We start from the raw sequence: 140,746 nt of genomic DNA, 5'->3' as shown, positions 1-140,746 counted from the left end.
CACCTCGATCCTGTAGCTTCCAAGCCCATCTTCATCTGGGGCTCTGGCCTGGCGTGGAAAACTTTGGCGGCAACTGGGATGAGAGCAAGAGGGTTGCAAAAAAAAAAAAAAAAGGGCCCATCGAGCTCTTGGGATAATGTGACAGCAGCAAAAAAAAAAAAATTTGGGTGGTGGAGGGGGAGGAAGAGCCCTTAGGGTTTTTTGGGGAGGGGGGGGAGAGCTGAGATCACGAAGGTCTCCCTTCGCACTTTGCCGATCGGTTCCCACGCTTCCGATTTCGTCCTTGGCCGCTGGCCAACTTTGCGCAAAGGTTTTGCAACCAGGGTCGGCTGGTTCAGCTCTTCGCCCGCCTCCCACCCCCCACCAAACTCAACAGGGCGGTTTGAAATGCTTAGCATGCAAGGCAAATCTGGCCTGTCGTGACAGGCGGCCGGGGGGGGAATAAACCATGGTTAACGATAAACCAGGATATCATTGCCTACACTCCAACGCTCCCTCCTGCTCCTTCCTTCCTTCGCCCTGCTGTTGGGCTAGCAGAAGATGCTCTTATGATTTAAGCGTTTCGCTCTTAAATGGAGATCAGCAGCTCGGGGAGAACCGGTTCGTCTCTGAATGAGTCGCCGTTCTGTGTCTCATCCGAACGGCTCAGCAAAGAGTTTTACTCAGGGTTTTATATGTCAGAAAATTGCCCTCGGGCTGAGCGTGGAGGAGGCAACAGCTTTTTGTGGATGGTGGCCTCCCCTTCCCTCCGTGGCAGATTAGATTATATTAACAGAGTTGGAAGGGACCTTGTAGGTCATCTAGTCCACCACCACCCCCACCTCCCACCCAAGCACCATTTCTGACTGATGACAGTCCAGTCTCTTCTTGAAAGCTTCCAGGGATGAAGCTCTCACAACTTCTGAAGGCAACTTCTGTTCCACTGGTTGATTCTTCTTACTGTCGAAAAATTTCTCCTTATTTCCAGGTTGAATCTCTCCTTGATCAGTTTCCATCCATTATTCCTTGTCTGGCCTTCAGGTACTTTGGAGAATAGCTTGACCCCCTTCCTCCTCTCTGTGGCAGCCCTTCAAATATTGGAATATTGCTCTCCTGTCTTCCCTGGTCCTTCTCTTCACTAGACTAGCCAGGCCCAGTTCCTGCAACCGTTCATCGTATGTTTTAGCTTCCAGGCCTTTGATCATCTTAGATAGATTCAGATTAACAGAGTTGGAAGGGATCTTGTAGGACATCTAGTCCACCCCCCCCCCACCCCCTGCCCAAGCACCATTTCTGACAGATGGCAGTCCAGTCTCTTCTTGAAAGCTTCCAGTGATGAAGCTCCCACAACTTTTGAAGGCAACTTCTGTTCCACGGGTTGATTGCTCTCTGTCGGAAAAATTCTCCTTATTTCTAGGTTGAATCTCTCCTTGTTCAGTTTCCATCCATTATTCCTTGTCTGGCCTTCAGGTGCTTTGGAAAATAACTTGACCTCCTTCCTCCTCTCTGTGGCAGCCCCTCAAATATTGGAAGACGGCTATCCTGTCTCCCCTGGTCCTTCTCTTCCCTAGACCAGCCATGCCCAGTTCCTGCAACCGTTCTTCATATGTTTTAGCCTCCAGTCCGCTCATCATCTCGGTTGCTCTTCTCTGCACTCTTTCTAGAGTCTCAGCCTCTTTTTTTTTTTTATAGTGTGGTGACCAAAAGTGGATGCAGTACTCTAGGTGTGGTCTTAAGATAGACTGCCTCTGAATGTGGAGGCTCTAAAGGAGCTAATAGCCGGCGTGAGCTACCAGCCGCAGGGTTAGGATAGCATATAGTTGGGTTTGTTCTAAAACATTTTTTTCTTTTTTTGCTATTTTAATATTGATGCGTGTATTTTCAGCTAGGGACAGATTGGGACACAGAGCAGCAGAAAAATACACATATTTTCCTAAGAGGGATTATTGTTATAGTAATCACTTTTTAAAAAAATGGACTGAGATCATTCCTCCAATGAAGGAGGCTGGTTGAATATTTAAAGAGCTGGTGCATTGCCAGCCTTCCCATCTGAACCTGTCTCCCTGCTTCCGAATTAATCTCCCATATCGACAAGGACTTTGCCGGCCTCAGCCTAACTTTACACTCAGTTTACCACTCGGCCAAATGATGAAGGAAGACCCTTAGGTTCAGGGGCTGTTTTTCTTCACTTGTTATGGTGGGGGTGGCGGGAATTCAAAATGTTCCTTTGCTCGCACTACAATTTCTTTTTGCTTTTTTTTCCCTTCCTTCGTTTATAAGCCTCAAATCGAATTGAGGTGCAAAAGTCATTTGCTGGATTGTATTCAAGAGGGCAGCAGAAGTGATGGCTGGCGGGTCTGAGACAGAGAGACTGGTAGAAAAGAATATAAATTAGCTGATAAGATGGAGAATAGAAGGGAGAGGTTAAGGGGAGATTAGACTAGACTAGACACTAGATTAGATTATAGACTGGGCTAGGACATAAGAGTAGAATAAAATAGGATAGGATAGGAAATAGAATGGAATGGAATAGGGAATAAAAATCAAAATTAGAATAGGATAGGATAGGATAGGATAGGATAGAATAGAATAGAATAGAATAGAATAGAATAGAATAGAATAGAATAGAATAGAATAGAATAGAATAGAATAGAATGTGGAATGGAATGGAATGGAATGGAATGGAATGGAATGGAATGGAAGGGAAGGGAAGGGAAGGGAAGAGAAGAGAAGAGAAGAGAAGAGAAGAGAAGAGAAGAGAAGAGAAGAGAAGAGAAGAGAAGAGAAGAGAAAATAGAAAGTGGAATGGAATGGAGTGGACTGGAATAGAATAGAATAGAATAGAATAGAATAGAATAGAATAGAATAGAATAGAATAGAATACAGAATACAGAATACAGAATACAGAATAGAATATACTGTGTTTCCCGAAAATAAGACCTCCTCAGAAAATAAGCCCTTCCCCAAAATATTTAAACGCATACCCAGCTGGTCCCTGCGATTTCCTCTGGTTAGGGTTAGGGAGACAGAGCTGGAAATCAGGTAAGACGGCAAGAGGAACCCCGTCTTGCTCCATGCGCCCCAAAATAATAAGACATCCCCGAAAATAAGGCCAAGCGCTTATTTCGGGGTTCAACAAAAAATATAAGACAGGGTCTTATTTTCGGGGAAACATGGTAGAATAGTTTATTTATTTATCAGTTTATTTATTAATCTTGGGCAGGATTCAAAAGCATAACCCCGATTTCAGAGGATTTATAGAAGAATAGAATAGAATAGAATAGAATAGAATAGAATAGAATAGAATAGAATAGAATAGAATAGAATAGAATTCTTTTATTGGCCAAGTGTGATTGGATACATAAGGAATTTGTCTTGGTGCATATGCTCTCAGTGTACATAACAGAAAAGATGCATTCGTCAAGAATCATCAAGAATAGAATAGAATAGAATAGAATAGAATAGAATAGAATAGAATAGAATAGAATAGAATAGAATAGAATAGAATAGAATAGAACAGAACTGAATTCTTTTATTGGCCAAGTGTGATTGGACACACAAGGAATTTGTCTTGGTGCATACGCTCTCAGTGTACATAAAAGAAAAGATGCATTCATCAAGAATAGGATAGGATAGGATAGGATAGGATAGGATAGGATAGGATAGGATAGGATAGGATAGGATAGGATAGAATAGAATTCTTTATTGGCCAAGTGTAATTGGACACACAAGGAATTTGTCTTGGTGCATACATATATTTTTATATTGGTGCATACATATATATTTAAATGTATATTTAAACATAGACTAGACTAGCATAGCATAGCATAGCATAGCATAGCATAGCATAGCATAGCATAGCATAGCATAGAATAACAGAGTTGTAAGGGACTTTGAAGGTCTTCTAGTCTAACCCTCTGCTTAGTCAGGAAACCATGCACAATTTCAGACAAAGGGTTATCCAACATCTTCTTAAAAACTTCCAGTGTTGGAGCATTCACAACTTCTGGTGGCAAGTCATTCCACTGATTAATTGTTCTGACTGTCAGGAAATTTCTCCTTAGTTCTAAGTTGCTTCTCTCCTTGATTAGTTTCCACCCATTGCTTCTTGTCCTGCCCTCAGGGGCTTTGGAGAATAGCTTGACTCCCTCTTCTTTGGGGCAGTCCCTGAGATATTGGAAGACTGCTATCCTGTCTCCCCTTGTCCTTTTTTTCATTAAACTAGACATACTTAGAGAAGGGTCCCATTCCTAAGAAGGTCTTGTAAGGAGCATGCATAAGTGCACCAGCGTGCCTACCGTCCCTGTCCTAATATTCCTTTTTACTTACTCTTTTCATGTATTCAAATTATGTTTATACTTTTACCTGTTATCTTATATGCGCTTGACAAATAAACTTACGAGTATGAGTATAAGGGGAGACATTTACAAGCAGAAAGAAGGATGAACTCAGGTGGGCGACTGAGTGGAGCTGACAGAGAATGATAAAGGATAAGAGAAAATAGTTAGGGCTGTAAAAAGTTTCCTGCCCTGGAAAACAATTTAACCTGCACGACAGGCAGGAAAAATATGTGCTAATGTTTACCCACTTCTCGATGAAGAAATCAGCCTAAAGGGGAGAAAAAGGATGAAGGCTAACCACTTCCAGCACAGGATGTCCGCCTGGTTGCTGACCCCGGGACCCTCCCGGCTATTTTCGTCCCTCTTCTCCAGCCCCACCGTTTCCGTCCTTGCAAGATGGGCCTTGGTGTTCTACCATTCGCAGGGGGAAACAGATGGGGCGGGGAACCGGCGAGGAAATGGGTGTGTGCCCACATCGATGCGATCCTCGGCTTCCTCTCTGATCCTGGGGGACAGGCAGGGAAAGCAGAAACCGTGTTGAATCAAAGCAAAAAGACCCCACCCCTTTTTCATTGTCATGGCCAAACAACACAGCACAGCTGCTTACAAAGAGTTTACACAAGCCACCAGCTTTGTCTACAACACAGCAGTGTGCGACGGCGGCCAAAAAAGCCAACGCAATCCTAAGTTGCATGAACAGAGGGATACAATCAAGATCAAAGGAGGTACTAATACCACTCTATAAAGCCTTAGTAAGACCACACTTAAGAGTACTGCATCCAGTTTTGGTCACCACGCTATAAAAAAAGATGTTGAGACTCTAGAAAGAGTGCAGAGAAGAGCAACCAAAAAGATTAGGAGCAGTGGTGAAATCCAATTTTTTTTTACTACCGGTTCTGTGGGCGTGGCAGGGGGAGGATACTGCAAAATCTCCATTCCTACTCCCCTCCAGGGGGAGGATACTGCAAAATCCCCATTCCCTTCCTACTCCTGGGAGAAGGATACTGCAGAATCTCCATTCCCTTCCTACTCCTGGGAGAAGGATACTGCAAAATCCCCATTCCCTTCCTACTCCTGGGAGAAGGATACTGCAAAATCCCCATTCCCTTCCTACTCCTGGGTGAAGGATACTGCAAAATCCCCATTCCCACCCCACTCTGGGGCCAGCCAGAGGTGATATTTGCCGGTTCTCCAAACTGCTCAAAATTTCCGTTACCGGTTCTCCAGAAGCTCCTGGATTTCACCCCTGATTAGGGGACTGGAGACTAAAACATACGACGAACAGTTGCAGGAACTGGGCCTGGCTAGTTTAGTGAAGAGAAGGACCAGGGGAGACAGGATAGCATCTTCCAATATTTGAGGGGCTGCCCCAGAGAGGAGGGGGTCAAGCTATTTTCCAAAGCACCCGAAGGCGAGACAAGGAATAATGGATGGAAACTGACCAAGGAGAGATTCAACCTGGAAATAAGGAGAAACTTCCTGACAGTGAGAACAATCAACCCATGGAACAGAAGTTGTGGGAGCTTCATCACTGGAGGCTTCCAAGAAGAGACTGGACTGCCATCTGTCAAAAATGGTGCAGGGTCTCCTGCTTGGACGGGGGGTTGGACTAGATGACCTACAAGATCCCTTCCAACTCTGTTGATCTAAATCTATCTAAGATGATCAAAGGCCTGGAAGCTAAAACATACGATGAACGGTTGCAGGAACTGGGCATGGTTAGTCTAGTGAAGAGAAGGACCAGGGGAGACATGATAGCAGTCTTCCAATATTTGAGGGTCTGCCACAGAGAGGAGGAAGGGGGTCAAGCCATTTTCCAAAGCACCTGAAGGCCAGACAAGGAATAATGGATGGAAACTGATCAAGGAGAGATTCAACCTGGAAATGAGGAGAAATTTTCTGACAGGGAGAACAATCAACCCATGGAACAGAAGTTGCCTTCAGAAGTTGTGGGAGCTTCATCCCTGGAAGCCTTCAAGAAGAGTCTGGACTGCCCTCTGTCAGAAATGGTGTAGGGTCTCCTGCTTGAGTGGGGGGTTGGACTAGATGACCTCCAAGGTCCCTTCCAACTCTATTCTGATTGATTGATTCAACCTAGAAATGAGGAGGAACTTTCTGACATTGAGAACAATCAACCAGTGGAACAGAAGTTGCCTTCAGAAGTTGTGGGAGCTTCATCACTGGAGGCTTTCAAGAAGAGACTGGACTGCCATCGGTCAGAAACGGTTTGGTGTCTCCTGCTTCGACAGGGGGTTGGACTAGATGACCTCCAAGGTCCCTTCCAACTCTGTTAATCTGTCAAACAGCGTCCTGAATTCTCCAAAGGAATAGATGGATGCCAAGTCTTGAAAAGAGCGCAGTTGCTGATACATAATTATGAGCAAAATACTCTTATTAATGCAGTGATGCCATTGTTTAGTTTTCAAGGCACAAAGGGGAAAAAACTTGGCTGAAAAAAACTTTTCCGTGTATTCTGAACTAGAAAGCGAGGCAGCTTAAAGCTAGAGGAAAATATTCATTGATAGATACACAACAAATTGTATCTGGAGAGCTACCAGAGATCATTCAATGGAGGTCATTCATCCCACTTAAGCCATGGTTTGCTGAAATGTAGGTTTGTGCCTATGCTCGGTTCAGCCTGTGCATGGATAGCAACAGCAATAGCCCTTAGACTTATATTTATTTATTGGTTCAATTTATATGCCACCCTTTTCCGGAGACTCAGGGCGGCTTACAATGCATTAAGCAATAGCCTTCAGACTTTTGTATATACCTGCTTAGTAGGGCTTTCGCGCCTCCCCCCCAAGCGGTGTTCTATTTTATACAAAGTCAGCTTATTGCCCCCACAATCCGGGTCCTCATTTTACCTACCTTGGAAGAATGGAAGGCTGAGTCAACCTTGAGCCTGGTGAGATTCGAACTTGCACTAATTGCAGGCAGCTGGTGTTACTTAACAGTGCTTTAGTCTGCTGTGCCACCAAGGCTCTTATATACCGCTTCACGGTGCTTTACATCCCTCTCTAAGCGGTTTACAAAGTCAGCATTTTGCCCCCAACAATCTGGGTCCTCATTTGACTGACCTCGGATGGACGGAAGGCTGAGTCAATCTTGAACTGGTGGGAATCGAACCGCCAGAAGTGCTGGCCGTCAGCAGAAGTAGCCTGCAGTACCGCATTCTAACCACAGCGCCACTACGGCTCTAGAGTGGTCAGTCTAGAAACCTCTGAGGAGCCCTTTCTTTCATTTTTTCTTTCTTTTTTCTTTCTTTTTTTTCTTTTTTTCTTTCTTTCTTTTTTTCTTTCTTTTTTTTGTAGACAAGTTTTATTGAATCTTTCTTTTACATACATATTTTCTGAACTGAGTATTGACTGGGTCACATTTTTTACAACTCATGACATAATTATATGTTGATTTTTATGATCTATTCCAAACTTCTTTTTTGTTTTTACCATATTTCATTTTCTGCCATGATATTCTTTTTCTCCACTTCTTTATCTTAATCTCTTCTTAATATATCGATGTATAAACAGTATCACCATCCGCCCTTCCAATCTTAATTTCTTAGCATTGCTTCAGTTAATTATCTTTTTTCTCCATTTATAAAGTTTATTTCTTGTAATCCCCAACACATTTTTTTTGGTTACAAACAATAAACTTCATCTTATTCCATTCTTACATTGAAACCCTTTAACTTGACTGATCGTCCACATCTTATCTTATCTCTTCTTAATACATAATAAGCAATATCACTATCCGCCCTTAATTCCTAACTTCTATTATAGCATCAATTAATTATTTTGTTTCATCATTTACAACATATTATTTCAAAATCCCCATCACACTTTTTTTGTCTCTTAATTTCAATTATTTTCATCATTAAACCTAATTAAACCACTTCATATTTTATCTGCTGTTCCATTTTACAATACACAATATACCTCATCCTATTTACTTTTTGCATTCACAATTACTAATATTAATACATTTCCCTTAGATCTACTACTATATACCTTATTTCCCTTCCTTCTTTTCTTGGCGATGAGGCCGGTGGCATATATATATATATATATTTTAATTTGATTTATATGCCGCCCTTCTCCGGAGACTCAGGGCGGCTTACAATGCGTTAAGCAATAGCCTTCATACTTTTGTATATTTTTACAAAGTCATCTTATTTTATTTATTTTAATAAGTAACATAAAGTGCTGTCTAAAAGATGATTTTCAATATTTAAAAGCGGGTAAAGTGTTAAGAGTCACACATTTTGTCTGCTACGAACTGTGCCTTGTTAGTTTCCTGTTGGTTTATTTTAGCAATATTTTTTTTTACTTTCGCCTAAGCTTCCATTAAATTGCTGGTATTTTGACTGATTTTTGCTCATTTCTAACAATGCTCTCTATTTCTAGGCATCCTGACGGATTAGGATCTTCGAGCGAATATGTTAAGGTAGGGAAACCATTACTCTCTCTTCTTTCTCCTCTTTCGGTAACCTGCGATTATAAGGGATATGAATCTTATTGATTCATTCATGTGTCCCTTGCAAAGATTGAGCTTCGATGCTCGCATCTCATTTCTTCAGTTTAAGAATATCTGGCATTTTAAGACCCACTTGGGTGATTTTAACCCGTCACGATAGACAGCGAGATGTGCCCGCGTGAGCTCCTGACCACTGCGGCTAAATATATGGGAGCATGACACAATAGCCATGGCACAACAATTCAGGCCTCAGAGACGCAACCCTGACCGAAGGATGAAAGGAGGAGGCATAAATTTTGCAGAAGGAAACAAGAGCAGGGGTGAGAATGAAGATGGTAAGATACCCCGTTTCCCCGAAAATAAGACCCAATTGGAAAATAAGCCCTAGCATGATTTTTCAGGACACTCGTAATATTTTTATTTATTTATTTATTTAATTTCGAATTTATATACCGCACCTTCTCCCGAGGGACTCAGGGCGGTGTACAGCCAGCTAAAAACATACAATACAAACATTAAAAACAATTAAAAGGGTATATATTGATTTGGCCCCAATTTAAAATGACAAACCAGTTAAAAATGTTTAAAAATATGTTAAGCCAGCCCGGCTTATATAATATAATATAAGCCCTACTCCCCAAAATAAGACCCGGTTAAGATTGTCAGCCAGATGGGTGCATTTAGTACCGTATTTCCCCCACACACACAAAATAAGACCTAACCAGAAAATAAGCCCTAATGCGTCTTTTGGAGCAAAAATTAATATAAGACCCAGTCTTATTTTAGGGAAAACACGGGTAAAAAATGCTGATTATTGCAAAGGGAGTAACCGAAAACCGGGTGAATTTATGGGGAGATAAATGGATGCAAACACAGGTGGGTTCCAGCAGGTTCTGACCGGTTCGGGAGAACCGGTAGCGGAAATTTTGAGTAGTTTGGAGAATCGGTAGTAAAAATTCTGACTGGCCCTGCCCTCCATCTATTCTCTGCCTCCCAAATCCCAGCTGATCGGGAGGAAATGGGGATTTTGCACTAACCTGGAGTGGGATGGGAATGGAGATTTTACAGTATCCTTCCCCTGACACGCCCACCAAGCCATGCCACACCCACCAAGCCACACCCACAGAACCAGTAGTAAAAAAATTTGAAACCCACCACTGGACGCAACATAGTCGAAAGCCAGTTTCCTCTGCAGCCGGTTCTTTACAAGGGGCACCAAAATAAATTTTCAGCGGGCATCGACGGCTTCTGCCTCTGGATAGGAAGGCGCTATGCTCGGAAGCTGCCAAGCGTCAACCAGAAGGTGAGAATTCTTCTCAAACCCACTTGAGTCCCTGCCAGACATTCTTGCTGCCTGGCATTCGCCTTCCAATACAGCTGCCACCTGGGTCCCCAAAAACCGGGCAAGAGAAGAGTTGGCATCGTTGCAAAGAAGCAAAGGGGTTAAGGGGCCATTGCCCTGAGGAGCGGAGGGTCACTCTGCAGAGTTTAAAAAAAAACGCCAAAAAGCTGGAAGGGGACGATGGATGGATGGTTACACCCCCCCCGTCCCCCTAATGGGACAGATGGCCCTGGGACATTAAGCAAGGAAATTTACAATTGCAATTTAAAATGGGAAGGATTGCCAGCAATTTGCAAGCTGCTCCTAAGGACACCGGGAACGGAAACTCCCCCCCAAACGGCTCTCGGGTGCTCAAAACGAGGCCGAGGGAAATGGCTGCGCTTAAAAAGAAATAATTCTCAGGATTCTTGAGAAACCATTCCAAATATTTTGTGCGGGGCCCGAAAGAGAAGGAAGAGTGGAGCCGCAAAAGTCCCCCGCTTTTTTGGAAGTGGCAGATGGATAATAGGAGCTCGTTGCACAGCTACAACTCAAGTTTTCTGGCTTGTTTTGGCTGGACCTGGGCCAGAGATTAAACAGAGCTTGTTCCGCTCTTTGTAGCCATTTGACCCATCTCCCCTCACCCCCCTCCCCAAAAAAAGAGGTTTTATTGAATTTTGTACGGAGACCTTAAACTTCCCGGGTGGCAAATTAGACACTAAGCAGGGCAGAAACGGGATTTTATCATCTACCCATCCGCCAGCTGTGTGAAAATAGCCCCCCCCCACTTAAAAATGAAGAAGATCGTCACAAATCTCCACCCAGTGTTGTGATCCTCTTAAGACAGGGGTCAGCAACCTGCAGCTCTGGAGCCGCATGTGGCTCTTTCACCCCTCTGCTGCGGCTCCTTGTCACTCAAAATATGCGTCACCACAGCCAATGTGAGACACCCGCCCGGCATGCAATTTATTGAGGTTTTCAATCCCGATAGGCCAGCCATGGATAAATCCAAGGAAAGAAAAGTTTCAGAAGAAAACAGAATATTTAATTCAACTACATATGCTAGTTTTGCAGCCGTTCGAGAAATAATCAAGGGTTTTGTGGCTCCCGATGTTTTCTTTTCTGTGGGAAACTGGTCCAAATGGCTCTTTGAGTGTTTAAGGTGCAGACCCCCTGCTCCTCTTTTAAGCACCTGGTTGCTATAAAGATGCTCAGGGGAAATCCTAAGAGAGGGGGGCTCTTTTTGGGTGGGGGCTGCTCCCAGACTGTGGAACTCCCTGCCACAGGGAATAAAACCACGCCTCCCCACTTCGTCCTCTCTTTTTCAGCCAAAGGTAAAAATATGTTTGCTTAAATGGTCCTTTAGTGGGCAGGCAGGTATTAGATGCTGGAATTTCGGGGATGGGAGTAGTAAAAAAAAAATTTCTCTGATTTTAATCGGGCTCTGATCCCATCATTCCGGTTTCTGTCCATGGGATTTCAAGCGCTCATCGTTTGTTCCCCCAAAAGACCCATGAAGACCCCACCCATTTCTTCCAAGCCGTTGGACTACGCTGCGCCTTGTCACTGCATGGGGCTAAGGATGATGGGTATTATCAGCTCACTCCTGGCTTTGGAAAGCTTGCGCTGGGAAGAAAGATGCACGCCTACGTAGCTCGTCCGGTTGGGCTACGAGCCCTTAACTGAACATTGGGGCAGGACGTGTCAGAGGCCGGAAAAGCTTAAAAACCTGCTTGGAGACATTAAAATGATATTTAATGCACCGTTGTCGAGAATCAGCCAAGGTCAAACTCTGCATTAAGTTTAATGCCTGGCAGTTTGTGAAGGATTTAAAGATTGCAATCATCATGCCAAGTCCAGCCATTTCCACAGCAGCTCCCAATCGGATGTGACTCGCTTTAACAACCACACTGCTTAGCAAGAGTAGTCCAGGATCCCCAATTGTGGTCATAAGTCGAGGATTCCCCGTAGGGTTATCCTTCCATTCCCCACCATCCAACTGGTCAGAGCTGAAGAAGCTTCTCGGATGAGAAGCAAACTGTCTTCAAGGACATTGCATCGGTCGTAAACGGTGAAAAACCATCATACGTCATTTGTTTTCGGTGCTGTTGTAACACTGAACGGTCGCTAAATGTTGTAAGTCGAGGACTATCTGTTCTACCAGCCTGCCCTACAGGGTTGTTGTACCACTGATCGACAGAATCGACCCGTCAAATCCACCCGTGGAACAGAAGTTGCCTTCGGAAGTTGTGGGAGCTTCATCCTTGGAAGCTTTGAAGAAGAGACTGGACTGCCCTCTGTCAGAAATGGTGGCGGGGCGGGAGGGTTGGACTAGATGACCTCCAAGGTCCCTTCCAACTCTGTCAATCTGTTAAAAACCAGAAAGTCCAGCTGCCTCTTGAAAAAAAAAAAGGCCCTTTGGGATACCCCCATAGGGTTATTTTCAGCTCCTAAAGACACATTACGGAGGTAGAAACAGTTTTCTATCTATCTGCAGGGATGGGTTTTTTTTTTTGGAGTCCTTTCCTGAACCCGCAGCCAGATTAACACTCAACCTGGAGCAGAGAGGCTGATCCTTCAGGGCTAACTTTTAGCCATGCGTGGTTTTTGGTTGGCCAGCTGTCGTGGTGAGATCTTGCACCCGAGACCGACAAATCCAAGTTTCTCAGGCTGCAAACCTCTGGATTTAACCAGAGAGTCTTTTAAGTCGGTTGTGTGAATGCGTTCTTGAGACTGGCAGCCCTGTAGCTTCTTCTCCGGTAATGTTGTACTACTAACTAGAGCATACAAAACCTTTGCTAGACCAATTCTTGAATACAGCTCGTCTGTCTGGAACCCGCACTGCATATCGGACTTAAATACAATCGAGAGAGTCCAGAGATATTTTACGAGAAGAGTCCTCCGTTCCTCTACCCGCAATAAAAATCCCTTATGCCACCAGACTCCAAATTTTGGGCTTAGACAACTTAGAACTACGCCGACTTCAGTCGGAGCTAAGCGTAGTACGTAAAATTATTTGCTACAACGTCCTACCTGTCAATGACTACTTCAATACACGAGCAAATAACAAGATACAAACTCAAGGCAAACCGCTCCAAACTCGATGGCAGAAAATACGACTTCAGCCACAGAGTGGCCAATGCCTGGAATGCACTACCTGACTCTGGGGTTCCTTCCCCAAAACCCCCAAAACTTTAACCTTAAAACGGTCTACTGTGGACCTCACCCCCATTCCTAAGAGGTCTGTAAGGGGCGTGCATAAGCCCACCAGCGTGCCTTACCGTCCCTGTCCTATTTATTTATTTATTTTATTTTATTTGTATACCGCCCTTCTCCAGCAGGACTCAGGGCGGTGAACAGCCGAGATAAAACAGAGCATACAAAATTTTAAAAACAGTTTAAAAAAGTAATTAAATAATTTTGGCCCACAATTTAAAACAACCCAATTAAAACCAATTTCAAATTAAAACGGATGGGATCAAGCCAACCCGGCTAGGTGAAATAAATGAGTTTTCAGGGCCCGATGAAAAGTCCGGAGGTCTGGTATTGTGCGTATCTCTAGGGGGAGGTCGTTCCAGAGGGCGGGTGCCGCCACAGAGAAGGCTCTCCCCCTGGGGAGACCACCGGGAGCCAGTGCAGCTCGCACAGGAGAGGTGTCACATGGGAGCGCCCCGTCGCTCCCATAATCCCCCATGCGGCCGCATTCTGGACCAGCTGGCGCCTCCAGGTGCACCCCAAGGGGAGCCCCATGTAGAGAGCATTGCAGTAGTCCAGGCGGGAAGTGACGAGTGCTTGAGTGACCGTGCGTAGGGAGTCCCGATCCAGAAAGGGACGCAACTGGCGTATCAGGCGGACCTGATAAAAAGCCCCCCTGGCCACGGCCGTCATATGCTCTTCTAAAGATAGCCGTGCTTCCAGGAGGACCCCCAAGTTGCGAGCCCTCTCCGTGGGGGCCAGTGATTCGCCCCCAATAACCAGCGATGGCACTAGCTGGCTATATCGGGACGCCGGAAGCCACAGCCACTCGGTCTTGGAAGGGTTGAGTTGGAGCCTGAAAAGGAAATTATTCCTTTTTACTTACTCTTTTCATGTATTCAAATGATGTTTATACTTTTACCTGTTATCTTTATTTATTTAATTCATTTATTGGTTCGATTTATATGCCGCCCTTCTCCGGAGACAATGCGTTAAGCAATAGCCTTCATACTTTTGTATATACCTGCTTAGTAGGGCTTTCGCCCCCCCCCCAAGCGGTGTTCTTTTTTTTATACAAAGTCAGTTTATTGCCCCCACAATCCGGGTCCTCATTTTACCTACCTCGGAAGGACGGAAGGCTGAGTCAACCTCGGTGCTTGAGAAATAAACTTTATGATTATGATTATGAAAAGGCAGAAGGTGGGGGGGGCAGGGACGGACAGGTGAGAAACAAAGCAAAAAAAAAGGGGGGGAGGGGAGATACTGACCCTGAGGAGGGGGTTTGATAAGGATGCAACCCAGCAGAGATAAAAGACCCCCCCAACCTTGGCTGCATCCTTCTTGAGCCCAGGGAAGGGATGTTGTGTGTAAAGGGGGGGGTGGCTAGGGGACTCCCCACCCTGGCTGCCTGCCTGCCCCCCCTCCTCTCCATCGTTAGGCTCCTCCCCCTCCCCGCCCCCGCCGAAGGATGAGGTAATGTGGCTGAAGTTAAAAGCATCGCCCGCCGCTGCAGAAGCGGGAGCTGGATCTCCAGCCGGGTGCCCGCGCCGGACGGACGGAGGAACCATGACGGATCGCTGCAGCCTCTGGAGCGCCTTGTCGGCCGCCGCTTGCTGCTTCTACCGCGGCTCCTTCATGCAAGTGCAGGTGAGGGAGGGGGAAGGGGAAGGGGAAGGGGGACCCCCCCCACTTACCCCCCCACTGCCTTGGGCAAGGCAAACCCCAGGGCTGGGGTGGATTGGGCCCCCTCCGCTTGCTCAGGGAGCCTTTGCACAAAATTGGGGAGGGGGCGGCTGCATGGATGGATGGGGAGAGTGGGGTGGGGTAGGGGGTCGCAGGAGCATGCCTCCTCCAAAGGTTTGCAAGAGCTTGCTTTTTTCTTTCTTTTTTCCCTTTGTGTGCTGCAAGAAGCCCGAGCCGACAACCCCGGAATTCAGTCGTGGCTGGGTGGGGAGGGGGCGTCGCGCGGGGACCCGCTGGGTGGGTGGGTGGGCGGGCGGAGACTTCGATCCCCGGCGCCAGGCAGCGAGCGGAGGGGGATTCCCCTCTTCCCAGGCATGTGGCGTGGAGAAATCGCATCTCCCACCCGTGTTTGATGCCCGCGGGGGATCCAGGTGGAAGCCCACACCTTGGGGAGGGAGGAGGGGGGGTCTCTCCTGTTCGGAAGGAACGAGGGGTGGGTGGGCTTTTATTTCTGAATTGGGTAGGTGGGGGTTTAATTCTTGGAAGGAAGAGGGAAGGGGGGGGGCCGCTGGTCCCTGCATCTTGGTGGAGCATCTTTCAGCATCCTCCAGGTGAAACCCACCCAACTCACCCACTCTGTAAAAAAAAAACCCGGCTGTCCCTTCGGTCCTCTTCTCCAGCCCCGGAGGGCCCTTAGGAAGTGGGGCTCGGACTACAACTCCCCATCGTCCCCAGCCAGCAGAGAGGGACTGGCTTGGAGAAGGTGGGGTTTTTTTTCCTCCTCCTGCCTTTGGGGAGAAAGTGCCTCTAGAGGAGAAAGCGAGGGGTGGGATGGGGGAAGGTTTGGGTTTAGAAAAGCAGGTAAGGAGGCACATACACACCAAAGCGACACAAACTCACACCCCTGCTCCTGTGCAGAAATATGAGGTGGGTGGGGCAGTTTTTCCCCCCCACCCCACCCCTCCTGTCACCTCCCTTTGGACAAGGGCTGGTTGCAGAGGTCAGAGGTCAGGATAAGATCGCCACCCCACCCCAGGGCAGACAAGCTGAGATTGATGGTTAACATCCCCCCCCCATACACACATAAACCAGCCCCCAGCCTTTCTTTCTTTCTTCCTAGCTTGCAGCGATAAAGAGAAATTGGCTCTCCAGAAGGATTTACAAGCAGGGGAATCCCTGGGGCAGGGCAGGAAGGAGAATAATGGAGACAGAAAGAAAAAAAAAAGGAGGGGGGGAAATCGGTTGGACTACAGTTCCCATCGTAACTCAACTGTGGGGTCTTGCGTCTTCGGAAGGGGAAGAGGGAGCCTGGCGAGCAACGAAAGAGAAATCCCATCCATCCGTTCTATCTATCCCTCTTCTCCATCTATCGCACAAAGATAGGCGTTAAGAGCCCCTTGAAGAGAAAAAAATGAGACAGGAGAGTAGGCCGATTGGGAGAACGGAAAAGATTGTGTGAGTTCAACACAAGGGAAAACCCCTGTATATGTGTGTGTGTGTGTGTGTGTGTGTTCTCTCCAAATCCATCCTTTGCCTATGATGTCATTGGCAATGCAGGCCTCCAAAAACACCCCTCCGAAATTTGCATCTTGCCATCACTCGGCTGGGGCTGCAGCTCATCATCCTTGTTGAATGACAGCTGTCTTCTTCCCCGCCTCTGTCTCCAGAGGAGGAGTAGGGTGGGGGGTTTCTAAAAAGGGGCTTCCCTTTTGAGGAAGGGGATTTATTTTCGGCTCCCAACGGCACTCCCACTATTTCACACCCATGCCCCCTCCCTTCGAAGGGGGCTCCGGTTTAGGCAGAAGCTTCCCTGCAGGGGAAGAGATGCTTGAAAGAAAGAGGGGGGGAAATCATCATCATCATCATTGAAGGGGGCTAGTGATGACGTCCCTTGCCAACCGACGGAAAGAAAGGAAGAAAATGATTTCTACGCCCACACCTCTTCCTGACTTTGGTATTTTCTTAGTCATGCTGGGCCAATGTGTGAAAGTAGTTCTCTTCTTCAAGAGAACCATCCAGATTAAAAAAAAAAAGGGGGGGGAGATGCTGGAGGGAGCAAATAAACCTGGTTAACCTGTCAAACCTGGGTCTGTCAAAAATCAGATGGGAGTAATTGGAGGCAGCCCATCGGAACTGTCCGTGGTGCTTAAATGGGTTTATAAAAAAACCCAGCTCAGTTGAAAAATTTAAGAGTTTGCTGGAGGTTTGGCAGAACCTCGGTGGAATTTTAACTGAGTTAATAATCAACTGCTGGCGATTATGTGGCTTGTATGGATGTATCTCTTTAGAAATAGTTATGGAAAAACCTCTTCTGGGTTTTTTTTCCCTTGGTTCTAAGGTTTGGGAGGGGACGCGGTGGCTCAGTGGCGAAGACGTTGAGCTTGTTGATCGAAACGTCGGTAGTTCAGCGGTTCGAGTCCCTAGTGCCGCAGAACGGGGTGAGCTCCCGTGAATTGTCCCAGCTTCTGCCAACCTAGCAGTTCGAAAGCACATAAGAAAAAATGCAAGTAGAAAAATAGGGACCAGCTTTGGTGGGAAGAGAACAGCGTTCCGTGCGCCTTTGGCGTTGAGTCATGCCGGCCACATGACCACGGAGACGTCTTCGGACAGCGCTGGCTCTTCGGCTTTGAAACGGAGATGAGTACCGCCCCCTAGAGTCGGGAACAACCAGCACGTATGTGCGAGGGGAACTTTTACCTTTACCTAAATGTTGTTAAAAGAAGGAATCGATGAAGATGGGTTAGGTGTGGCAGGGAAGAGAGAAATAAAATTTCTCCTGGAATATTATTTTGCTGACATTCGTGGAAACGGCTGACTAGCCGAACTGGGCCACCACCTCTAATATTTTAATTATTTTGTTACTTTTTTTTGTTTTGTTTTGTTTCTTGGCTTAGAATTTCAAGGAGAAAGGGTTGGTATTTTACGACCTACAAATCTGGTTTGTGTTTTATTTAGGTACAAACCCAGATACCCCACAAATGTTAGGTGGAGGCTCCATCTTTGAGGTTAGAGACGTAGGAGATCATAGGTTTTGGCTTCTTCTCGTTACGCAGGAATTCCTCTTGCCAGGGTGAAGGATTCTGGGTTCCGATTCAGCCCCAGTTTTTTCTTCCATTCTTGGCATTTCTCTCTGGGAATCTTATAGCAATCCCACGTTGGTCACGTCGGAAAATATCTTCTCCACATCTAAACGTCCGCTGCCCTTGAAGTCGATCCAGATTCGATCTTGGGAGTCACTTGATTTCTTCTGTTCTTATTGATCAGGCAATTCAGATGTTGATTTTGCCCGGAAAGAATTTTATTCCCACTTTTTATGTCCTTCTTAAGAGCTCTCTGAAGGTGGGCAGTTTGCTATTTACCAGGTTTAAACCTGGATTTTTGCCATTTTGCCACTGCAAACGGCAGTGTGACCCCGGGACATTGCAACTGTCATAAGTACATGTCAGTTGCCAAGCGCCCGAAATTTCGATCATGTAAACTGTGGAAATGATGCTGGGATGGTCGTAAGTGCGAGGAGCTGTTGAGAGTCACTTTTATCAGGGTTGTAACTTACAACTGTTGATTTAGTGACCGTTGTAAGTCGAGGACTAATTGTACAGCTCCGATTTGAGCAACATATCCCTTTTTTCTTTTTGCATCCTCTCGCCTTCCTCTCTGCAGTCAAAAGATTGGGGTCCCAGAGCCCCCGCATAATCGCAGGACAGAGTCCCGTTTTAAACATCGGGACGTCTTGGATCAGTTTTGATCCTTCTGTGTGTCAGGGTTTCAAGTAACACCCCCAACGAAAGAAAGAAAACTCCGAGGCTTGAAGTTCCTCAAAGTTCCATTTTATTAGAGATGTCATATGGGCACATCTGGGAAAACCCAAATCTGAAAGCTTCCAGGTTTCCCCCACCCAAAAGAAATCCCAAGTCCCTTCCCAATCAATGCACCGTCCCAACTGGAAATGCCTCCCAGTCACGCCCCTCTAGGTTCAGGGCAAGATGTCCTTGACTCTCTGAGAAAGGAGTGTTATTTTGACTACATATCCCAACAACTCCCTGCAATCCCCCACAGCCCTAAATGTGGCAGCCCTGAAGATCCAAAGTAAAAGATGGCCTCCGGGGCTGACACCGATAACTCCAACGCTCACGGACAATGTGAATTACTAATAGATTTGCTGAAGCTTTTCCCAAGCTGGATCCTTCCAGACATTGATTTGCACCTGTCCGGAGCGACGCCTTGAGGAGCTGTTGCCCAACCCTGTCACCCGACAACTCCTCTGCTCCCCACCTGTTCTTTGGGGCAGAGATATCTCTTGGCACGGGGTCAAATGTGTCTGGTTGCCTGCCTTGATGAACTCTGCGTGAATGACTTGGTGTGTGCGTGCCGGGGGGGGGGTGTTTCAGCTGACAGCAGCATCTCTGCCTCTCCCCGCCAATGGCAGCGCAGCCGGTCTTTTGAAACAATTACATCATTGGCAGCCAATGAGAAGCCGGGGAAAGGATGCAGCATTTAGAGCAAGGGAAGGGATGGAGAAAGAGAAAGAGAGAGAGAGAGATGATAGATAGATAGATAGATAGATAGATAGATAGATAGATAGATAGATAGATAGATGAGAGAGAGAGAGAGAGAGAGAGAGAGAGAGAGCTAGCAAGCTAGCTTGCTAGCTAAATAGATGGATGGATGGATGGATAGATAGATAGATAGATAGATAGATAGATAGATAGATAGGTAGATAGATAGATAGATAGATAATGTTTGGGACAGATTCCTATTGGGTGGAACCCAACTCACCTTAAAAAGCAAGCCCTGTTTCTCTAGCCGAACTTCCACTGGAGCAATTTAATTATAGGGAATTTGACCCCCTCGCCCCTTGTGCCCCCTTCTTCTCCTCCTCTTCTTCCTCCCTCTTTTGGCCTGGGTCCAAGGCAGTTGGGCCCCATGGAGCTGAGACATGACATCATCATCTCCCACCCCCCCCCTTTCCCCAGGGAGGCTGGGGAGAAATGGAGAGGGTGGGGATTGTATGCTTAAGGCTCAGGTGTTGGCCAGCAAAGGCAAAACTCATCTTTATGCAAGAAGGTTCCCTTATCTAAATCTGTCATTATTATTCATTACCCCAGCAGGCTTCGAACCACAGAAGGGGTTTATTTAACCCTTTGCGGAAGAGAGACGGTTGGTTAAAAGCTTTCCTCCCACCACGATGCCAAGAAAGCGGGATCCGATGTTTTCTTCCTCCTGTTTCCCCCCCCCCATAACCACTCCCCACAGGGGCAGCAATGGCACAGATCCCTCCTCCCCCCATGAAATCCATCCTTTAACATATTTGCACCCGGAAAACGAAAGCAGCAGAGTTATTATCTCTTGAAGTGTTGATACCGCTTTATAATGCCTGGATAAGACCATGTGCAGCAGCTGCCAAAAAAGCCAATACAGTTCTAGGCTGCATAAACAGAGGGATAGAATCAAGATCACGGGAAGTGTTAATATCACTTTATAATGCCTTGGTAAGGCCACACTTGGAAGACGGCATTCAGTTTTGGTCGCCACAATGTAAAAAAAGATGTGGAGAGTCTAGAAAGAGTGCAGAGAAGAGCAACCAAGAGGATTAGGGGATTGGAGGCTAAAAAATATGAAGAATGGTAGCAGGAACTGGGTATGGTTAGTCTTATGAAAAGAAGGACTAGGGGAGACATGATAGCAGCCTTCCAATATCTCAGGAGCTGCCACAAAGAAGAGGGAGTCAATATTAGAACAGGGGCAGTAAACACGCTGGTGCACTTATGCACACCCCTTTACAGACCTCTTAGGAATTGAACCCTTCTCTAAGTATGTTTAGTTTAATGAAAAAAAGGACTAGGGGAGACAGGATAGCAGTCTTCCAATATCTCAGGGGCTGCCACAAAGAAGAGGGAGTCAAGCTATTCTCCAAAGCACCTTAAAGCAGGACAAGAAGCAATGGGTGGAAACTCATCAAGGAGAGAAGCAACTTAGAACTCAGGAGAAATTTCCTGACAGTGAGAACAATTAACCAGTGGAACAACTTGCCTCCAGAAGTTGTGAATGCTCCAACACTGGACGTTTTTAAGAAGAGGTTGGATAACCAACTGTCTGAAATGGTATAGGGCGAACCTGTGTCATGCGTAGCCATATCGGTGGGCATGTGAGCTCAGCTGGGATTGGAGGTTTGCAAACGGGCTGTTTCCGGCCTCCGGGGGGGGGAGGGGAGGCCGTTTTAACCCTCCCCAGACTCCTAGAAAGGCTCTGGAGGCTGGGCGGAGCAAAAAACGGGCCCACCATGCCATCACATGTCAGGAGCGAGGGGGGGGGTTTCACGGACGCATGCGCAGGGGCAGGGCACATAGAATTATGGATGTGGGCATGCGCATGCACGAAACCCCCCCCTTGCTCCCGGCACACAATGGCAAAAAGGTTAGCCATCACTGGTATAGGGTTTCCTGCTTCAGCAGGAGGTGTCAACTGTATTTCTTTTGAAGTTCGGCTCATGGCTCATGAATTAATTAGGGCATCTTTCGGAAACTTCACAGGGGGTTGGACTGGAAGACCTCCAAGGTCCCTTTTTCCAGCTCTATTCCGATCGATTGAGCTCGTACGGCCAATGTCACAATATGCGCACATTTTCATCCGCAGCGATTAGGAATGGGAGCAGGGTCTGCCAAGTAGCTTGGACAGTGATAATAATTGCCACAGAGTCCAGGGTGAATTTAAATCGTCTTGGCTGCTCCAGCATCTTAAGACTTTTCACCAGAGCAGTGATCGGACCAGTAGAAAAAAAAAAAGGAGAAGGGGAAGAATTTTTGCACGCGCTCAGCGTTCTCTTTCTCTCTTTCTCTCAGTCTCTTGGCTGAGAGGCTCATCTTCGTGGGTTTTTCCTTCAGCTGAATGCACTCAATTGACTTAGGTAATCGGAGCACCGAGACTCCGAAGGGACTCGGGCAGCGTCTGCCTTCCCCCCCCCGTCACAGCCGTCGGGATGGTGTTAATTTTCCACGTCTTTGCAAATGTATTCCTCGTGCCTATGAAATAAGTGTTTGCACGCACGTACCCCGTGGCGCAATTGTTGGCAAACAAGGTTGGGGATTCATTCTGCGGGCATGCCAGAAGTCTGTTTCAGCTTTATTGGCTGGGTTGTTAGGAAGACTGTGAGCCAGGAAACGGTGTTTTGTCTCCAAAGGTGAGAGAAAGCAGAGCTTGGGTGGCAAGCAATTAAGACGCTTTCTTTGGTCTCAGTGATGTCATCCCCATGCCAATTTTCTCCTTTTAAACCAGGTGGAAGTTGTGCTGTTGAATTATTATTGTTGTCGTACGATAGAAATGGTCTTACATTTGTGGATTTTAGGGTTTGGGGATCTCTCCTTCGAGTCAAATATTAATTTGGCTTATTATAACATTCATTCATTCATTCATTCATTCATTCATTCATTTATTGGTTCGATTTATATGCCACCCTTCTCCGGAGACTCAAGGCGTCTTACAATGCTAATCCCCCCCCCGTCCTTCACAGCGTAAGGGTGACACCCATCTCTAAATCCACACACAGTAAACGATGATACAATTGCAAGCAAAATTCAACCGCAATGGCATTAAAAAATAAACCTCCTACAATTCAGAAAAGCTAAAAACCACAGAGTCTGTTTAAAAAAGGCTAGCAGCCGAAAAAGGGAATTATTATTTTTCTTTTTTTTAAAAAAAATATATTTTCTTTTAATACAAACATTCCATCTTTCATTAAACAGTGTGTCATCTGGATATAAAATTCTTTGTGTCTTAACAATTAAACTTACCGCCGTATTCATTTCTTACGTTCATTCTTATATTAATACTAATATAATAATAATACTGATAAAGTAACATAAACCTAACATTTCTTCTTTACTTATCTATTTTTACAATACACTGCTTTCATATTTATTCTCTAACCATTGATAAAATAACTCCTGTGTATTATAATAATCTGATTCTTCCTTTCCTTGAATTGCAATTTCCTTGAATTGCAAAATCTGCTCATTTCTGCACATTCTAACATTTTCTTAATCACATTTTCGGCTATAGGGATCTCTACGCTTTTCCAGTTTTGTGCAAATACAATTCTAGCAGTGGTGGATTTCAAATTTTTTTACTACCGGTTCTGTGGGTGTGGCTTGGTGGGCGTGGCATGGCTTGGTGGGCGTGGCAGGGGAAGGATACTGTAAAATCTCCATTCTCACCCCACTCCAGGGGAAGGATACTGCAAAATCCCCATTTCCTCCCGATCAGCTGGGACTTGGGGAGGCAGAGAATAGATCGGGGCGGGGCCAGACAGAATTTTTACTACCGGTTCTCCGAACTACTCAAAATTTCCGCTACCGATTCTCCAGAACTGGTCAGAACCTGCTGAAACCCACCTCTGAATTCTAGCTGCAGTTATTACATGAATAATCAACTATATAGTTTCTTTACTATAAATTCCCGCTAAGATCCCCAACAGGAACAATTCTGGTTTTAAATCAATATGTTGTTGCGTCATTCTTCTCCAGCCACATAACGAATTTTTTCCCAATATCTTTTTGCTTCCACACACATATGATAATACGACCCTGGTAAGGGAATTATTTTTCAAGAGCAGAAAATGGTAGGTAGACATTTTTAGGAGGAGCAAGGCGGAAATGAGCCTGAAAAAACTTCACAAATCAAGATTGGCCGTCAATCAGGACCCCCTCCCGAGATAGGAGCAGGTTCCTTGCTTTCTACTATACTGGGAGGGTTTTTGCCCCTAACTCTCCGTGATCCGGAGAGCAGGGGAGGGAAGCAGCTGCTTGCAATAATTGGTCAAGCAAGGTGGAGGGCATGTGGTTAACCTGCTAGGCGTTGGCTATCCTCCATCTCTCTGGAGATGCTCAGACCGCATCCGTGTCTCCCCAAATAACCAGCTCTTCTGCTCGGAGAAGCGGAAGGATGATTGTGTCGGGGTTACAACGGAGGCAAGGGTGACAGAAGCCTCCGAGAAGAGATTCGTCCTAGGCTTCAGCTGCCAGCCACGCACCACCAGTCGTGCCCTGAACAATCGAGCGGATCTCCGCCGCCGAGCATCTGCTGCCAGCCGGCCCTTCACCGCCCCTCAAAACCACTTCAACAACTCATGTTAGCCGACAGCCCCCCCCCCCCCGTTTCCTTTTGGCTGCCTTCCCAGTTTGCCGGGAAGCATGGCGACCACGTGGGCACGATTGTGCTGAACCGAAGGGCTGATGGAGAAGTGGCCCATCGTCGGTCTGCCGTTGGATGGGAGCTTTCAATGAGTTTGCACAACCCTGTTTTTTTCTTAAAAGCGCCGCGAAAGTGCACAACCTGGTTTTCTGCCCTCAGAAGTCAAAAACATGGTTTGCAGCGGTAACGTTAGGATCACATGGCGGTCCCCAGACAAACCAAGTTACTCGTTGCTTACTCTGGTTTGCCTTTCAAAAATAAATGGGCTCTCTGGCCAGGCTAACTTTGAGGAATCAATCCATCCGCTTGTCCTGTTCTTTTTCTCCTACTTTGCCTTTTTTTAGTTTAAAAATCAATCCTTTTTTTTTCTTCAAAAGCTTCTATTTGGAGATGCCACAAGTTATTGCTTCAAAGCTCTCCCCTTTCATTTCGGGTGGTGGTTAGCGGCTGACTAAAAAGTCCCTTCTTCTTCTCCGCAGTTCTCCAAGGAGAAGTACATCCTCGACTCCTCGCCGGAGAAGCTTCACAAGGAGTTGGAAGAAGAGCTGAAGCTCAGCAGCTCCGACCTAAGGAGTCACGCCTGGTATCATGGCCGCATCCCCCGGGAGGTGAGAGCTTCTGGCCGAGAGGACTTCTGGCCAGCATGGGACCGGAAGTTGGGTTGATCAAGAGAATGGAAAGGAATCAGCTTGGGAAGGTTGGGGGGTATGCTGGTGGATCCCTCAACCTGGGTGTCTTAGATGGGTGGTACAAATGGAGGAACATGTAGTTGAATCTCTCCAGGATAGGAAGGCTGAAGGTATGATACATGTGCTGCATCGTATTATTAATTGTACGGGAAAAATAATTGTGTGAGCAGGGGTGGGATTCAACTGGTTCAGACCAGTTTTGGCGAACCGGATGCTAATTTTACAACTGGTTACTCGAACCGGTAGTTGCAATGACTGGCTGGCCCCTCCCACCCCACCCCGCCCCTCTCAGTAGTCTCCACGCGGCCTGTTTTGGATGTGAGGTAAGTGCAAGGGCCTGCATGGAGGCTCTGGGAGGGCGAAAAATGGGAAGTTTCCAGCCTCCTGAGGGCCTCTGTAGCCCAGGGGAGGCCATTTTTGCCCTCCCGGAGACTCAAGAAAAGCCTCTGTAGCCTGGGGAGGGTGAAAAATAGGCCTCCCAGAAGTACCGGAAGTCCAAAAATGGGCCCATTTCCAGCCTCCAGAGGGCCTCTGTAGCCCGGGGGGAGCCCGTTTTCGCCCTCCCAGCGGCTCGAGGAAAGCCTCCAGAGCCTGGGGAGGGCGAAAACACTCAGCCTCACCATGGAGCAGGAGGCCAAGTAGGCCACGCCCCATGACCACGCCCACCCAGCAACAGGGCAGAGAACCAGTTGCTAACATTTTTCAATCCCACCCGTGTGTGAGGAATGCAAGTTAAGCTAAAAACTCTTTGGAGATGAGAGGGTCACTGCTGGCTCCTGAATGGGGTCCCTCTTCTGAGAGGGATCCTCTATATTCTTGGGGTAACCTAGGATGCACCTCAATATTGGAAGCAGAAAACCAGGGACAGGCACTTTTCAATGTTTCCAAAACCGAAGCAATGTACCAAATGTTTCTTTTCCTGCTTCCTCTCCAGCATAGGGCCAGGCTTATTATTATTCTCTGCAGATGCTCAGAGGCCCTGCTGCAATCCTTGCACCTGCGCCCTGCCACTTGGAAGACTAAATAGCGCTAGCTAGGTTCCTCGGATAAAAACCCTAACACTGGATTATTATTATTATTATTATTTAAGTTCCTCATTGATTTGCATTTATATTTATTAATCAAGTTGGTACCCATCTCAAGGAATGCGGTGGCTCAGTAGCAAAGACGCTGAGCTTGTCGATTGAAAGGTCGGCAGTTCAGCAGTTCGAATCCCTAGTGCCGCGTAACGGGGTGAGCTCCCATGACTTGTCCCAGCTTCTGCCAACCTAGCAGTTCAAAAGCACGTTAAAAAAAATGCAAGTAGGAAAATAGGGACCACCTTTTGTGGGAAAGTAACAGCGTTCCATGGGCCTTTGGCGTTGAGTCATGCTGGCCACATGACCACAGAGACGTCTTCGGACAGCGCTGGCTCTTCGGCTTTGAAATGGAGATGAGCATCGCCCCCTAGAGCCGGGAACGGCTAGCACATATGTGCAAGGGGAACCTTTACCTTTACCTTTTACCCATCTCACCAAAGGGATTCCAAGCATGTAGGCCAGTTTTCCAAGCAGGGCACAGCAAGGCTCACCTCTTCATATCCCCATCTTTGATTGATTCGTTCTTTATTTATTCATAAAAAATATTTTCCAGGTGTCGGAAAGCCTGGTGCAAAGGAACGGGGATTTTTTGATCCGCGACTCGCTCACCAGCCTGGGCGATTACGTGCTGACTTGCCGCTGGCGGAACGAACCCCTCCACTTCAAGATCAACAAGGTGATGGTGAAATCCGGCGAAGGGCGCACTCACATCCAGTACCTCTTCGAGCAGGAGAGCTTCGACAACGTCCCGGCCTTGGTGCGCTTCTACGTAGGGAACCGTAAGCCCATCTCGGAACAGAGCAATGCCATCTTCTACTGCCCCATCAACCGCACCTTCCCGCTGCGCTACCTGGAGGCCAGCTACGGACTCGCCAATGGGAAGCACAGCAGCTCCCATAGCCACTCAGGACACAAAGGCGGGCACATCAAAAGGAGGAGCATCACCATGACGGACGGGCTGACCGCCGACAAGATCACAAGGAGCGATGGGTGTCCCACCAGGTAAAGCTCTCGGGATAACTCCATTCTTGGAATATGGACAGGGGTGGGGTGCTGGGGGTTCGGGAGAACCTCTAGCTAAGGTGGAGCGCATGGAGGCTCGAGGAGGGTGAAAAACAGGCCTACTGGAAGTTCAGGAAGGCTGGAAACGGGGCTGTTTCCGGCCTCCAGAGGGCCTCCGGAGCCTGGGAAGGCTGTTTTCGCCCTCTCAGAAACTCAAGAAAAGCCTCCAGAGCCTGGGGAGGACAAAAACTCCCTTCCCCCCTGCTGTGGTGCTGGAGGCCAACTAGCCACACCTACCATGGCCACACCCACCCAGCAACTGGGCAGAGAACCCCTTACTAACATTTTTGAAGCCCAGCCCTGAATATGGAGGTTCCCTTTGCGCCCACATCCCAAAAGGGCGATTGGGAAATTGTAGAGTCGAATCTTCAGTTTTGCAATTACTCCAGCTCCAACTGAAGGGGTTAAGCTGGAGAAAGAAGTCTTAGTTAATTCAACCAGATCGGAGCTTCTGCTTTTCAAGGAAATTGGGTTTTCTAGGTTACTATATAGTTTCTTTTCTTCTTTTTTTCCCAACGCTACCTGTCATAGCTGGGTTTCATGTCTCAGGCCCCCATGCTACAACTCTGCTCTGTTCTTTGGGGCATGGGGGATTTTCACCCATTTTAATCTCGTCCTCCTTTAAGTGTCTCCTTGCCGCATCACCGGGACATCATCCGGAACTGCGCCGTCAGCGTGGATCAAATTCAAGACCTCCACTCCCCGATGTCGCCCATCGCCGAGACCCCAGCCACTCCAGCTTATAGCACTGGTAAGGCAGGGCATTGTCTGAAGGGGGCAAAAAACAGTGGGGTGCGTGAATTTATTTAAACCCTGCGTATATGTTTTCACCAATATAAAATAGAGGCTTAAAAGATTCAGAGTTTCAAAACACAATAGCTGCAACTGCATAATACCCAGAGGTGGGATTCATCCGGTTCGGACCAGTTCAGATGTACCAGATTCTAATTTTACATCTGGTTCGCCGAACTGGTAGTTGCAAGGACTGGCTGGCCCCACCTCTCCCAGGAGTCTCCACGCTGCCCGTTTTGGATGGAAGGTGAGTGCAGGGCCTGCGTGGAGGCTCTGGGAGGGCGAAAAACAGCCTCCCAGAAGTTCCCAAAGCCCAGAAATGGGCCTGTTTCCAGCCTCCGGAGCCTGGAGGAGGCCATTTTTGCCCTCCCAGAGGCTCAAGGAAAGCCTCCGGAACCTGGGGAGGGCAAAAACACACCACCACTCCCGCCGTCACGGTACAGGAGGCCGAATAGGCCATGCCCCATGGCCACGCCCACCCAGCATCTGGGCATAGAACTGGTTGCTAAAATTTTTCAATCCCACCCTTGATAATACCCTTCATCAGATTCCTGAATTTTCTGGGTTTGTTGCAAACATCCAACTACGGGAATCCGCCTCAGTGACAAAATATGCATCCTGTGGACAGCGTGACACGACTTCAAGCCTTTCGTGCTCGCGTTGTGATCTCTCAGGCAAGAGTTTTTGGGGCCTCCGATGTTGCAACACCTGTTTTGTTATTTCCCTTCCGTTGCTCCACCGGTACAGTCGGTCTGACCACAAATACACCGGTCAGCTGGGTGCTTGCAGGATGCTGAACCACAAAGATTCTAGCTGAAGTTCAGTTTTTGTTTTTTTGTTTTTTTAAGCTTGCGAGAATGCGGCCTCCAGGTTTCCTCTGACCCAGATAAGCTCCTTGTTTTAAAGACGCAGGCAAAGTAATTTCATCATAGTGGGAGCAGAGGTGATGAACTAAATTGTAATCGTCTAAGGGTGACTTGCAAGATGTCATTCTTTTCTTTGGAGACTTTAATTTTAAAATGCACTTGCAGTCGTGGCCAAAATTGTGGAAACCTTTTGGGAAAAGTGTATTTTTGAGGTTTGATGGCTAATAATACCACTTTTTGGGGGGGAGTTTCAAGATAATCCTATTCCATTGCTGGAATGGCCTGGGAATAGCCCAGACCTTCACCCAAGTGGAGTCGACTAAAGAAACTGGTTAGTCAGAAGCGACCCAGCAATAAAACCCAGTTAATAGAAGCCATCGTTCAATCTTGGTTTCACATGATAACAGCTGCAGAACTCAAAGACTTGATTCACTCCATGGGAAGACGTTATAAGGCCATCATTCTTGCTAAAGGTTACCCAACTAAGTATTAACTGATATGGGGATCATTTTTGTATATCTCATTTTTTCTATGGGGATCATTTTTGCATATCTCATTTTTTCTATGGGGATCATTTTTGTATATCTCATTTTTTCTATGGGGATCATTTCTGCATATCTCGTTTTTTCTACGTGTTTCACTTTTCTTCTTTATACTGTAACTGCTATTCTAATAGCAAATCCTTCATAAAAGCGATTGCATTACATCCTTGATTCAATTATCTTTCCATTGATATATAATTTTAGGGTACTACTCCACTCCAAAAAAGTAGTGTTATTAGCTAGTTTTAGAAAATACACTCTTCCCAAAAGGTTTCCATAAATTTTGACCACTACTGTAGACCAGACACCCCTTCCAATTGGCTATTCTTTAGAAAAAGAACAGAAATCAGGCAGGAAATGTGATTATCTTAAAAATTAAGAGCTGAATCCAGAAAGCTCCAGTTTCTATATCTTTAAGCTCTTTTGGCCATCTGCACTTATGAAGATATAACATTCGTAACTTGACCAGCTGAACTGACTCTTCCATTTATCTTTTTGAAGGTTTTTGAAGAGTCCTCATTCTCAGAACTACTAAGTGTACTCAGCTAGTAGCAACACCACTTTATGCACATACCACGGGCACAAAAGGCCCCTCGGTGCAAAATGTGCGCTTCAATTTCATGTGCATGCACTCCTTTCCAAAACCTTGCACAACGTCGCGCCGAGCCGAGTCATTCTTGCAGGTTTGACGGCCTGCAAATATTCAATCTGTGGGACAAACGAGCTTCTCTGCTTCTTTATTTTTTGCAGTTACTCATCTCAAACCACAAGCGAGCCAAGCTGGCAACGGTGCCGCCCCGTCGTCCCCGGTCATCCGACGCTCTAGCGAGCCGCAGCTATGCCAGGGGAACGGCAGTAAGAGCGAGCTGTCGGACAGCCCCCACTCGACCCCTTCCCACGGATGCTCCAGGGCGTCCCCTTCTCCGTCTGCCAGCAGTTACAGCGACCCAGATTCCGGACATTACTGCCAGCTTCACCCGCCTTCTCCGGTCCAGTGGGACAGGCCAACACCCGACAACAAAGTGATGCCAACTAAGAGCTACGTGGAGAGGCTAAAGGGAGACGAATGCCAGCGAGGGTTTGTCCTGAATGGCTCGGAAGGAGAAGCAGGGTCCAGAAAGAGGCTGGAGCAGGACATGGCGGGTTTTGTGATCCCGGTGGTGGAAAGGACATCCTCGTTCAACCCCGCCCTGTTCCACTCCTTGCTTATTCCGGGAGAAAACAAGCCTTTGGAAATGATGGTGCTGAAGAAGATCAAGGAACTGCTCGCCGAAGGGGACGCGAGGACTCTCGCCAAGCATATCACCCACGTGGATTGCCTGGTACGGGGATGTGAGGACAGCGGGAGGGTGTTAAGGATGCTCGATAAGAAAAAGGGGGGGATGCTCCGGTCTGGTCCTTTTCACAGCCAATATAACTTGTGTCAGGCGATCCGCTTGGTCGCTTCTCCGCGGGGGAGACGTCGCGATCTGCACATCAGCAGAAAGTCCAATTCAGTCCCGCTCGGGAAAAAAAAAAATCAGGCGGAAAAAAAAAATCCACGAAATTGCTAGAGAGAAGGGATTGCACGATCCCAAGCAAGGAAGAAGAGGGCAAATCTAGGCAGATAAGAAATAGTTTGCTATTTATTTTATTTTTTTAAAAGAATCTCTCTTTTGATCTGGTTTGAAGCCACATCTCTGTAGTTGTCGCTCAGCCATTTCTCCCAAGCGTTATCTTTTACTCCAAGCACTGGTTCGAGTGTTTGTGGTGGGGGTGTTTTTTTGCCCATCTCTTGTCTTCTGGTCTTTTCTTTTAATCAGAGGCAAGTGTGCTTGGAAAGGAGGATAGGAATAAAAAAAGGAAAGCTGTAGAGGTTAAGATCCGGGCTAGAAACTGGGGTGGGAGGGGTTGGGAATTCTAGTTCTCCCATAGAGCTGGTGTCTTTGGGTTATTTTCTTTCAGCCCAACTGGTGGCAAAGAAAGTTTAGGATTGTCTTTTTGGGGTCAGGGGGTCATGGTGGCTCAGTGGCTAAGATACTGAGCTTGTCGATTGAAAGGTCAGCAGTTCAGCGGTTCGAATCCCTAGTGCCGCATAACGGGGTGAGCTCCCGTGACTTGTCCCAGCTTCTGCCAACCTAGCAGTTCGAAAGCACGTAAAAAATGGAAGTAGAAAAATAGGGACCACCTTTGGTGGGAAGGAAACAGCATTCCGTGCACCTTTGGTGTTGAGTCATGCCGGCCATATGACCACGGAGACATCTTCGGACAGCGCTGGCTCTTCGGCTTTGAAACAGAGATGAGCACCGCCCCCTAGTGTCGGGAACGACTAGCACATATGTGCGAGAGGAACCTTTTACCTTTACCTTTTTGGGGGGGTCAGATCTACTCAGCTTCTCTATCTGCCCAGAATACATTGCTCCAGATAAATCATCTTCCAGAAAATTGGGGGAAGACTTTTATTGTAGGGTTTCTCTCCCCATTATGGTGCCAAAGTCAGTTTCATCCCACCCACCCCGTATTTTTTAAAGAAAAACTGAAGTCTTTTTTTTTCTTCTGAAGAGCATTTGTCAGGGAGAAGTTTTAACGCTGGAGAATAGCACTTGGAGATGGTTTTCTTTTTGGATTTTTATACAGATATTTTTGTTCCTTGCGGTGGTTTCTCCATGTAGGCTCTCCTGAATCAGGGGGGAAATAATAAATCTGTGATAATGCCAATTTAAACATCCTTCTCTCCTTCTCAACCTTCCTGCTAAGAAACATAACAGCTTCTCCAAGAGATATGAAGGGCATCAGGTTTGGAGAGAGGTTCATTTAACGTAATCCTTATTGTCTCTTAGGGTCCTCTCCTTCCCTTAAGACTTTGTAGTGCTAGCGATGTCATTATTTCACTTAGTGACGTCATGCTATCTCTGTTTTTAAAAGGTGAACGGGATGAGACCTTGTTTTTTAACTTGAATCGAGCACGCGAGTCGTTAGGAGTCATGGATGATTGGAGAGAAGTGTAAACGGGTTTCCTGATCGAGGAAGGCATCCAGGGGTGGGGTTCAAAAATTTTAACAAGGGGTTCTCTGCCTGGTTGCTGGGTAGGCGTGGCCATGGTGGGCGTGGCCTAGTCGGCCTCCTGCACCATAGGGGGGGGCGTTTTTGCCCTTCCCGGGCTCCGGAGGTTTTTCCCGAGCCTCTGGGAGGGCGAAAACGGCCTCCCCAGGCTCCGGAGGCTGGAAACAGCCCCATTTTTGGCCTTCCCGAACTTCCGGTAGGTCTGTTTTTCACCTTCCGTGAGCCTCCTCGCACGCCCTGCATTTACCCGCATTCAAAACGGGCGCGTGGGGACTCCTGAGAGGGGAGGGGTGGGCGGGGCCAGCCAGGAGTGGGATTTGGGGCTTCTCCGAACTGCACAGAATCTTAGCTAGAGGTTCTGCCGAACCCCTGCGAAATTCCCCCCCCCAGCAGCCCACCCCTGAAGACATCCCAGATAAAAGGGTGTATCTGCCAGGATTGCAAAGAGAAAAAAAGGAAGGAGCCATTTTTTTTCCCCCAGCGCGTCTTCATCCACAATTCGTGGCCTGCAAATTTACTTTTTATCACTGCAGAAAGACAAAGAAGGGGCAGGAGAAGAGGCAATCCACTTCAGGAAGGATCACAGTGCAATTATGTTGGGGAATCCTTAAAGGCGCATAGAGACTCTCGATCTGGGTCAATAGAACACAGCATGCCTTGCAGAAGGAACTTTGGTTCTATTTTATTTATTTATTTTTGCTGAAGCTATGTTTCCTCAATACGATTTGACTCGACAGCATAGGGCAAATCCTCCTGGCAGCACGAAAGCACGGAAAGGCGAGATAGGAAAAACAAAATGTATTGCAGTCATTAGGATTCCCGTTTTTTCCCCCCACTGTTCTTTGCGGAGGTTTTCCCCCCTCTCTCCATTCAAGGACCCCGGAGAGATTAAACCACTTCATCCTCTTTGTTGCAGGTTGCTAGGATACTAGGGGTTACCAAGGAGATGCAGAGGCTCATGGGAGTCAGTTCAGGGATGGAGCTGCTCACCCTGCCCCACGGACATCAACTTCGGCTGGATTTGTTGGAAAGGTAAGCGTCGACAAAGCAAAAAATTTTTTAAAAAAAGAGTCGAGAAGTGATGGAGAAAGAAGGGGGGGCAGATCTGCAAAGTTGGTTTCCACCTTTTTTAGATGGGAGAATTTGGCGATTTGAACGGGACTTGATTGCAAGTTTCTAGTCCTCAATTAACCAAAAGCCCTTGAAAACATCTCGTCGCACAGAATCCAGCCATACATGGCTGCTAAACAAGGTTTGATGGCGGTTTCTTTCCCGTTACGCCTTAGGTTCCACACCATGACCATCATGATCGCGGTGGATATTTTGGGGTGCACTGGCAGCATGGAGGAGCGGGCCTCTCTTCTGCACAAGACCATTCAGCTGGCGGCCGAGCTGAAGAGCACCATGGGCAATATGTACAGTTTTGCCGCCGTGATGAACGCGCTGGAAATGACCCAGGTATTTACCGGGGCTGCTGTGAGGAGGAAAGCTTCACAAGAATGTGGAAATCTAAGGGGGACCCAGAGTAAAAATTCTGGAACATCTTAAGAGAAGCTCTGCCTAGTCTCCACTTAAGTCATCATCATCTTTTAATGACGCCATAATCCCTTGCAAGGTGGAGCCTAGGAAACTGAATGGAGCTGAGTATTTACTGGCTGGATGCCTTTCCTGTCGCCAATGCGGAGTTATATTCCGCAGATATAATCTCAAGGTGCCCAGAGAGAGAAATATCTGCCTCTACCTAGGATCGAACTCACAGCCTCTCGATTGTGAGGCGAGGCTTCCACTTCTAGGCCACCACATCACTCTAGTCTTCGCTTAAGTGTCACTCCAAATTCTTATTTTTCTTCCCCTCCCCGCATTGCTGAGCTTATTCTTGCACGGGCCTCTTATATTCTGAGGAAAAGACCCTGCAACCCTCCTCAAATGCTATCGGCTGGGTTGTCCTTATGGCCCCCAGATTAGAGGTATTGTTGTATCTTGCCAGGTTAGTGTCGCTGACCCACAACTGGCTATTTCCCCTTATCCTTTTGTCCTTCAGATCTCCCGCCTGGAGCAAACCTGGATGGTTTTACGCCAGCGTTACACAGAAGGTGCCATCCTGTACGAGAAGAAGCTGAAGCCATTTTTAAAGAGCCTCAACGAAGGAAAAGGTAAGCCGGGCAGCTTTTTGTGTCCAGATTTTTGCACACCTGATGAGCAAACTCCATTCTTTAAGGAGTTCAAAGAAATGTATTTGCAAGGAGCAGAAGTTTTATACTTCTTCACTGTGCCTCTTAATTGTGTACACGCATGTGCATTCTCGTTTTTTATTATCAATTAGAGCTTTTTTTAAATATATAAAATAAGGGTAGTCCTTAATTCACACTGGAGAAAGTGGGGTGGGAATGTAATCGAGATATCTTCAGTTGAAATGAAATTATCGGAATCTGCCATTTCTCGCCTAGTAACCAGTGGATTTAGGACTCACTAACGTAGCCCTGAAGTTTATAAATTTTGGGGGAAAGTTGCAATTAGGAACAATTTAGGAAAAAAAGAAACATTTGTATCTGAAGAGGAGACTTTGTAGATCAATAACTAAGTAGAAGTATGAAGGAGATCTCATCCCTGTCCCTGTCCGTCTCTTAGTTCTGGCTTCAGCATAGTTTTAAAATCTTAAATCGGTGTGGTTTTAATATTTTAATTTATTTTTCTACTTGTTTTGTAAGGCGCCCAGAATCTCCCTATATAGGGAAGATCGTTGGCATAAAAATGTAATAAATAAAGGCAGAAATGTCCCTCCCTCCCCCAAATCCTTCTTTAAATGTTGCCTCCAAGCCAATATTACAGATGAAGCCTGACCAGGAGGAGACAATGTAAAGCAGCGATGGCGAATGTTTTTGGCACCGGAGCACCGGAAACCCGAAGATCAGTTGCGTGTGTCTGTTTTTTCGCCAGTTTTGGCTGTTTTGGGGGGCATTTTCAGGCAGTTTTCAGGCTGTAAACTGCCAGAAAACCTGCCAGTTTATTATATGAATAATCAGATAGATACTGCCAGAAAATGGACTGAAAAACAGCCTGGAAAACGGCCTGGAAAATGGCCCAAAAACCAATCCAGAAAATAGCCCAAAAAACAGCCCAAATATGGCCTAAAATTCAGCCTGGTTTTTGGCCATTTTTGAGGCCATTTTTCAGTGCTCCGGTGCTCGTGAAGAGTAGCTGGCAAACACGCCAGAAACCAGAAAAGCAGCTGGCGATGCCCACAGAGAGGTCTCTGCGTGCCACCTCTGGCATGCGTGCCATAGGTTCTCCATCACAGATCTAAAGAAAGTTAAGCATACTGCACCCCCAAATGTTTATCCAGAAAGCCCCGAAGACCCTCTAAAATTTTGAGAAGCAGAAGCTCGTAGGGGGGGAAAGCTGACCCTGGCAACCCCCGTCTCTTTCTCCTTCCAGAAGGATCACCTTTATCTAACACCACCTTCCCACACATTGTGCCTCTCATCACTCTACTGGAAAGAGACACGGTGCTGCCAGACCACCCTGAACCCTGGGAGAACCTGGATAACAGCGTGGAGATAGTTATGGCCCATCTGGAAGCAGCGCGCACCGTGGCTCACCACGGGGGACTCTACCACACCAACGCGGAGGTGAAGCTGCAAGGTATGCGATACGGGCTGAAGCCCATCTGAGAGGTGGGAGAATTAAGTCTGTGGGCCAGTGGTGAAATCCTCCGGGGTTTGCCACTGCACGGTGTGCACCAAATGCACGCTTCGCATGGAAAAAGGAGGATTAGGAAGGTAAGTAGAAGAGCGGGGGGGGGCACGATTTAGATTCCCTGCTTTCTAGCAAATATAAATCACGCGGCACAGCTGATCATCGGAAATACCGGGTTTTTTTACTACCGGTTCGCGCGAAACGATAGCTTTTATTACTAGCGGTTCACCCAAACTGGTGCGAACCGGTAGCATTTCACCCCTGCTGTGGGCCACAAAGGAACACAGGGCACTGATGATGGAGGGAGAGAAAGAGAGGAGGGGGGAAGTCCTAGAAGAGGTCGCGGGGCAGTTTTAAGCAGCTAGAGGTAACATAAACCCTGCTCCTTGTTAGAGAAGAAGCAAAAAATTTATTTATTTTTATTTATTTATTTATTATTAAATTTTTATACCGCCCCCTCTCCCGAGGGACTCGGGGCGGTGAACAGCCAGAATTAAAAACACACAATACGAATATTAAAATACATTAAAACAAAATTAAATTATCTTAGGCTGAGATAACTGAGATATGGGGTGCTTTGTAAAAAGAGGGAGCGTTGCAAGATGGACGTGGGAAAGATTTGGCTTTCAGGGCTGTGAGAAAACGTCTCAAAAGTGTAATCATTTCGGTGGGATTTCACAATCGCTAGCTTCAATGTGATTTTATATATCTACGTAGCCCAAAGTGGCAAGATGGGTGGGTCAACAAATTTAATAAATAGCCTTGGTTTTGTAGCTCGGCCTAAAAAAAATAAAAGGCCATCCGAGAAATAAGTGGGCATGGCTACGGCCAGACCCCCCGGAGAAGCAGTAAAGCAAAAAATGCTTGCGGCAGAGAAAATATTAATTAAAAAGTTTGAAAAGGAAAGAAATGTTTGAAGGAGAAGCTTGCTAGCCACTAGAGGGCAGGATCCAGATAGAAATGCACCCGGTGGAAATTGCAAATCCTTTCATAGGAGTTTGATGCTGTTTCCTCCACTCCTAAAACTACAAAATGGTTTGGTGGTGACCCAGTCATGCCATATAAACTCTAATTAATGGGTAGGATGTGACTTTAACAGTGGCAGTTGAATCGCATTGTGTTGTGAGGACACACAACCGATCAGCTTAAGTGGCATAAATTCTATTTACAGCAAGCTTAGTTGATTAGCCCGTAGGCCAAATAAGAATAGAGTTCCAGACACAAATTATTAATAAAATCCTACTCCAAGTTGCTGATATTCGTTTGAATAGCTGACGAGTCATGCTGAACTTTCTTTTCCAAACTTTTACACTGCAGGGTATATTCTAATGAACTAACACAGATTTCTTGGCTCCCCAGCAAACATGGTTGTAAAAGAATATTGTTAACCTTTGGGCATATTGTTCTTCCATCGCTTGAAACCTTTCTAAGGAAATATTGCATTCGGTCAATCCGGGCATTTTATACTACCCAAATCCAGCCTGTGCTAAGTCTGGGCAGAGATCCAAGACGGCAAAGTGAGCCCAATTCCAACTTTGGAAATGCTAAACCATTAACGGCCAAATAAAGAATTCCCCGATTAGCAAGGATAAAAGAAGTCGATTATAGGGAGGAAAAAAGAGAGAGAGAGAATTCAGATTTACTTAATTACTTAATTTACTTAAATTACGATTTATGGAGGATGAGGAAGAATTAATCCATCACTTGGCCACCCTTTTTTGCCCAGGAGATCAACAGTTGATTTTAAAGAAAATTGGAATAATTAGTTCAATGTTGAAATCGGGAATGAATGCAATAGGAAGTTTGAAGACTCTGCTCCCCTCTTCTGTGGAATTGTTATCAAGCTCGGTATCTGAAAGCAAATCCCCAACAAATAAAAAGAGAAGGCGTGCTAGTCCAAAGTAAAAAGTAAAGATACTCAGCGGGATGTAACAGGACAAGTCCAAATTAACCATCCAGTACAACCAGATAATAATGATCAGAATCCTTGTTCATTGGTAGAAATGCCAGTCTTACAGCAAAATACAGGGGAATACTAGCAATCAAGATAAAGAAAACCAACAATTACAACTTACGAGGAGGAATGTTGAACGTTACAATAATTGTGCTTACACAGGAAGTATCGTCAATATTGATCCAGCTCCAAAAACAAGTTGACGTTCATTAGCCTTATTTATTCCCTAGTCAATCAACCCAAGTCAGAATATCTTGCTTTCAGGAGCCCTATACAAATTATGACTTGGAACATAGCTGACTATACAATGAAGATCAGTTTTCGTATTTTTTAGCTGTGAAATTTAGACAGGAGGAATTTGAATTAATGAATAAATTAATTCCTCTCTTTCTTCAATCTATTCATTTCTGCATAATCCAATATTTTCTTAACTACTTCACCCTCTGTAGGAATTTTCTCTGCTTTCCATCTTTGTGCAAATACTATCCTCGCTGCAGTTATTATGTGAATAATCAGATATATATTTTCTTTACTAAATTTCTCTGGTAGGATACCCAATAGGAACAGTTCAGGTTTTAAATCTGTATGTTGTTGTATCATTTCTTCCAACCATATTTTAACTTTAATCCAATAGTTTTTTGCTTCTGGAATGTGCACCACATATGATAATATGATCCTGGTATCTGATGATATTTCCAGCATCTAGCTGATTTATCTTTAAACATTTTTGCCAGTTTTGCAGATGCTATGTGCCATCTGCAAAACATTTTATATTTATTTTCTTTACATGCTGTGAACATTGTTAATTTGTAATTCCTTTCCCATAATTGTTGCCATTTATTTTCAAAGGTAATCTTCAGATCTTGGGAAGAAAGGATAATAGCAATAGCTATTAACTTAGACTTATATACCGCTTCATACCCTTACATATATTACTCAGTCCACTCAAGTAGCATGCTAGATCTCTTCTGTGTATCAAGAGATAAAGTTGATCTCGGTTACCCATACATTTTAGGTGATGAAAGTGAACAAAGAATCTAAAAATGTAAACTTGTCCAGCTGGGCAGGATTTTAACTGTATTCTCGTCTCCCTGCAGGGTTTCAACCACAAGCAGAACTTTTGGAAGTCTTTAGCACCGAATTTCAGCTCCGGCTCTTATGGGGGAGTCGGGGGGCCGAAAGCAGCCAGAGCGAGCGCTACGAGAAGTTTAACAAGGTCCTCACCGCTCTGTCCCACAAATTGGAACCAGCAGTGCGTTCGAGCGAGCTGTAGCTGGACAACGACGGGGGGAGGAGGGGAGATTGCAACCAATGCGCCTGCAGCTTGCTTTCTGGCAACTGGGGGGGGGTGCCTCAAGCAATGGGACTGTTTGACCGAAAGGGAAGCAGCTGAGCCCCCCACCCCCACCCCAAAAGGGCCTTTCCAGCATGAAATACTGACAATCACCGGGTTGACTTTGTTCCTGCAAAACTTGACAGCGACCGAGTTCCTCCAGGAGAGATCATGGCTAACCTTGCAAACCAGGGACAACAATGCACTGATCAAGCATGTTAGATACTGTATCAGCCATGCAGATTCGTATTGAAGATTTGCAGTGGGGTTCACGAAAGAGTTAAAATTCAGTACAGATTCATAGCCAAGTTTCATGCCCGGGTTTGGTGCCGCACGGTGGGGTTTGAAACAGTGGTGAAATCCAAATTTTCTTACTACCAGTTCTGTGGGCGTGGCTTGGTGGGCGTGGCAGGGGAAGGATACTACAATATCTCCATTCCCACCTCACTCCAGGGGAAGGATATTGCAAAATCTCCATTCCCACCCCACTCTGAAGCCAGCCAGAGGTGGTATTTGCTGGTTCTCTGAACTACTCTAAATTTCCGCTACCGGTTCTCCAGAACCTGTCAGAACCTGCTGGATTTCACCCCTGGTTTGAAACCAAAAGTGCAGGAATCTTCTCCCTGGCTCATCCCATTACTTTGAGGTTCCCCTGTTCTCTTCTCCATCACCATGGAATAGAGCAGTTTACACCAGCTTTGAGGGTTCAGGGGGGGGGCAGCTGATCAGGGTTTGTTTAGTTCCCCCAAAACCTCAGAAGGACCTGGGTGACAAGGCACACCCACAAACAGTAAAACAACTCCAAAATTTAGCTTTTCTATTTTCATGGGCATCTCTGATCATCACCAACATTCATTCTACACCCAACTTAATCCATCAACCATAAACCACCCAACGAAGCCCCATGACAAGATAAATAGTAAATAAATTTAATAATACATTTTTAAAAATCAGGTAAAGTTAGGCCACTGCCATCTTCCTTTCCAGATACCCAAAGCCTCCAATTTCAGTCCTTTCATTGATGCCAAGTAACATTCCTTTATTTTCTTTCTTTCCTTTCCTTCTCTTTTCCTTCCTTTCTTTTCTTTCTTTTTTTGCTTCCCTTCATTTTGATGCAGGGAATGAGGGTTGTTTTGTAAATTTAAAAAAAAAATCCATATGGGGTGTATATGTACGTATAAATATATATATATACATATGTATTCAGATCTCATGTGTAAATAATTGACATTGTTCTTTTGGGTCTTGTAAATGAATGTACAGATACAATGGAGTGTGTTTCCTCAATTCTTGCATACAATAAACTTTTATGCTTTTTTTCTTCAAAAACGGTTTATGGTGGGCTTAAACATACTTTCTCACTGCTGCGTTTGTCTTTTTGAAATGAGCTATAAAAATTTATTTAGGAAGAATGGAACAGTGCACTTTTTAAATAAGAACACATTGGAAAATGCAAATTTAGGCACATGGAAATAATTGTCTCCAATAAGATCAAGGATGGGTTGTTTTATGACTGCATGCCCGGTCTTTTCAGACATTTCGGACTTTTTATGTCCTAAAAAATAAAAATAAAAAATCCTTATCTTTCTTCCCAAGCTTGATCTTAAAAAGAAAGCAGTCTTCTTTAAACCCAGTGGAGCTGACTTCTGAGTAAAGCTACATAAGATGCAACTGGAAAATGCAAATTTCTTGCCTAAAACCCAGATTTTCATTTTTAAATTAGCAATATAGTTCAAGAACAACCATTGCTTCTTTTAAAGAAACAAAAAATGCTTTCAAATTCTTTAAGAAAACCACAGGAAACTCGCAAAGAAATGTAAAGATGGGACAATATTAACAAAAAGCTTATTTTACCCCTGAGTAGACCTGCTTAAAATTGGCAAAAAACAGCAAGGAAAATGTTTATTTTCCACCCACTCACCCCTGAAATTAACCAGAAAAATCCAAACAAGCCTGAAAGTGACCAGAAATTGAAACAAATTTCCTAGGGAGTTGAAATTGACCAATCAAATTGAAATTGACTAATTTCTACTTGAAAATCAACTTAATTTCTAATACTAAATTCTACTAATTCCCTGAACAAAAATCAGCGATGATTTTGTTGGTCATTTTGCACTTGATTTGGCATTTCTTAGGGCTTCTCTTAAGGAAGACCATGGTTAGTTTTGATCCTGGCTTGTTTTTGGTGCAAACATCCCCTTTTTCCTCCATAAGCTTTACATTTTCTCCCAAATTTTCTCCCTTTAGGCTTATTTTCCTTCTTTGATTTGCTTCTGAATTGCACTTTCAAGCTGATTTTTCATCCATTTTCCCACCTATTTCTCCTTCATTTCTAAATAAACCCCACATTTGTCTAAGTTTTCTTCTTTTACCAATTCCTCTCCTGAAGCCATTTTTTTTCTCTTTAAAATTCATTTTTTTCTCATGCCCTTTCAAACCTCTTCTATATTACAGTATTTTCTCAAACTTTTCATAAATCTTGGGTTTTCTTTTTCTCCCATTTTCCTTGAGATATTTCCCCATTTTTCTTTCCTCGTCACTTTATTTTTCACTCCAAACCCATTTTTCTCATCTATTGCCCTTCCCTAAAATAAATTTAAATTAATTTTAATCTCCCAGTCACCCAAATTTTGTCCCCAATTTTTCTTTCAAGTTCCTCTTTGCTTTAGAATGTTTTTTTTTTAAAAAGCATTCTACATTTAAAAACATTTTAATTTTTTTTTTTAATTTTAATTGCTTTTCCCTCCTTCAAGCTTCAGCTCTCCTTCTTTGGCTTCCTGCCCTTGTAATAATATTTATTTTTAAGATATATATATTTATTTCCAATTCTTTTTCCCCTCAGAAACTATTTTATTCCCCCCCTTTTTTTTTGAAAGGAAAAAAAAACCGGGGACGGTTGGGGAGGCGGAGCCTTAAATACCTCCCACCTGTAAGCCCCGCCCCCTGGAGCCCCGCCCCTTCTCTCAGCGGCGTGGCGGAAGCGGGGAATTTCATTCGCTTCCCTCCTGCGAGCACGAGCCTGGCCGCGGGGCAGGCCGGGAGTTGGGGCCGCCGCACGAGGAGACGCGGGAGCGCGCTTCCCGACCCTCTCGCGGGCGGAGAGCCAGCATGGAGAGGGGCGGGGGCGCCTTCGCGGGAACGCGGCTGCCGTTCTTACTGCTGCTGCTGCTGCCTCTGCCGGGGTTGATGCTCTCGGGCGCCCTCTGGAGGCCGAGCGCCTGGCATTGCAGCCTCTCGGCGTCCTGCGAATGCGAGTTCTTGCCGGATCTAACGGGTGAGGCTGCAGCGGGGTGTAGTGGTGGGAACGTCCGCTAGGGGGCGCGGGGGCGCAGGGAGGCGAGTTCGAGTCCCTCCCCATCCAAGTAACAGCCCTGCTAGGTAGGCTGGGATTAATAGAACAGCAATAAAATATATATAATATTTTATATTTTATATAATATATAATATTATATATATATATATATATATATATATGTAGGTCTTTGGTTATTCGGGTCTTCTCCCACGTAAAATTGGAAGTGTCTTGGCGACGTTTTGACGAAGTCTCATTCGTCATCTTCAGGCTGGTGTTCTCGGCTTCGTGCTTCCAGGAGCAATGATGACGAATGAGACTTCGTCAAAACGTCGCCAAGACACTTCCAATTTTACGTTGGAGAAGACCCGAATAACCAAAGACCTACATACAAACACCCGCGAAAACCTGAGAAAACATATATATATATATATATATATATATATATAATATGTAGAATTTGAAGATTCTACCATTCTAATTGCACCTGTCCTACCTTGTAGGGTTGTTGTTGAGAACCAAAGTGGTTCATTTTATGGGTTCTCCTTTTTGGGAGGGGAGGTTTTGTCAGTCCTAATTTTAAAGCCCAGGATCGGGCAGGAAGGGGGGGGAGAGGATATTTGGGGGCACAGAAATAGCAGGAGGGGTGGCCCCCGTGCCAAGAGGCATTGGCAGATGCCCCCTTGGGACAGGCCATGCAGACGTGCCACGTGTGAAGACATCTTGGCCGACGTGCCTCCCTTCTCAAGCCCTTCTTCGCCTTCCTTCCTCCAGGTCTCGAGTGCGAGTTAGCCCTGCGCCTTGTCGGACAGCCTCTGGCCAGGCAGCTGGTCCTCCAAGGCCTGAAGAGCTTCGTGCAGGACCCTGAGCCCGCCAAGCCCCTGGTCTTGTCCTTCCACGGCTCGACGGGCACCGGGAAATCCTTCCTGACTTCCCTACTGGCCCGGCATCTCTTCCGGACGCCTTACGTCCACCGCTTCTCCCCGCTGATTCATTTTCCCCACGCTGACCACCTCCAGCAATACAAGGTAACAGAGGTTGGGCAGTGGGGAGTCCGTTTCCCCCCCCCAAAAAAAAACCCTGCATGCAAACGCTTGCTTCCGTGGACACAACAGCCTGACGAGGCGGTACTCTTGCAAACCGAAGGACCTTCTGATCTCCCGCCGTGGCTTTGCTTGGCGGCCCATTTTGAGCCACATCAAATCGGTGGCCGGGATCTCCGATAAACCCAGCCTCGGGCGTTGCTCCGTTAGAGGTAGTCCTCGACTTATGACTGCAATTGGAAGCAGAATTTCCGTGGCTGAGCAAGGCGTAAGAGTAGCCCAGTGACTGAACGGGTAACGTCATCGGCAAGCAAGGCGGTTGTTAAGAGGAGTTACGTCTGATTTTATGACCTTCCTCGCTGGGGTTCTTGAGCGAGGCCTTTGCAGTCGTTGAATGAATCACATGGTTGTTAAGTGAATCCGGCTTCGTCCCCTTGATCTTGCTTGCCAGAAGCCAGCTGGGGAGGGTCAAAATGCAATTATCATCATAAATTTTGATCATAGGGGGAATCTGTGGGGATTGCTGCAACCGTTGTAAATGCGAGGACCGGCTTTAAATCACATTCTTCAGTGCTGCTGTAAATTTTGCAATACAAGCAGTCCTTGACTTAAGACCACGATTGAGCCCCAAATTTCTGCGGCTAAGGGAGACATCGGTTAGGGGAAGTTTTGCCCCGTTTTTACGACCTTCCTTGCGGCGGTTGTTAAGTGAATCGCCGCAGCCGACAAGTTAGGAGCCCGGTTGTTAAGCGAATCTGGCTTCCTCCATGGACTTGGCTTGTCAGGCCGGTCGCAAAAGGGAATCACATGGGACTCTGCGGCGGTCGTAAGTGTGAAGCGGTTGCCAAGCGTGTGGATTTTGATCGCTCACACGATCGAAGGTCGTAACCTGTGAAAAACCGGTCACACGTCACTTCCTTCAGCGGCGTCGTAACTTTGAACGGTCACTAAATGGACCGTCGTAAGTCGAGGACTACCTGTAATGGCGAGAAAAAAGTGGTACGTCGAGGACTGCTTAACGGTCCTGCCGACGACTATTAAGACAGGGACTGGAAGGGGGAGATACCTATATAACCGTAGGGCGGCTACATCCCCTGGGTGTGGATGATGGGCTCTGGAGTCCCCCTGCTTTCGCTTATATCCTGATGGATGGTTTCTGAGCGCGCCTTTTTGTTTTTGGAATCCTTTTCCAACGTGGATTCTTTTCTTTTTTTCTTCTTCATTTTTTCCCCCCCTTCTACGTAGGACGATCTCAGAAACTGGATCCAGGGAAATCTCACTCGGTGTAGCCGATCCCTTTTCCTCTTCGACGAGATGGACGATCTGCAGCCTGGCTTGATGGACGCCGTTGCCCCCTTCCTCGGATCTTCCTGGGTGGTTTTCGGAACCAATTATCGGAAAGCCATCTTCGTCTTTATCAGGTAACGAGGGGGTGGGGGTGGGGGGTTAGACACAAGGCTGGGGAATATGGGAGAGGTAGTCATTCAATCATTCAATCCGAATAGAGCTGGAAGGGACCTTGGAGGTCTTCTAGTCCAGCCCCCTGCTCAGGCAGGAGATCCTACACCAATTCAGACAAGTGGCTGTCTAGATTCCTCTTAAAGTTCCGCCAGGCTGGGTTAGCAACATAATTTTAAATTGGATGTTTTAAATTTTTGGGGTTTTAAATTAAGTCAAATTTATTTAATACTTTTAAATTATTTTAAATTGATGTCTATTCTGTTTTTAAATAGGCTGTACACCGCCCTGAGTCCTTCGGGAGAAGGGCGGTATAGAAATAAAATTATTATTATTATTATTATTATTATTATTTAATCTTTGGTGAGATTCACAGCCTTTGAGGCTGGTTAATGACTCAGCAGCTCGAGTCCTAACCAAGGACCTAGGAACTGTTAAGGTATCGTTGGAGGATGTAAGCTGTTCCGAGTAAGGTGGTTTTTTGTAGAGTCAAAATGTTCAAGTCCGGCAAATTTAGAATTTCTAAATAGCGGGGTAGCCCTTTGGGTATTGCTCCAAGGGCTCCAATTACAATCGGGACAACACACGATTTCTTTTTCCACAGTCGCTCAACTTCAATTTGTAAGTCCCAGTACTTTGTGATTTTTTCTTGCTGTTTATCTTCAATTCGTGCATCACCAGGTATTGCAATGTCAATGAACCATACTTTTTTCTTTTCAACTCTTGTTATGTCAGGTGTGTTGTGGACCAAGTGCCTGTCAGTCTGAATCCTAAAGTCCCACAAGATCTTGAGTTTCTCATTCTCTAAAACTTTCTCAACCTGATGTTCCCAGTGGTTTTTGCTGTACTCAAATCCAAACTTCTGGCACAATTTCCAGTGAATGATTTTAGCAATACGGTCATGGCGTTGTAGGTAGTCAGTTTGTGAAATTTTGCTGCACCCACTGATCAGGTGGTCGACTGTCTCATCTTTCTCATTGCAGAGGCGGCATTTGCTGTTGGTGGTAACATGTTGAATTTTTGCCTTCATGCAGTTTGTGGCTAGGGCTTGTTCTTGAGCTGCCAAAATAAAGCTTTCTGTTTCTTTTTTCAGTACTCCTGATCTTAACCAGTTCCAAGTTAGTTTCTGGTCAGCTTTGCCTTCAATACTTTTCAAGTATTGGCCATGCAGAGCTTTGTGTTTCCAATTTTCAGCTCGCTGCTCAGTTACTTCTTTCTTATATTCTGCTTTTGTTTTAGTTGTCTTTAAAAGGCCTCCTTTATTTACTTCCTTAATCATTGGTTCTTCACTTTTCTGGATGTAACCATTCAAGCTGCATTTTTCTTCTTCCACAGTCTGCTTTATTTGTAGGAGTCCTCGACCACCCTCTGCTCTTGGTAAATATAATCGGTCAACATCACTTTTAGGGTGCAAGGCATGATTCATTGTCATAAGCTTCCTTGTTTTTCTGTCCAAATTGTCTAACTCCATCTGGGTCCAGTCAATTAGTCCTGCAGAGTATCTAATCACAGGTATAGCCCAGGTATTTATGGCTTTTATGATGTTTCCTCCACTCAATTTGGACATTAATATCTTACGAATTCGCCGAATGTACTTGGCTGAAGTTAATTCCTTGACTTTATTGTGCATTAAGTCAGAGGCTTCTAAAATCCCCAAGTACTTGTAGCCTTCTTCTGATTTTACTGCCTTTATCATTTCTTCATTCTCTAGTTCTATTCCACCCTCTTCTATGATCTTGCCTGCTTTGGTTGCTATTGTTGCACATTTGTCAATTCCAAACTGCATACCAATGTCTTGGCTGAATTCTTTTGTGTTTTCAATTAATAAATTCAGTTCAGCTTTTGTTTTACCAAACAGCTTCAAATCATCCATGTACATCAAGTGCGAGATTTTCAGTCCTTTCTTTGCAAGTTCGTATCCACAGTTCATCTTCTTCAAAATGATTGTCAGTGGTAGCATTGAGAGTATAAAAAGTAGGGGTGAAAGGGAATCGCCCTGGAAAATGCCTCGTTTAATTTCAACTTCACCCAGTTCTTCTTCATTAGCCATAAGTTTTGTTTTCCAGAGGTTCATTGAAGATTCCCATGAATTTTTGTATGTTGCTGCTGATGCCTAATATTTCCAGGCATTTCTTGATCCAGCTATGGGGAACTGAATCAAATGCTTTCTTATAGTCTATCCAAGCCATGAACAGGTTGGTTCGTCTTTTCTTTGAGTTCTTTAGGATTAGCTTGTCGATCAGCAAATGATCTTTTGTTCCTCTTGAGTTTTTGCAGCATCCTTTCTGTTCTACAGGAAGCAAGTTATTTCTTTCCAGGTATCCATAGATTTGGTTTGCAATGATACCAGTAAGAAGCTTGTATGTTGTTGGCAAGCAGGTGATTGGCCTATAGTTTCCAGGGTCCTTTCCTTTTTCTTTATCTTTTTGGATCAAAAATGTCCTTCCAGTTGTCATCCATCCATCATTTTCAGGTGTTTTTAGGATCTGGTTCATCTGGGTTGCCAATCTTTTGTGCAGACTTGTAAGTGCCTTTAACCAGAAGCCATGCAGCTCATCCGGTCCAGGTGCACTCCAGTTCTTCACTTTTCTTGACTGTCTTTGCACCATTGCTTTTGTTATTTTCACGTCTTCCATTTTATGCATTTTAATAGAGTCCTCAACCTGTTTGATCCATTTTGCATTTCTGTTGTGCTTCTTGTTGTTTTCCCACAAATTCTTCCAGAATTTCAGAGCTTTCTCTTTATCAGGCTTTTCATTTGTTGTTACTCCATTTCCATTTTCTAAATTCTTATAAAACTGGTGCTGATTTGCTCTGAATTGAGAGTTTTCCTTGAACTGAGTTACTCGGTTTTCATACCTTTTAATCTTTTCAGCGATGGCAACAACCCTCTGCTTCAGCTCTTCAATTACTATTGCAATCTCCTTATTCCTTAGATCGTATCTTGCTTCCAGGCTGCTTTTGACCTGCTTGTTCTTTAGCTGACCTTGCCTTAGGTTCTTCAAGTTGCTCAAATCTCCACGTACTTTTTTGATCTTCAATTCTAACCGAATTTTCCACTTAGGCTTCCCTTTCTTGCCTCTTTGGTTCTTTTGTATTTTCAACCCCAGTTCTTTGGTGGTTATGACAGCTGCTGCATACATCAGTTGGTTAGTTTCGGCTAATGTAGTGGTTCGAATAGTTTGCACAGCCTCATTGACCTTTTTTAGTACATTTCTCAATTCTTTCCGGTTCACTTGGTTCAGCTTTGGCAAACGTGTTCTTTCATCATCTTCCATTTGGTGCTTTATTTTTCCAGCTAATTGAGCACTATCTGTTTGTGTTTGTTCTTTAGTGCTTCCTTGTTCTTTATCTTCATCCATTTTAGTATCCTCTTCTTCCCTTTCTTCCTCAATTTGCTTTTGAGTCTGGAAATCATTCTTGATGTTACTCCTCTTTGTTGTTGTACTCAGACCATTAATTGCTTTCTCTTCTATTGCTATTAATTCTTCTGTAGTGAAAAATTTGTGGTTTAGGATTACACGTCGTTGGTCCATTAACCTTTGTTCACTGGTGTCACAGTCCGTATGGTTCATCTTCCAAATCTGATACATTCTTTTTTGAAATCCACGTTTTGCTGGCTCAGACTGATAGTAAGCTTTCATAATAGAGGTGTTTTCTTCCCTGGTCCAGATTTTTCGCTTTTTGGGTTTTTCTTCCAGTAGCTTGTCAGCTCCATGCCCTGGTTGCCTAGCAGAGGGAGTTGAGCCCTGTAACTCATTTTGCGTAGAATGCCCAGGAGCCATAGCATCCAACGGAACCCTTGTTAATCCGGGCGACGGTTCAGCCGGCATAAATTTCATTTTTTCTGTATTCACCATATTTGAATGGGTTGTGGAGCAGATTTTGTCTGGCCCTTCACCTAAGGTCTGTCTGATATGGTTGCACCTGTTCAGCATAGCCCTTAGGATCACTAGAGCACGCAAGCCCCTCCACCACGACAAGGTAGAGCTCCTCGGAGGGGTTATTATTATTATTATTATTATTATTATTATTATTATTATTATCATTATTATTAAAAACCTCTAGTGATGGAGCACCGGGAACTTCTGGTGGCCAGCTGTTCCACTGGTGAATTGTCCTCACTGTTAGGAAATTTCTCCTCAGTTCCAGGTTGCTTCTCTCCTTGATTAGTTTCCATCCATTGCTTCTTGTCTTGCCTTCTGTTGCTTTGGAGAATAGCTTGACCCCCTCTTCTTTGTGGGAACCCCTCAAATATTGGAATACTGCTCATTTTTCTTTTCTCTAGATTATCCATACCCAAATCCTGCAGCCGAACTTTGTATGTTTTAGTCTCCAGGTCTTTGATCGTCTTAGTTGCTCTTCTTTGCACTTTATTTTTCCAAAGTCTCAACGTCTTTTTTTTGCAACCAAAACTGGATGCAGTACTCCAGGTGTGGCCTTACTAAGGCTTTATAAAGCGCTACTAATACTTAAAATGATTTTGATTCTATGCCTCTGTTTATACAACCGAGGATTGTGTTAGCCTTTTTGGCTGCCGCCGCACGCAACTGGCATCTGTTTAAGGGATCGTCTACTAGGACTCCAAGGTCCCTCTCACAGTGACTGTTTTGGAGGCAGGTTTCGCCTTAATCTGTGCTTTTACTGTGTAAAAAGGAGCCTGGATAGCTCTGCAGATTAAAAACACTGTAATTTTTTTTTTTTTTTTAATTTGATTTATATGCCGCCCTTCTCCGAAGACTCAGGGCGGCTTACAATGTGCTCAGCAATAGCCTTCATCCTTTTGTATATTTATACAAAGTCAGCTTATTGCCCCCACAAACTGGGTCCTCATTTTACCTACCTTAGAAAGAATGGAAGGCTGAGTCAACCTTGAGCCTTGGCGAGATTCGAACCCTGCAATAATTGCAGGCAGCTGGTCTTAATAAGCTTAATAACGGGGTGCCTTAAACCCCTGTACTACCAAGGCCCTTTAACACCAGCTGTCTGCAATTAAAGTAAGATTGAATCTCACCAGGCTCAAGGTCGACTCAGCCTTCCATCCTTTCTAAGGTAGGTAAATTGAGGACCCAGCTTGTGGGGGCAATAAGATGACTTTGTATAAATATACAAAAGTATGAAGGCTATTGTTTAACGCACTGTAAGCCGCCCTGAGTCTCCAGAGAAGGGCGGCATATAAATCAAATTAAAATAAATAAATAAATAAATAAATAAATAAATAAATAAATAAATAAATAAATAAAAAACCTGGGCAGGAAAACTCTCGCTGGGCTTCAGCTGCTCTCCTCTGACCGTCTTAGCAATACGGGAGCGGAACAGATTAACCGGATGGCTTTGGAGCTCTGGCGAGACCGCAGAGACCGCGAGGAAATCAGCCGCCGGGACCTGGAAGCGTCTATTTTGGAGGCCATTTCTAAAGACCCCCAAAGTGAGTATCTTGGGAGGGAGGGGAGAAAAAAAGATGGAAAACCGTTCAGCCTTGGTGGGTCAGTTGCGATCTTAAAAAAACTGGACGTGTCCAAAAGCTAAAAAAAAAAATACTGGATGAAAATACCGTATTTTTCAGACTATAAGATGCACTTTTTTGTCTCCTAAAAAGCAAAAATGTCTGTGTGTCTTATACACCGAATATTGCCGAAGCCCCACCTACCCGCTGGCTGATTTTTTGGCCTCAGCATGGCCTTTTTCGGGCCTTTTGGGGCCCATTTTCAAGGCTTTTTTCGACCTGTTTTCAAGGCTTTTTTCAACCTGTTTTCAAGGCTTTTTTTGACCTGTTTTCAAGGCTTTTTTCGGCCCGTTTTGGGGGCTTTTTTGGCCCATTTTTAGAAAAAACGGGCCAAAAAAAAGCCTCGAAAATGGCCCCCCAAAAAACCCCAAAACAGCCCCACAAGAGCCCCAAAAATGGGCTGAAAAAAAACCCCAAAATGGGCTGAAACGATTCACCATCACTGCCCTACACGAGGGGTCAGCAACCTGTGGTTCTGGAGCCACATGTGGCTCTTTCACCCCTCTGCTGTGGCTCCCCGTCACTCAAAATAAATCACGTGCCAGTGTGACACCCGCTGGCACGTGATTTATTGAGCTTTTCAACCCCCGGTAGGCCAACTATGAATAAATCCAAGAAAAGAAAAGTTTCTGAAGAAAACAGAACGTTTAATTCAACTACATATGCTAGTTTTGTGGCCACTCAAGAAATAGTCAGGGTCGGGAAGGGTTTTGTGACTCCCGGTGTTTTCTTTTCTGTGGGAAACGGGTCCAAATGGCTCTTTGAGTGTTTAAGGTTGCTGATCCCTGCCCTACGATTTAAATCTTGAATTAAGCCTAGGGGGGGTCCCCTTGGCCAGGTCCCTGTGGCCACAAAAGGTATTTAACGGGGATCGGTGGTAAAGAAAAAAAGACCACTACCATAATCTAATGACCCTGAAACAAAGAGAGATAGAAATTCGGGGTCCCCCGTGCCTCTTCGGTATCATTTCACCCTCGTCCTCCTTCGCGTCTCTTTCAGACGGATTCTGGCGATCCGGGATCCTTGAGCAAAACCTGATCGACGTCTTCGTGCCCTTCCTCCCCCTGCGACAACATCACGTGAAGCAGTGCGTGGTCAACGAGATGGCCGGCCAGGGTCTCACCCCTCGCCCAGACGTCGTGGACGGCGTGGCCGACAGCTTTTCCTACTTCCCCGAGGAGGAAAAAATCTTCTCTTCCACCGGATGCAAAACTGTGTCTTCCCGCATCCCGTTTTTCCTATGATCCCTTTTTTGGGCAGGCGTTTACGGTCCGGAATGGAGTTTTTACGGTTTTCGTCCAAGCTTTTGCGGGTCGCGAAAAAGTCAGCTGAACTGAAGGACTTAAGGGTACAGGGCCTTTCGAAAAAAGCAAAGAATAACGTTTGGCTTGATCAAACATTTTCCTTCCCCTTACAAGTCAGCCGGAATCTGGATTTTTTTTTTTTTTTTTGGAACTAAAAAAAAAAAAAAAAGAAAAAAAAAGAAAGAAGAAGATTGTGTGATGCATTATGTGGAGGATCTCGTCCGCTTTTAAAACACGGTTTCTCGGAGGTTTTACAGGTTTACCGCAGTTGAATTAATTCGTTTTTCTGGGGATTCTTAAAATCCTACCTCTCAAGTCAAGGATTATTCTGTGATTTTATTTTTTTAAAAAAAAAATCCAATAAGATGTATTTTACAATTCTAATTCAGGGACTTTTTTTGCAGGGAATTCCCTGCGGTGTCAACTTGAAGGACGGAGATGCGGGTTGTTGCTAAAAGGTTACACCAACACGCAGCTACTTTTAAAAACACATCAACAACGAGAGATGGTTTTTCTCGGCGATTTCAAGAATGCACCAGCCAGAAATAATCTTTTCTCTCTCTCTTCTTTTTTTTCTATCCCTTTTGGTGCAGAGAGCAACTTGAACAGTTAAAAGAGTCGGAAAAATATATTGAAATCCACTCTGTCTCAGTGCTGCTAGTTTTAAAAGGCAGGGAAGATGAGAAGTAGTGATTTATTTAATTTTTTTTTTTATCGTGGAAATGTATGGTGGCTGAGCGAAACTAGGCCATCGCGAGACGTGCCGCCCTGATTCGAATCCGTGGCCCACAAAAATTTGGGACCCTCTCGAGAGAAAGTGGCTCGGTGGCTAAGACGCTGAGCTTGTCGATCGAAAAGTCAGCAGTTCGGCGGTTCGAATCCCTAGCGCCGCGTAACGGGGTGAGCTCCCGTGACTTGTCCCAGCTTCTGCCAACCTAGCAGTTCGAAAGCAGGTAAAAAATGCAAGTAGAAAAATAGGGACCACCTTTGGTGGGAAGGGAACAGCGTTCCGTGCACCTTTGGTGTTTAGTCATGCCAGCCACATGACCACAGAGACGTCTTCGGACAGCGCTGGCTCTTCGGCTTTGAAACGGAGATGAGCACTGCCCCCTAGAGTCAGGAACGACTAGCACATATGTGCGAGGGGAACCTTTACCTTTTACCTAGAGAAAGAAGGGAGGGCAGGAGAGAGCTGCGTGCAGGAAAATACCAGTCTTATCCAGGTTTGGTGCTGATTCGAACGCACAATGAATGCGAAAAACCTGGACGTACCTGAAGGTCTTCAAAAGGTTGCTTTATTTAAATAAAAAGCAGGAAAGGCACAACTTTATATATCAAGTCTTTTTCCAGAGTCTAGAAAAAAAAATGCAACAGAAGTGAGCTTGCAGATTTCCGATAGTTCAAGCAATTATTACGGGGAAAAGATTTATTCTGGTGCTAACTGCTTTTTCTCACTGGGTAGACTTTTAACGGGGGGGTCTGCCACAAGTCACTCAGGGCCCCGAAGGGAAGGAAGGATGGCATCACCCCCCACCCACCCCTTTCCAAGATTTCAGGGTCTTGGTTACAGAAACGGAGCTTCTTAGCCCAGCAAAATCTGGCCAAGGGATCCTAACTCTTTTAACGGTGAATCCAGATAGTTCGTGGGGTTTTTGAACTGGCAAGCGGGAGAAATCCGGTTTGTTTGACTCACTAGGAATTCGGGATATTTTGGGGAGAAAAGCAAGAGTGGGGGGGAGAGAGGGGTTTCCGTCCCAAGGCTGATGCGTCGGACAGGCCTAAAACGGACCGACGCCTTTTCTTAGAATTTCCTCCAGCAGTACGGTTCCTTGGGGCAATCCTTGGGGGGCGGACGAGGGCAAGGATCTATCCAGACAGTTTTGGATTCCAGCGCTGGTTTATTTTGATAAGCTTCCTTCAGCTCTTCGTTTGCCTGCGAGACACACGGGACAATTTGCCGCGGACCAACCAGACGCTCCGACCCGCCTTCCGCACTGGGTCCCCAACGTCCGTTTCAACCTGACTTAAGTGGCGGTGATAGCAACGGCCCTAACGCTTAGACTTCTATACCGTTGCGGTGCTGTACAGCCCTCTCTCTGAGCGGTTTACAGAGTCGGCATTTGTCCCCCACCAAATTGAGTCTTTGTCTGATCGACCTCGTTTGATAGATAGAGATAGAGAGATAGATAGATAGAGTGATAGATAGATAGATAGATAGAGATAGAGATAGATAGATAGATAGATAGATAGATAGATAGATAGATAGATAGATAGATAGATATGGATGGATGATAGATACATATAGATGGATGACAGAAAGATAGATAGATAGATATGGAAGATAGAGGGAGAGAGAGAGAGAGAGAGATGATAGAGATAGATATGGATGGATGAAAGATACATATAGATGGATGATAGATAGATAGATGATAGATAGATAGATAGATAGATAGATAGATAGATAGATAGATAGATAGATAGACAGGGATGATAGATATAGATAGAGATAGAGAGATAGATACGGATGATAGATATAGATATGGATGATAGATATAGATATGGATGATATACTGTAGATAGATAAGATAGATAGAGATAGCTAGCTAGCTAGATAGATATGGATGGATGATAGATACATATAGATGGATGATAGATATGGATGATAAATAGAGATAGATAGATAGATAGATAGATAGATAGATAGATAGATAGATAGATAGATAGATATAGCTAGATAGATATGGATGGATAATAGATACATATAGATGGATGATAGATATGGATGATAAATAGATATAGATAGATATGGATGATAGATATACTGTAGATAGATAGATAGATAGATAGGTAGATAGATAGATATGGATGGTAGATAGATAGATAGATAGATAGATAGATAGATAGATAGATAGATAGATAGATACATATAGATGGATGACAGAAAGATAGATAGATAGATATGGAAGATAGAGAGAGATAGATATAGATGATAGAGATAGATAGATAGATAGATAGATAGATAGATAGATAGATAGATAGATGATAAATAGATAGATAGATGATAGATAGATAGATAGATAGATAGATAGATAGATAGATAGATGATAGATAGATAGATAGATAGGGATAGATAGATAAATAAATTAAGTAGGCAGGCACGCAGTCAGACATAGATAGCAATAGCACTTAGACTTATATAATGCTTCACAGTACTTCACAGCCCTCTCTAAGCGGTTTACAGAGCCAGCCTCTGGTCTCCAACAATCCGGGTTTTCGTTTTACCCACCTCAGAAGGATGGAAGGGACTGAGTCAACCTTGAGCCGGTGAGGTTTGAACTGCTGGCAGTGGGCAGAATTAGCCTGCAATACTGCATTCTAACCACTGCGCCACCCACGGCTCCTATGTTAGAATTGTTGGCCTCTTTTGCTTTTGACCTGGCAGGGCAGGGGTGGGACCTCGCCCTGCCACTCCACCGGCCACCATTTCTTCTCCAACTCGGAAGGGACCTAGGAGGTCATCTAGTCCAACCCCCTGGCGAGACAGGCGGCCTCGCACCATCCCAGACCAAAAAAAGAACTTTTCTCAAGGGGTGGAAAGTTTCTTTTGTGATGTTTTCAGCTGCAAATGGCTGGATGAAAAAATAAAAGAGTAAATCTCTTCATCCAGGGCTGTTTTTCTAGTAGCTGGATCTGTGACCCTCTGCGACCCCTTAATGGTTCTCAGAGAGTTATGAAAAGCCCCAGAGTCTTCAAGGACCAACCTTCTGAGGGAGATGGGCAGCATAAACTTTTAATAAGTAAATAAATAAAATGTCTTGTTTTCCTTCCAAGGGGCGGACATACCTGGTGTGACTTTTGCTGACATTCGGACAGTTTCTTCTGCAGCTTTTTTTCTTCCGAAACCTCCTCCTTCTTGTCCAGCGACGTCTCAGAGTTTTGGTCCTCAATCTGAACGTACACGTTGATCAGGGGTTCGGATCCTGCGGATTTCAGAGGCCTGGGAGAAGGTGGAAAAGCAGGGAGGAGAGAGAGAGAATGAGAAAGAGAGAGAAGAGAGAGAAAGAGGAAAGAATGAGAGAACAAGAGAAAGGAGACAACGAGAAAGAGAGAGGAGAGAACCGGAGAGAGGAAAGAAAGAGAAAGAATGAGAGGAGAGAGAATAAGGGGAGAGAAAGAGAGGAAAGAAAAGAGAAAGGAGATAGAATAAGAGAGGGGAAAAGAGAGGGAAGAGAACGAGAGAGACAGGAGACAACGAGAGAGAATGAGAGGAAGAAAGAGGAGAGAAAGGAGAATAAGGGGAGAGAGAAAGAAAGAGGCGACAGAACGAGGGGAGAGAAAGAGGAGACAGAACGAGAGAGGAGAGAGAATGGGAGAGAGGAAAGTATGAGAGGAGAGACAAAGAAGAGAGAATAAGGGATGAAAGAAAGAGGAAACAGAATGAGAGGAGAGAACGGGGAGGAGAGAGAGAAAGAGGAAAGAATGAGAGAGGGAAGAGAGAACAAGAGAAAGGAGACAACGAGAGAGAGAGGAGAGAACGGGAGAGAGAAAAAAAGGAGAATGAGAGGAGAGAATAAGGGGAGAGAAAGGAAAGAAAAGAAAGGAGATAGAATAAGAGGGGAGAAAGAGGGGAGAGAAAGAGAGAGACACAGGAGAGAGAGAAAGGAAAAAAGAAAGGAGAGAGAAAGAGGAAAGTATGAGAGGAGAGAATAAGGGAAGAAAGAAAGAGGAAAAGAATGAGAGGAGAGAACGGGAGAGAGAGAAAGGAAAGAATGAGAGTGGGAAAAGAGAACGAGAAAGGAGACAACCAGAGAGAGAGAGGAGAGAACTGGAGAGAGGAAAGAAAGAAGAGAAAGAATGAGAGAAAAGAGAATAAGAGGGGAGAGAAAGAGAGGGAAGAAAAGAGAAAGGAGATAGAATAAGAGAGGAGAGAAAGGGGAGAGAACGAGAGAGAGACAGGAGACAACGAGAGAGAAAGAGGAAGAAAGAGAAAGGAGAGAATGAGAATAAGAGGGGAGAGAGAAAGAAAGAGGAGACAGAACGAGAGGAGAGAGAATGGGAGAGAGGAAAGAATGAGATGAGAGAAAAAGGGGAGAGAAAGAGGAGACAGAACAAGAGAGGAGAGAGAATGGGAGAGAGAGGAAAGTATAAGAGGAGAGACAAAGGAGAGAATAAGGGAAGAAAGAAAGGAAACAGAATGAGAGGAGAAAACGAGAGAGAGAGGAGAGAAAGAGGAGAATAAGAGGAGAGAGAAAGAGGAGACAGAACGAAAGAGAGGAGAGAGAAGAGGGAGAATAAGAGGGGAGAGAGAAAGAGGAAAGAAAAGAAAAAGAGAATGTGAGGACAGAAAGAGGAGACAGAACAAGAGAGGAGAGAGAATGGGAGATAGGAGAGAATGAGAGAGGGGAGAAAGAAAGAAGAGAACGAGAGAGAGAGAGAAAGAGCACCACGGAAGCTTCTGGGAACACGTCCTGCGAGAGATGGCGGGGCAGATTTTGCCAAACACGCTGAAGTTTATCCTCATTTTTGTATCCGCTGGGTGTTATTGATTGGGCTGGTCTTAATTAAGGGACCGTGGTGCTGAAAAGGAACGCAAGGCACCCAACAGGGACCGAGGCTGCGCAGAAGTAAACGGAGCTCGTGCGCGGGGGATCTCCCGTGCTGCAGACGACTACAACTCCCGTCTGCTCTGGCAGAGGTTGCAGAGTTTCCTGGCCCAAAGGCAGGAAAGAGATCAGTTCTCCCAGCTGACCGAGAAGTTCCCAGGTGCCGATAGAGAAGCGGAAAATGAGATTGGTTGAGGGAGACACCCCCACCCCCCAAAAAACCCAACATGTCTGGGTCTCCAGAAAATAATATAACTCCCCCCCCCCGTCCCCCTCGTGGTTTTCGATTCAATACCTCTGCAAGGCTTTTCCCCCGGGAAAAGATTTCAGCTTTCGATCCAGGAGAGCTTTGGTCAAATCTCCAACTTTGCTGTTGAGCAGGGATTCTGCGCTCTCTCCCGGAAAGAGGTTGCCCATCAAGACCCGGACCTGGAATTTAAAAAAAATAAAAAAAAATAAATAAAACCGGTTAACGTTTTTTTAAAATCAAAAAGCTATACTCAAAATGGAGGAGCTTCTATTGCACCCATGGAGGTGTCTACAAATTTGGGGTGTGTTTTTTTTTTGTTGTTGTTTTTTTGTGTGTGGTGTTTATTACTATTATTTAATAATTTTAATTATTTTTAAATATTGTCTGTCTTTGTGTCTTTAATTAGGCTGTACACCGCCCTGAGTCCTTCGGGAGAAGGGCGGTATAGAAATAAAATTAATAAATTAATTAATAAAATAAATAAATATTACTCTCACCGGCTTTAAGTGCTGGGACTTCGACTCCCAGAAGCCTTAAGGTGGGTGGGCTTCAACTCCCAGAATTCCCCAGCAAGCATGCTTGAAGATGGGTGGACTTCAGCTCCCATAATTTCTCATAATTTCTCAGACAACATGCTTTTAAGATGGATGGACTTCAACTCCCAGAAGCCATAAGGTGTCTGGACTTCAATTCCCAGAATTCCCCAGTCAACATGCTTGAAGATGGATGGACTTCAACTCCCAGAAGCCGTAAGGTGTCTGGACTTCAATTCCCAGAATTCCCCAGTCAACATGCTTTAAAAGGGATGGATTTCAACCCCCAGAAGCCTTAAGGCAGAGGTCTTCAAACATGGCAGCTTTAAGACTTGTGGACTTCAACTCCCAGAATTCCCCAGCCAGCATGCTTGAAGATGGGTGGACTTCAACTCCCAGAAGCCTTAAGGTGGGTGGAAATTTGGGGCCACGATTGTGGTCGTAAAGTGGGGGGACTACCTCGACCCACCTCCTCCTTGTTGGGGTTCAGCAGCAGGGCGCTGATCATGTCTTCTTTAGCTCCCAGGAACTCCTGCAGAAACACGCGAGTCTTCGCCCTGTTCAGATAATACTTCACTTCCCAGGGATCGTTGTCCACGGCAGAGGAGAAATGCGTTTCAGCCTGCAAATACTGCCTGAAAACACACACAAAGCTACAGATACAGATTAACAGAGTGGGAAGGGACCTTGTAGGTCATCCAGTCCAACCCCCCCGCCCAAGCAGGAGACCCTACGCCATTTTTGACAGACGGCAGCCCAGTCTCTTCTTGAATCTCGGTCCCAGTTGCCTGTTTCGCTGGGCTGTTGCGAAGAACGACGACCAAGAGGAATAAAATTCCTGCCTTAAAAAGGGGGTTGGACTAGAAGACCTCCAAGGTCCCTTCCAACTATTCTAAAACTGGGGGGGGGGGACCAAGCTCTGAAGATGATCTATGTAAGGGCCAAGGGACAAGCGCTCCCCTCCGAGGAAATCTGGCCACGAGCCCTCCCAACAGATCCCAGCCTACTTTCCGCGGAAGTCTTGCAATCCGGTCTCGTTGGAGAGCCAAGCGATGCGACGCCGGAGTTTGGGATCTAAAGGACGCAGCTCTAAAGCTTGTTGATAATCCGCCATGGCAAAATTCAGCTGGCCCAGTTTCAGGAAACAGTCTGAGAGAGAGAGAGAGAGAGAGAGAGAGAGGGGGGGGGGATGGATGGATGGATGGATGGATGGATGGATGGATGAATGGATGGATGGAGACAGTCAGACAGACAGACAGACAGAAATAGATGAGAGATGAGAGAGAAAGGGAGGGAGGAGCGAGAGATGATAGATGATGGATGGACATAAGAGATAGATCGATAAATAGATTAATAGATATAGATATATATATAGAGAGAGAGATGATGGATGGATGGAGACAGTCAGACAGACAGACAGAAATAGATGAGAGAGAGAAAGGGAGGGAGGAGCGAGGGATGATAGATGATGGATGGACATAAGAGATAGATCGATAAATAGATTAATAGATATAGATATAGATATAGATATATATATAGAGAGAGATGATAGATGGATAGATGGATGGATGGAGACAGTCAGACAGACAGACAGAAATAGATGAGAGATATGAGAGAAAGGGAGGGAGGAGCGAGAGATGATAGATGATGGATGGACATAAGAGATAGATCGATAAATAGATTAATAGATATAGATATAGATATATAGAGAGAGATGATAGATGGATGGATGGAGACAGTCAGTCAGACAGACAGAAATAGATGAGAGAGAAAGGGAGGGAGGAGCGAGGGATGATAGATGATGGAGGACATAAGAGATAGATCGATAAATAGATTAATAGATATAGATATATATATATAGAGAGAGAGAGATGATAGATGGATAGATGGATGGATGGAGACAGTCAGACAGACAGACAGAAATAGATGAGAGATGAGAGAGAGAAAGGGAGGGAGGAGCGAGGGATGATAGATGGACATAAGAGATAGATCGATAGATAGATTAATAGACATAGAGAGAGAGAGATGATGGATGGATGGATGGATGGATGGATGGATGGATGGATGGAGACAGACAGACAGACAGAAGACAGACAGACAGAAATACATAGATGAGAGATGAGAAAGAGAAAGGGAGGGAGGAGCGAGGGATGATAGATGATGGATGGAGTTAAGATAGATATAGGTAGGTAGGTAGGAAGATAGGGATAGATGATAGGTAGATAGGTAGGTAGGTAGATAGATGGACAGACAGACAGATATAGAGATAGATGATAGGTAGGTAGGTAGGTAGGTAGGTAGGTAGACAGATAGATAGACAGACAGACAGACAGATAGATGATAGGTAGGTAGGTAGATAGACAGACAGACAGACAGACATATAGATGATAGGTAGGTAGATAGACAGACAGGCAGACATATGGAGGGATGGAGACAGACAGACAGACAGAAATACATAGATGAGAGATGAGAGAGAGAAAGGGAGGGAGAAGCGATAGATGATAGATGATGGATAGACATAGAGATAGATAGATATAGGTAGGTAGGTAGATAGGTAGGTAGGTAGATAGAGATAGATAGATAGATAGATAGATAGATAGATAGATAGATAGATAGATAGATAGATAGATAGATAGACAGACAGACATAGATTATACATAGAGGGAAGGAGGGAGGGAGAGAAAGAAAGAGAGAGAAAGAGCAAAAATCCATCAGCAGGCAAGTGGGCATGGCTCTCAGGCCCAAAGAACCAAGAACGAGACGAGTAGTTTATTGCCGTTCGCCAGAATCTTGCCAGATTAAAAACGATGATCTGCATAACTACAGACAGACTCTGTGAGTTGCTTGGAAGGGTCCATCCTCGCCCTCTTCCTGCCCATCGCACATTGCCAGCTCCCCTGCCTCTCTGTCCACTGGGAAAGCCCCCCCACCCTCCCTGCATGCAACCATAGATCTAAGGGGTTGAAATGAGGGGGTCCTTGGTGCTCTCTTGAGCTTGGTGGTTTTCTTACCCAAACTGTGTTTCCCCGAAAATAAGACCCTGTCTTCTATTTTTTTTTTTGAACCCTGAAATAAGCGCTTGGCCTTATTGCCATGCGCTCAAAAGCCCGATTGGGCTTATTATCAGGGGAGGTCTTATTTTGGGGGAAACAGGGTAGGTAGGTAGTAGGTAGGTAGGTAGGTAGGTAGGTAGGTAGGTAGGTAGATAGATAGATAGATAGATGATAGATAGATAGATAGATAGATAGATAGATAGATAGATAGATAGATAGATAGATAGATAGATATTTTCCCGAAAATAAGACCCTGTCTTGTATTTTTTTGAACCCTGAAATAAGCGCTTGGCCTTATTGCCATGCGCTCAAAAGCCCAATTGGGCTTATTATCAGGGGATGTCTTATTTTGGGGAAAACAGGGTAGGTAACATCATCAGTGCTAGAAGGGTGTGAGGAGGAGGAGGAGGGGGAGGGAGAGAGAGAGGGGGAGGATTGTTTGGTTCTTGGTACTCTTTGAGCCTGGTAATATTCTTGCAGATGTTTCATTACCCAAACTATGTAACACTGAGCACTGATGATCTTACTTAGTTGGGTAATGGGACGTCTGCAAGATAATAACCCAGCTCAGAGAGCACCAAGGATCACCTCGTCCTCCTCCTCTTCCTCCTCTTCTCTTTCTCCTCCTCCTCCTCTTCCTCTTCTCTTTCATCTCCTCCTCTTCTTTCTCCTCCTCCTCCTGCTCTTTTTTCCTCCTCTTCTCTTTCTCCTCACCTCAACCTCCTCTTCTTTCTCCTCTCCTCTCCTCTCCTCTCTCTCCTCTTCTCTTTCTCCTCCTCCACCTCCACCTCCACCTCTTCTCTTTCACCTCCTCCTTTCTTTCTCCTCCTCCTTTCTCCTCCTCCTCCTTTTCCTCCTCTTCTCTTTCTCCTCACCTCCATCTCCTCTTCTTTCTCCTCTCCTCCTCTTTCTCCTCTTCTCCTCCTCTCTTTCTCCTCTTCCTCTTCTTTCTTCTCCTCCTCCTCTCTTTCTCCTCCTCCTCTTCTTTCTCCTCCTCTTCTCTTTCTCCTCTTCCTCTTCTTTCTTCTCCTCCTCCTTTCTTCTCCTCCACCTCCACCTCCTGCTCTTTTCTCCTCCTCCTCTTCTTTCTCCTCTTCTCTTTCTCCTCACCTCCACCTTCTCTTCTTTCTCCTCTGCTCTTTCTCTTCTTTCTCCTCCTCTTTTTCGTCCTCCTTCTCTTCTTTCTTCTCCTCCACCTCCACCTTCACTCCTGCTCTTTTCTCTCTCCTCTTCTTTCTCCTCTTCTCTTTCTCCTCATCTCCACCTCTTCTTTCTCTTCTCTTTCTCCTCCTCCTCCTCCACCTCTCCTTTATCCTCCTCTTTTCTTTCTTCTTTTTCTTCTCCTCCTCCTCTTCTCTTTCTCCTCCTCCTCCTCTCTCCTCCCACTCTCTTCCAGCACTGATGACATTACCTACCTGGGTAACGAAACGTCTGCAAGAAAACCGCCCAGCTCAGAGAGCACCAAGGACCCCCTCCATCATAGATGTGGAGATCTCGGGCCTGCCCCCAAACACCACCCTTTCTGCTTTTCCTCCGCGGAGACCACCGGAGGCCCATAGCGGAGAGAAAGACAGGGGAAAAGCAGAGGCGTCTTCTTCACCTACCCCCTCGGTTGATGTAGAGGCCGAACTCGTTCTTCTCCCCTTTGATCGCCTTGTTGAGCAGCAGCACCGCCTCTTCGTAGCAGCCCTTGAAGTAACAGTGGACGGCAAAGTCGTTGTAGCTCAGGAGCACCTGCTTCTCAGCCTCGCTACGCACCTCGCTGGCCTCGTCGGCCCGGCAGAGCTCGACGGCCTTCAGGTAGTCGTCAATGGCCGCGCTGAAGTCCTTCAGCCTGCGCAGGAGGGTGCCTCTTCCAAGAGTCCAGAGGAGAGGAAAGCAAAGCAATGAATCCAGGGGCTTAGCAACGATTTCTACTTTCAAGTGTCCCCTCAGGAAAATTTCAAGGCACCTGAGCCACGCCAAAAGCAGTTAGCTTCCTTAGATATCGAATTATAACATATTTTTTCCCCTCTGACAATGACCTTGTAACGCCCTTGCATCAGGGTGGAGTCTGGATGGAGCTGAGCGTTTACCGACCGGATGCCCTTCCTGACGCCTGGGGGGAGTTCACAGCAGATATTTCCTTCTTTGTGCCCTGAGAGAGAAATATCTGCCGCTACCTAGCATCGAACACACAACCTCCTGATGCTGAGGCGAAAGTTCCACCTCCAGGCCACCACGCAACTTAATAATTGAATTAGAACATCTATGGAATTCTATCGCTCCATATTATGGCTATTTTATAGTGGTTTTATCGTAGTTTAATATTTTATCTCCTGTATTATATTGTCCGCATATATGTATGTACATCTATCTATCTATCTATCTATCTGTCTATCTATCTAATCTCTTATCTACATCATCTACATCTTCAGTATCTATCTATCTATCTATCTATCTATCTATCTATCTATCTATCTATCTATCTATCCATCCATCCATCCATCCATCTAACACCCTAACTATCTATCTATCTATCTATCTATCTATCTATCTATCTATCTATCTATCTATCTATCTTTTTTTTTTAATTTTTTTTTTTTAATTTGATTTATATTCCACCCTTCTCCGGAGACTCAGGGCGGCTTACAATGTGTTAAGCAATAGCCTTCATACTTTTGTATATTTGATACAAAGTCAGCTTATTGCCCCCACCAACTGGGTCCTCATTTAACCTACCTTAGAAAGGATGGAAGGCTGAGTCAACCTTGAGCCTGGCAAGATTCGAACCTGCAGTAATTGCAGGCAGCTGGTCTTAATAACAGGGTGCTTTAGACCACTGTACTACCAAGGCCCTATGATATCTATCTATCATCTAGCAATCTATCTATCATCTATCTATCTATCTATCACCCTAACTATCTATCTATCTATCTATCTATCTATCTATCTATCTATCTATCATTCATTCATCTATCTATCTGTCTATCTATCTGTCTATCTATCTAATCTCTTATCTACATCATCTACATCTATCTTCAGTATCTACCTATCTATCTATCTATCTATCTATCTATCTATCTATCTATCTATCTATCTATCTATCCATCCATCCATCTATCTAACACCCTATCTATCTATCTATCTATCTATCTATCTATCTATCTATCTATCTATTTTTTTTTTTAATTTGATTTATATTCCACCCTTCTCCGGAGACTCAGGGCGGCTTACAATGTGTTAAGCAATAGCCTTCATCCTTTTGTATATTTTATACAAAGTCAGCTTATTGCCCCCACAACTGGGTCCTCAATTTACCTACCTTAGAAAGGATGGAAGGCTGAGTCAACCTTGAGCCTGGCAAGATTCGAACCTGCAGTAATTGCAGGCAGCTGGTCTTAATAACAGGGTGCTTTAGACCACTGTACTACCAAGGCCCTATGATATCTATCTATCATCTAGCGATCTATCTATCATCTATCTATCTATCTATCTATCTATCTAGCTAGCTAGCTAGCTAGCTATCTAGCTAGCTATCATCTAACGATCTATCATCTCTCTCTCTGTCATTCATCTATCTATCTATCTATCTATCTATCTATCTATCTATCTATCTATCTATCATCTAACAATCTTTCTATCATCTATCTATCATCTATCATCTAACGATATATCTATCATCTATCTATCTATCTATCTATCTATCTATCTATCTATCTATCTATCTATCTATGCTTTATTTAAACCAAATTTGTATATCAGTGAGAACATGACTTCTGTAGGTGCCATATGCTAAATAAATAAATAATTTCAGCCCCCAGTGGAAGCCCACCCCTTCCCCCAAAGAAAAATCCCAAGCCCAGAAGCCCAACTTTTGAAGTTAAGGGTGAGACAGTTCTCACCGTGCTGCTCCTGAGCTACCAAATGCCATTCTAATCTGTTCTCCATCCCAGCTCTTCCTCTCTTCATCCACCTCGTTTACACCCCCTTGCAGAAATCCAAAACCCCAGCGACTACACCCCGGGTACCTGAAGAGGAAATACTTTTCATCCAAGGGGTTGTAGTTGATGGCTCGATTGATCTTGAGCAAAGCACCTTTCAGGTTGCCCTTGATGGCCAAGCTCACCGCACAATCTTTAGACCTCTCTGCCTCTTTGGTCATCTTCTTCAAGAGAAGACAGGCTTCCACGTGGTCTGGATCCAACGCGAGGGCCTCTTGGACGTTGCAAAAACAGCAGCTCGCCTTTGGAGGGAGCAAAGCAGACGGCGCCATTCTTAAGCGAATCAGACTTAAGATGAGTAAAAGGTAAAAGTAAAGGTTCCCCTCGCACATCTGTGCTGGTCGTTCCCGACTCTAGGGGGCAGTGCTCATCTCCGTTTCAAAGCCGAAGAGCCAGCGCTGTCCAAAGACGTCTCCGTAGTCATGTGGCCGGCATGACTCAACGCCAAAGGCGCACGGAACGCTGTTCCCTTCCCACCAAAGGTGGTTCCTATTTTTCTACTTGCATTTTTTTTACCTGCTTTCGAACTGCTAGGTTGGCAGAAGCTGGGACAAGTCACGGGAGCTCACCCCATTTACGCGGCACTCGGGATTTGAACCGCTGAACTGCCGACCTTTCGATCGACAAGCTCAGTATCTTAGCCACTGAGCCACAACTCAGGTTATACGGATTCAAATCCCCCCACCCCCACTCCCCTGCTGACTTGGGAAGGTTGCAAATGGAGACCGTGTGACCCCAGGCAATGCAATTGTTGTCAAATACACACCGGGCGCCAAACACCTGAGGAGAATCTCTGTAGCTCAGGGTTGACATGAAGGAGTCCTTGGTGCTCTCTGAGCTTGGCGGTTTTCTTGCAGACGTTTCATGACCCAACTAGGGAACATCATCAGTGCTAGAAGGGAGTGGTGTGTGGAGAGAGGAGGAGGAAGGAGAAAGGGAGGAGGAGGAAGACTGTGCTTGCAGATGTTTCATGACCCAACTACGATAGGTAACACCATCAGTGTTAAGCCCCACTAGCAGTGGTGGGTTGGTCCCGGTTCACACCGGTTCGCAAGAACCGATAGTAAAAATTTGTAGTAGTTTCGAGAACCGGTAATAACATTGGCTGGCCATGCCCCCGAACCGGTCCCCGGCCCGGTTGCCACTCGCTTACCCCGCCCACCTCATCAGAGGGTTTTTTTTAAAAAAAAACTTTTAAAAGCATTTTTTCTACAACCTCTTCGGCCGAAAAAATGCTTTTTTAAAAAAAAAAAAAGCCTCTGATGATCCCAAGGCTCAGCTGGGATCGTCAGAAGCTTTTCAAAGCATTGTTTTCTGCAACCTCTTCATCCGAAGAGGCTGTAGGGAAAAAAATGCCTTGAAAAGCCTCTGGAGATCCCAGCTGAGTTGCCTGATCGGCAGAGGCTTTTCAAAGCATTGTTTTCTGCAAGGTTGTAGAAAAAATGCTTTTAAAAGTAAAATAATAAAAAAAAAAAGTTGGCCACGCTCACCCAGTCACATTACCCCCCCACCAAGCCACGCCCACAAAATAAGCCACGCCCACAGAACCGGTAGTGAAAAAAAATTTAGAACCCACCCCTGATCACTACCACTGATGATGTAACTTAGTCGGGTGATGAAACATCTGCAAGAAAACAAGCAAGATCAGAGAGCACCAAGACCCCACATCTTTCTCCTCCCTTTCTCCTTCCTCCTTCCTTCCTTCTTCCTCCCTCTTCCTCCTCCTCCTCACCACATCCCACTCCCTTCCAGCACTGATGATGTTACCAAGTTGGGTCATGAAACGTGGGTCTGCAAGAAAACCACCCAGCTCAGAGAGCACTAAGGACCCCTCCCCTGAACTTCGATCCCATGACCCTGGGGATGCCACGATGGTCGCAACCTGAGGACCGGTTGTTGGGTCACTTCTTCCAATGGAACTGTCGATTCGTCAGTAAGCGAACGGTCATTAAGTTCAAGGGCGACCTGAGTATAACTAATGGGTGGGTGAGAGAACAATTCCCCAAAGAATAAAATCAGGTAGTTTTTCCACCTTCCCAAAATATTCGAAGAGACGAGCCCGCAGGACGAAGAGGTCGGCGTTGTTCTTCTCGAGCTCCACCTCCTCGTTGACCATCTGAAGGCAATCGTTGAATCGGTTCATGGCAGCCAGGCAGGCGATGCTGGCCGGCGAAAAAAGGAGGAGGAGGCTTTAAGGTTGGAAAAGAAATGCGGAGGATTCAAGAGCCGACGTGGCACAGCGGTTAGAGTGGGGTCCTACAGGCTGACTGTTAGCTGCAGTTCAGCTGTTCAAATCTCACCGGCTCAAGGTTGACTCGGCCTTCCGTCCTTCCGAGGTGCGTAAAATGAGGACCCAGATTGTTGGGGGCAAGAGGCGGATGCTATAAACCGCTTAGAGAGGGCTGTAAAAGCACTATGAAGCGGTATATAAGTCTAAGGGCTATTGCTATTCCTTCCTTCCCTCCCTTTCTCTCTCTCTCTCTCTCCCTCCCTCCCTTTCTTCTTTCTCTCCCTCGCTTTTCTCCTTCCTTCCTTCCTTCCTTCCTTCCTTCCTTCCTTCCTTTCCTCCCTCCCTCCCTCCCTCCCTCCTTCCCATGGTGGTGCGGTGGTTAGAATTCATTATTGCAGGCTAATTGACTGCTGACTGCCAGCAATTCGGCAGTTCGATCCTGACCGGTTCAAGGTTGACTCAGCCTTCCATCCTTCCGAGGTGCATAAAATGAGGACCCAGATTGTTGGGGGCAAGAGGTGGACTCTGTAAACCACTTAGAGAGGGCTGTAAAAGCACTATGAAGCGGTATATAAGTCTAAGGGCTATTGCTATTCCTTCCTTCCCTCCCTTTCTTCTTTTGTTCTCTCTCTCTCCCTCCCTCCCTTTCTTCTTTCTCTCCCTTTTCTCCTTCCTTCCTTCCTTCCTTCCTTCCTCCCTCCTTCCTTCCCATGGTGGTGTGGTGGTTAGAATGCATTACTGCAGGCTAACTGACTGCTGACTGCCAGCAATTCGGCAGTTCGATCCTGACCGGTTCAAGGTTGACTCAGCCTTCCATCCTTCCGAGGTGGGTCAAATGAGGACCCAGATTGTTGTGGGGCAAGAGGCTGACTCTGTAAACCGCTTAGAGAGGGCTGTAGAGCACTGTGAAGCTGTATATAAGTTTAAGTGCTATTGCTAACTTCCTTCCTTCTTTCTCTCCCTCTCATTTCTCTTTCCTTCCTTCCTCTATCCCTCCCTCCCTCCCTCCCTCCTTCCTTCCTTCCTTCCTTCCTTCCTTCCCATGATGGTGCAGTGGTTAAAACAAAAATGGAGGCCCCCCTCAATCAATAAAGGTCCTTCTCACATCAGTCACATTTTGACGAAAGCGCATTTTCGAACTGTCGTTCTTTTTTAAAAAAATAATCTTTTCAAAACAGGATGATTAATCACCCTGGTTGATCATCTTATTTAGTGGTCATCCTAGACAGGGACCTCGGAGGAGGGAAGACCCATCGTTCTTAAAACTTTGGGGAACAGATTCGGGGGATTTTTGGTACCTCCTCATGCGGTAAAGCGTGCTCTGAGGCTGGAGCTCGCAGGCGTGAGTGAAGGAGTCGAGGGCATCCAGGTAAACCTTCTGCTCGTACAGAGACTGGCCCTGGTGAGGGAAGGGATGATGGGCGTCGTAAGGACGAGGTTGCAGAAAATGGCCCTTCCTGTTTTCTCCCATCCAGGCAGAAGTCTCAATGCTTTTATTATTATGCCAGACGAGATACTATAGGGGATAGATAGATAGATAGATAGATAGATAGATAGATAGATAGATAGATAGATAGATAGATAGGCAGGCAGGCAGGCAGGCAGGCAGGCAGGCAGGTTGAGGAATGAGGGGAAGGAAGGGAGGGGAGAATGGAGGCAGGAAGGCAGACAGGCAAGGGAAGGGAGGGGAAGGGAAGGGAGAATGGACAAAGGCAGGCTGGTAGGCAGGCAGAGGCAGGAAAGAAGGAAGGAAAGAAGGGGGAAGGGAAGAGAAGGGAAGGGAAGGGAGAGAAAGGGAGAATGGACAAAGGCAGGCTGGTAGGCAGGCAGAGGCAGGAAAGAAGGAAGGAAGGAAGGAAGGAAGGAAGGAAGGAAGGAAGGAAGGAAGGAAGGAAGGAAGGAAGGAAGGGGGAAGGGAAGGGAAGGGAAGGGAAGGGAAGGGAAGGGAAGGGAAGGGAAGGGAGAGAAAGGGAGAATGGACAAAGGCAGGCTGGTAGGCAGGCAGAGGCAGGAAGGAAGGAAGGAAGGAAGGAAGGAAGGAAGGAAGGAAGGAAGGAAGGAAGGAAGGGGGAAGGGAAGGGAAGGGAGAGAAAGGGAGAATGGACAAAGGCAGGCTGGTAGGCAGGCAGAGGCAGGAAAGAAGGAAGGAAGGAAGGAAGGAAGGAAGGAAGGAAGGAAGGAAGGAAGGAAGGAAGGAAGTAGGAAAAGGAAGGAAGGAAGGAAGGAAGGAAGGGGGAAGGGAAGGGAGAGAAAGGGAGAGGCAGGCAGGCAGGCAGGCAGGCAGGCAGGCAGGCAGGAAGGAAGGAAGGAAGGAAGGAAGGAAGGAAGGGGGAAGGGAAGGGAGAGAAAGGGAGAGGCAGACAGGCAGGCAGGAAGAAAGGAAGGAAGGAAGGAAGGAAAAGGAAGCCTTTCCAAGAATATCCCCAACTCCACCTGTATGAACAGAATGAAGGCCAGCCGTTCTCGGATCTCCTCCTTCGGCGACATTCGAAAGACCTTCCGAAGGTGCATCGCGGCAGACTGGAAGTCGCAAAGCTGGAGAAAGGCTTCCGCTTTCTTCTCGTAAAGTTCTCCCTGGAGGGGGTGGGAGGGAGGAGAACCCACGATGGCCTTCAGAAGCTCCTTGGCATTGGCGATCCAGCCTGGGGAACTCTGGGAGTTGAAGTCCACACCCGCTTAAAGTGGCCATGGTTGAGAAACGCTGGCCTAGCGCCTCCGCTTCTAATCTGGCTGATGAATTCTCAGAATGGACCCTCAAAACGACGCTATAGGGCACTGCACACCAGAACAACTAGACGCAAGGACAGTTTTTTCCCCCATGCCATCACTCTGCTAAACAAATAATTCCCTCAACACTGTCAGACTATTCACTTAGTCTGCACTACAATTAATCTTCTCATCGTTCCCACCACCCAATTCCTTCCACTTATGACTGTATGACTGTAACCTTGTTGCTGGTATCCTTATGATTTATATTGACTGTTTCCTAGTAGGATTCGATTGCTTATTTGTTCCCTATGACTATCATTAAGTGTTGTACCTTTTGATTCTTGACAAACATATCTTTTCTTTTATGTATACTGAGAGCATATGCACCAAAGACAAATTCCTTGGGTGTCCAATCACACTTGGCCAATAAAAAAACTGCTCCAAACTTGATTGCAGAAAATACGACTTCAGCAACAGAGTGGTCAATGCCTGGAATGCACTACCTGACTACATTGTTACATCCTCAAACCCCCAAAATTTTAACCTTAGACTGTCTACCGTGGACCTCACCCCATTCCTAAAAGGTCTGTAAGGGGGCGTGCATAAGCGCACCAGCGTGCCTTCCGTCCCTGTCCTACTATCCCTGTTTATTCGTCCCCATTTCCTGTATTCATAATCGTGTTTATACTTATATCTGTTATCTCGTACATGTTTGGCAAACTAAACAAATAAAAATAAAATAAATCTACCTTATTGGGATCCAGATTCAGAGCCTTGGTGTAGCAAGTGATGGCTTTCTCCCATTCCCCTTGGGAGAAATGGAGATGACCTTCTTGGGAACTGTAAAATAATAATAATAATAATAATAATAATAATAATAATAATAATAATAATAATAAGCCTTTTAAAGACAACTAAAACAAAAGCAGAATATAAGAAAGAAGTAATTGAGCAGCAAGCTGAAAATTGGAAACACAAAGCTTTGCATGGCCAATACTTGAAAAGTACTGAAGGCAAAGCTGACCAGAAACTAACTTGGAACTGGTTAAGATCAGGAGTACTGAAAAAAGAAACAGAAAGCTTTATTTTGGCAGCTCAAGAACAAGCCCTGGCCACAAACTGCATGAAGGCAAAAATTCAACGTGTTACCACCAACAGCAAATGCTGCCTCTGCAATGAGAAAGATGAGACAGTCGACCACCTGATCAGTGGGTGCAGCAAAATTTCACAAACTGACTACCTACAACGCCATGACCGTGTTGCTAAGATCATTCACTGGAAATTGTGCCAGAAGTTTGGATTTGAGTACAGCAAAAACCACTGGGAACATCAGGTTGAGAAAGTTTTAGAGAATGAGAAACTCAAGATCTTGTGGGACTTTAGGATTCAGACTGACAGGCACTTGGTCCACAACACACCTGACATAACCATAGTTGAAAAGAAAAAAGTATGGTTCATTGACATTGCAATACCTGGTGATGCACGGATTGAAGATAAGCAGCAAGAAAAAAATCACAAAAGTACCGGGACTTGCAAATTGAAGTTGAGAGACTGTGGAAAAAGAAATCGTGTGTTGTCCCGATTGTAATTGGAGCTCTTGGAGCAATACCCAAAGGGCTACCCCGCTATTTAGAAATTCTAAATTTACCGGACTTGAACATTTTGACTCTACAAAGAACCACCTTACTCGGAACAGCTTACATCCTCCGACGATACCTTAACAGTTCCTAGGTCCTTGGTTAGGACTCGAGCTGCTGAGCTATTAACCAGCCTCAAAGGCTGTGAATCTCACTAAAGATTAACCAATAATAATAATCCAAAAGGAAACCAGAGGTGTTGGGACTGGAGGCCCATCCATCTCTCAAAGCATCTTTAAACATTTGGAAGAAGAACGAAAGACTAACGATTTGCCTGTCTAAACCAGGGGTCAGCAACCTGTGGCTCTGGAGCCGCATGTGGCTCTTTCACCCCTCTGCAATAACAAGGGAGATTAAAAAAGCAAATGTTAAAAAAACAAGAGCAATAAAACAACCAAGGAAAAAGAAAACTGTTGTGGTCCACCAGCAGCCTGCAGAGCTGGAAGCGGAGTAGGACAGTGAGGAGATTGGGGAAGAACATGGGCCAGTCCTGGAATCTGCGGAAGGCCCGGACGAGGGCTCTGCGTCTGAGGCAGAGAAAGGGCCATCTGGGAGTTATGTGCTCCCTTCGGAGCCTCCAGAGTTGGATATCAGAGAGACAGAGGAACAGGAGGAACCTGTTCCTAGTGCATGCATGCGCAGAGCTGCCAGAAGGCAAGAACAGTTAAAACAAAAGGGACGACTCAGGAGTAAGGCCTGGAGATGATTGGCCCCTCCCATAAGGCTTAAAAGAGGAGCAAAGGCATGTGGGCCCTTTGCAGGAAAGCAACATTGTTAATTCTATTTCCAGTCGGCATCTCTGTTTGATTCTGGACTCCGTGTGGCTTTGCCAAGTCGGTCTTTGGCAGCGTGTCAAGGGAGATAAAGGTTGGCGATTATCCAGAAGGACTTCTCCCGAAGGACTTTTTGCAACTAATTGGGACTCAGCTGTGAATGAACGTAATTCACAGCTGTTGCAATAAAAGATATTTTGGGGGCTACTCGTGTGTTTTAATGACTCAGGAAGCCTAGAGGTCACAACAAAAACAAGGAAGACAACAAAGAAGAAAACAAGAAAACTTCACAACTGTGGCAAGAACGGTCATAAAATGAGGCAAACCTCCCTTACCATCGATCTCCTTTAACAACAGAAATTTTGGGTCATATGTCGAGGACTATCTGTATTTGTTCACCACACCCTGACACAATTGCCTTCATTAATACAAACCTCGCCCAGTTTTAAGCTAAGCTTTAAAAATTAAAATTATTTTAAAATTAAAGCAAATTTACGGATGAGCCACTGATCCGTGTTTTAGGGACGGGGAGAAAATTTAACACGTACTGCTCATCGATTTTCCTGTTCAAAATGCTTTCATAATCTCCTGCCCTTTGGGGGTTTTTAACCTTCAGCAAAGTCTTCGCTGGCCCAAAAATACGAGTGATGGCTTTTTCCTTGGATTCCTGAAGCTTTTCTTCAGTGACGGCCGTAGGGAAGAGCGTCATAACGATAGTCGACATCTTCACCTCCTGCAGGGAAAGGATTAAAAAAAAAGTCAGCGGGTCCTCTGGACATACGCAGAGCGTTTTCACCCCATTGGCCAAGGGAAGCCACTTGGTTTTGACAGGAAAACAGAAGGATATCCAAACTATTTGAGTAAGTAACACAAAAATTTCTACTGTTGTGACTCCGACCCCCGAGCCCGTCTTATCGGAGGGAGAAGGCTCCGAAAGTGAAGGAGAGGAGTTGGCCAGGCCTCCCTCTCCAAGACCCTCCTCTCTGGCAATGCCTCAGGTGTCTCCCGAGGGAGAAGAGATTGGCCAGGAGCCAGGTATCTCCGAACAGTCGCAGTGGGACAGTGACGGAGATAAGTCTTGGCTGGATCCACGCCAGCGTCGGAGAGACAAGCGCACGCAGCAGAAAAGGAGGCATGCCAGAGATTAAGCTGAGTCATTGGACCACACCCCACAGGGGATAAAAGGGGGTGTGGTGGCCATTCAGGCTCTGTGACGGACAAAACTAAACAACTAGCGAGTCGCATTGTATCTCTGAAAATACGTTATCTGCCTGCCTTGGATTTAATATGGACTGGACTTGACAATTCTGTGGCTTTGTGTATTTGTTTTGGTTTATTTGACGGAGGAGGAACACCTCCCTCTGTAAGTAAAGTTCTTGGCAAGCAGCTACTGGGTTGCTGCCAATCCTGTTATCGAAGGAATTTATTGTCTGCAAGTTTTATTTAACTCCTGGCTGACTGTTTGTGTGCGTGTGTGAGACGGGGACAGAACATCTACCCAGGGACTCCTCTGAAAAAAAGCAAAGCTGGTTTGGTCATCATCATCCTCTTTTAACGACCCCATAATCCCTCGTGGTGCAGAGTCTGGGCAACTGAATGGAGCTGAGCATTTACTGGCCGGATGCCCTTCCTGTTGCCAATGTGGAGTTTTGTTCAGCAGATAATATTCTCATTGTGCCCAGAGCAGGGATCAGCAACCTGCGGCTCTGGAGCCGCATGTGGCTCTTTCATCCCTCTGCTGTGGCTCCCTGTCGCCAGTCGGCTCCACAATTGATAGGGCTTTCGGTTAGGACAGCTAGAGGAAAAAGGATGCCGCTCTAGAAGGAGACTCTATGGTGGGGGAACCGGACTTCTGGTCAGCTCCAGAATTGAACAGGGAGCTCCCGGTTAGGACTTTGTGGCTCTGTATTTTTAAGGTTGCCGACCACCTGGCCCAGAGAGAGAAATATCTGCCTCTACCTAGGATGGAACTCACAGCCTCCTGATTGTGAGGTTAGAGCTTCACCTCTAGACTATGCACCACTCAGTGAAGGGAATCACTCATCATCCTCGTTAATAAACGACCCCATAGCCCCTTGCGGGGTGGAGTCTGGGCAACTGAATGGAGCTGAGCGTTTACTGGCCAGATGCCCTTCCTGTCGCCAATGCGGAGTTTTGTTCAGCAGATAATATTCTCATTGTGCCCAGAGAGAGAAATATCTGGCTCTACCTAGGATCTGTTCTGTCCCTGTCTCACACGCACACACACCAACAGATGTTCAAGAGTTAAAGACCAAACCAGCCAACAAAATCCTTTTCCTTATGATAACGGAACTTGGCAGCAACCTAGTGGCTGCCTGCCAAGAGTTTATTACTACAAAGGAAAGAGATAACTTCTCTCCGCTTCTGGTACATCAAAGTAAAAAGCTCAATAATTACAGAGTCAATCAAGTCCAAAGATAATCCAGCAAAGTCTATAGCAAAAGTCCGGCAATGCAGAATGGCGTGGAAGCTTTCAGCTTTGTTCGTCACAAGGTTTGACTGGCCACCACGCTCCCTTTTATACCCTGTGGGGTGTGGTCCAGTGACTCAGCCTAATCTCTGGCACGCCTTTTCATCTGTTGTGCGCGCTTATCTCTGCGACGCTGGCGTGGATCCAGCCAAGACTCATTACTCTCATCACTGTCCACCTGTGGCTTCGTGGACGTGCTTGGCCCTGGCCCTATCTCTTGCCCTTCGGCGGACACCGAAGGCATTGCCAGAGAGGAGGGTCCTGGAGAGGGAGGCCTTGCCAACTCCTCTCCTTCACTCTCGGAGTCCTCTCCTGCCGATGACACAGGCTCAGGTAACGGAGCCACAACAGGATCGAACTCACAGCCTCCATGATTGTGAGGCGAGAGCTCCACCTCTAGGCCACCGCACCACTCACATGCTGGTTTGGTATTTCTGCAAAATGACTATGGGAAGAACTGAAGGCTATGGGGCACGATTTCCCACCAAGGATCCCCATAAATTTGACAGGAAAATTTGCATGCAACATTACTACAAGACCGCAGATACTATTCTCTCCATCAGTGCGTCTCCTACTCAGTCCAAGCCACTTGTTCTCGGCCGGGGTGCAACCTTCTCCTCACCTTCACCTTTGCTTTAGATTCTTCAGCCTCTTCTTCATCCTCCATCGCTCCTCCAACCGCTCTGTAATTTACGTCCCCCGGTTTCTATGTCAACCGCTCGGCGGGCTCAAACTTCCCGTTGGCTGATGGAGAGGAAGAAAGGAATTTTAAAAAGGTTTCCTTGTCAGGTTTCCAAGTCTTTGGAGCACAGAAAGATTGCATGGAAGAGACTTAAGTTTAGTTTTCATAGTCTCCAAAGCCAAAAAGTCATTACGTAGCTTCGGTCCAACGTTCCTTATTGCCCTGACTTAGAAGAAATACCTGTTTCAGCTCTTCCCTAAAAAGGGTTTTCAAAGCAAATTCCAGAATTAAAAACCCACCAAAGGGCCATAGAAACTGCTAAAAAAAAATGAACACACAATGCCTGTTACATCCAGTGGTGAAATTCATATTTTTTTACTACCAGTTATGTGGGCGTGGCTTGGTGGGCGTGGTGTGGCTTGGTGGGCATGGCAGGGGAAGGATACTGCAAAATCCCCAATCCTTCCCCACTCCAGGGGGATACTGCAAAATCCCCATTCCCTCCCCACTCCAGGGGAAGGATACTGTAAAATCTCCATTCCCTCCCCACTCCTGGGGGGAGGATATTGCAAAATTCCCATTCCCTCCCCACTCCTGAGGGAAGGATATTGCAAAATCCCCATTCCCTCCCCACTCCTGGGGGAAGGCTATTACAAAATCCCCATTCGTCGGAGGATGTAAGCTGTTCCGAGTAAGATGTTTTTTTGTAGAGTCAAAATGTTCAAGTCCGGCAAATTTAGAATTTCTAAATAGCGGGGTAGCCCTTTGGGTATTGCTCCAAGGGCTCCAATTACAATCGGGACAACACACATCATTATTATTATTATTATTATTATTATTATTATTATTATTATTTAATCTTTAGTGAGATTCACAATCTTTGAGGCTGGTTAATAGTTCAGCAGCTCGAGTCCTAACCAAGAACTTAGGAACTGTTAAGGTATCATCAGAGGATGTAAGCTGTTCCGAGTAAGGTGTTTTTTTGTAGAGTCAAAATGTTCAAGTCTGGCAAATTTAGAATTTCTAAATAGTGGGGTAGCCCTTTGGGTATTGCTCCAAGGGCTCCAATTACAATCGGGACAACACACGATTTCTTTTTCCACAGTCGCTCAACTTCAATTTGCAAGTCCCGGTACTTTGTGATTTTTTTCTTGCTGCTTATCTTCAATCCGTGCATCACCAGGTATTGCAATGTCAATGAACCATACTTTTTTCTTTTCAACTATGGTTATGTCAGGTGTGTTGTGGACCAAGTGCCTGTCAGTCTGAATCCTAAAGTCCCACAAGATCTTGAGTTTCTCATTCTCTGGAATGAGGTTTTCTCAACCTGATATTCCCAGTGGTTTTTGCTGTACTCAAATCCAAACTTCTGGCTTTGAGTAAGTTATTATTATCATTAATATTAATATTATTATTATTGGTTAATCTTTAGTGAGATTCACAGCCTTTGAGGCTGGTTAATAGCTCAGCAGCTCGAGTCCTAACCAAGGACCTAGGAACTGTTAAGGTATCGTCGGAGGATGTAAGCTGTTCCGAGTAAGGAGGTTGTTGTTGTTGTATTTTTTTTTTAATTATTATTATTATTATTATTATTATTATTATTATTATTATTATTATTATTATTATTATTATTATTATTTAGTTATTCATCACAGTCAGCCAGATGTTCAATCTGAGTTTGGCATTTTTGTATTATTATTTACTACTACTACTACTATTATTATTATTATTATTATTATTAATTATTAATTAATTAATTAATTTATTTATTTTTCATATTTGTATACCGCCCTACTCCCGAAGGACTCAGGGCGGTGAACAGCCATAATAAATACAAATACATATAGAACTATTTTATTATTATTATTATTATTACCAATTGCTATTATTATTATTATATATTGCAGCCTAAAGGCTCTGACTTTAATTTCTAACTTTCAAAGTAATATTTTGCATCTTTTCAAGGGTTTTATACTATTCCATTGCTGAGATTTGAGCTGCCCTTAAAAGAAGGCTCGTGCTTCCGCCCCTAAGAAAGATGGCGCTGGAAACCTTCCTGCCAGGCCTCCCGCGATAGGCCACAAGCCTGATGACGTCACACTGAGGCAAAAGCGCCGCCGCACAGCTCGGCTTTTTTTTTTTTTTTAAAGACTTTGCGGCCGGCCCCCGGAAGTGGGCCTTCGGGAAGGGAGGGGAAGAGGCAAGGCGGAGCGGCCATGATGCGCCCTCAGACCTTCGGACAGCTCCTTCGCTGGGCTCTGGGTCACCGCAGCGACGAGCTACAAACCGCTCAAAAACGGATGATGGTAAGTCAGGCCGCGAACGCCATCATGGCCCGGCTCCTTCCGGTTTGGAGTCGATCGCTTCCGGGTCGGGTGGGTCAATTCTACCTCGGCAGCCCAAAGAGGTAAAGCAGGCATGGCTAGCACATTAGACTTCCGGTTCTTTGTAACGGAAAAAAAAACCCTTCCATATGCGGGTCAGGAAGGGAGAAGACGTTTAAATAAAGATAGGGCAGCGTGCCAGCTGTCCCTTCCAGATGTTTTGGGCTACAGGCTTGCATGAATAACCAGATGAGATCTCAGTTTTGTCTCCAATTAGAAGAGCTGCAGCTGTTGTGTCCTGTTCCCACCTCTCACAATGCAATGTTCCACTCTCCTGTAAACATCTGGATGGATTTGCCACCAAGGAAAAGCTGGAATTTAAAGGGAGTGAAATTAGGGAATTCTTGCCTGGTTTGGGCCTCCAGGACCTGGAGGTCTCGAGGTCCAATGCTTGGGGACAATGTGATCTGTAGAACATCTCTAGAACATCTGGAGAAGGTTAGAGAAGAAGACCAGCAATGCAAATTCATCCATTCATCAATTGTGAATGCTCCAACACTGGAAGTTTTAAAGAAGATGTTGGATAACTATTTGTCTGAAGTGGTGTAGGGTTTCCTGCCTAAGCAGGGGGTTGGACTAGAAGACCTCCAAGGTCCCTTCCAACTCTGTTCTTCTCTTCTCTTCTCTTCTCTTCTCTTCTCTTCTCTTCTCTTCTCTTCTCTTCTCTTCTCTTCTCTTCTCTTCTCTTCTCTTCTCTTCTCTTTTTTATAAAACATATAAAGATATAAACATATGTCTAGTCTGATGAAAAGAAGGACCAGGGGTGACATGATAGCAGTCTTCCAATATCTCAGGGGCTGCCCCAAAGAAGAGGGAGTCAAGCTATTCTCCAAAGCACCTGAGGGCAGGACAAGAAGCAATGGGTGGAAACTCATCAAGGAGAGAAGCAACCTAGAACTAAGGAGAAATGTCCTGACAGTGAGAACAATTAACCACTGGAACAACTTGCCACCAGAAGTTGTGAATGCTCCAACACTGGAAGTTTTTAAGAAGAGATTGGATAACCATTTGTCTGAAGTGGTTTTCCTGCCTAAGCAGGGGGTTGGACTAGAAGACCTCCAAGGTCCCTTCCAACTCTGTTATTCTATTCTAGTTCCTTCCTTTGGACGATTCATCCCTTCTCCTCTTCCTTTGCAGGTGGCTGGCCTGGGCAACCACACGTACCCAGGCACCCGGCACAGCGTGGGTATGGCGGTGCTGAACCACCTGGCCTCCAAGCTGGACGTGGCTGACCAGTGGAAGAGAGACAAGCAGTGCTGCGCGGACGTGGCGGTGGCCCGTCTAGGAGAGGCTGAGCTTCTGCTGATGAAACCCCGCAAGTTCATGAACCTCAATGGGATCTCGTTGGCCACAGCTGGTACGATGGGCTCTCCTCCATCCTCCCCACTCACGGCCACCTCCCTTTGTGAGGTCCACAGCCCAATGGGAGGCTGAGCCTCTGGTGGTGTCGTTGAGGACATCGCCCTCAATGGGGTTCACACACCACCGTTCCAACTACATTCCTCCCTGTGGTTGGTCAATCTTGAGTTGCTCAAGTCATCCCAGGTAGTTTATGGGTCACACACGATTAATTGAAGAACCATCGTGGAATCAGAAAGCAAGACTGACGCGCTTGTGGCTTAGTTTGTGCATGCAGGCAATTATGACAGGAACCATGGTTTACCCAAACGTTGTCTAAACAAATCATACAGCAATGTATGAATTAGGGAGGGAGGGAGGGAGGGAGGGAGATGGAGGGGAAGGGAGAAGAGAGGGAGGGAAGGAGGAGATGGAAATATGAGGGGAGGAGGAAGGGAGATGGAGAAGGAAGGAAGGGGGAGGGGAGGGGAAGGGAAGGGAAGGAGGCAGGCAGGAAATAGGGAAGGAGGAAGGGTGGGAGGAACGGAGAGAGGGAGGAAGATGGAAATGACAGGGAGGAAGATGATGGACATGGGAGGAAGGGAGAGAGGGAGGGAAATGGAAATGACAGGGAGGGAGGAAGATGATGGACATGGGAGGAAGGGAGAGAGGGAGGGAAATGGAAATGACAGGAAGGGAGGAAGATGATGGACATGGGAGGAAGGGAGAGACGGAGGGAGATGGAAATGACGGAGGGAAGAAGGGAGGAAGATGATGGAAATGGGAGGAAGGGAGAGACGGAGGGAGATGGAAATGACGGAGGGAAGGAGGGAGGAAGATGATGGAAATGGGAGGAAGGGAGAGAGGGAGGGAGATGGAAATGACAGGGAGGGAGGAAGATGATGGACATGGGAGGAAGGGAGAGACGGAGGGAGATGGAAATGACGGAGGGAAGAAGGGAGGAAGATGATGGAAATGGGAGGAAGGGAGAGACAGAGGGAGATGGAAATGACAGGGAGGGAGGAAGATGATGGACATGGGAGGAAGGGAGAGACGGAGGGAGATGGAAATGACGGAGGGAAGAAGGGAGGAAGATGATGGAAATGGGAGGAAGGGAGAGAGGGAGGGAGATGGAAATGACAGGGAGGGAGGGAGGAAGATGATGAAAATTGGAGGAAGGGAGGAAGGAAGGAGATAGGAGGGAGGGAGGAAAGGAAGGAAGGAAGAAAGGAATGATCTCACAGTAATGAGGTTCTCCCACTGATAACATTTTCCAATTCTTGTTCTGTCTAGTTGTATCTAAATATCCAGAAATGCCACTTGTTTGGAGGGAGGGCGCAGAGGGAGATGGACAAACCTGCCTTTTCTGTGTTTGGGGAACTTGGGGTGGGGGTGCTTTCTCTGAAATCGACATTACAAATGTCTCCCACTCGATCGGTCTCTGCCACTGACCATCTCTTCTCTCTCTCGTGTCAGCGGAAAGGTACAACCTGAATGTCGAAGATATCTACCTGGTCCACGACGATCTGGATAAGCCTCTGGGGAAGATCTCCCTAAAACTAGGTGGCAGCGCAAGGTATTTAATGCCAAACGATTATCTTTAATTTACAGACACCCGCAGACTCCTTATTTAAGAGCCATGGAAAGTTTTTGTTTCAACCTAGGGAGTGGGGGGAAAAAAATCAACCCCAGGAAAAACAGCCCGGAGTTCTTACTACAGGCTCAGCAAAGCGGAGGAACCTGTTTGCAATAGCCATGAAAGCACCACAGAGAGGCTTCAAAATGGAAGGGTATTTCGTTCTGGAGAAAACTTACTTAGAGGGTTCTTTGCAGGTGTTTCATTACCCAAACTAGGTACCATCATTCGTGCATTGACAGGGCAAGCAAACCCACAATCTTTTATTATTATTATTATTATTATTATTATTATTATTATTATTATTATTTTTTTTTATTGAAAAAGTTTTTCAAATACAAATTTTTCCCCCTTTTTTCCCCCCCCTCCTCCCTAACCCCCCCCTCCCCCTCCCCTCCCCCTGTGGCTTCTCCAAAATAAAACCCAAATTCATAACAGATTATATAATACTTTACCATCCCCTTGCTCCACCCCCCATACACTGACCCTTTCTTTCTAATAATTTATTTATTTATTTATTTATTTGTTTAAATTTCTATACCGCCCTTCTCCAATATAGGACTCAGGGCGGTGAACAGCCGAAGTAAAAACCAGACATACATACAAAACATACAAAATCTAAAAACTGATTAAAATAATAATATTATTATATCCCCCTTATACTATACATTTCAAAATAACATTCTACTATGACATTATATAATAACTCCTAATTTAGCAATTTAGCATAATAATAATATTATATCCCCCAGTTTAGCAATTTCTACTCATAATTTACCCTTTTTCTCCTCCCCCATACATATATCTCTTAATTCAAATCTTTTATATATATTAATATAACATTTCAAAGCAAACCCACAATCTTTACCAGCACTGATGAGATTACCTAGTTGGGTAATGAAATGACTGCAAGAAAACAAGCCAGCTCAGAGAGCACCAAGGACTCCACAATTCAACCCTCAGCTACAGAGATTCTCTCTTATTGAAACCTGGATGGCCATTAAGAGACGACGCTGGCTTGATCCCACTTAATCAGTCAGGCGACCCCAGAACTCAGCAGAATGATAACAATTCTACATCCCACCTTTTTGTGTCGTTCTCGGGGTGTTTTGTTGCGTTGTGTTGTTTCCAGTCTAACTCCCATTGACTGGGATTCATACCTCTCAAGTTGGCTGGCTTATTCCGGTGAGGTTAGCCAGGTCTTTAAGCCGCAATTAAGCTAGGATTTGGACTGAAATAAACCCATCATGAAGGAACGACGGGATCTGACAGGCCTCGTTTATCTTTCAGGGGTCACAACGGAGTCCGTTCCTGCATCAGCTGCCTGCGCTCCGATGTAGGTCTTAATTTTGCTTTCCGAACCCTTCCTTGGCACCCTCGTGTCGCCATCGCAAGAGGAGATCCTTGACTGAAATCCCGCAACCCAGCAGCTGGGCCTATTTCGGCTTATCCCGGACAAACCCCCTTTGCATTCTTGATTTCTTGCTTGGCCCGAGCGCCGGGATAGAGCCTGGTGAAAAATGACACCGGTGTGGCGGTATGCCAAGCTAAAACGCCTGCTTAAAAAGCTGTGCTGTGCATGGTTAGAACTGCCTGCCTGTTTGCCTGCGCACAACTTCTAGTCCCGTGATGGCACGCGGGGACATATCGGTGGGCACGCGAGTGTTGCCCTAGCTCAGCGCCGGCCAGCTGATTTTCGGGCCTTCCGAGCCCACCGGAAGTCGGCACATGGGCTGTTTCTGGCTTCCGGGGAGATGGGGAAGGCTGTTTTTGCCCTCCCCAGGCTCCAAGAAAGCATCTGGAGCCTGGGGAGGGCAAAAAAAACGGGCCCACCGTGCCATCGAGTGCCAAAAGTGGGGGGAGCGCAGAGGTGTCACATGCACAGGGGACGGGGCACACTGAATTATGGGTGTGGGTATGCGTGGGTGCGACCCCCCCCGCGCTCCCCCCATTTTTGGCACACGACGGCCAAAAGGTTAGCCATCTCTGTTCTAGTCAGTTTCCCTCTGCTGAGCGGGGGAGGCAAATTAGGGCAGGGCCCTATCGAGAAGGGAAAGGGGTCAGCTCTGTGGTGAAATCCCAATTTTTTTTTTACTACCGGTTCTGTGGGCCTGGCTTGGTGGGCATGGTGTGGCTTGGTGGGAGTGGCTTGGTGGGCACGGCAGGGGAAGGATACTGCAAAATCTCCATTCCCACCCCACTCCAGGGAACGATACTGCAAAATCCCCATTCCCTCTCCACTCCTGAGGGAAGGATATTGCAAAATCTCCATTCCCACCCCACTCTGGGGTCAGCTGGAGATGGCATTTGCCAGTTCTCCGAACTACTCAAAATTTCCGCTACCGGTTCTTCAGAACCTGCTGGATTTCACTCCTGGGTCAGCTGATCTAATGATGCTTGAGGGGGTTGACGGAATCTGTAGATCCCCACTGTAGATCCTTCATGCCTTTTTTTCTTCGCAGCGCATGATCCGGCTGAGGATCGGCATCGGCCGTCCGACAGGGAAGACATCCGTAGAAGACTACGTCCTAAGCCGATTCACCGACGCGGAGCAAGAGGTGTTGCCGCCCGTTTTGGAACTGGCAACCACGATGCTGCTGAAGCATATTCAACAGAATTGCGGCAGGAGGGAGTCCCCGGGTTCTTGTGACGGACTCGTGAGCCCCCCTCCCAAGACAGAAGGCTGGGGCCCCTCTTGAACCACCTATAAGACCGGCCAGTGAAAACAGCTGATTGTCGTGTCTGTCTTTTGATGGAGCTGAGTTGTGTGAACTGACCCTCGGCTCGTCCGCAGGTTGCAGCTATGCACAATGGGCAAACTTTACTCCAAGAAATGAGGGTTAGGGTCCTTTACGGAATTGCACCCCGGATAATCCAAGCACCACACCGCGATGAACAGGGAGGGGGGGATCTTACAAAAGCAAAAGGAGGGGGGGGTCGAGGATTAATCAACAGACACACATGTTGTGATCCTTTCGTTCCGTTCGATCCGTTCGTTGGTGCCCTCGGAAATTACAGTTTTAGGAGAAACGGAAACTCATGTTTCTAGTTCTTATGAAGTCCCCCGTTGGGATGTTTGTGGGTGGAGGGGAGCCTTTCCTGACGAGAAAAAAAAAAAATGTCGTTTTGCACTTCTTGCTGCCCTCAAATTGGAAGTAGGTTTGAAACAAACGATTCGTGCAACGGTGGAAGGAATGGCCTCGACTTACGGCCGGCCGTAAGGGAGACTGCTCGGTCAGTAAGCAAGGCGCCCGCGTGGTCGCCTGGCCGCTGTCCTGGATCTCGGGTTCGAATAGCCGAGACCCCAACCGCACGGGCGCTGCCATGGGAATAAGGTTCGGACACCCGTCATTTGGAAGCGGTCGCTGAGCGAACGGTCTGAAGCGGAGGAGTCCGTTCTTCCCCACCCCAGGAGCGGCGAACCGCTTCCCCTCCCTCTTTCAAAAGGAAGACTTTGGGGCTCCGTGATTCGAAGGGTACCGTCCAGTTTAATATGGCTACGAGACAACAAGAACAAAAATGCAGCAAGGGCAGCCAATTGGGGCGAATGGCCGATGGGGACCCCCAGCATGGCCTGTGACACCACCACCCGCGCCCCCCCCCAATCTCGGTTGGGTCTCCGCCATATTTGTCACTCCTGGCTATGCGACTTTCTCGTTTTTTCCTTTTTGCTTTTATCAGGGTTTACACAGGTCATTCCATATATTTATTTTTTTGTAAGAATAAAGCCACCGTGGGCAAGCCGTTTCTCTCCCCCCCTCCCCACCCGCCTGGAGGAATAGCATCAAGCTCCCCCTCCACTCTCCCGCCCTACTTGCTGAGCAGCTCCTGCTTGGCAAGGTGTGTCACTATTTCCGGCAAGTCTTCGCGGATCACCACCTCCTCCGATGCCTGGACCTCTTCCTCTGGCACCTGGCTAACACTCCGGGCTGCCGGGATGACGTTGCTGCCGTTACTCTCGGCTCTCCATGACAATATAGACTGCGGAGGAAGCAAGCGGGGGGGGGGATTTAAAGCGAGGGTGCTGTTTTCTTGAGGACTAGAAGCCCCGTTTTCCCCGAGGATTAGACGCCCTGTTTCGTGAGGAACTGGAATCCTGTTTCATGAAGATTTAAAAACCCTGTTTCACGAGGATTAGAAACCCTCTGTTTCATGAGGACTAGAATCCTATTTCATGGCTAAAAACCATGTTTCATGAGGACTAGAAACCCTGTTTCATGAGGACCAGATGCCCTCTGTTTCATGAGGACTAGAAACTCTGTTTCATGAGGACTAGAATCCTATTTCATGAGAACTAGAAACCCTCTGTTTCATGAGGACTAGAATCCTATTTCACGAGGACTAGAAACCCTGTTTCATGAGAACCAGATGCCCCCTGTTTCATGAGGACTAGAATCCTATTTCATGAACAGAAACCCTGTTTCATGAGGACCAGATGCCCCGTTTCATGAGGAAACGGAAACCCTCTGTTTTACGAGGACTAGCCGCCCTCTGTTTCATGAGGACTAGAATCCTATTTCACGAGGACTAGAAACCTTCTTTCATGAGGACCAGATGCCCCCTGTTTCATGAGGACTAGAATCCTATTTCATGAACAGAAACCCTGTTTCATGAGGACCAGATGCCCCGTTTCATGAGGAAACGGAAACCCTCTGTTTTACGAGGACTAGCTGCCCTCTGTTTCATGAGGACTAGAATCCTATTTCATGAGGACCAGAAACCCTGTGTTTTACGAGGACTAGCCGCCCTCTGTTTCATGAGGGCTAAAATCCTATTTCACGAGGACTAGAACCTCTCTTGTTTCCACGAGGACGAAAAAAGAGACGGAAGGAAGCTACGGGACAGCAATCCTCCCTCTCTTTTGCTACGAGGCAAAGGTCCTTTCTCTGCCCCCCCCCCAAGACCCTTCCTCCCTTTCTCAGCCCTACACCCCACCTACCTCGCTGGCGCTGCCGTACGGGCGAAGGGAGACCAGCTGCGTGGACGAGACGGACTCCAGGGAGGGCAGGCTGTGCACCGGCTTGGGCAGCTTGAAGATGTTGCAGTGGGACGTGGTACGCCGGGCCTTCATGTGCCAGTCGCTGGAGAAGCTGTGGAGGGAAGTAGTGGCTGAGTCTTGGGCACAGGGGAGGGGGGTGAGTGGGTGAGCCAGCAGGACCCCTCCCTCCCCGTCCTCCCTTCAACAGCCCGTTCACTCGGATCGCATGCCTCGGTTTCCCCCCAACCCGTTTTCAACGGGTTGTGTGCTTTTCCCCACAGCGGACAGAAAATATGACTTAGCAACCAGTTCGTTTAGTGACCATCGTTTAGTGACATAACGGCCCTGAAAAAGAGTGACCTAGGATCCCGTTTGTCACACAACCGCATCCCCCTAGGGGGTCACGTGATCCAAATTCAGACCCTTGGCAACCGACTCATTTATGACAGCCGCAGCATCCTGGGATTCGTGCGAACCGGACAGAACCGGCAGGATTTCACCATTGGAAAAAAAACTCCCCTCAACAAAGGTTCCCACTTCAGAACACAAAACGTTGGGCTCGACTGCGGCCGTAAGGTGAGGACAACCTGTAATCCACGCACCTAAGTCCCGTTTGCCGCAGCCCAGCCGCGCAAGCAAACACTTCGCGGTTGTGTGGTGTGGCTCCCCACAGACTCCCCGCCTTGAGCCCCATCGGGGAAGGGGCCACGCGGTTCTCCTCGCCCATCCCAAGATGGCGGTGCCCAACGCTCAGCTCCCGCCTCTCTGTGCCCACATTTGCCCCTCTCCCCGCCTCGGGCTCACACCTTCTGGATAGGTTGGTGACTTTCACCACCTTGCTCTCGATTGTGACGGGGTGGAGGCCTTGTTGAGCGTCCAGGCGGGCGACGCTCCTCTGGACAAAGCGTAGGATGCCGTGCAAGGCGTTTTTACGCCGCAGCTGGAACACCACGTCGAAGTCACCATCTTCCTCCTCCGCCAGCGGCCGTTCCTGAGCAGAGAGGGAGAAAATGGTGGTTTATTTCGCGCATACTCTGTGGAGATTCTCTGTCATCCAGGACGTGGTTGTCCCAAAGGTGTTTTTTTCAAGAGGCAACTGGACTTTCTTGTTCTTTTTCTTTTGAAGACATTTCCCTTCTCATCCAAGAAGCTTCTTCAGCTCTGACTGGATGGTGGTGGGGAATGGAAGGATTTATACTCCTTGCAGACAGCTGGTCCTTTGCATCCTTTTAGAGCAGTGTGTCAGCACTCTAGTGCTGCCATGAAGAGAAGAAGAAGAGGCTTGACTTTTCACCTACTTATTTTCTCTGTAGATAATATCCCCTAGGAGATGGGATGGGAGGGGGGACATTCCTGTGAGTTGAAGTAAGGAGATGGGGAGACTGACTTGGAAGATGGCCAATGAGACGCTGAGAATTGGGGAACGGAAAGGGAAGGGTTTGGGGTCGGAGGGTCAGTGTCGGCTACGATGTAGTCGGGGACAGATTGTTGTACTCAATAAATGGAAGATTTATTTGAGACGGCATCATAACCTGACACAGTGATGGTTAACCTTTTTGGCGCTGAGTGCCCAAAGAGCGCGTGAATGCACGCACGCATCTACAAACCCCCAAAATACAATGCGAGCACACACACCCCACGCACACATGCACCCTGCCCCCCCCCACGTCCCATTTTGGCTTCCAGGTTGGTGCAGGAGGCTTTTCAGGTCCACAACGGGGTGCAGGGGGGCTGCACGAAGTCCCCTGCGCCCCGTTTTGAGCCTGGAAAGCTGCCTGCGCCAACCTGCATCCCCCTGCGCATGTACCCCGCCCCTCCAGTGCATGCATGTGTTCCCCGCATGCACCCTGCGCATGCGCGGCAGAGGCCTGAAGAACAGCTGGACAGCTGTAGGTGTGTACGCATGCGCGGTGGAGCTGGGCTGGGACAACGGCTGGCGTGCCCGCAGAGATAGGTTCGCCAGCACAGTTTTAGAGGGTTGTTGAGGCCACTTGGAGGTTTAACTATGTCCTCAGGGTCACCTGTGTGGTCCAATTGGTTCCTGTAATCTGCCATTTATTTATTTATTTATTTTTATTTTTATTTTATTTTATTTTATTTTATTTTATTTTATTTTATTTTATTATTTTATTTATTTTATTTTATTTTATTTTATTTTATTTTATTTTATTTTATTTTATTTTATTTTATTTTATTTTATTTTATTTTATTTTATTTTATTTTATTTTATTTTATTTTATTTTATTTTATTTTATTTTATTTTATTTCGAATTTATATACCGCACCTTCTCCCGGGGGACTCAGGGCGGTGTACAGCCAGATAAAAACATACAATACAAACATTAAAAACAATTAAAAGGATATATATTAATTTGGCCCCAGTTTAAAATGACAAACCAATTAAAAATATTTAAAAATAGAGCCTTGATAGTACAGGGGTTTAGTGCACCCTGTTATTAACACAGCTGCCTGCAATTTCTGCTGGTTCGAATCTCTCCAAGGCTCAAGGTTGACTCAGCCTTCCATCCTTTCTAAGGTGGGTAAAATGAGGACCCAGTTTGTGGGGGCAATAAGCTGACTTTGTATAAAATATACAATAGAATGAAGGCTATTGCTTAACGCATTGTAAGCCGCCCTGAGTCTCCGGAGAAGGGCGGCATATAAATCAAATTAAAAAAAAAAATATATACGTTAAGCCAGCCCGGCTTGCTGGAAAAAGGTTTTAAGGGCACGGCGGAAGGCACCGAGGTCTTGGATTCTCCTTATCTCTGGGGGCAGCTGGTTCCAGAGGGTAGGTGCCCCCACAGAGAAGGCCCTCCCCCTGTGGGTCACCAGCCTACATTGTTTGGCACCCCGAGGAGGCCCTCTGTGTGGGAGCGCACAAGTCGATGGGAGGCCATCGGTAGCAGCAGGTGGTCTTGAAGATATCTAGGTCCTATGCCATGGAGCGCTTTAAAGGTGGTAACCAACACCTTGAAGCGCACCCGGAAGACCACCGGGAGCCAGTGCAGCTCGCGCAGGAGCGGTGTTATGTGGGAGCGCCATGCAGCTCCCGTAATTACCCGCGCGGCCGCATTCTGGACCAGTTGGAGCCTCCGAGCGCTCTTTAAGGGGAGCCCCATGTAGAGAGCGTTGCAGTAGTCCAGGCGAGAGGACTACTCGGATTTTACGGAAAATCCGTTCCTACTCCCACCCCATTCAAAAGATGTCCATCCCAATTGCATAGCTAAAAGTCTGTAGAGATTTCTGAGTCATCCAGGTGAGTTGCATACTACAGGAAGCAGGAGTCCTACTCAGGGGACCCTGACATAAAGCTCCAAGTTGCCTCAACGACCCTCTAAAAGGATGCAAATGACCAGCTGTTTGCAACAGAGGTGGGTTTCAGCAGGTTCTGACCAGTTCTGGAGAACCAGTAGCGGAAATTTTGAGTAGTTCGGAGAACCGATAGTAAAAATTCTGACTGGTGCCGCCCCTCCATCTATTCCCTGCCTCCCGACTCCCAGCTGATTGAGAGGAAATGGGGATTTTATTTTATTTATTTATTTATTTTTATTTTATTAAATTTCTCTACCGCCCTTCTCCCGAAGGACTCAGGGCGGTGTACAGCCAGAAATAAAACCATGACAATATAAAAATTAAAAGCAATTTAAAACAATTAAATAAGTTGGCCGAAAACTCTCATAAAATAACCCATTAAAATAGTAAAATATTATTATTATTATTTAGGCCAGCCCTGCTTGTTGGAATAATAATGTTTTTTTTTTTAATTTTATTGAAAATTATTAAAAAATACAGAAAAAAAAAGTATAACAATATGGATAGAATTGCAGAGAGTAATATAATACATATAGAGTTTTAAAGTATCAATTTTCGCCTAGAGAAAGTACAAACCTCCATTAAGCCAACTCATCAAAAGAAAGAAAAGTTTATCCAGGAGAAAAAATTCTCAACTGTCATGCAATGCTCCTATAAATATTTACCCCCCGTTCACATTAAGGTTAATATTTTCATTCTTCTTAAGATTTCTTTTTCTGCAGCCAAGCATACCATCTGTCCCAGCTCTCATATATATATATATTTAATATATATTAATATATATATATATATATATATATATATATATATATATATATATATTAATTTGATTTATATGCCGCCCTTCTCTGGAGACTCAGGGTGGCTTACAGTGCGTTAAGCAATAGCCTTCATCCTTTTGTATATTTATACAAAGTCAGCTTATTGCCCCCACAACTGGGTCCTCAATTTACCTACCTTAGAAAGGATGGAAGGCTGAGTCAACCTTGAGCCTTGGCGAGATTCGAACCTGCAGTAATTGCAGGCAGCTGGTCTTAATAACCAGCTTAATAACAGGGTGCCTTAGACCACTGTACTACCAAGGCTCTTTTATATAACCCTGATTCTTATCTATCTCGCAAAAAATAATAATAATAATGTGAATAATAATGTTTTTAGGGCACGACGAAAGGTACGCAGGTCGGGAATCCTACGAATCTCCGGGGGCAGCTCATTCTAGAGAGTAGGGCCCCCCACAGATTTTGCAGTAACCTTCCCCTGCCACGCCCACCAAGCCACGCCCAAGCCACGTCCACAGAACTGGTAGTTAAAAAAAATTGAAACCCATCATCTGCAAGGGGGCCGTGGCCAGGGGGGCTTTTTATCAGGTCCGCCTGATACGCCAGTTACGCCCCTTTCTAGATCGGGACTCCCTACGCACAGTCACTCAGGCACTCGTCACTTCCCGCCTGGACTACTGCAACGCTCTCTACATGGGGCTCCCCCTGGGGTGCACCCGGAGGCTCCAGCTGGTTCAGAACGCGGCCGCACGGGGGATTATGGGGGCGACGAGGCGCTCCCATGTGACACCTCTCCTGCGCGAGCTGCACTGGCTCCCGGTGGTCTTCCGGGTGCGCTTCAAGGTGTTGGTGACCACCTTTAAAGCGCTCCATGGCTTAGGGCCGGGGTACTTACGAGACCGCCTTCTGCCACCAATAGCCTCCCACCGGCCAGTACGCTCCCACAGAGTGGGCCTCCTCAGGGTGCCGTCCGCCAGACAATGTCGGCTGGCGACCCCCAGGGGGAGAGCCTTCTCTGTGGCGGCGCCCACCCTCTGGAACAACCTCCCCCCAGAGATACGTACAATAACAGACCTCCGGATTTTTCGTCGGGCCCTGAAAACCCATTTATTTCAACTAGCTGGGCTGGCTTGAGTTAAATTTTAAATTGATTTTAAATTGGGTTGTTTTAATTTACGGCCAGAATATTTAATTATTTTAAACTGTTTTTAAATTTTGTATGTTCTGTTTTTACTTTGGCTGTTCACCGCCCTGAGTCCTATTTGGAGAAGGGCGGTATAGAAATAGGAACAAATAAATAAATAAATAAATAAATAAATAAATAAGGAATATAAATCCTTCCATTCCCCACCATCATCCAGTCAGAGCTGAAGAAGCTCCTTGGATGAGAGGCGAAATGTCTTCAAAAGTAAAACCAGGAAGTCCCGTGGCCTCCTGAAAAATAAGCACCCTGGGGCCTATTTTGCATATGGCGCATCACAGGTGGGCCAGACACCTGGGGCCCAGGTGGGTCTAAAGGGAAACGCTCACCGCCAGCACTTCCTTAAGCCCCTGAGCTGTGTACTTCAGCAGCCTCTCGGCATTGACCCTGCGCTGCTGTTCGCTCTGCAGTAGCTTCATCTGATCGTGGTCCTTGGCCAGCTTTTGGTTCAGTTCTTCTTTCAGCATGCTCAGTTCTTCTCTGCGGGAGGGAGGGGAAAGAAAAAGGAAGAGGAAGAAGGGAGAAAGAGGAAGAGAGGGATGGATGGAGGGAAGGGAAAGAGAAAAGAAGGGAAAGAGGGAAGGAAGAAGGGAAAAAAGGAAACAAAAAAGGAAGAGGAAGGAAGGAAAAGAAAGGAAGAGGAAACGGAAGGAAGGAAAAGGGAGAGAGAGAGGGATGGAAAGAGGGAGGAAAAAGAACGACGAAGGAGGGAAGGAAAAGAAAAAAGAAAGGAGGAGGAAGGAAAAGAGAAATAGAAAGTGAAACATGGGAGGGAAGGAATGAACGAAACAAAAAAGAAGGAAGGAAGGAGGGAGGGAAACAGAAGGAAAAGAAAGAAAAAGTTGTTTTTTTCTTCCCTTCCCACCTTCCTTTCCTTTTCTGCTGCCTCTTTTCTGAGAGGGCAGACAGGCCATCCCAGAAGCTACCAGCCTCTCCACACTTCCGACCAAAGGCAGAAAAAGCGTTTTCCGGGATGGAGCCTCCTGCCGCTCTGGTCCCTCTCCGGAGCTAGCGGGAAAAGTAGGGGAGGGAGATTTACCGGAGGACCAAATTCTGCTGGAAGAGGCTTTCGCTGGACTTCTGCATCTTGGCCAGGAGGTTCTTTGTTTTCAGGTGCTCCTCCAGCTGGGTTTCCAACTCTTTGCATTTTTCCGTCAACATCCAGATGATCTGCACAATAATTTTTAAGATTTTGGGTTTTTTTTAAAAAAAAAAATATCAATTTTGGGGGAGTTTTCAAAAAGAAAAGCAGCCAAAGTTAGCGGGCTCGGAAGGACAAGCTCCACCGTGAAAAGGTAAGAGTCTGATCGGGCGCATTGCAGGTAGCATTACGACCACCACGGAGCCTGCCTGTCACGGTCGTAAAATCGTCACGGTCGTAAAACGGGTCGGTTGTGTGACCAGTTTATAGCTCCATTTGTAGCTTGGAAAGTTCATGAAGCAACCGGTCGTAAGCCAAGGACGGCCTTTAATACAACTGGTGGGTCCGTTTGTAGCTTCAAACCGTCATTAAACAATGGGGCGTAAACCGAGGACTACCTTTAATACAACGGTAGGTATGTTTGTAGCTTTGAACTGTCATTAAGTGACTTGTCATAAGCCAAGGACTACCTTTAATACAACGATACATCTGTAGCTTTGAACCATCGTTAAGCGAGCAGTCATAAGCCGAGGACTACAACAATAGGTCCGTGTTCTGCCCCAGCTACAGACCCCAAAGAACGCACACAAAGTCTGTTCAAACCTTAGTTTACTGAATAAACCAGTCTTTTACAACAATGGCTGTTAATTAATTGCATTAACAGCCGCCAAGAATTCAAAGAATAATAACTGAAAGCTTACTGTGGTTGGCAGAATGCCCAGAAGCAATTTGCAGGAAGCTGATAAGATAAGCAAGACAAGACACGAAGGTATGTGAATGAAGTTGTTCCCTGCAAATTGCTTCAGTCGGCGTTCCTCCTTAAATAGGCTGAGGGAGTGGGCAATTAGCCCCAAGCCTTACTTTCAAGGAGACCTCCTCCTGAGGAGCCACTCCTGCCTTTTGGCAGCTCTACGCGTCCGTGCATCGAGAAGAGGCTCCTCCTCTTCTTCCTCTTCACTTAAGGGAGCTTCTGAAGGCCCTGGCTGAATCCCCGCCTCTGGCACCACCTCTTCTCCAGCCTCCTCAATGTCCGGCTCAAGTGCCAGCTGCACAGGCTGCTGGCACAGCACCACACCAGCCTCCTCGCTGTCGGAATCAGCTACTAGCTGCACAGGCCGCTGACGGGCCACAACAGTCCGTCTGTAGCTTCGAACCATTGTTAAGCGAGTGGTCGTAAGCCAATGCCGGAGAATCAAACCTCTGGGCCAAGGAACGGAGGCCACCTGGCCCAGTGGGCACAGCTGTCAACCCGTGTGTGTGTGTGTGTGTGTGAGAGAGAGAGAGAGAGAGAGAGAGAGAGAGAGAGAGAGAGAGAGAGAGAGAAGCAACCTGCCTTCTGGTGGCTGAGCCTGTTGGTGACCATTCTCTTCTCGTTCTGCTCCAGCAGCTGGAGCTGCTTGATGGCCTCGGCGTGGCCCTCCTTCAGGCGGTCGTTCTCCTGGATCAGCTGCAGGCTCTGCTCCGACACCTTGGTCAGCTGCAGGCTGATGGCCACGTTCTCCCGGATGGTGCGCTTGGTGGTCTCCGCCATCTGGTTGTTGGCTACTTTGCGGAACTCGGCGGCCACAGCATTCACCCGGTGCAGCATGTCCTTCTTCATTCTGGGGTGAGGGGGAGAGGGGAGGTTATCAGTTTGCCCCACAGCAACAAACCTGCGAGGTGGGGTTGGGTTGAGAAGGAGGGACTGGCCCAAAGTCACTCAGCTGCCTTTCACGGCTACAGGAAGACTAGAACTCACAGTCTCCTGGTAATTGGCCCAAAGTCACCCAGTGGGCTTTCATGGTTAAGGCTGGACTAGAATTCACTGTTACCTGGTAATTGGCCCAACGTCACCCATCAGGCTTTCATGGCTAAAGCGGTACTAGAACTCACTGACACCTGGTGATTGCCTCAGTTACCCAGCTGACTTTCATGGCTACAGCAAGACTAGAACTCACAGTCTCCTGGTAATTGGCCCAAAGTCACCCAGTGGGCTTTCATGGTTAAGGCTGGACTAGAATTCACTGTCATCTGGTAATTGGCCCAACGTCACCCATCAGGCTTTCATGGGTAAAGCGGGATTAGAACTCACTGACACCTGGTGATTGCCTCAGTTACCCAGCTGGCTTTCATGGCTACAGCAAGACTAGAACTCACAGTCTCCTGGTGATTGCCTCAAAGTCACCCAGCCAGCTTTCACGCCTAAGGCAAAACTAGCATTCCTGCTTTTTCAGAAAAAAAGGACTGAAAAAAGCCTCAAAAAAGGGCTGAAAAACCCCCGAAAATGGGTTGAAAGAAGCCGAAAAAAACAGGCCGAAAAAAGCCTCGAAAACGGGCTGAAAAAAGTCTTGAAAACAGGCTTAAAAAAGCCTCGAAAACGGGCTGAAAAAGCCCTGAAAATGGGCCGAAAAAGGCTGGAAAAGGGCCAAAAAAAAGCTCAAAAAAGGGCCAAAAAAAGCTTTGAAAATGGTCCGAAGAAGAAGTGGTGAAGGAAAATATGATTATTTGGGTTAAAAATTTTGGATATAATATTAACTTAGAAAATTGGGAGAAAATGTGGAAAGTAAATACTAAGCTGACAATGTCCGTACCCTACAAAGAAAATACACACAAGATGTTTTATAGGTGGCATCTCCCCCCTGCACGTCTGGCAAGGATGTTCCCCAATTCTAATCAGAACTGTTGGAAGTGCAGAACACATAAGGGGACCTACTACCACATGTGGTGGTCATGCCCAAAGGTCAAAAAATTTTGGAAAACAATTCAAAATCAGCTGGAAGAAATTACCACCCAGAAAGTGCCCCTCAGATCGGAAACATACCTATTAGGAATACTGACAAAGGACTATAAAAAAGAGACACAATACTTGATAATACACATCCTGACTGCAGCTAGAATCACTTTCGCACAAATGTGGAAACTGGAGGATATGCAATCATAGGAAAAAATAATACAAAAAACAATGGAATGTGCGGAAATGGACAAACTTACCAAAGAAATACAGGGAAAAGAAGACTCAGATTATTACTTAATTTGGCAAAAATGGTACAACTGGTTAGATAAAAAGAACACGAAATAAGGGAATACCACCCAAGAATACAAAAATAAGGAAATAAAATGAAATATCGTTATATAAACATTGATACATGATGAAGGATAAATATACATAGATACATAGATATATAAATTACCGAAGTAGCTCTATTTTCAAAGTTCAAGCTGTATGACTTGATTTTACTGTATAGTTAGTTTATGTATAGTTTGTTTAAATGTCTACGTCTGTATATGTATGTTTGTTTATTATTAATAAAAATTAAAAAAAAAAAGAAAGAAAAGAAAATGGTCCGAAAAAAGCCTCAACGGGCCGAAAAAAGGCTGGAAAAGGGCCAAAAAAAGGGAGGCCAAAAACGTTTTTGTTGTTGTTTTCCCCTTCTAAATTTAGGTGCGTCTTGTGGTCCGAAAAATACGGTAATTCAGCAGGCCAATATATAGATAGATAGATAGATAGATAGATAGATAGATAGATAGATAGATAGATAGATAGATAGATATTTTAAATGCCGATTTAGGACAGGCTGCTGACCTCTCTTTATCGATCACCGCCTTCCGTTCGAGGTTATAGATGATGTCTTTGTGCTGCTCCTCTTCCTTCCTCAACTGGTTTTCCCGCTCGGCAAATTTTGCCAAAATCTCGTCTTTCTGCAGCCGAAATTCCTCCAGCGCGGCCAACTTCCCACCTGAGCAAGGGGAAAAAAAAAAACCCCACAGTTTTATCTTAAGTTTATCCTGATAAACTTTAAATCATTCCTCAGAAGTTTGACGAGGCGCTTCATCTTATAAAGGGGCTTCTCAAGTTACGACCATAATTGAGCCCAAAGTTTATGTTGACTCTGTAAACAGCTTAGAGAGGGCTGTAAAGCACTATAAAGTGGCATATAAATCTAAGTGCTGGTTATCTATCTATCTACCTACCTATCTATCTATCTATCTATCTATCTATCTATCTATCTATCTAATCTCTATATCTTTTTCTGTCTGTCTGTCTGTCTGTATATCTGTCTGTCTATCTATCTATCAGCTGTGGTAGCACAGTGGTTAGAATGCAGTATTGGAGGCTAATTCTGCCGACTGCCAGGAGTTCGATCAAGGTCAGTAAAATGAGGACCCAAATTGTTGGGGGCAAGAGTCTGACCCTGTAAACCGCTTAGAGGGGGCTGTGAAGCTCTGTGAAGTGGTATATAAGTCTAAGGGCCATGGCTACTATTATTATTATTATTATTATTATTATTATTATTAGTTAATCTTTAGTGAGATTCACAGCCTTTGAGGCTGGTTAATAGCTCAGCAGCTCGAGTCCTAACCAAGGACCTAGGAACTGTTAAGGTATCCGAGTAAGGTGGTTTTTTGTAGAGTCAAAATATTCAAGTCCGGCAAATTTAGAATTTCTAAATAGCGGGGTAGCCCTTTGGGTATTGCTCCAAGGGCTCCAATTACAATTACAATTACAATTACAATTACAATTACAATTACTATTGTTATTGTTATTGTTGTTGTTGTTGTTGTTGTTATTGTTATTGTTAGGGTGTGTGTAAAAAGTATTTGTTGCTCGTGCAACGAGCAGAGCAGAAACAGACAGGGAAGGAGATAAACGTGCAGCTCGTGTGAGAAAAATACTTTATATACAAGATAATAAGCAGTCTCGGTGTAGGTAAAACAGTCCAAGGTCATAAACAGTAATATCAGTCCAGTAAGTATCTTCCCTTACCAAAGCAAACAGACTTTAGTAACTCTCGGTATACAGTACCATATAACAATCCAGTCTAACACCAATCAGCAGAAAGACGCAGGAAGCAACAGGAACAGGAACAATCAGGAACAAAGAACGCTTCTCTGCGCTGCTTATTTATGCACTGTAGCCTAATTACAGGGTTCAGCAAACCCTGATTACGTGGCTCAGTTGTTTCTTAAAGAAACAGTTATATTGCCTGACCAACAAGTTAGGAGTAAGCTACAAGCTGAACCTAACAATTATTATTATTATTATTATTATTATTATTATTATTATTATTATTATATTATTATTATTATTATTATTATTATTATTATTATTATTATTATTATAGAATTGCACCGGACGCGCGAAAGGAGCCCCCGATTTGGCTTACTCAGCAGCATGTTCTCCGAAGTCAGCTGGTCCTTGGTCTCCTGGAATTCGTGCCTCAGTTGGACCAGCTGGGTTTCGAAGGCGTCCTTCTCAAAGTCTTTGGCCTGCTGGAGATTCTGTAACTGAATGGTCAACTCGGCGATCTCGTCCACCCGTTGGTTAAGGGTCTTCTTCAGGAAGGCCACGATCTCCTTGTTGTCGGTCAACATTTTTTCATATTCGTTCCGGAAAAGTTCTTCGCTTACCTGTAACTGGTCCCATTTCTGCTGGTACCTAGCAAAGCATCAACGCCCCCGCACCCCCACGGGCCCCCCCCAAATCAATCAGTCTCGACTTACGGCCACAATTGAGCCCCAAAATTTCCCGTTGCTCGGCGAGACAGGGCCATTTTATGACCTTTCCGGCCACGGTTGTTAAGTGAGTCACTGCGGTGGTTAAGCTTCAACCTGGTCGCAAAAGGGGATCACGTCACCCGGACATTGCAACCGTCATAAATATGAGTTGGTAGTTAAGCGCCCGAATTTTAATCACGTGACCAGGAGGATCTGTAACGGTCGTAAGCACAGGTAGTTCTCAACTAGAACAATTAACCAGTGGAACAACTTGCCACCAGAACTTGTGAATGCTCCAACACTGGAAGTTTTTAAGAAGATGTTGGATAACCATTTGTCTGAAGTGGTGTAGGGTTTCCTGCCTAAGCAGGGGGTTGGACTAGAAGACCTCCAAGGTCCCTTCTAGGCTCCTAGAGGCAGAAAAAGCGTGGGGTCGCGTGGGGGGGGTCATGCGTGCACGTGCCCACACCCGTAATTCAATGTGTCTCGCCCCCTGTGCATGTACATGCCACCCCCCCATGCTCCCCACGCTTTTGGCACGCAATGGCACAGTGGGCCCGGTAGGCCTGTTTTTTTGCCCTCCCCAGGCTCCAGAGGCCTTCTAGGAGCCTGGGGAGGGCGAAAACAGCCTCCCCCCCCCAGAGGCCCTCCGGAGGCTGGAAATGGCCCGTTTCTCAACTTCTGGTGGGACCGGAAGGCCCGTTTTTTTTGCTCTCCCCAGGCTCCAGAGGCTTTCTAGGAACCTGGGGAGGACGAAAACAGCCTTCCCCACTCCCCTGGAGATCGTCTGGAGGCCAATAACGGCTCATTTCCCGACTTCCGGTGCGCCCGAAAGGCCCGAAAATCAGCTGGCCGGAGCACACGTGCGCACTGGAGCTGAGCTAGGGCAATGCTCGCGTGCCTACAGATATGGCTCCGTGTGCCACCTGTGGCACGTGTGCCATAGGTTCGCCAACACAATTCTATTCTATTCATGTATCTGGCCCAAGACGGGATGACAAGCTATAAAATCCCGATTTTTAGGATTCACTTCCGATTTACCCAATTTGGCAGCGACTCAAAAAATAGAGCCTCAGGAGCTAAGCATAGCCTGTTCCAGATCCAAAATAAATAATAAAAGCCAGTTGGGGGTCACGGACTTCCAAGCTGCCCCCGTCACACACACACACACACACCCCTGACTCACCGGGCCAGACGCCCCTCCAAATCTCGGATCTGGATCAGATAAAATTCTCGACTATGCTCTGGCACAATGTCCGAATCCACCTCTTGCTCTTTGGGGGGCTCCTCTTTTTTGCGCCCCCTTTTTTTGGGTGCCATGGCTGACCTTCCGTTAAAGACTCTGCCCTTCGGGAGAAGGGGAGGAGGGGAAAAAAAAAAGGAACTGGAACAGGGGCGCTTTAAAAGCTAGAATGCCTGCCCGGTTGCTAGGCGAAGGAGATGTACATAGCAACGGAGTTGCGGAATCTAAGAGAGCCAGGCATCCATTTGAGAACCAGCCCTCTATCTCCAGAACGGAAGGATTCCACTCCTAGCCGAGCCTTTCAGGTGCCTTCCACAAGGTCTGGACTACAGATCCCCTCGTTCCCAGCCAGAGGGGGGGGGTCTTGGTGAGAAGGAAGGAAGGGAGGGAAGGAGGGAGGGGTTGGAAAAAGGGAAGGAAGGAGTAAAGAATGAAAAAAGAAAAGGGAAGGAAGGGGAAATGAAAGGAAGAGAGGAGAGAGAGGAGAGGAAAAGCAGGGAAGGAAGTAAGGAAGTAAATAAATGAGAGAAGGATGGATGGATGGGTGTGTGTGTGGGAGGGAGGGAGAGAGGGTTGGAAAAAAGGAAGGAAGGAGTAAAGAATGAAAAAAGAAAAGGGAAGGAAGGGGAAATGAAAGGAAGGAAGGAAGAGAGGAGAGAGAGGAGAGGAAAAGCAGGGAAGGAAGTAAGGAAGTAAATAAATGAGAGAAGGATGGATGGGTGTGTGTGTGGGAGGAAGGGAGGGAGGAAGGGTTGGAAAAAGGGAAGGAAGGAATAAAGAATGAAAAAAGAAAAGGGAAGGAAGGGGAAATGAAAGGAAGGAAGAGAGGAGAGGAGAGGAAAAACGGAAGGAAATAAGGAAATAAGGAAGTAAATAAATGAGAGAAGGATGGATGAGTGTGTGGGTGGGAGGGAGGGAGGGTTGGAAAAAGGGAAGGAAGGAGTAAAGAATGAAAAAAGAAAAGGGAAGGAAGGGGAAATGAAAGGAAGAGAGGAGAGGAAAAACAGGGAAGGAAATAAGGAAGTAGAAAGTAAATAAATGAGAAGGATGGATGGGTGTGTGGGAGGGAGGGAGGGAGGGTTGGAAAAAGGGAAGGAAGGAGTAAAGAATGAAAAAAGAAAAGGGAAGGAAGGGGAAATGAAAGGAAGGGAGGAGAGAAAAACAGGGAAGGAAGGAAGGAAGTAGGAAGTAAATAAATGAGAGAAGGATGGATGGATGGGTGTGTGTGTGTGGGAGGAAGGGAGGAAGGGAGGGTTGGAAAAAGGGAAGGAAGGAGTAAAGAATGAAAAAAGAAAAGGGAAGGAAGGGGAAATGAAAGGAAGAGAGGAGAGGAAAAACAGGGAAGGAAATAAGGAAGTAGAAAGTAAATAAATGAGAAGGATGGATGGGTGTGTGGGAGGGAGGGAGGGAGGGTTGGAAAAAGGGAAGGAAGGAGTAAAGAATGAAAAAAGAAAAGGGAAGGAAGGGGAAATGAAAGGAAGGGAGGAGAGAAAAACAGGGAAGGAAATAAGGAAGTAGAAAGTAAATAAATGAGAAGGATGGATGGGTGTGTGGGAGGGAGGGAGGGAGGGTTGGAAAAAGGGAAGGAAGGAGTAAAGAATGAAAAAAGAAAAGGGAAGGAAGGGGAAATGAAAGGAAGGGAGGAGAGAAAAACGGAAGGAAGGAAGGAAGTAGGAAGTAAATAAATGAGAGAAGGATGGATGGATGGGTGTGTGTGTGTGGGAGGAAGGGAGGAAGGGAGGGTTGGAAAAAGGGAAGGAAGGAGTAAAGAATGAAAAAAGAAAAGGGAAGGAAGGGGAAATGAAAGGAAGGAAGAGAGGAGAGGAAAAACAGAGAAGGAAATAAGGAAATAGAAAGTAAATAAATGAGAGAAGGATGGATGGGTGTGTGGGTGGGAGGGAGGGAGGGTTGGAAAAAGGGAAGGAAGGAGTAAAGAATGAAAAAAGAAAAGGGAAGGAAGGGGAAATGAAAGGAAGGAAGGAAGAGAGGAAAAACAGGGAAGGAAATAAGGAAGTAGAAAGTAAATAAATGAGAGAAGGATGGATGGGTGTGTGGGAGGGAGGGAGGGAGGGAGGGTTGGAAAAAGGGAAGGAAGGAGTAAAGAATGAAAAAAGAAAAGAAGGAAGGGGAAATGAAGGAAGGAGGAGAGGAGAGGTAAAACAGGGAAGGAAGGGTTGAAGAAAAGGAAGGAGTAAAAAAGGAAGGAATGGAAAAGGAAAGGAAAATGAGGAAAGGAAAGGACGGGAAAAGGGAAAATAAAGTAAAGTAAAAACAGGGAAGGAAGGGTTGGAGAAAAGGAAGGAAGAATGAAAAAAAGGAAGGAATGGAAAAGGAAAGGAAAATGAGGAAAGGAAAGGACGGGAAAAGGGAAAATAAAGTAAAGTAAAAACAGGGAAGGAAGGGTTGGAGAAAAGGAAGGAAGAATGAAAAAAGGAAGGAATGGAAAAGGAAAGGAAAGGAAAATAAGGAAAGGAAAGGACGGGAAAAGGGAAAGTAAAGTAAAGTAAAAACAGGGAAGGAAGGGTTGGAGAAAAGGAAGGAAGAATGAAAAAAAGGAAGGAATGGAAAAGGAAAGGAAAATGAGGAAAGGAAAGGACGGGAAAAGGGAAAATAAAGTAAAGTAAAAACAGGGAAGGAAGGGTTGGAGAAAAGGAAGGAAGAATGAAAAAAAGAAAGGAATGGAAAAGGAAAGGAAAATGAGGAAAGGAAAGGACGGGAAAAGGGAAAATAAAGTAAAGCAAAAACAGGGAAGGAAGGGTTGGAGAAAAGGAAGGAAGAATGAAAAAAAGGAAGGAATGGAAAAGGAAAGGAAAATGAGGAAAGGAAAGGACGGGAAAAGGGAAAATAAAGTAAAGTAAAAACAGGGAAGGAAGGGTTGGAGAAAAGGAAGGAAGAATGAAAAAAAGAAAGGAATGGAAAAGGAAAGGAAAATGAGGAAAGGAAAGGACGGGAAAAGGGAAAATAAAGTAAAGCAAAAACAGGGAAGGAAGGGTTGGAGAAAAGGAAGGAAGAATGAAAAAAGGAAGGAATGGAAAAGGAAAGGAAAGGAAAATAAGGAAAGGAAAGGACGGGAAAAGGGAAAATAAAGTAAAGCAAAAACAGGGAAGGAAGGGTTGGAGAAAAGGAAGGAAGAATGAAAAAAAGAAAGGAATGGAAAAGGAAAGGAAAATGAGGAAAGGAAAGGACGGGAAAAGGGAAAATAAAGTAAAGCAAAAACAGGGAAGGAAGGGTTGGAGAAAAGGAAGGAAGAATGAAAAAAAGGAAGGAATGGAAAAGGAAAGGAAAATGAGGAAAGGAAAGGACGGGAAAAGGGAAAATAAAGTAAAGTAAAAACAGGGAAGGAAGGGTTGGAGAAAAGGAAGGAAGAATGAAAAAAAGAAAGGAATGGAAAAGGAAAGGAAAATGAGGAAAGGAAAGGACGGGAAAAGGGAAAATAAAGTAAAGTAAAAACAGGGAAGGAAGGGTTGGAGAAAAGGAAGGAAGAATGAAAAAAGGAAGGAATGGAAAAGGAAAGGAAAGGAAAATAAGGAAAGGAAAGGACGGGAAAAGGGAAAATAAAGTAAAGCAAAAACAGGGAAGGAAGGGTTGGAGAAAAGGAAGGAAGAATGAAAAAAAGGAAGGAATGGAAAAGGAAAGGAAAATGAGGAAAGGAAAGGACGGGAAAAGGGAAAATAAAGTAAAGCAAAAACAGGGAAGGAAGGGTTGGAGAAAAGGAAGGAAGAATGAAAAAGGAAGGAATGGAAAAGGAAAGGAAAGGAAAATAAGGAAAGGAAAGGACGGGAAAAGGGAAAATAAAGTAAAGCAAAAACAGGGAAGGAAGGGTTGGAGAAAAGGAAGGAAGAATGAAAAAAAGAAAGGAATGGAAAAGGAAAGGAAAATGAGGAAAGGAAAGGACGGGAAAAGGGAAAATAAAGTAAAGCAAAAACAGGGAAGGAAGGGTTGGAGAAAAGGAAGGAAGAATGAAAAAAGGAAGGAATGGAAAAGGAAAGGAAAGGAAAATAAGGAAAGGAAAGGACGGGAAAAGGGAAAATAAAGTAAAGCAAAAACAGGGAAGGAAGGGTTGGAGAAAAGGAAGGAAGAATGAAAAAAAGGAAGGAATGGAAAAGGAAAGGAAAATGAGGAAAGGAAAGGACGGGAAAAGGGAAAATAAAGTAAAGTAAAAACAGGGAAGGAAGGGTTGGAGAAAAGGAAGGAAGAATGAAAAAAAGAAAGGAATGGAAAAGGAAAGGAAAATGAGGAAAGGAAAGGACGGGAAAAGGGAAAATAAAGTAAAGTAAAAACAGGGAAGGAAGGGTTGGAGAAAAGGAAGGAAGAATGAAAAAAGGAAGGAATGGAAAAGGAAAGGAAAGGAAAATAAGGAAAGGAAAGGACGGGAAAAGGGAAAATAAAGTAAAGCAAAAACAGGGAAGGAAGGGTTGGAGAAAAGGAAGGAAGAATGAAAAAAAGGAAGGAATGGAAAAGGAAAGGAAAATGAGGAAAGGGAGGGAGGGAGGGAGGAAAGGAAGGAAGGAAGGAAGGAAGGAAGGAAGGAAGGAAGGAAGGAAGGGAGGGAGGGAGGGAGGGAGGGAGGGATCCAGGAGGCTATCCCATTTTTTGTGTGCGAAAGTCTTTATTGCATCAATAAAAATTTGGCTCAGGATTGTCCAATGGAGACCCTCCTCCCTGCACAGCAAGGCGCCATCTCTAGCAGACGGGCGAGCCCCGACCCATCCCTGGTCTTTACCCAGCCCCCCCCCCATCCCTCTTTCTCCAAACAGTTGGAGCCACCACCACCCCCCCGTGTCTCGTGCGGAGGGGGAAACGGAGCTTCCATTCACAAATCTGTCTTTGCTCTCCCTCTACACGAAAACGGAAGGCGAACCTGGAAGAGAGAAAAAAAAAAAAGCACCAATGATGAGTCACCCAAATTCCATGGATTGACAACACCGATCAAAGCAAAGACCAGCAGGGCTCCTGCCAAACCCTCCCCCCAGCCTCTGAAGAAGAGAAAAAGAAAAAGAAAAAGAAAATATTCCCTGGAAAAACTGACAGCTCCCAGAGGGTTTCTCCCCTCTCCTTCTTCATCTTTATTTCTCTTTCCTTCCTTTCTCCTGTCCTTCCCTTCCTTTTTCCTTTCCTTTTTCCTTCCCTTCCTTTTTCCTTCCTCTTTCCTTCCCTTTCTTTCCCTTTCCCTTTCCTTTCCTTTCCCTTTCTTTTTCTTCCCTTTTCCTTTTCTCTTTCACTTCCTTCCTCCCTCCCTCCCTCCCTTGTTCCTTCCTTCTTTCCTTCCTCCCTTCTTTTCTCATTTTCCTTTCATTTCCCCTTCCTTACTTTTTCTTTTTTCATTCTTTACTCCTTCCTTTCCTTTCCTTTCCTTTCCTTTCCTTTCCTTTCCTTTCCTTTCCTTTCCTTCTTTTCCTTTCTCCTTTCCTTTTGGTCTTTCCTTCCCTTCCTTTTTCCTTCCTTTCCTTCCTTTTTCCTTTCCTTTTGTCTTTCTTTCCCTTTCTTTTTCCTTCCTCTTTCCTTCCCTTTCTTTTCTTTTTCCTTTCCTTTTCCTTTCCTTCCTTTCCCTTTCCCTTTCATTTCCTTTCCTGTTTCTTTCCCTTCCCTTCCTTTTTCCTTCTTCCTCCCTCCCTCCCTCCCTCCCCCCCTTTTCTCATTTTCTTTTCATTTCCCCTTCCTTGCTTTTTCTTTTTTCATTCTTTACTCCTTCCTTTCCTTTCCTTCTTTTCCTTTTCCTTTCTCCTTCCTTCCTTTTTCTTTTTTCATTCTTTACTTCTTCCTTCCTTTCCTTCTTTTCCTTTTCCTTTTCCTTTCTCCTTCCTTCCTTTTTCTTTTTTCATTCTTTACTCCTTCCTTCCTTTTCTTCTTTTTCTTTTCCTTTCTCCTTCCTTCCTTTTTCTTTTTTCATTCTTTACTCCTTCCTTCCTTTCCTTCTTTTCCTTTTCCTTTCTCCTTTCTCCTTCCTTCCTTCCTTTTTCTTTTTTCATTCTTTACTCCTTCCTTCCTTTTCTTCTTCTTTCCCTTCCCTGTCCTTCCCCTTCTCTCTTTCCTTACCAGCCAGACGTTACAGCTCATCCCGAGACGCTGTGGGGAAGGAATGGCTGAGCGAGCCTCCATGGCTGATGCTTCGGGTGTCCTTCAGCGTCTTCTGTGAGCCACTCCAGGTTGTTTTCCGTGAATCGTCATCCCAGATGGTGGAAAACTCCGTATCGCTCATCCATTCTGCGTCCCCAGCATAATGAGAAGGATAAGCCACGTAGGGCCGGACGGAAAAGGCCCGCAAATTCCGGTTGCTGAAATATTTTTTGTAATCCTCACTGCGGGAGAGAGGAAAGAAAGGGGAATTACGCACGGTGTTCACTGTAAAAATATTTTAAAAATTAAACATGATTTGTTGTCAGAAAGAACTTTGAATATAAAGATCAATATTGTATCCCTCAAAACATGTGCAGGGTCTTATTCTCTTCTCTTCTCTATTCTCCTCTCCCTATTCTTCCTTTCCTCCCTTTTTTCCCTCTCCTCTCCCTTCTCCTCTCTTCCTTTCCTCCCTTTTTTCCTCTCCTCTCTCTTCTCCTCTCTTCCTTTCCTCCCTTTTTTCCTCTCCTCTCCTCTCCCTTCTCCTGTCTTCCTTACCTCCCTTTTTTCCTCTCCTCTCCTCTCCCTTCTCCTCTCTTCCTTTCCTCCCTTTTTCCCTCTCCTCTCCTCTCCCTTCTCCTCTCTTCCTTTCCTCCCTTTTTTCCTCTCCTCTCCTCTCCCTTCTCCTCTCTTCCTTTCCTCCCTTTTTCCCTCTCCTCTCCCTTCTCCTCTCTTCCTTTCCTCCTTTTTCCCTCTCCTCTCCCTTCTCCTCTCTTCCTTTCCTCCCTTTTTTCCTCTCCTCTCCTCTCCCTTCTCCTCTCTTCCTTTCCTCCCTTTTTTCCTCTCCTCTCCTCTCCCTTCTCCTCTCTTCCTTTCCTCCTTTTTCCCTCTCCTCTCCTCTCCTCTCCTTTCTCCTCTCTTCCTTTCCTCCTTTTTCCCTCTCCTCTCCCTTCTCCTCTCTTCCTTTCCTCCCTTTTTTCCTCTCCTCTCCTCTCCCTTCTCCTCTCTTCCTTTCCTCCCTTTTTTCCTCTCCTCTCCTCTCCTCTCCTCTCCTCTCCTCTCCTCTCCTCTCCTCTCCCTTCTCCTCTCTTCCTTTCCTCCCTTTTTTCCTCTCCTCTCCTCTCCCTTCTCCTCTCTTCCTTTCCTCCCTTTTTTCCAGGGGGAAGGGAGAAAGACATGACTGAGGTTGAGTCAATCCAGAACCAAACAAGGACCAGATGAAGATTGGCTAGGGAGCACCAGCCAAGCTTGGATGGGAAAAAAAAACTCAGAATATAAGCCAAGAGGTTAGGCTCTGTTTTAGCTCATGCTACACACACAAATTGCTTTTGCATACAGTCTGGAAGGAAAGCCAAATGTCTTGGCTGGGAGCCTTACAAGCTGGAAACTCAAAAGAGTTTTCCCTACTCAAATGTTACTCGCTCGAGCAGCGGGGGAGCCTCGTTTTTTGGCGAGGTCGCTCCTTGCAAATTCGGAGACGCAGATGATGATTGGCCCGTTTCAGATTTTGGGGTGGAGATACAGAGATATAAAATGTAGAGTTTTGGCTGCAACAGGAAATTCTTTTTACTCTTTCTTTCTTTCTTTCTTTCTTTCTTTCTTTCTTTCTTTCTTTCTTTCTTTCTTTCTTTCTTTCTTTCTTTCTTCAGTTCTGCAGAGGAACTATTGAGTCTGTCATCTGCACCTCTATAACTCTCTGGTTTGGTTCTGCAACCCGACAAGACAGACACAGACTTCAGAGGAGAATTAGAACTGCAGAAAAAACAATGGCTACCAGCCTGCCTTCCATGGAGGACCTGTATCCTGCACGAGTCAAAAAGAGGGCTGTGAAAATATCTACAGACCCCTCGCATCCTGGACATAAATTGTTTCAACTCCTACCCTCAAAACGACGCTATAGAGCACTGCACACCAGAACAACTAGACACAAGGACAGTTTTTCCCCCTAATGCCATCACTCTGCTAAACAAATAATTCCCTCAACACTGTCAAACTATTTACTAAGACTGTATAAGTCTTTCATAACAGGGATGTTATTATTCACTATTAATATCAGTATTATTTTTAATATATTATATGTCTATTGCTGGTCGATGACCGTAATAAAGTTGTATTTTATTCTATTCTTCTACTAAGACTGTATTACTATTATTCTTCTCTTCCTTACTAGTATCTATCTCTTCCCACATTATTATAACCATGTTGCTTATATCTTTCAATTTATATTGTTTTTATTTGTTTCCTAGTATGATTTGATAGCTTATTAGTAACCTTGAATATCGCTAAGTGTCGTATCTTTTTATTCTTGAAGAATGTATTTTATTCTCCTTATGTACTGTACACTGAGAGCATAAGCGCCAAAGACAAATTCCTTGTGTGTCCAATCACACTTGGCCAATAAAGAATTCTATTCTATTCTATTCTATTCTATTCTATTCTATTCTATTCTATTCTATTCTATTCTATTCTATTCTATTCCATTCCATTCCATTCCATTCCATCCCATCCCATCCCATCCCATCCCATTCCACTCCACATTCTATTCTATTCTATTCTATTCTATTCTATTCTATTCTATTCTATTCTATTCTATTCTATTCTATTCTATTCTATTCCATTCCATTCCATTCCATTCCATTCCATTCTCTATTCTATTCTATTCTATTCTATTCTATTCTATTCTATTCTATTCCATTCCATTCCATTCCATTCCATTCTCTATTCTATTCTATTCTATTCTATTCTATTCTATTCTATTCTATTCTATTCTATTCTATTCTATTCTATTCTATTCTATTCTATTCCATTCCATCCCATTCCATCCCATTGCACTCCACATTCTATTCTATTCTATTCTATTCTAGTCTTAGTCTAGTCTAGTCTAGTCCAGTCCATATTCTATTCTGTTCTATTCTATTCTATTCTATTCTATTCTATTCTATTCTATTCTATTCTATTCCATTCCATTCTTTTCTATTCTCTACTCTTCTCTGTATTCGATTCGATTCGATTCTGCATTCTATTTTATTCTATTCCTATTCCTATTCCTATTCCTATTCCTATTCCTATTCCTATTCCTTTCCATTCCATTCCATTCCATTCCATTCCATTCCATTCCATTCCATTCCATTCTATTCTATTCTATTCTATTCTATTCTATTCCATTCCATTCCATTCCATTCCATTTTTTTCTATTCTCTACTCTTCTCTGTATTCTATTCTATTCTATCTGATTTGATTTGATTCGATTCTGTATTATATTCTATTTTATTCTGCATTCTATTCTATTCCTTATTCTATCCTATCCTATCCTATTCTAAAGAAACAGAGCAGAAACCCGGCCAGCCAAAGAAACAGACAGAGCCAAACATTCGCAAATGACATCAGCGCTCAGAAATGAGGCTGCTAGAGTTAAGAAAAGCCAGCCCGATTTTGCAACGCTCAACATCTGTCCTCCAGATGACTCAGGACTGCGAGAGTCACGATTCCCAACCGGGCTGTGTGGGCGTGTAAAAATCCACCTCTCACTTTCTCTCTCTTTATTCCACCTCCTGCCACCGGCAAACATTAACTCAGGGTTGGCATTGGTCATTTGCTGGCACGATTTTTGCTAAAATAACTTCTTTTAAAGAAATAGTTGGAGCAGCTGTTCCATTTCTGAGCTTTGCAGGGAAGAGTGTGTGAAAACTAAGAGGGAAAAATAGGAACTGCTATAAAAGGTAAAGGTTCCCCTCGCACATGCGTGCTAGTCGTTCCCGACTCTAGGGGGCGGTGCTCATCTCCGTTTCAAAGCCGAAGAGCCAGCGCTGTCCGGAGACGTCTCCGTGGACATGTGGCCGGCATGACTCAACGCCAAAGGCGCACGGAACGCTGTTCCCTTCCCACCAAAGGTGGTCCCTATTTTTCTACTTGCATTTTTTTTTTACCTGCTTTCCAACTGCTAGGTTGGCAGAAGCTGGGACAAGTCACGGGAGCTCACCCCGTTCCGTGGCACAAGGGATTCGAACCGCTGAACTGCCAACCTTTCGATCAACAAGCTCAGCGTCTTAGCCATTGAGCCACCACATCCCAGGGAAGAGTTACAAATATTTTGCCTCCGAAGGAAAAAAAAAAGAATATTTGGATATTTCTTTTTAATATCGCGTGGAATTTTTGTGTATCCATTTGGAAAGTTTATGATGGATAGAATAGAATAGAATAGAATAGAATAGAATAGAATAGAATAGAATAGAATAGAATAGAATAGAATAGAATAGAATAGAATTGAATAGATAGAATAGAATCGCGTCCCAGTACTGCTATAAGATGCTTGATTTTGGCTGGAGGGGGCACTTTGGATTCCTGAAATGGTTTCTCCCCAAGAGAAGAAGTCTAAATTCTAACAAATGCAAACTTCCCATCTCTAAGAAGTTTTAAAAATCAAACAAAAAAAGCAGAATATCTAAGGGAGGGTGCAAACCAAAATGTCTCCCCAAAGGATGGGGGGAAGAAATCTGCAGATGCCAAAAAGCAGGAGATGGAAGGGAGCGTCCCATAAGAGGGCTCGGCTGACTGGCTGGCACGCCATGTTCTTTTTCTTGGCCCACATTTTTACTGGGAATGTGTTCCCTTTTAAGGGAGGTTCCTTTGATTTCGGGTGAGGAGGAGGAGGGCAAATCCTTACTTGGGATGTTTGTCGTACATAATGGGGAGGAATTCATCCACGGGCAGGATTTTAGAGAGGGGCCGCGCCTCGATCAGCTTCTGAGCCCCCCGTCGCGAGAGGACGTAAGCCAACGTCCAGTAGGAATATTCAGGCACCACCAGATAGGGGATTTCTGCCACTGCTTCCTCCTTGTCGGAGTTGACTTGTTTCCTGCCCAAGTAGCTGAAAAGAGAGAATAACAGAATGACGGAGTTGGAAGGGAGCTTGGAGGTCTTTTAGTCCGACCCCCTGATCAAGCTGGAGACTGTATCTCATTTCAGACAAACAGTTGTCTTGAAAATCTCCAGTGATGGAGTAACCACAACTTCTGGAGGCAAGCTGTTCCACTAGTTAATTGTTCTCACTGTCAAGAAGTTTTTCCTTAGTTCTAGGTTGCTTCTCTCCTTGATTAGCTTCCATCCATTGGGAAAAAAATCATAAAATATTGTGACCTGGCTATCGAAACTACGCAATTATGGATGAAACATGTAACAGGGATACCCGTGGTCATCGGGGCACTTGGTACCATGTCCAAGAATTTTACAAAAGACATCAATAAATTGCAGCTTCCTGCAATAACACCAATGGAACTGCAAAAACCTGTGCTCCTCAGAACATCTTACATCTTAAGAAGGTACTTGGTCGATACCTAGGACGCTGGCAGCAACCCGTATCAACCATTAGCACCAGCCAATGGTATTTGTGATGCATTTTTGAATGTTCAATTGACTGAGTTTCATGTTTAATAATAATAATGACCACATAAACACTGGGACGTACATCAGCTCCCAATCGAGTTGCGTCCGCTCCAACTCGTCCATCATCTTCAAAAGGCGCCTCTTGAAATAAGCCTCAAATCGGATGTCGTCTTCCAAGACGAGGGATTTCTCCAGCCCTCTCTCAACGATCTGGAAGACACGCGTAGGCAACTCTGTTTAAAGGGTAGGGGGGGTTGGACTAGATGACCTACAAGGTCCCTTCCAACTCTGTTAATCTGTTAAATCAGTATTTAAAATGAATAGCCAAGATGTGGAAGCAGACAGAAATTAAGATCCCAGAGAGGAATACGGGAGGCCAGCTAAGAATTAAAGTGTCAAGTTTCCGAAAGATGCCCTAATTAATTCATGAGCCATGATCCAAACTTCAAAGGAAATACAGTCATTTATTAGGAGCAACATTCCGGCAATACTCGGATGCAGTTAGGACTGATCCCACGTAGATTTACGTTCCCTTATGACCCTGTCTCTCCCCTCCTCTCTGGCCATGTCATAAATCACATTCTCCAATTAACCACTTTGGCTGGCTGTGAAACCTAACACCCTCCTTCTGATTGCGGTCAGGAAGAATGTATGGAATTCACTTCAGTTCTCCCTCCCTCCTGCTCATGGCAACTTGAAAGCTTTGCAAGTTGACATAAAGCTTTAAAGCGGGTAAGAGATGATGGTTAAAAAGGGAATATGTTTAAGTACAGTAGTGACATAATCAAAGTTAGAATAGGGATGGAAACTAGAGAGGGGGGATTAATAAAATACACATGTTTATATAATAAGGAGAAGTAATAGTAAGGGGGGAATTTAGAATTTGAATGATGGTATTACTAAGTATACTTAAATAATTTGGTGACTGGCATAAAAATAATATATTGAACTATTGATTAAATAAATAATATTATTTATTTATTATATTATTAAATAAATAATATACGAATAGGTATACGTTTACTAAATGTAACAAATATGATCAAAAATACTTTATTTGTATTAAAATATACAAATTCATATTCAAATGACATGCAGAATATGGTGATTGACATAAAAATAACATATTGAAATACTGAATAACTAAATAATGAAGGATTATAAATTGAACAAGCGAATAATGGAAGGTTTCAATTCAGCATAAATATTTGTACTATTATTAGAATTATATAAGCTTGTTAAAAGTAATAAATATGATTAATAATATTCTATTTGTATTAAAAGGCATGACACTTTAGAATAGGGTGATTGGCATAGAAATGACACATTTGAAATATTGAATGGTTAAATAATGAAAGATTATAATCTAATAAAAATATGTGTATTGTTTACAAGGATAATATAAACATTTAAATGAAACAAATATGATTAATGCTAGTTTATTTGTATTAAAATGTATGACACTCAGTTGCCACGCTGTTCACACATTGATGTGAAAATAAAAAACTTTTTAAAAACATTTTTAAAAAATCTGTTAAATCAGTGGAGTCTATCACAATGTTTATGTTTCCTCTGCCGTCCGCAGAGGATAATTAACGGGAAGGGGAAAATGATGAAATAGACCAGGAGTAATTTTATTAGTTGCCATTTTTTCCTCAAATGAAATATATTTTGAAATTAAGTCACGTTTAGTTCTGATTTCTTCTTCTTCTTTTTTTTTTGTTTAAATATTTTATATTTTAAATATTTAATATATTTTAATATACAGTTTTCTTCATTTTACATCACAGTTTCAAAATTTGCAAAAAGCGATAGACCGGTATATATCCATATTTTTTTTTAACATTATATATTGTATTATGTCTCCTAATATACAGTATCATATGATCCGTAGCTATTGTTTCCATATTTCTAACACAAATCTCTATATAATTATTTTATAATTATAATAAAATAATAGGTATGTTATTTTACATTTTACATTTTTAGAATTATTATAAAGATAGTTCTGAACTCAAGGAGAAAGAAGATACAGAATATTACAAAGTGTGGTGTAGATGGTATGAATGATTGAAGAATAGGAAAAATGAGAAAGAGGAATAAAGGAGAGAGGGGGGGAAAATGTTGAAGATCAAGGTACAATGTAGACGAAATAAAGAAAGAAGGAAAAGAATTGTTGAATAAGACAAAATTTAAAATATGTGTAAATAGATGTAAATAGCAAGAAAGGATCACCTTGAAATAGCTGAAGGAATAAGTGATATGTATATAAATGTTGTGTGTTTGTGTCTTGTTTTAATGTGTTCAAAATAAAAAACTTTTTAAAAAAAAAGATAGTTCTGAATTCATCATCATCCTGGTCGCCTGGAAGACGAAGGTTGGTGCTTGATGTGTAAAAGGAAAAACAAACCAGGTTTAAACCTGGATTCTTACCTCTTTCCAGACATGGTGGTGACTGAGGAAACAGCCAACCTCCCCTTTGGTGAGGGTCCTTCCCGAAAAGGGGTCATAATATCCCGGCAGTAAGTCGATGCCGAGTTTCTTGATGCTGCTGCTATTCAGGGCCCTGACAGAGAAAAAGAGAGAGAAAGAAAAGAAAAAAAAATCAAAATATTGTAATAAGAATTGGGGGGAAAGTCATCCAGATTTAGCCCAAATCAGAGACAATTATGTCTTTTGTGAGATTTGGAGACATCGGGGAAAGGCATTTGCGCCCTGAGCTACTTTTAAGGGTAGACTGCTACTGAAAGTGGAGGCTTTGTCGTGGACAAAAGCTTGGCCTTGTGATCTGTCTCTTGATCACCACTCTAAAGGGGGAGGGGGGAGTCCTCTTGGAAAGGCGGCCAAAGTCCGGAACTCCTTCCAGATTGAAAAAAGACAACGCAACCCATCATCCACCTTCCATCTACGGCGTCGACCAGCAAGGGGTCTATTTCCAGCTCAGAGAGAGCCTCCAGCATGCGTTGCTGCCGGTCCGGGCGTCGGGCTAGGTTGATGAGAAACACCTGTGAGAAAAGGGAAAAGATGGAGGCGTCTAAAGGGTCAATAGAGGGCATCTAGTCCAACCCGCCCCCCCAGCCCAGTGCAGGCCAATCAGCTTGCGGGTTTTTTTCCTTACCTCATCAAACCCGATCTTGGTGGGATGTTTTGGGGGGGACGTAGAGGGTAACCTGGAACGGGGCCATTGGAGGCCCATCGACTGCAAGGGAGGAAAACAGACCGAGAGGAAATTGTCACCCCTGTAAAAGTTTAAATTTTGTTTTCCTTTTTTTCCCCCCCCTTCTTAGAAAGCTTGACAAGGAAGAGAGGGAGGGAGGGAGGGAGGAAGAAGGAAGGGAAGAAAAGGGAAGGGAATGAAGGAAAGGGAGGGTAGAGGAAGGAAAAAAGAAGGGGAGGGGGAGGAAAGAAAAGGGAAGGGAAGGGAAGGAAGAGGAAGAAAAAGAAAGAAAGAAAGAAAGAAAGAAAGAAAGAAAGAAAGAAAGAAAGAAAGAAAGAAAGAAAGAAAGAAAGAAGGGAGGGAGGGAGGGAGGAGGGAGGGAGGGAGGGAGGGAAGGAGGGAGAGAAGGAGGGAGAAATAGAAAGAGAGAAAGAGAAAGAAAGAAAGAAAGAAAGAAAGAAAGAAAGAAAGAAAGAAAGAAAGAAAGAAAAAAAGAGGAGGGAGGGAGAAATAGAAAGAAGAGAACGAAGGAAGGAAGGAAAGAAAGAAAGAAAGGAGGGAGGGAGAAAAAGAAAGAAAGAAAGGAGGAAGGGAGGGAGGGAGGGAGAAATAGAACAAAGGAAAGAAAGAAAGAGAAAGAAAGGAAAGAAACAAAGAAAGAAAAAGAGAAAGAAGGAAGGAAGAAGGAAAGAAAGAAGAAAGGAGGGAGAAATAGAAAGAAAGAAAGAAAGAAAGAAAGAAAGAAAGAAAGAAAGAAAGAAAGAAAGAAAGGAGGGAGAAATAGAACAAAAGAAAGAAAGAGAAAGAAAGGAAAGAAAGAAAGAAAAAAGAGAAAGAAGGAAGGAAGGAAGGAAGGAAAGAAAGAAAGAAAGACAGAAAGGAGGGAGAAATAGAAAGAAAGAAAGAAAGAAAGGAGGGAGTAGAAAGAAAGAAAGAGAAAGAAAGGAAAGAAAGAAAAAGAAAGAAAGAAAGAAAGAAAGAAGGAAGAAAGGAAAGAAAGAGAAAGAAGGAAAGAAGGAAAGAAAGAGAGAGAGAGAGAAAAAAATGAGTGACTTCAACTGTTTTCAGTGCGATAAGGTACAAAGACAAAACGAAACGAAACGAAAACACAGCCTGAAGTTTTTGCTTTACATCTTCCCACCCGTTCAAGCCCTTGCCAAACCCCCCAGCCCCTCTCCCAATCCTCACAACCTAAAATCGACGTTCCGTTATCAATTCCAACGCTTGCTTCCCCTAAAAACCCTGGCTCGCCTTTTCAGTTCAATACCTCCCCCCCCCCACAGCCCCGGTCCCCAAAAGCGAGCGCTAATCCTTCCCACGGGGCTCCCTCTGAGGAAGGGGGGGCGGGGGGGGACGACACGAGGGCGCCCCTCTTACCCACCGATGGCCTCCAGGACGAGGTGCACGAACTGGACCTCTTCCTCTTCCAGCGTTTGGTGGGAACCCCATCGGCACGTTGATGTACCCGAACCTCTCCTGGTTGCACAGGAAACATCTCCGCGCCTGGATGGAGAAAAACTGTTCTGACGCAGCTCCCCGAACACGACCAACCCTCTGAAGCAATGATTCCTTTATTAGAAGTTTCTTTATTATTATTTATTATTATTATTCTTTATTAGAAGTTTCCTCTCTCACCGCAGGCTAATGATTAATAATAACAATTATTATTAATTATTAAATAATAATAATAATAATAATAATAATAATAATAATAATAATAATAATATAAAAACCACCTTAGTCGGAACAGCTTACATCCTCCGACGATACCTTAATAGTTCCTAAGTCCCTTGGTTAGGACTCGAGCTGCTGAGCTATTAACCAGCCTCAAAGGCTGTGAATCTCACTAAAGATTAACTAATAATAATAATAATAATAATGCTGCCACATATATTCATCTTCACCCCCTGCCTTTTATCTACAGAGCTAAGGTGGGGCTTCGCTAGCAGTGGTGGCTCTTCCTTCCCAAGGACCGGCCCATAGATTTCCACTGCTCTTCTCTCCTCTGCTTTCAGCACATCCGCACGTCAGGCACTGGACCCAGCTGTTCCTCCTCCTCCTCATCAGCCACTTCCAAACCTAGGGCTGTTGACTCTCCATCTGAGGGCTGACGGACGGCCCAGGCTCCGCCTCTGTCTCTCTTTCTCTCAGAGTTTTATTACATTCCTCTCATTCCCATCCAGCAAAAGTCTTTCAAGGGAGGATTTACAATCACAGACCTTATCTGGCTTGGGAGAGCTGCCAGGCCGATATCTTCAAAAGTTGGCCAGGAGCCTCGGAGAGTCACGAACCAATTGAGCGAACTAATTGTCTCCTGCAAAACCCCCACTCCCCCTTTCGCTCTTCTTTTATTCCCTATGGAATAAATCAATCCGCTATTTTGCCTTACTGTTTGCTTTTGTATCGTTGTATGTTATCTGATCAACAAATTAAAAACCGTAAAATCCCTCCAAAAAGCAGATTCTTCTAGATGGTGCCACTGTCTGTCCTTACCTCAGGGGTGGGCTTCAAAAATTTTGGGCAAGGGGTTCCCTGCCCGGCTTGCTTGGTGGGCGTGGCCATGGTGGGCGTGGCCTAGTCAGCCTCCTGCACCATGGTGAGGGCGATGGTGTTTTTGCCCTCCCCAGGCTCCAGAGGCTTTCAGGCTCCAGAGGCTTTCCTTGAGCCTCCAGAGAACAAAAATGGCCTCCCCAGGCTCCGGAGGCCCTCTGGAGGCCGGAAACCTTCCCGAACCTCCAGTAGGCCAGTTTTTCACCCTCCCCGAGCCTCTGCGCGCACCCTGCACTTACCTGCATCCAAAATGGGCCATGTGGGAACTCCTGGGAGGGGCGGGGAGGGGGTGTGGTGGGCGGGGCCAGCCAGGAGTGGGATTTGGGGGTTCTCTGAATGGCACAGAATCTTAGCTAGAGGTTCTACCGAACCCCGGCGAACCCCCCCAGCAACCCACTCCTGCCTTACCTGCAACTTGGCAAGAGTAGGCGAAGACGTTGATATCGTCAAAGGGCCAAGAGTAGGTGGGGTGAGGCGGATAGAAGGCCAGGTGGGCCGTGTCATCCTTTCGCAAATCGATCAAAAAGGTTCCGAAGACCATGGGCAAAGCGAAACAGCCGAGACGCTGGCGGTTCTTGGTAGGGAAATAGTCCACTGTCCGTCGGTAATAACCCTGGCGGGAACAAGATCCCTTAAATCCAGATCCCCGGGGCATAACTGAACCACCCAAGGCCACCCAATAAACATGAGATTAAGCCCAATTGTTTTACCCTTCTGATCAGAAAGAAGGAGCGCTCAATTTACTACGACCGTGAGCCCAAATTATCTGTTGTGAGACACTTGATATAAGTAAGTAAGTAAGGAGGGAGGGAGGGAAGGAAGGAAAAAAGGAGATATTGAGAAGAAGGAAGGAAGGAAGGAGGGAAGGAAGGAAGAACGAAAGGAAGGAAGGAGATGAGACTGAGAGAGAGGAAGGAAGGAAGGAGGAAAAAGGAAGGAGGAAGGAGATGAGATTGAGGAAGGAAGGAAGGAAGGAAGGAAGGAAGGAAGGAAGGAAGGAGATGAGATTGAGGAAGGAAGGAAGGAGATGAGATTGAGAAGAAGGAAGGAAGGAAGGAAATGAGATTGACAGGAAGGAAGGAAGGAAGGAAGGAAGGAAGGAAGGAAGGAAGGAGGAAGGAAGAAAGAAGGAAGGAGATGAGATTGAGGAAGGAAGGAAGGAAGGAGATGAGAGGAAGGAAGGAGGGAAGGAAGGAAGGGATGAGATTGTGAGAGAGGAAGGAGGAAGGAAGAAAGGAGATATGATTGAGAGGAAGGAAGGAAGGAAGGAGATGAGATTGACAGGAAGGAAGGAAGGAAAGAAGGAAGAAGGAAGAAGGAAGGAAGGAGATATGCTTGAGAGGAAGGAAGGAAGGAGGGAGGAAAGAAAGAAGGAAGGAGATGAGAGAAAGGAAGGAAGGGATGAGATTGCGAGAGAGGAAGGAGAAGGAAGGAAGGAAGAAGGAAGGAAGGGAGGAGATATGATTGAAAGGAAGGAGGAGATGAGATTGACAGGAAGGAAGGAAGGAAGGAAAGAAGGAAGGAAGGAAGGAAGAAGGAAAGAAAGAAGGAAGAGATGAGATTGACAGGAAGGAAGGAAGGAAGGAAGGAAGAAGAAGGAAGAAAGAAGGAAGGGAGGAGATATGATTGAAAGGAAGGAAGGAAGGAAATGAGATTGACAGGAAGGAAGGAAGGAATGAGGAAGGAAAGAAAGAAAGAAGGAAGGAGATGAGATTGAGGAAGGAAGGAAGGAAGGAGATGAGAGGAAGGAAGGAGGGAAGGAAGAAGGAAGGGAAGATTCGTCGTAATTTCGAAGGGTCACTAAATTGAACTAAATGTAAGCCAAGGACTGTCTTCTGTTCAAACCTGCTTGCTTACCTGCGGGGTGATCCCACACCAGAAATTAGAATATAGGTCTGGGAATCCATCATGGGGGCGGACAACCGATTTGTTTTGTGCGATGAGGAACTTCAGGGGTTTGGTTGTTGGTCAGGATGCTGTCCGTGTCGGCAAACTGGGAGCAAAGGACACATACCAGCTCAGTCAGGGAGGAGGAGGAGGAGGAGGAGGAGGAGGAGGAGGAGGAGGAGGAGGAGGAGGAGAAGGAGAAGGAGGAGGAGGAGAAAGAAAAGGAGGAGGAGGAGGAGGAGAGGAGAAGGAGAAGAGGAAAAGGAGAAGAGGAGGAGAGAGGAGGAGGAGAAGAGGAGAAGAGAAGAGAAGGAGAAGGAGGAGAAGAGGAGGAGAAGAGGAGGAGAAAGAGAAGGAGGAGGAGGGAGGAGGAGGAGAAGGAGGAGGAGAAGAGGAGGAGGAGGAGGAGGAAGAGGAGGGTTGTGGGAATGTTGGTGCTCTCTGAGCTTGGTGGATTTTTTGCAGACATTTCAGGGCCCAACTAGTAACATCATCAGTGCCAGAAGGAAGAAGAGGAGGAGGAGGAGGAGTGTCACATTTTTGATCCTCTCTGAGTTTGGTTGTTTTCTTGTAGACATTTCATTACCAAACTAGGCAACATCATCAGTGCTAAAAGGGAGAGGGGTTTATGAAAGGGAGGAGGAGGAGGAGGAGGAGGAGGAGGAGGAGGAGGAGGAGGAGGAGGAGGAGGAGGAGGAGGAGGAGGAGGAGGAGAACTGTGAAGTCCCTGGTGCTCTCTGAACTTGGTTTTCTTGCAGGCATTTCATGACCCAACTAGGGAACATCATCAGTGCCACAAGGGAGAGGAAAGCAAACTTCAATTCTTTCTAGCACGGATGATGTTCCTTTGATGGGTCATGAAACGTCTCCAAGAAACCAACGCAGCTCAGAGAGGCACCAGGGACCCCCGCAGAGAAATGCATCACGCAATGCATAAAATCCTTGGCTTCAAATTCCCTTAATGCTCTGGTTTCCTGCAACGCGTTGAGCCCCCCAATGGTATGAACCAAATCGTGATTTGATGGGATGGGAAGATTCAGCCAGCAGGCTATATAAATCGAGGGCTGGGCCTCGCACCGCTCTGCCTTTGGCTGAATGTAGCCCATGGTCAGGTTTACCAAAATGTAACCGGCTTCTTGAGATCGGGCGAAAGTCAGGGCTTCCTGCTTCAGTCTCATCATCTGTTCGAAACGCGGCTCCGTCCAATGTTTGGGTCCCAGTTCGTTGGGATAAGATCTAAAAAAAAAAAAAAAAGGGGGGGGGGGAGTGGGGGGCAAAAGAGTCAGAAGGGACAAGACATCCCACGCAAACTTCGATCAGGTTTCTCTAAAGCGTAACATTCCACATTTTTGTCAAGGAGGTAAAGAAACTGCTAAAAAGATGAAGAGAATGATTAATTTTATATAGTGAAAGTTTTTCTAGTATGGGAAAGCTAACGCCACGATTACTATGTGATTATTATTAATGATATGTATAATATGATTACCATTATGCTTATTGTCTTTTGGTTGTTCAAAACTAATTGTACTCGGACAACACGCTGTTCATATAGATATTGAGTTTTTTACGTTTGTTAAAGAAAAACGTATCAATAATAAATATATCTTTATCTATATATACACACCATGTTTCCCCGAAAGTAAGACCCTGTCTTATATTTTTTTGAACTGAAATAAGTGTTTGGCCTTATTGCCATGCCTCAAAAGCCCAATTGGGCTTATTATCAGGGGATGTCTACAGGATATCTATCTATCTATCTATCTATCTATCTATCTATCTATCTATCTATCTATCTATCTATCATCTATCTATCTATCTATCTATCTATCTATCTATCTATCTATCTATCTATCTGTTATCTATATCTATCTATCTTTCTATCTATTTATTCTTTTATTTTTATTATTCTTCTATTTATTTATTCTTTTTATTCTTTCTATCTATATATCTATCTGCTATCTCTCTCTCTCTCTGCTATCTATCTATCTATCTATCTATCTATCTATCTATCTATCTATCATCTATCTATCTATCTATCTATCAGCTATCAGTTATCTATATCTATTCATTCTATCTATCAGTTATCTATCTATCTATCTACTGCATTTCCCCCAAAATAAGACCCTGTCTTATTTGGGGGGAAACAGGATATATATATATATAGGAAAATTTAGAAAGAGGCACTCAGTTCGAGGAAGGGTAGACTGCCTCTGTCCAGAGAGGCTCGTTTCAAGGCCTCAGACAAACGTACCTGGGCTCATCCACAGATCTCCACACGATGGACCGGTAATGTTTTTCCACCGCACCGAGCCATTCCTGCAGCATTTGCGTGGTGTTGTCTACGTTGTGATCCGTGGCGCACCTGGGAAGGGAGAAGGAGGAGGGCAAGAGAGATTCCGGTTGATCCCCAAAGCTGTGGGTCCAAAGCTCTGTGTTCAAATCCATCCGTTTGCGATTTAAAAATAAAAAAATCGGGCAGTCTCGAGTCAAAAGAAGCACAAAACAGCCCAACGTATTAAGATGCTGGAGATTTAAAAAAAAAAAAAAAAAACATTGTGAGAACCATTATGGCGGATCGGAGTTCCCCCCTGCCCTCTCTCATCCCAGAAGCTTTGGACTCCAAGACCCATAAATCCGCTGGCTGGGGATTATGGGAGCTGCCCAGTACATGCAGGGAGCATCAGCAGTCTCCCCATGTAGTTTTAAGGCCTGTTTCTTCCCAATGGCTCCACCTCCCAGCTCTCTTTCAGCATGATTAAACCTAGCAAAATGAAAGGTCACCACCAGGTGTAGACCCCTCGGTCCAAACATCACCGTGCGAGGTCTCCGATCCACAACAACTTTTCAACAACCACGCTGAGGCTCCCTCCTGATTGGAGCCACAAACCCAACCTCAGCAGCCAAGGATTTCCAGAGGTGTTTTTTTTTTTCTTCTTCTTCTTTTTAACCAAATTCCTTATAATTGGAATTCTGCACCTCCAAACTCGGCTCGTTTTTTTTTCTCTTTGCACAGGCCAGAAAATCAGCAGAAGGCCTGGTCTAGTCACAAGCCAAATTGTTCCTTGGCTCAGCCGGTTCCTCGAAATTACATGTTTACTTTCCAAGTGCCTCTCAAGCGGCGTGCGGTTATGCCAACACATCAACTCCGAACATATTCCTAGCACGTGGCGTGTCCGTTGAGTTCGGATCTCTGCTTTGTTGCTTCGTCAACTGGCCACCCTTGAACGAACTAGAGAGCCAAGCTAAGTAAAATACGCCTCTAATTGCAGGATAATTGGAATTATGAAGTTCACAGAGGGAAACGGGAAGGAGGAGGAATTAAGAATTCCCAGAGAGCCTACCGTTGGCAAGAGGGAGGGATGTGCAAAAGAGAGGGAGTTGGGGGATAATGGGAGTTGTAATCCATGCCCTCCGGAGGGCGGCTGGATTGGGAGATGAATGGGCCCTCTGCGGAAAAGCAGGAGAGAAATTGTCCTGTGAAGAGGCCGAAGAGAAAACGAGGCCCGGATGTTGAAGGAAGAAGAGAAAACAGAATAAAAAGAGGGAGGAAGGAGAGGGAGAAGGAGAAGGGAGGAAGGAGAGGGAGGGAGGGAGGGAAGGAAAGAAGGAAAAGGGAAAGGAATAGAGGAAGGAGGAGAAAAGGGAGAAAGAGCAGGAAAGAGAGGGAGAAAGGGAGGGAGGGAGAAAAAAAAAGAAGGAAGGAAGGAAGGAAGGAAAAGGGAAAGGAAGAGAGGAAGGAGAAGGAGAAAAGGAAGGAAGAAAAGAAAGAAAGAAAGAAAGAAAGAAAGAAAGAAAGAAAGAAAGAAAGAAAGAAAGAAAGAAAGAAAGAAAGAAATTTGTTATACAAATTATACAAATTTGGATCCTGATTTTCTGGAACTGCCCAGCGACATCCTAAAATTGCCTGCATCGCTTTAACAGATCCCACAGATGGGAAAAAGCTCATTTCTTCCTTCATATAAAAACCACCCACCATTCTTATTACATTACTGGACTCGGGTATTCCACGAGTTCCTAAAAAAAGAACAAAACAAACTGTTTTGTTTTTGGGGTTTTTTTTCCCCTTGTTTTTGGCCAGAGAGAAGCTTTGAAACACAGCAAAGGGAACATCTTTTGATCTTTGCCAGCGGCCCAGGTGGAAGGGGAGAGAGACAGGTGAGCCATACCTTCCCGGACTGGGAATTATACCTGTTTGAAGGACAGGGTCACAGGTGAGATGAGAGGGATGGCAGATCAATTGCTCTGGGGGGGAAAAAACTGAATTTATTTGCAGCCTCTGAGCCTTAGGCATGTTCTAAAAATCATAACATAAAACAAGGTGTGGCATCAGTTTTTTTTACGGAGGGAAAAATAGCTTTAAAATATCCCTCTCTCCTCCCACAATAGAGGCCGCAACCCACATATCCTAATATGGTTTATAGAGGCCTCGGACTATAACTCCCATCGTGCTGGGATGGGGGAGGATGGGAGTTGCAGTCTGTTGCAATCTGCAGGGCAACGGGGATGTGTGTGTGTGGGGAAGGAGAACTGATTTTCAGCTCTGCTGAAGCCAAATCCCCCCAAAAAAGGAAGATTGCGGCTGGGAGGAAAAACAACAAAAGAAATTCCTTGGAAAAGCCACAACAGGGCAAACAACAGCAAAAGGCAAAGCCCCCAGCACCCCAAAACCTGAACTCTGCACCCCCAAACTAGCATCTATTAACGCTCAGGGGGGGAAGGGGGGAGAGAAATATATTCCCAATCGGTTTTGCAAATCTCCTAATGGAGACATATAAACTCCCAAAAGCACTGTCCTTAAGCGGGGTGCCCTCTGGATGTCACACGCCGCATTCCCCCATCGCCCCTGGCCCACACAGAGCCCCAGAATCGGGAAGACACCCCCAAAACCGACAGGGAGAGCTTCCAAGGGACCCCAAAGTCTTTCCCCAGCCAGCCTCCCCCGGTGCAAATTAAGAACTTCATGACTCTTGCAAAGGAACCTCCAGATGTCCAACTAGGCCAGACTCCCCCAACTCCAAAGACCCCCACACCCCACAAAGCCAACTCCGGGACGAAGCGAGACCCCTCCCCTTCCAGCAGGCAGCTGTCCAGCTGAGAGGGGGCGTCGCCGGTGCTTTGCAAGGAAGGAAACCCCCCACCCCCAAAAAAACGCACACAGGCTCACCAAATGAAGATGCGCTCCGCGGGGTAATCCAGCCCCCCCCCAAGCCAACTCCGGGACGAGGCGAGACCCTTCCCCTTCCAGCAGGCAGCTGTCCAGCTAAGAGGGGTCGTCGCCGGTGCTTTGCAAGGAAGGAAACCCCCCCACCCCAAAAAACCGCACACAAGAGCTCACCAAATGAAGACGCGCTCCGCGGGGTAATCCAGCCCCCCCCCAAAGCCAACTCCGGGACGAGGCGAGACCCTTCCCCTTCCAGCAGGCAGCTGTCCAGCTAAGAGGGGGCATCGCCGGTGCTTTGCAAGGAAGGAAACCCCCTTCCCCCAAAAAACGCACACAGGCTCTCCAAATGAAGATGCGCTCCGCGGGGTAATCCAGGCCCCCCTAAAGCCAACTCCGGGACGAAGCGAGACCCTTCCCCTTCCAGCAGGCAGCTGTCCAGCTAAGAGGGGGCGTTGCAAGGAAGGAAACCCCTCACCCAAAAAAAAACGCACACAAGAGCTCACCAAATGAAGATGAGCTCCGCGGGGTAATCCAGGCGGTCCAGGGCCCCCAGGTAGTGGGGCAGAGAGTGTTGGGCATTGCGAGCCAGGATGGCGACCACCACGGTGGGCATCTCTTCCTCCTCCCTGGCCGGGGGTCCCCCTTCCTCCTCCGTGGGGGGAGATGGGACCCCCAAACCCAGGAGGAGAAGCGCCAGGGCGCAGCGGAGCAGAAGTCCGGGCGGAGGCATCGCGGCGGCCACGAAGGAGGAGGAAGAGGAGGGGGGCGTGGGGAGGGGGGCAGAGGAGGGAGCAGAGGCGGGGGGGGGAGGAGCCAAGGGGAGGGGAGGAGCCAGAAAAAGAGGGGTGGGCTTTGAATCTGTTCCCCGGAATCGAAGCTGCTTCCCCCGCATCGGGGTTCTCCTGCCCATCGCTTTATCCCCTTTATCTTTTCCCAGCCTAGATCTGTGAACGCCAGGTCTACTTAAGACCGTGCTCTACTTCCCATCCCAGCCGAGGATGATGGGCCTTGCAGTCGCTGCCCAACTCTCTCTCTCTCTTTCTCTCCATCTTTAGACTCACGCCTTTGTTCAGTTTCAGGACCAGCGTCGGCTGGCTCCCGGGAGGAGAATAGGTTCCCCAAAGCGCTAGTCCTCATGAGGTTTTATTTGGGGGGGGGGGGTTGGATGGGAGGGAAGGGAGCTGTTTCTTATTTCAGACCGTCCCTCTCTCCATCCCAGACTAATTTTGCCAGGGTCAACCCTGCGTCCCTACTCCCACCCCAAAGTGGAAAGCGATGCTGCCACTTTTCCGAAACAAGCAGCAGAGTTTTATAGGACCCCAACGGCCGAGCTACACGTTACACTCAGCCCAAACATGACACTGAGATACAGCTAGATTACAGGAAGGAGATTCCTCTCAATGTCCACTACAAAGGATAAACTGGGAAAATGCTGCCATCTGTTGGGTAGAAAAATATCCTTTTAATCTGATAGTTTAATTCCGCCTTTTGAATGGAACTCTGTTGGGGGGGGGGGGGGAAAGAAAGTGGCAGATTTCCATTTCCTGCCATTTGTCAGAAATGGTGTAAGGTCTCCTGCTTGGGTGGGGGGTGGGGGTTGGACTAGATGACCCACAAGGTCCCTTTCCGACTCTGTTAATCTGTTAAGGATTTTTTTTACAAAGCGTTCGTGAAAATGGCTTTAAAAATGGATCCGTTTGCACGTTGCATGTTGTCTATGCATCCTTCGCCACTCCACCAACACACCCTCAAGGCAACGGGCGCAGGGAACGCGTAACTATAACCAAACCGTCATCTGGATGTTTTGAGATGCTCAGAAAAAAAAAAAGCTTTCTTGGTGGTGACATCTTCTCTTTCCTCTCAGTCTGACTTTAGAGAATAAATGGCCTCAGAGAACATACCAGAAAAAAACAGAATAAGAGTTGGAAGGGACCTTGGAGGTCTTCTAGTCCAAGCACCATTCTGGACAAAGGGTTATCTAATCTCTTCTGAAAAACTTCCAGTGTTGGAGCATTCACAACTTCTGGAGGCAAGTTGTTCCACTGATTAATTGTTCTAACCGTTAGGAAATTTCTCCTGAGTTCTACGTTGTTTCTCTCCTTGATTAGTTTCCATCCATTGCTTCTTGTCCTGCTTTAAGGTGCTTTGGAGAATAGCTTGACTCCCTCTTCTTTGTGTTGTTGTTGTTAGTTGCGAAGTCGTGTCCATCCCATCGCAACCCCATGGACCACGTTCCTCCAGGCCTTCCTGTCCTCTACCATCCTCTGGAGTCCATTTAAGCTCATGCCGACTGCTTCAGTGACTCCATCCAGCCACCTCCTTCTCTGCCGTCCCCTTCTTCTTTTGCCCTCAATCTTTCCCAGAATGAGGCTTTTCTCCAGGGAGTCCTTCCTTCTCATTAGGTGGCCAAAGGATTTGAGTTTCCTCTTCAGGATCTGGCCTTCTAAAGAGCAGTCAGGGTTGATCTCCTCTAGGACTGACCGGTTGGATCGCCTTGTAGTCCAAGGGACTCGCAGGAGTCTTCTCCAGCACCATCGTTCAAAGGCCTCCATTCTCAGCCTTCCACAACAGTTGTGGCTCCATCCCTAAGAGAGAATCTCTTGGTCTCTATGGAGCCATCACATCTAAGTCCCTATCCATGGTCCTTCCCAATCCAACTGTTTCACGTAAACCTTCGGAAACAAATCTCAAACTTCAGATTTAAAGATGGACAGCTGTTCCTTTTTTTTTTTTTAATTTTGATTTATATGCCGCCCTTCTCCGGAGATTCAGGGCGGCTTACAATGTGCTCAGCAATAGCCTTCATCCTTTTGTATATTTATACGAAGTCAGCTTATTGCCCCCACAAACTGGGTCCTCAATTTACCTACCTTAGAAAGGATGGAAGGCTGAGTCAACCTTGAGCCTTGGTGAGATTCGAACCAGCAGTAATTGCAGGCAGCTGTGTTAATAACAGGGTGCATTAAACCACTGTACTACCAAGGCTCTTCACATATACAGGTCCCAACTGGGTATCTTCAGCTGGTATTTACCCTTTAGAAGGAATAATAACACAAGGAAGTTGTGGGAAGCTCAGGGAGGTTATGGCCCCATTCTCTTGAGACTACAAACCCAGACAGAGAAAATGTATTAACAGATTAAGAGAGTTGGAAGGGACCTTGTGGGTCATCTAGTCCAACCCCCCACCCAAGCAGGAGACCCTACACTATTTCTGACAGATGGCAGTCCAGTCTCTTCTTGAAAGCTTCCAGGGATGGAGCTTCCACAACTTCTGAAGGCAACCTATTCCATTGAATATAGAATAACAGAGTTGGAAGGGACCTTGTAGGTCATCTAGTCCAACCCCCCACTCAAGCAGGAGACCCTACACCATTTCTGATAAATGGCAGTCCAGTCTCTTCTTGAAGGCTTCCAGGGATGAAGCTCCCACAACTTCTGAAGGCAACTTCTGTTCCGTGGGTTGATTGTTCTCACTGTCTTATTTCCAGGTTGAATCTCTCCTTGATCAGTTTCCATCCATTATTCCTTGTCTGGCCTTCGGGTGCTTTGGAAAATAGCTTGATCCCCCCTTCTCTTTGTGGCAGCCCCTCAAATATTGGAAGATGCTATCCTGTCTCCCCTGGTCCTTCTCGTCACTATTATTTCACACAAGAAAAATGTCTTTATGGTTCCTGCATTATTATTTTTTTAACACTGCCTTCTAAATAAATTCATCTAGAAAAGCACAGTAGCCTTTTCACAACTTTGCCTGTTGGTTTTTAAGAAGGGATTATTGGGGCTCCATTTGTCTGAAATGATACGAGTCTCCAGGCTGAGCAGGGGGTTGGATTAGAAGACCTCCAAGGTCCCTCCCAGCTCTGTTATTCCATTCCATTATGATGGGTAATAATTCTTCTGAACCAGACTTTCTTTTCGGGAAGAGAAAGAAGGAACGAGAGGGGAGAATACAAAGTCAAATATTCTAATTTAAGGTTTGTCCTTTTCCAGATCTGCTGTGGTTTCAACCTTTGCCCCTTCCATCTTGGTTTTCCCCCAAACTGGATTACTGGCCGTTAAATATGGCTCTTGCAGCTATGCACGTTCCTGAGAAAGTTATTTAACTACATTGCTGCTCCAGAAATAGAGAAAAAAAACAGAAAGAAAGACAGAAAAGGAGAAAGAGAAAGAGAAAGAGAAAGAGAGAAAGAGAAAGAGAAAGAGAAAGAAAGAAAGAAAGAAAGAAAGAAAGAAAGAAAGAAAGAAAGAAAGAGAAAGAAAGAATGAGCCTCGGTGGTGCAGTGGACTAAAATGCTGTTAAGTAGCATTTAGCTGCCAGCTGCCTGCAATTACTGCGAGTTCAAATCTCACCAGGCTCAAGGTTGACTCAGCCTTCCATCCTTTCGAGGTAGGTAAAATGAGGACCCGGATTGTGGGGGCAATAAGCTGACTTTGTATAAAAAAGAACACCACTTAGGAAGGGGTGGAGGGCGAAAGCCCTACTAAGCAGGTATATACAAAAGTATGAAGGCTATTGCTTAGCGCATTGTAAGCCGCCCTGAGTCTCCAGAGAAGGGTGGCATATAAAATCGAACCAATAATAATAAATACAATAAATAATAAGAAAGGAAGGAAGGAAGGAAGGAAGGAGGGGAGGGGAGGGAGGGAGGGAGGGAAAGAAAGAGAAAAAGAAAGAAAGGAAGAAAAGAAAGAAAAAAGAAAAACAAAGAAAGAGAAAGAAAGAAAGAAAAAGAGAAAGGAAGGAAGGAAGGAGGGGAGGGAGGGAAAGAAAGAGAAAAAGAAAGAAAGAAAGAAAAAGGAGGGAGGGAAGGAAAGAGAAAGAAAGAAAGAAAGAAAGAAGAGGGGAAGAAGGGGAGGAAGGAAGGAAAGAAAGAAAAAAGAAAGGAAGATAAAGGAAGAAAGAAAAAGAAAGAAAAAAGACAGACAGAAAAAAGAAAGAAAGAAAAAGAAAGAAAGTGGAGGGGAGGGAGGGGAGGAAAGAAAGAAAGAAAGAAAGAAAGGAGGAGGGGAGGGAGGGAGGGAAGGAAGGAAGGAAGGAAGGAAAGAAAAGAAAAGAAAGACAGAAAGAAGGAGGGGAGGGAGGGAAGGAAAGAAAGAAAGAAAGAGAAAGAAAGAAAAGAAAAGAAAGACAGAAAGGAGGGAAGGGGGAGAAGGAAAGAAAAAAGAAAGAAAGAAAGAGAAAGAAAGAAAAAGAAAAAGAAAAAAGAAAGAAAGAAAGAAAAAGAAAGAAACCAAACCTAATTAGGGCTGTCCTTTAAAAAAATAAATAATTCCTGCATGTGTTCCAGAGTGACTGCAGAGGGCAACACCGCATCAAAACTGCCAGAGAAAAATGTAGCTTTATTACCGAAGGGCTGTTAAAAGCAGCCAGCCAAGTGAGAAAACCCATCATTCCATCATCCTGAATCAAATTAATCGAGAATTTTTTTTGCCTAGTAGGGACTCGGCCCAAGCCTTCATCTATCTCCATGTTTAGCGGAATTCTCCCCTCTTAAGATACGATTCGCACATGCAATTCTCCTCTGAATGAAGGATCTGGCTACAAAACGTTGGTTTACGGGAGCCTTTCCCCCCCTCTGCATTTGCGGGACTCCAGCTCCCAGCATCCGCAACCAGCCTCGTGGGAGTTGTAGTAGTCCAACAATTTCCCAAAGACGCTGCAATGGAAAAGCAGGTTGGTAAATCGAGACTGGTGAGGTGAATCCAACAGAAAGAGACTTATTCAATAAAACCGCGGTCGAGTCGTTTGACTTTGTACGACGTCTACAATCCAGAATTTTTCTCCTTTTCTTGCACGTCGCCCCAAACGAAATTCCGAGTTTGGCTTTCCGAAGCTTTGCTTTTTTTTTTCCAGCCTGGATATCCTAAGACAGGAGTCAGCAACCTGCAGCTCTGGAGCCGCATGTGGCTCTTTCACCTTTTTGCTGCGGCTCCCTGTCACTCAAAATATGCGTCACAACCGCCAATGTGCGACACGCGAATTTATTGAGCTTTTCAACCCCCGGTAGGCCAACCATGGATAAATCCAAGAAAAGAAAAGTTTCAGAAGAAAACAGAACGTTTAATTCAACTCCATAGGCTAGTTTTGCGGCCGCTGAAGAAATAGTCAGGCACGGGAAGGGTTTTGTGGCTCCCGGTGTTTTCTTTTCTGTGGTTCAAATTGTTCTTTGAGTGTTTAAGGTTGCAGACCCCTGCCCTAAGACATCCTTGGAAAGCTGCAGCTAAAATTCAAATTAAAAAAAAAATCCTCATCGGGTGTAATACAAACCGAGAAGTTGCCATATTAAGGATGCCTCCCCAAAAAAACTTTCCAAAGTTTCTCGTCCGTTTCTCATTCTTGCTATTCATAGAGGGATCCAAGCCTCCAGATTTAAAATCTCCTCCAGGTTTCTGTTAAACTCATCTGCGGCCTTTTTCTCAATCGTTTTGCAGTTTTGGAAAAACCAAGAGCTATTTTTGCCATGTCAGAATGTCTGGCTATTTTTAGGTAGAAGGGTTTTTTTTTTTTTCCCTTTCTTCTTTTAAATGCATGACTTGTCTTCTTGTATTCCTTGTTATTCGTAAATCCTTCGACATTATAAGGCTTTTGCTCTCCAGATACGACGGGCAAAAGTTTCATGCTGCAGTGGAGATTCCCCCCCCCACTTCACGTCTCCAAAATAACAGAAAAGCAAATTTAGTTTGCTTTTCCACTTGGGGCCGTTTGAAAATATCATGATGTCTATTAGTGGCACCAGCCAGCCAGATGTTTTAGGCTGGTTTTGGCATTTTTTAAAAATTCCCCTTTTAAGACTTTCCTCCTGCTCGTTGCTATCAGATATCCTGTAAAGATAGACTGCCCCTTCCTGAGGAGGTTCAGCTCTTGCCTACCATACACTCCTATGAAGATTCTTCTTAGGTCCAATGAGACTCCGAGTCCCACCCATACTCTCTCCAGCCTCGCCTCCTAGCAGTGGTGAAATTCAATTTTTTTTACTACCTGTTCTGTGGGCGTGGTTTGGTGGGCATGGCAGGGGAAGGATACTGCAAAATCCCCATTCCCACCCCACTCTGGGGCCAGCCAGAGGTGGTATTTGCCGGTTCTCTGAACTACTCAAAATTTCCGCTACCGGTTCGCCAGAACCTGTCGGAACCTGCTGGATTTCACCCCTGCCTCCTAGCAATAAACCTTAAGCACAGAACATAGAGTCATAAAGGTGGAAGGGCTCCCCCCCAGAGGTCATCTAGTCCAACCCCCTGCTCAAGGCAGGAGACCTTATGCCATCCCGGTTCAATGGTTGCCCAATCTTTTTTTTTTTTTTTTTTTGAAAACCTCCAGTCATGAAGCAGTCACTCAACTCCGGGAGGCAAGCTACTCCCTTGATTAAAAGCCAAATTTAACCCTGGAAATGATGAATATTAATATCGTATTTCGCTCGCTTGCTCAGCCCACTTTAAGATGAAATAAAGCTGGAGGAAAACGTTGAAATCCATTGCTATTTGACACAGGTCCCCTGGCAGGTTGCCTCTCCAACTCCTTTCCCCTTGGAGGAAGACAGAGAAAATTTAAGTACAGGTAATTTGTAGGGACGCGGTGGCTCAGTGGCTAAGACGTTAAGCTTGTCGATCGAAAGGTCGGCAGTTCAGCGGTTCGAATCCCTGGTGCCGCGTAACGGGGTGAGTTCCCGTGACTTGTCCCAGCTTCTGCTAACCTAGCAGTTCGAAAAATGCAAGTAGAAAATAGGGACCACCTTTGGTGGGAAGGGAACAGCGTTCCGTGCGCCTTTGGCGTTGAGTCATGCCGGTCGCATGACCACGGAGACGTCTTCGGACAGCGCTGGCTCTTCGGCTTTGAAACGGAGATGAGCACCGCCCCCTAGAGTCGGGAACAACCAGCACAGATGTGCGAGGGGAACCTTTACCTTTAATCGTCAACTTAGATGACCGTTTATAGTTCCTTTAATGACCTTTATAGTTACAACGGCCCCCCCAAAAGTGACTTGTGACAGTGTTTCACACTTGCGACCTATGCAGCCTCCATATCTGTGGTCACGTGATTGAAATACAGACGCTCAGCAACTGACTCGCATTTATGACGGGTGGCAGGGTCCCGGGATCACATGATCCCCTTTTGCAAGCAAAATCAGTGGGGAAGCCAGATTCACTTAACTGATCAACTGGAGTGAGTCACTTAACAACTGGAGGCAAGAAGGGTCGTAAAATGGGACAAAACAAATGTCTCACTTCCATGTTGGGCTCAGTTATGTTTCTTAATGGAGGATTGCTTGCATACCCCGGTTATTCTCCCCAGCACGGTGCCTTTTAACCGTATATTTAATCTGGGGGGCAAAAGTCCCTTCCTTCCTTCCCTCCCTTCCTCAAGCCCCCCCTCCCCCCCCCTCTATCTACTTCCACGGATTCTTCACTTCAGGTTCAGAAAAAAAGAAAAACCACACACATTTTCTCTCCTTTCCATTTCGTTCCCCCTCTCTTGTCAATTCCTCCGCTTTAGGAAAAAAAAAAAATTAAAAATAAAAAACCGTCGGACAGCGAAGGGAAGGGCCCTGGAAAACGCTTCGTCTGGCCTGTCTGAAGTTTGGATGGAAACCCATTTCGGTCTGGAAGGGGTGGGAAAAAAAGGGGGGGAGCCTTCTCAGAAGCACTGACCCATACAAACTGCCCCCTCCCACCGGCCCCCCCCCATTCCTCTCCTCCTCCTTTCTCTCCCACCCACCAGGCCTTACGGTCAGTTCCAGCCCAAACCGGGCAGCTGTGATGGAAAACAAAGCTATTCCCCACACAATAGCCTTCTGTCCGTTGCCAGATGCTGACCGGTACGGTGGACAGAGGCCTGTCCGGAGCCATTCAAGGACTGTGCCAGGGCCCTGCTGGCGAGAGACAATCTCCGCCGGTGATGGAAGAGTCGATATTTCAAAAGGTTTTGTTGTCAGATGACCCAAGGAGATGAGGCTGACCCTGGAAGGGGGGTCCCCCACCCTGCCCCGCCACCCTGCCAATGGCAACCGGGCGCATTCCTGACCTCGGGGAGGGAGGAAAGTTTAAAAACTCCAGCAGGACAAACAATAACCGTGTCATGGAGCTGATTTAGGGGACCGCTTTCCATCACAAAAGGCAGACAAAGGAACTCGGAGGTAGGGAAGGAACAGGGAGGGGAAGAGAGAGGGGGGGGAAAACCAGGGAAGGAATCAAACAGAGGGAAGCACACATAATATATATATATATATATATATATATATATATATATATATATATATATATATATATATATATACACACACACATATATATTCTCCCTGGGGGGGGGCTGTGTGGACTTCACCTGTCCTCCATCCCAGCCTGGCCTTCCCACCTGCATTCTTAATTCACCTCTGTAACATTTCAACTTGCTAGTCCAAGTTCCTTAATCCTCTTCTCTTTTTAGTTTGAAAGGCCTTGGCCCTTTTACCCCCTTCCTTGGCTAAAAGGCTAACCCTTTCTTCCCCAATAGCATTGCTGGGTCCCTTCTCCCAGCTCCCACCCACCCCCTTCTCCAAATGAACCCAATTTGCTTCTCTACGGTCTCACAGGCACGGAGTTGGAAGGGACCTTGGAGGTCTTCTAGTCCAGCCTCCTGCTGAAGCAGGAGACTCTATACCAGGGGCGAAATGCTCCCGGTTCGGATCGGTTTGACCAAACCGGTAGCGATGGTGGCCAGTAGTTCGGAGAACTGGTAGCAATGGCGGCCGGTGGTTAAGAGAACCGGTAGCGATGGCGGCCGGTGGTTCGGAGAACCGGTAGCGATGGCGGCCGGTGGTTCGGAGAACCGGTAGCGATGGCGGCCGGTGGTTCGGAGAACCGGGTAGCGATGGCGGCCGGTGGTTCGGAGAACCGGTAGCGATGGCGGCCGGTGGTTCGGAGAACCGGTAGCGATGGCGGCCGGTGGTTCGGAGAACCGGTAGCGATGGCGGCCGGTGGTTCGGAGAACCGGTAGCGATGGCGGCCGGTGGTTCGGAGAACCGGTAGCGATGGCGGCCGGTGGTTCGGAGAACCGGTAGCGATGGCGGCCGGTGGTTCGGAGAACCGGTAGCGATGGCAGCCGGTGGTTCAGAGAACCGGTAGCGATGGCGGCCGGTGGTTCAGAGAACCGGTAGCGATGGTGGCCGGTGGTTCAGAGAACCGGTAGCAATGGCGGCCGGTGGTTCGGAGAACCGGTAGCGATGGCGGCGGATGATTTGGAGAACTGGTAGCGATGGCAGCCGGTGGTTCGGAGAACCGGTAGCGATGGCAGCCGGTGGTTCAGAGAACCGGTAGCGATGGCGGCCGGTGGTTCGGAGAACCGGTAGCGATGGCGGCCGGTGGTTCAGAGAAACGGTAGCGATGGCAGCCGGTGGCTCAGAGAACCGGTAGCAATGGCGGCGCGAGGCTCCAACCATCCACCCAGTCATCGTTACTTCTTGGTTAAAACCTGTTTTTTACCCTCTGCACATGCGCCGAAGGGTTTGCGCGTGCGCAGAGGGTCCAAGCGCGCACGGCATGTGCCCTTCTGAACCGGTTGGGAAGGTAAGTAGATTTCACCCCTGCTCTAGACCAATGATGGCGAACCTTTTGGGCACCATTTGCCGAAAAGGGAGGGCATGCATGCGTGTGTATGGCACCAAATCTGGGCCGCGACTAGGAAAAGGAGTTGCCTAGGGGGCATGCGCGTGCCGAAAAATTTACTTCCAGTTTCCGGCGTGCCGGCAAGTCTTCTTGTTACTGTCATGAATGCAAAGGCGCCAATCAGTTGGCCGGGACGCATGCTCACGCCGGAAAATGGAAGACCAGCTCTTCTGGTTTCCCGCACTCTCGCATGTACATAGGCCAGTTGATCATCGCGTGCCCATGCGCGGCGGAAACCTGGAAGAGGAAAGGCCGACACCACGCGTGCCAGGCAACGTGGCTCCGTGTGCCACTGTGGGCACGCTTGCCATAGGTTTGCCATCACGGTTCTACACTATCAAATCACTATCCAGTCTCTTCTTTAAAAAACCCAATGATGGATTACCCACAACTTCTGGTGGCAAGCTGTTCCACTGGTTAATTGTTCTCATTGTCATGAAATATCTCCTTAGTTCCAGGTTGCTTCTCTCCTTGGTTAGTTTCCACCAGTTGCTTATTGTCCTGCCTTCAGGGGCTTTAGGAGAATAGGTTAAACTTAACCCCCTCTTCCTTGTGGCAGCCCCTCAACTCATGTTTTGGGTCCTATTCAGGCAGACATATTGAAAATTCTAAAAAGTTCGGAAACATGCACTGTAGGCTATTTCCTGGATCGCGACGCAACTCGTCTAGTTTCCGCCCTGGTCTATTTCACACCAAGTTGTTTACTCGGCTCTCTGTACTCATTTAAAAGCAATAAGAAGATTAACAGAGCCTTGAAGAGCCTTGGTGGCGCAGCAGACTAAAGTGCTGTTAAGTAGCACCAGCTGCCTGCAATTACTGCAGGTTCAAATCTCACCAGGCTCAAGGTTGACTCAGCCTTCCATCCTTCCGAGGTAGGTAAAATGAGGACCCTGATTGTGGGGGCAATAAGCTGACTTTGTATAAAAAAGAACACCGCTTAGGGGGGGGCGAAAGCCCTACTAAGCAGGTATATACCAAAGTATGAAGGCTATTGCTTAACGCATTGTAAGCCGCCCTGAGTCTCCGGAGAAGGGCGGCATATAAATCGAACCAATAAATAAATAAACAGAGTTGGAAGGGACCTTATAGGTCATCTAGTCCAACCCCCCGCCCAAGCAGGAGACCCTACACCATTTCCGACATATGGCAGTCCAATCTTTTCTTGAAAGTCTTAAGTGATGAAGCGCCCACAACTTCCGAAGGCAACTTCTGTTCCGTGGGTTGATTGTTCTCCCTGTCAGAAAATTCCTCCTTATTTCCAGATTGAATCTCTCGTTGGTCAGTTTCCCTCCATTATTCCTTGTCTGGCCTTCGGGTGCTTCAGGTCTGGCCTTCCGTCGTGAGGGGAAAAGTGAAATTCTTCCAAGGGGGTACCGACAAATAGTGGAGGACAGAATTATAAATAAATAAGTGTAGGACTCGCCAGACGTTTGAGAAGGAAAGCTGGTAGGTCAGTAAGTGTCATTTGAAGATGGAAACCGATTTTGAGATGAGCTATTTGGGAGGTACCGTGTAAAAATTCACAAAATGGATCTGTTTTTTTTTTTAAATTTGATTTATATGCCGCCCTTCTCCGGAGACTCAGGGCGGCTTACAATGCGTTAAGCAATAGCCTTCATCCTTTTGTATATTTATACAAAGTCAGCTTTTCTTTCTTTCTTTCTTTCTTTCTTTCTTTCTTTCTTTCTTTCTTTCTTTCTTTCTTTCTTTCTTTCTTTCCTTCCTTCCTTCTTTCTCTTTCTTTCTCTTTCTTTTCTTTTTTTTTAAATTTGATTTATATGCCGCCCTTCTCCGGAGACTCAGGGCGGCTTACAATGCGTTTAGCAATAGCCTTCATACTTTTGTATATTTATACAAAGTCAGCTTTTCTTTCTTTCTTTCTTTCTTTCTTTCTTTCTTTCTTTCTTTCTTTCTTTCTTTCTTTCTTTCTTTCTTTCTTTCTTTCTTTCCTTCCTTCCTTCCTTCTTTCTCTTTCTTTCTCTTTCTTTTCTTTTTTTTAAAATTTGATTTATATGCCGCCCTTCTCCGGAGACTCAGGGCGGCTTACAATGCGTTAAGCAATAGCCTTCATACTTTTTGTATATTTATACAAAGTCAGCTTATTGCCCCCACAAACTGGGTCCTCATTTATCCTATCTTAGACAGGATGGAAGGCTGAGTCAACCTTGAGCCTGGTGAGATTCGAACCCGCAGTAATTGCAGGCAGCTGTGTTAATAACAGGGTGTTGAGAAGCAGGATGGTATCCCATGTATAGTTTTGGTCACCCCGATACAAAAAAAAAAAAGGCATTGAGGCTTTGGAAAGAGTGCGGAGAAGAGCAACACAGACGATAAAGGAGCCTAGAAGCTAAAATATACGAAGAATGACCGCAGGAACTGGGTTTGTCTAGTCTGATGAAAAGAAGGACCAGGAGAGACATGAGAGCAGTGTTCCAATATCTCAGGGGCTGCCCCAAAGAAGAGGCAGTCAAGCTGTTCTCCAAAGCACCTGAAGACAGGAAAAAGAAGCAACGGATGGAAACTAACCAAGGTGAGAAGCAACCTGGAACTAAGGAGAAAATTCCTAACAGTGAGAACAATTCACCAGTTTCCTCCAGAAGTTATGGGTGCTCCAATACTGAGCCTTTTAAGAAAAGAAGCCATCTATCAGAAATAGCATAGGGCCATGATGGCAAACCTATGGCACGCGTGCCACAGGTGGCACGCTTAGCCATATCAGTGGGCACGTGAGCTCAGCTCCGGTGTGCATGTGTGTGCTGGCCAGCTGATTTTCAGGCCTTCTGGGCTCACCAGAAGTAGGGAAACTGGCTGTTTCCAGCCTCTGGAGGACCTCGGGGGTGGTGGGGAAGGCCCATTTTTTCTCTCTCCCCAGCCTCCAGAGCCTTTCTAGGAGTCTGGGGAGGGCAAAAATGGAGGCCCTCCGGTGGGATTGGAAGTTGGCAAACAGGCCGTTTTCGTCCTCCGGAGGGCCTCTCGGGGCATGGGGAAGGCCGTTTTTGCCCTCCCCAGACTCCTAGAAAGGCTCTGGAGGCTGGGGACAGCAAAAAATGGGACTTCCGGTCCCACCAGAAGTCTTCCAAGCGGGTGGGGAAGGCTGTTTTCACCCTCCCCAGAGTCCTATAAAGGCTCTGGAGGCTGGGGAGAGCAAAAAACAGGCCCACTGTGCCATCGTGTGCCAGGAGTGGGGGAAGCAGGGGGGGGGTTGCACGCACATGCGCGGGGGCAGGGCGCATAGAATTATGGGTGATGGCAAAAAGATTAGCCATCACTGGCATAGGGTCTCTCCTGTGAGAGCAGGGGGTTGGACTAGATGACCTTCAAGATCCCTTCCATCTCTGTTACTCTATTCAGAGGTGAGGATCGTAAGTTTCGATCCGATAGGAAGCTAACTCACCTTACCCCCTTGTGCCGACGCATCGGTTCTAAGAGACTGGACAGACACGTATCTGAGCAGGTGAATTAACCTTTTCTTCCTAATTCCCCAAAGACTGAGAACAGAGAGAGCCATAAATTTTGGGCTGACCACAGCTGTCTTTCTCCCCAGAACAAGATAAAGGTCAAAGCACGGGAGGAAAAAAATATTACAAAACTGGAAGGCCTCCACACTTCCACACCTATAACCTGGTTTTGAAGAAGGGATCAGCAGCTGGACAGAAAATTTGCTTGCAAATGGTGGAGTGAAAACAGAAAGGCGGAATCACAAAGAGAGAGAGAGAGAGAGAGAGAAGGAATATACACTTTAAAGTAGTCAGCCGCTTATAAACAGTCTATAATTTTATGACTCCTCAAAAAAGCTCCAGAAATAACGACGGAAATTAAAAACAAAGGAGAAACAGAGTATTACTTAATATGGGACCTATGGTTCAATTGGCTAGATAATAGATGCAACGGCTAGAAAATGAAGGATGAAACAGGATCAATAAGCTAGAAAGAAATACAGGTACAAAGCTATATAGAAGAATACATACTACAAGCAATATTATTACTACATAATTGTAAATCAAAATATGCAGAGTGATAAATGTATAGAGAATTATGTTCTAACCACTATGTTATGTTATTATGTTATAATATATAATAACATAATACATATATATATTTCCGCCGCGAACTAAAAACATGGCTATTTAAATTGCCCAGCCTGGACTGATTGGGTTTTGATTTTTAATGTATTTTAATATGTATTAAAATTATATTAAAATTTAATATGTATTAATATGTATTTTAACATGTTTCTTACTTGGATTGAGATTGTATATCTTAATTGTTGTGAGCCGCCCTGAGTCCTATGGAGATAGGGCGGCATATAGATCTAATTAAAATAAATAAATAAAATAAAACATATTATGTTATAAACAATAGACATAAGTTATGTTGAATAATATCGAATTTCGGGTTTTTTTCCCTACGGACCATATTGTATAAATAAGAGAAAAATGGTCGCAATTAGGATGTATAAAATCATGTACATTTAAAAAGACGCTGAATTGCTGATACAACCAGAATATCGCTGTTGCAAAATTGAAATTGGGATGTAAAATGAAGGAAAATGTACAATAAAAATATATGTTAAAAAAAAAAGCTCCAGAAATAGGATTTTTTTTTAAAAAAGTGGAAAAGCATATACACAAAACCCTCAAAACAACATCCCTCTTTGTGTTTGGTGTAAAAAAAAAAAAAGCATATTTCTGATCCTAATCCTAGATCTGAACCAGGGGTGAAATCCAGCAGGTTCTGACAGGTTCTGGCGAACCGGTAGCGGAAATTTTGAGCAGTTCGGAGAACCGTCAAATACCATCTCTGGCTGGCCCCAGAGTGGGGTGGGAATGGGGATTTTGCAATATCCTTCCCCCAGGAGTGGGGAGGGAATGGAGATCTTGCAGTATCCTTCCCCTGCCACGCCCACCAAGCCACGCCCACAGAACCGGTAGTAAAACCATTTTGGATTTCACCACTGATCTGGACCGGGTACAAACGTTGGCCCCAAAGTGGGTGGGAGGAAAATAAATACGCACTTTTTAGGGAAGGAACAAGTTTTGGGAAATTCTGGAACGGGGAAAGAGCTTCTCTGATCTAGAACCGGTGAGTCCTTTCCGTCTCTCAGAAGGGAACGGAGAAGCATCTCCTCTCCCCCCACCCCCTCCAGGGGGGGAGAAACTGCCCCGTTCTTTCTAGGGCCAGGGTGTCCAACCCTTCGGGGAAGAGAACGCCTCATTCATTGGCAAACCCTGATCAAAAGGCCTTTGTGAAAAGCTCTCACTCTTGGGTTTAGCCTCCGGGATGTTCGTTCCCTGCGCCGCCAGACACGCGCCGGTGGAACATGGCTGGGCCCTTCCTCCCAATGGGTAGAGAGAAAACAAGGATACAAAAACACATATAAAGTCTTTCGAAGCACAAGACGGCGTGTCCACCTGAGCCACAGAACGCGGATCGGATTCCTTTGCAGAATTGCTACCGAATAGAATAGAATAGAATAGAATAGAATAGAATAGAATAGAATGGAATAGAATAGAATGGAGAATAGAATAGAATGGAGAATAGAATGGAGAATAGAATGGAGAATAGAATAGAATAGAGTAGAGTAGAGTAGAGTAGAGTAGAGTAGAGTAGAGTAGAGTAGAATAGAATAGAATAGAATAGAATAGAATAGAATAGAATAGAACAGATAATGGAATGGAATGGAGAATAGAATGGAATAGAATAGAATAGAATAGAATAGAATAGAGTAGAGTAGAGTAGAGTAGAGTAGAGTAGAGTAGAGTAGAGTATATAGAGTAGAGTAGAGTAGAGTAGAGTAGAGTAGATAATGGAATGGAGAATAGAATAGAATAGAATAGAATAGAATAGAATAGAATAGGGTAGGGTAGGGTAGGGTAGGGTAGGGTAGGGTAGAGTATATAGAGTAGAGTAGAGTAGAATAGAATAGAATAGAATAGAATAGAATAGAATAGAATAGAATAGAATAGAGTAGGGTAGGGTAGGGTAGGGTAGGGTAGGGTAGGGTAGGGTAGGGTAGGGTAGAGTATATAGAGTAGAGTAGAGTAGAGTAGAGTAGAGTAGAATAGAATAGAATAGAATAGAATAGAATAGAATAGAATAGAATAGAATAGAATAGAATAGAAAATATGGATCGGAATGGAAGATAGGATAGGATAGGATAGGATAGGATAGGATAGGATAGGATAGGATAGGATAGGATAGGATAGGATAGGATAGGATAGAATTCTTTATTGGCCAAGCGCGATTGGACACACGAGGAGTTTGTCTTCGCTGCATAAGCTCTCACTGTACGTGAAAAATACATTCATCAAGAATCATAAGATCCAACACTTAGTGATAGTCACAGGTTACTAAATAAGCAATCAAAATCTTACTAGGAAACTAAATAAAACAATATAAATCGTAAAGGTGCAAGCCACAAAGGTTATCGTCATAAGTAGAGAAGGGGATAGGTAATAGGAAGGATGAGAAGAAGAATAGTAATGCAGCCTTAGTAAATCGTTTGACAAGTGTTGTGGGAATTAGCTGTTTAGCGGAGTGATGGCATTCGGGGGAAAAACTGTCCTTGTGTCTAGTAGTTGTTCTGGTGGGCAGCACCCTATCGCCGTGATGGCGAACCTATGGCACGCATGGCAGAGGTGGCAC

The 140,746-nt window shown here is 45.6% G+C and overlaps 6 protein-coding genes across 8 annotated transcripts in view; 3 read left to right on the top strand and 3 right to left on the bottom strand.

The window, feature by feature from the left end:
- The window catches only part of SH2D3C (SH2 domain containing 3C), a 46,754-nt gene extending 7,579 nt beyond the window's left edge, over positions 1 to 39,175 (top strand). Inside the window, exons 2-11 of one of the 3 annotated variants that reach the window (XM_070955555.1) lie at positions 8,726 to 8,765; positions 24,660 to 24,788; positions 26,502 to 26,950; positions 27,637 to 27,761; positions 29,961 to 30,532; positions 33,169 to 33,284; positions 33,539 to 33,710; positions 34,294 to 34,405; positions 35,688 to 35,894; positions 39,000 to 39,175. In XM_070955555.1, coding sequence (XP_070811656.1) covers positions 8,726 to 8,765; positions 24,660 to 24,788; positions 26,502 to 26,950; positions 27,637 to 27,761; positions 29,961 to 30,532; positions 33,169 to 33,284; positions 33,539 to 33,710; positions 34,294 to 34,405; positions 35,688 to 35,894; positions 39,000 to 39,175 — 2,098 coding nt within the window. Of the gene's footprint in view, positions 1 to 8,725; positions 8,766 to 14,877; positions 14,959 to 24,659; positions 24,789 to 26,501; positions 26,951 to 27,636; positions 27,762 to 29,960; positions 30,533 to 33,168; positions 33,285 to 33,538; positions 33,711 to 34,293; positions 34,406 to 35,687; positions 35,895 to 38,999 lie in introns of those variants that run through there. The other 2 variants (XM_070955557.1, XM_070955556.1) reach the window with 2 other exon arrangements.
- Positions 39,176 to 44,827: 5,652 nt separating this feature from the next.
- Positions 44,828 to 51,962, top strand: TOR2A (torsin family 2 member A). Its single transcript, XM_070955637.1, has 3 exons — positions 44,828 to 44,991; positions 50,329 to 50,456; positions 51,534 to 51,962. Exons 1-3 carry the CDS (start codon positions 44,885 to 44,887, stop codon positions 51,776 to 51,778), a joined length of 480 nt encoding a protein of 159 aa, XP_070811738.1. The 5' UTR covers positions 44,828 to 44,884; the 3' UTR covers positions 51,779 to 51,962.
- Positions 51,963 to 53,639: 1,677 nt separating this feature from the next.
- On the bottom strand, positions 53,640 to 75,767 carry TTC16 (tetratricopeptide repeat domain 16). The gene is made up of 13 exons (XM_070955675.1): positions 75,723 to 75,767; positions 73,158 to 73,342; positions 70,949 to 71,039; positions 69,924 to 70,064; positions 68,789 to 68,889; positions 67,293 to 67,422; positions 65,288 to 65,502; positions 62,882 to 63,129; positions 59,232 to 59,373; positions 58,694 to 58,859; positions 57,737 to 57,870; positions 55,682 to 55,835; positions 53,640 to 53,771 (listed from the first exon to the last, which is right to left on the bottom strand). The coding sequence occupies exons 1-13, from the start codon at positions 75,765 to 75,767 to the stop codon at positions 53,640 to 53,642; spliced, it is 1,884 nt and encodes a 627-aa protein (XP_070811776.1).
- Positions 75,768 to 77,981: 2,214 nt separating this feature from the next.
- PTRH1 (peptidyl-tRNA hydrolase 1 homolog) lies at positions 77,982 to 84,042 on the top strand. The gene is made up of 5 exons (XM_070955674.1): positions 77,982 to 78,088; positions 79,304 to 79,523; positions 80,981 to 81,080; positions 82,431 to 82,476; positions 83,603 to 84,042. Exons 1-5 carry the CDS (start codon positions 77,999 to 78,001, stop codon positions 83,837 to 83,839), a joined length of 693 nt encoding a protein of 230 aa, XP_070811775.1. The 5' UTR covers positions 77,982 to 77,998; the 3' UTR covers positions 83,840 to 84,042.
- A 908-nt stretch (positions 84,043 to 84,950) lies between these two features.
- CFAP157 (cilia and flagella associated protein 157) lies at positions 84,951 to 99,349 on the bottom strand. The gene is made up of 9 exons (XM_070955765.1): positions 99,216 to 99,349; positions 97,699 to 97,970; positions 96,117 to 96,270; positions 93,888 to 94,155; positions 92,453 to 92,583; positions 91,743 to 91,893; positions 86,925 to 87,109; positions 86,080 to 86,230; positions 84,951 to 85,121 (listed from the first exon to the last, which is right to left on the bottom strand). The coding sequence occupies exons 1-9, from the start codon at positions 99,347 to 99,349 to the stop codon at positions 84,951 to 84,953; spliced, it is 1,617 nt and encodes a 538-aa protein (XP_070811866.1).
- Positions 99,350 to 104,025: 4,676 nt separating this feature from the next.
- On the bottom strand, positions 104,026 to 124,120 carry CERCAM (cerebral endothelial cell adhesion molecule). Its single transcript, XM_070955534.1, is given in 16 exon segments — positions 104,026 to 104,133; positions 105,309 to 105,571; positions 109,993 to 110,196; positions 110,794 to 110,921; positions 113,145 to 113,277; positions 113,610 to 113,716; positions 113,830 to 113,865; positions 113,867 to 113,910; positions 115,250 to 115,313; positions 115,315 to 115,371; positions 116,816 to 117,031; positions 118,276 to 118,371; positions 118,373 to 118,411; positions 119,424 to 119,541; positions 120,557 to 120,667; positions 123,970 to 124,120. Coding segments are annotated over 15 exon segments (1,716 nt in total). The 5' UTR covers positions 124,080 to 124,120; the 3' UTR covers positions 104,026 to 104,133; positions 105,309 to 105,318.
- Between the last annotated feature and the right edge of the window lie 16,626 nt (positions 124,121 to 140,746).

The sequence above is a fragment of the Pituophis catenifer genome, unplaced genomic scaffold, assembly GCF_029215685.1.
Source record: "Pituophis catenifer annectens isolate HBS135680 unplaced genomic scaffold, rPitCat1.0.hap2 SCAF_17, whole genome shotgun sequence".
Lineage (NCBI taxonomy): Eukaryota > Metazoa > Chordata > Lepidosauria > Squamata > Colubridae > Pituophis > Pituophis catenifer.
Note: the sequence above shows the minus strand (reverse complement) of the source record. Positions and strands in the feature narration are given on the sequence as shown.

Bases quoted from the DNA above. Each gene is read 5' to 3' on its own strand.
- TOR2A (XM_070955637.1), top strand. From the start codon at position 44,885: ATGGACGATCTGCAGCCTGGCTTGATGGACGCCGTTGCCCCCTTCCTC. The intron at 44,992-50,328 runs GTAACGAGGGGG...TGACCGTCTTAG, and splicing joins GCCATCTTCGTCTTTATCAG to CAATACGGGAGCGGAACAGA. The intron at 50,457-51,533 runs GTGAGTATCTTG...CGTCTCTTTCAG, and splicing joins CATTTCTAAAGACCCCCAAA to ACGGATTCTGGCGATCCGGG.
- TTC16 (XM_070955675.1), bottom strand. From the start codon at position 75,767: ATGGAGGATGAAGAAGAGGCTGAAGAATCTAAAGCAAAGGTGAAG. The intron at 63,130-65,287 runs GTACCCGGGGTG...GACTCTTGGAAG, and splicing joins GAAAAGTATTTCCTCTTCAG to AGGCACCCTCCTGCGCAGGC. The intron at 58,860-59,231 runs GTAGGCTGGGAT...GTGTGTTTTCAG, and splicing joins TTGCAAGACTTCCGCGGAAA to GCAGTATTTGCAGGCTGAAA.
- PTRH1 (XM_070955674.1), top strand. From the start codon at position 77,999: ATGATGCGCCCTCAGACCTTCGGACAGCTCCTTCGCTGGGCTCTGGGT. The intron at 78,089-79,303 runs GTAAGTCAGGCC...CTTCCTTTGCAG, and splicing joins CCGCTCAAAAACGGATGATG to GTGGCTGGCCTGGGCAACCA. The intron at 82,477-83,602 runs GTAGGTCTTAAT...TTTTCTTCGCAG, and splicing joins TCAGCTGCCTGCGCTCCGAT to CGCATGATCCGGCTGAGGAT.
- CFAP157 (XM_070955765.1), bottom strand. From the start codon at position 99,349: ATGGCACCCAAAAAAAGGGGGCGCAAAAAAGAGGAGCCCCCCAAAGAG. The intron at 94,156-96,116 runs GTCAGCAGCCTG...CCCTCACCCCAG, and splicing joins GCGGTGATCGATAAAGAGAG to AATGAAGAAGGACATGCTGC. The intron at 85,122-86,079 runs GTAGGTGGGGTG...CTTCCTCCGCAG, and splicing joins CGTACGGCAGCGCCAGCGAG to TCTATATTGTCATGGAGAGC.